General features: G+C 35.5%; 1 protein-coding gene and 1 pseudogene across 10 annotated transcripts; both read left to right on the forward strand.

Annotated features, from left to right (window-relative positions):
- The first annotated feature begins 974 nt into the window (after positions 1 to 974).
- On the forward strand, positions 975 to 112,774 carry LOC105219786 (protein PALS2). 10 transcript variants are annotated; one of them, XM_054226422.1, is made up of 11 exons: positions 997 to 1,112; positions 31,607 to 31,648; positions 49,132 to 49,266; positions 50,458 to 50,928; positions 56,992 to 57,090; positions 57,144 to 57,305; positions 57,367 to 57,577; positions 57,642 to 57,812; positions 57,877 to 58,037; positions 72,187 to 72,261; positions 112,073 to 112,774. In XM_054226422.1, exons 2-11 carry the CDS (start codon positions 31,643 to 31,645, stop codon positions 112,247 to 112,249), a joined length of 1,668 nt encoding a protein of 555 aa, XP_054082397.1. In that variant the 5' UTR covers positions 997 to 1,112; positions 31,607 to 31,642; the 3' UTR covers positions 112,250 to 112,774. The 10 variants fall into 10 exon arrangements, with proteins under 10 accessions (XP_054082402.1, XP_054082397.1, XP_054082399.1 ...); XM_054226426.1 differs by having other exon boundaries at positions 999 to 1,112; positions 49,115 to 49,266; XM_054226428.1 differs by having other exon boundaries at positions 999 to 1,112; positions 49,136 to 49,266.
- LOC114805005 (small nucleolar RNA U3) lies at positions 65,764 to 65,956 on the forward strand (annotated as a pseudogene).
- Positions 112,775 to 122,308: the final 9,534 nt, after the last annotated feature.

A 122,308-nucleotide genomic window follows, 5' to 3' on the forward strand; every position in this document is an offset into this window, starting at 1 on the left:
GAAAAGCATGAAGAAAGGAGGATCGAAGCGAATGATGCGCGAATGCCAAAGCCTGGCAGCAAGACACAGATCTAATAAGAGAGTTGTCGAGTGAGGACAATTCTAAGGAGAGAGTTGTCGAGCAAAGTGTAAACAAGTTATAAGTTAGAGTTGTAAAGTAGAGTATTGAGTACTAAAGTGTAATGGCTCTCTTGAATATCCATAGAGATATAGACGTGACGGAGGAAGAGATTTAAAATGTTATGGCCCAAAATAAAAGAAGATTAGACTTCAATTTGTAAATAAAATAATGAAACATTGTCTTTTTACCTAAAACCGCTCCCCAAATTTTTTTCCTGCGTTCGCCACTGGTAAATTATACAAATTTAATAATTAATATTAACTTTATATGTAAAATATGTAAATTTTGTCAAAGTATAAATGATAGCCGCAAAAATGTTTGTAAAAATGAAAGTTTACTTTGTACTGTAATGCAAATATTTAAAAATTATTCTGTAATAATTATTAAAAATGTAATTCTAACTTATAAAAGTAAATATCTCATACAATTAAATAAATAAAAATAAAAACAAAACAGTTTCCATTTTTCATTTTTAAACAAAAAAGTTGGTAACCTATAGGGTGAAACCATGGGTGACTAAGGGGTGACCTTGAAAATGATAAATCGAACAAGAACAGAGGGCTCTGCTAACCACAGAGTGACAAATGCCTTTCCAAAACGAAGAAAAATTATATCAGAAAGACATATGCAGGAATTGCTCCAAAACCAATGAGATAGAGCCAGCAAGATAATCACACCGACATGCCGTAAAAGAGGAGAAATGGTACCTTTTTTCCTGCTGCTAGGACAAGAGACCAATAAAATATTACAAGCTTTCTTTATTGGTAACCAATTTACCATAAGATAAGTAACTCTACTCGTCTTTCAGAGAATATTTACTATGTATACCTCAGTGTAATTGTTGGACATATCGAATTTACAAAAGGTGAAGGATAATATATCGATAATATTGTTGTGCTATCGATGGTGCCAGTACACAGACACCAGAGCTTAATTCATTGTTGTTAATTGCATTCGGAATTTACCAACTAAATTCATTTAGTGTTCAAAGGTAAAATATATATAATATATGAATATAAAAATATAGATAATTGTAAATACACTTCAATTGCAATCGATATTTCTATTATTAAATTATATGGATGTAATTATTGATAATAATATAAAAGCTGTGGTCACATAAATAAATATACAGGATACTTTTCAAAGTGCTGAACAGGTTAAAAGTACGTTAAATATCACCATTAATTTGCCAAATGAGTGACGGCTAGGTGAAAACTGTTTTAAGTTAAAAATTTGAAAAATTCAGCCGATTATTAGGAAATTACTTGGGTGTGGTCCACGCTTTACTTAGTAGTATCAGGTCATCAAAATAAAACAAAAACAAGTTAACTGAATTTGCATAAAATCTGGAGAAATCATTTTGATAATATCAGGACGGTTCTGCCATCAGAAATTTGTGGAATTTGAATCAAAATTCAGTACACCAAATATCGGATTGAAACTGAATTAGCTTGAATTATTATGTATGAACACGTTTATGCAAATGCTCTTTGTTATAATATAACTTCATTCCAAACAGTTGGGGGAAAACTTTAGTATATATGGTCAGATAGAGGAAGATCACCAGATTACGAATGTATATAATAATAGCCAATCTTATAGTTTCTGATTTATATGCAATTAAAGATTTAAAATTAACAATTTTTAACACGTTATTTCTCATTGTAAATTTATTTTTCACAACAAAATTTGCACTTTAAATATATTTACACATTTGTTTCTACATATTTATTTTTAACAAATTATATAAAAATTTGATGTAAATAAAAAATTCACATTTTGCACAATTCTATTTATTTGTACAATAACAAAATGGGTGCAAGATGACAGAACATAAGTGTTGCCACATGCATTCGAATAAAAATAATCAAAATGAAGAAAACAAATACCTTTTAAAAAGTTATTAAGTAAACACTCCCAACACCGGGGATTATCAAAGATTTGGAAACTTCTTTCAGCATTGGCGACCTATCTATTACAATACTCATTTTTGTTGTTGTAGTTACGGTTACCTATCCCTCCCGGAAAGGAAAGCATAAATTTAGTTGTCGTCGAGGTCATCTACCGGGAGGCCCAGGAAACGTGCTGTTTCGACAGGGTTGGACCAAAGGGAAAGGGGTGTTAGATGAGTAGGGTTCGTTGGGCATGCAAAAAGGTGGTTAGTGTCATGCGGGGACTCACTGCATGCAGGACATGTATTTTGTATGTCGGGGTTCAGTCTGGATAAGTAGGAGTTTAAACTGCTGCAATATCCAGATCGAAGTAGCGCAAGGGTCACTCTGATTTCACGCGGCAACTCGAGCTCTTCGTCTGATATAGGTGGTGGTTTGGTTCCAAGGACGCCATTCACAGGAAGGGAGTCAATGAAGGTGTTAATAGCTCACTGTGAATGGCGTTTAGAGCGTGTCTAAAACTGTGTGCGTCCGCAGTCTGGTCGGTATATTGATTAAGTTCGTCGACGTGTTGTAGAAATGATTTTTGATGCACCTGGGCATCGGTTCTGATTCCAGCAAGTGACTACATGGGTGATTTCTACGAAAACACCCAAGTAGAAACTGCTTGGTAAGCAGTTCATTATCAAGAGACATCCTGTAGCTGTTCGGAGTGCGGTGTTTTGACACGTCTGTATCTTCTTCTGCTGCGTGCCACTGCATCTAGGCGACCATACCGGTGCTGCGTAATTTGCGACCGGCCGGCCGACAGATAGCCAGTGCCCGACGTCATTATCGTATCTGCGTAGGAGGTAACTGAAATTCCCTCTGGTGGTTGAGGGAGGGCGTTTACAGATATATACCCATAACACGATTATGCTTATTGTATTAATCTTTCTTTTTCGTTATTGTGATTCTTATAATTCGTTCACAAAATGTGTGATATGGTAACACTTATTTTGTGTCAGAATGCAACCCTTTTTTACAGCAAATTTTAATATAATTTGTTACAAATAAATATGTAGGATCAAATTTGTGAGGTGTAAAGATATTTAAAGTGCAAAATATATGTGAAAAATTCAATATAAAGTGAGAAATAACGTGTTAAAAATTGTTAATTTTAAATCTTTAATTGCAAATATCTCGCAAACTATAAGATTGCGGGTATAATTATATATATATATATTCGTAATCTGGAGATCCTCCTCTATCCGCCCATATCCATTTTAACCCCGAAATCGTGGGACGGTATATTAAAGCCGACCCCAACAGTTTCCACAGTTATCTGCTCATATATACTGACTGTGGCTGTCATTGATTGGATAAGCGTTAGAAGCCAATAGAGCCAATTTTTTTTTTTTAATCAATTAAAATGTATTTCAAAGTAAAAACAACAAAAATATATGTATATGTATTGTAATTTTTGTCAAAAATTTGCCCTTTGAGTCGTTTTTACCATTGTGAATAGTCTACATATGTAAAACAAAATTTGGCAGCACTCAGCAAGCGGCGATAGAATTTTTAATGAGGTATACGTATACTCTCCTGCACGAGTTTAACTAGATAACTTTGTTGTTGCTTTCACATATAAAATTTTTGACAGGCGAGCAGCGCCCAAAGATAGCGAGCAGAGAAGTGATCAATCGATTACAGATTGTACTTATCTATTTGTTTGAATTGAAACTTAATAGCGTTTTTAGACAGTCAAATAAATTGATCAATTTAAATTTAAATCGAGAAACCCATGTTTGCCGTTTATACTGCCGGTTACTCGATTTACGATCAGTTATGTTATACATTTTTGTTTTTGCTTTTCGTAAGAAGTTGGTAATTTCATCAGCTGATTATTATTTTTAACAGCGTCATCTACCGTCTAATAGTATTAATGCTATTTTATAAAAAAATTCAGCCAATCACAGACAAAGAACGTATATCGTACGTTCTTGTCGCAGAGTTGCTTTTGATTTTCAAGGCGATTTAAATTCAATTTAAAATAAATGGAGATTTTATTTTGTATGGTAAATCGATATCAATAAGCGTTTAAATCGAGTAGAGGCCGGTAAATTGATCAATTTGCTTCTGCCTAAAATCGCTATAACTAACTGATTGATACACGACTGTATTTTACAAGGGTTGATTTAAGAATGACCTGGCTTTACCGCGAACTTTCTGTTCTTGCCGTTGGGATAATTATATCCAAGAGATGTCTGGAAATGAAAAATTAATGCAATTGAGTTGGTGTTGCCAGATGTGTTGTGTCCCCACACTAACAACCCTGCAAGATAGGCACCGGCGAATTCTCCGGTGAAATGCCAGGGAGCGGTACCCGCAGTTTCAATGAAAGTTTCTATGCCATTCTTAAGGGCGAATTGACAAAAGTACCCGAAACTATTGTGTACGTGTGATCGTTCATCCCTTTCTTGCACATTACATTCATCATTTAGCAATGTATATATACCTCTTGCACAATTTCGGGAATGGTATTGGTACAATCACGGATGAAAGACCCAATACTGCGAACCAAAACTCCACGTGCACTTTCAGTACTGCGACCCACAAAAGCCCAGAAACTATACCCTCTGTTTTCGGTTAGTTCTACCAAAATCCCAAATGAGAATTTAATAACAAAATCATTAATTATATTACATATTTATTGAAAATATCATGCCATTTAGTTGTTTATTATTATATTTACTTTATACATATATTATCGTACTACACTATATACATATGTATAAAGTAGGTGAAAATGAATATTTGAACAATTTTTGCTATCGGACAAAGGCTGGAGGAAGAGTGGAAAATGTCAAATACCCCGTGCGGTCTGGAAGTGTAAGCTGCGCACATTATGTGAGGACTCTTTTGGTTTCTTTCGGAGTTTTTATAAGATCTGTTCTTTCATTAATTTCACTAGTACTAGATTCATCTGGGAGGAGGGTTTCTATAAAATATAAAGTAAAATTTGAATTTTTATAAAGTTTGTAATAAAAGTTGGTAATAATTACCTTATGTTTCAGGAATTCTAAATCTAACACGGCACCGTTCAAGTCTTAACATCCATGCTCTTGCTGTAGTATTTCCATTGAACTAATTTCGGTGAATTTATGTCCTTGTAAAGCGATACAACAACGTTATGGTTCCTCAATACAAGGTGAAAATGAATCAAAAAATTCTTCCTAGTTAAACATACAAAAAGTTTTTAAATTTCTATGAGCTCAAACATTCACTTAAATTTACCCTTTAATTTCTGTGTTTTAGCTGCTAATGGCACGGCCAAGTGCCGGTAAGCTCAAAGATACTGAAACTGCTTTGCCCTCTAGTTCATTTACAAAACCCAGTTGACACACGTCGTGATAGTAAACGATTTCAAAAGCACCTTAACCATGTCGTTCCAATTCTCGTGCTTGTGTTGACCAAAAGGTTTAATTGCACGCAAAAAAGTGACTTTAAACGTAATATCTGGTGTGTGAATGATTTGTGTTCTATGTAGCAGCGTTTGCGTCCATAGTTTTGGATTTGCTTGCAGCACATATTCCATCGCTTCGAAAGTTCTACGCTGCTACAATAAGTGACACCAATAAGTTTGCGTACCTTTAACGCGCCATAAGAGGTTTGAAATATCTGTGTGGAAAATTAATTAGAATTTAAGACAAGATAATATTATTATATTCAACAATTATTTACGTATTAAATGGTTTCGCCATTGTCAACATCAATTGGCGTAGCTTCTATTGCGTGCTTCGAATTGGCAGTGCAATGAAGTATTTCTGTATCACCCTCTTCAATTCCACATTTTGGCTTTAGAAAACTTTTATTTTACGTTTTACTTATTTAAAAATGCGTGCTTCAAAAATTTAAACTTTAATTAGGCTGCAGATCACTGAATTAAATAAAACACGCAAAATAATACTTCACAGCCATGATATAGCTCAAAACAAAACTTGTTCAAACACGAGAACTTTGGTTGTTTCTTTCTATCATTCAGGGTGCTGTATGAGAGAACAGTTGAGTTAAATGTTTATGCACATTTTACCCTTTGTTGTGTATGTGTGTATGTAGTGGTGTTATTAAAATTTCTTTGAATGTGTTGGAGTTTCAGTACCCATGACTTGCTGGGAAGAGATAAGTGCAAAATTCCGGATTTTTTGGCGCCGCTATTTGAGGGTATTTTTGGAGAGAGGAAGGAATTGCCCCCGTTAAAAATGGTTTGGTACGCAGACCCCAATCTTACTGAAATTTCAAACTTTTGATAAAAAAATATTTTTGAAAAGCTAAGGAGTGCATTCTGAATTAAAAAAAACGTGGAATAGGGTATTATGACAATAAATGTGAAATAAATAACTTTTAGTCTTGTATGGGAGTTGAACCATTTGGAAATTGCAGACGTTAATAAGCACATCGGAGGAGGAGATATTAGAGTCCGACCGATTAATTGGCCTTGGCCTCGGCCGATATCGGCCACAAAATTCAGCATCGGCATCGGCCATATTTGGCCGATTCTTTCCATTTTTTTAAATTACACTAACATTAATTATTTTAAGTTTCCTGATTTCTTAAAAGCCTAAAATATTAAGTCTTAGGGTCAACCCACACCGGAGCGGTTTAAAACGTTTTTCTACAACTACCCATAGCTTCATATTGGCCAACCCACACCAAACAAGACGAAACCAAAAGTTTTGTTCAATCCTTGACTTGTTCGAAGAGATGTTGTCGAACTTCTTATGTATGTTCATTCAGCCAACGCACACCAAATGCGACAAATTTGTCTGAAACCGTTTTTGTTGTCGAACAATACATGTTGAGCTATAGCGAAACCCACACCGAGTCAAACAAGACAAGCACACCTAGACATATTACTTTCTAAAAAGAACAATAATTAAGAAAGAACTTTATTATTTTCCTCTGGAATGTAAGGGTCTTCTTTTTGTGAGGATACATTTTTGTAAGATCTCGAAGGGTCTGAATTGCAGATTTTGATTACGATTTACATTAGTCCGAAAATTTAAAATATTCTAATTTTTTTCTGCTTCTGCTGCTGGTTGCTGGCGCTGTTTAAATATGCTTGTTTCGCATTTCTTTTGATGATGATTTACTTTCATCCGAGATTAGGACCATTTCCCAAAATTTTGGAGGCCGGCTATATAAACCGTACGTTATTCTAATGAATATCCTTATCGAACGATTCTTTGATACTTTCGCTTATTTTAGAATCTGTTAAGCTAGGATTTTCTTCTAATATTACGTTTTTCGACCGCGGTCAATCTGGAGTTGTTCCAAGAATTTGGTATATTTCACGGAAATCCTTTCCTTATAAAATAACGATTGTTTCACAGTAAATGAAATAGACCGCTACGTTAAGGGGAATTCCGTTTTAGGAAATGTACGGAAACTTTACAAGGAGAAAGTTTTTTCAAATAAATATTTATTTATCAGTTTTAAAGCACTGTGTTGGGTCTACGCCACACCATTGTACTTCTATCGCTGCAAAACAAATTAAACTTACTTTCGGTAAGAAAAATTACGTCATTGCATCATTATCCATTTTAATGTACTCTCGGAGCTCCATAGGCCCAAATTGACTTTAATACTTGATTATATATAAACAGCTTGTTTTCGATTGATAGCGTAGATCTCCTACCGACTAGATGGTAAAACTTAGTAAATTTTAAAACAAGCTCTCCCCTTTTTTCTTGACATGTGCTTTCCAGCGAAGCTTAGCATCTAGGGTGATTCCTAGGTACTTAGCATTATTGTGATGTAGTATAAGAGTACCATTTCTATAAATGGGATGGTATGATGGTTGTTTTAAAGTAAAGTCTACGTGCATTGATTTGGAATCCTTTAATTTAATGCGCCCCTTGGAAGCCCATTTAGTAATTGCATTTACTTTTGTTTGCACTCGAAGGGTAGATACTGAGGTTGACTCTCCTGCTGCTAACAGAGCTGTGTCATCCGCAAATGCCGTTGTCACATAACTTGAGTCTGTGGGGATATCATTTGTAAAAAGCAAGTAAAACATTGGCTCCAACACACTTCCCTGGGAAACACCCGCTTCTATCAGTTGCAAGTTTGATAATGCATCCTCTTGTGTTATGCGAAAGTATCGGTCTTTTAGGTAGGAAGCAATTATTTCGCAATATTGTTTGGGTAACATGCATTTCAATTTCAGCAGTAGATCCGAATGTCAAAATGTCAAAAGCCTGAAACACTAAGTCTAAGTCTAAGAAGGTCGCCGCACAAACGTTCTTTTAATCCATAGCATTTTCAACGAAATTATCGATTCGGTGCACCTGGTCAATTGTTGAATGATGATCACGAAAGCCGAACTGATGTATTAGTTGAAGGTGTTTCTTTCTTCGATCTATTATTGATTTGAGCCTCTTTATGAGAACATTCTCGAAGACTTTCGATAGAGCTGGCAGAAGCAATATTGGCCTATAAGATGTGACATCATGTAGTGGTTTACCCGGCTTAGGGTAAAGCGCTGGAACGTATCTCAAGTATAATGCACTGTTTACAATGTTTACAATTTTTTTATGTTATTCTATGGGAGATTGCGTAATATTTCTCCGGTTATTAAATCAAAAATGCTCCTGGGTCGTTTTTTAGCCTTGTGTTCCTGATAAGACTTAATTTCTTTACTAGTAACTAGAGAAATGCTGACGAATGGATCCAACCAACTATTTTCACAGTTTAGCTCATGTTCATCGTTAGGTGTAAATGTGTTACTTAAATGATTTGTAACTACTGCAGCTTTTTGTACATTCGTTTTGGCCCATTCAGTTTCGTTTAACTTTATTGGTGCGACATGTTTTATTTGTTTATTAATATTCCTTGCAATTTTCCAGAGCGAATAATCGGTAGCTTTATCAACAGTGAGTTTGGACAAATACGTTTTGAAGGAATAGTTTTTAAATTGTCTAATTTTTGTAGTATTTAATCTAATCTAATTTTTCTAGTTTGCTGCCATCTTCGTCGAAGTTTGCGTTTCTTATGGATAATTTCCATGATGTATTTTGGGAATTTGTTTCCACTTAGATTCACCCGAATATTCAGTGTACTCTTCTACGCAGAATTTTGAATTACTTTTGTAAAAGATTCAACTTCGCAATCTAAGTCAACATGTGTCTGCTTCAGCTTAAAATCGACTTTATTCATTATAGTGCTATCTTCAATACGTAAATTGATTTTCGATACTTTGTTGATGACCAAAAAGTAAAGAAGATCTGGTAATTTCCTACTATCTGCAGGCCAATATGTGGGTCTCCCTGTCGAAGTAACATTGCATCCAATAACTTGCTTTCAGAATTTCTCGACCGTTTGTTGTAGTTAAACGAGATCCCCAACGAGTGTGTTTTGTATTAAAGTCACTACCCATGATCTACCTTCCGTCTATTTTTTTAATAAACTGGTATAAGTATCAGTTTTGATATTATGCCTGGGCGGACAATATAGAGCAATTAAGTATAATGACTGACTGTGCATTTTTACTGAAATTTCTGTAGCTTGAATTTCTTCGGTCTTAATCTGAGCTTCTTCGAAATGTTTAATAATACTTTTGGTTAAAACCGCGCTTCCTCCTCGTGCTGAGTTTGCCAGGTGCGGAGTGTGGTATAAGTCATAATTTTTAAATTAAAAAAATGAATGGTTCGTAAAATGTGTTTCGGATAACAAACATACATCAATTATACTCTCGTTTAGAATAACTTCCAATTCATTTTTACTTTTGGAAAGACCATTGGCGTTCCTTAGCATTATTTTCAAAGAGGTACTGTTCATCAATAAATTGCATATGGTCTTTTTGTCTCTAATTTTTTGCAGTCTTTTGCGACACAACCACGGTAGCTTGCAGGATGAGAATCGCCTCAGTTGCAACATTTGGCAGGATCTTTTTCAGTTTTGGTGCATTCAGTTGTAAGATGTTGCCTCCACATTTCACACATCTCGATGGCTTATCGCAGAAGTTTTTTGTATGTCCAAAAGATTGACAGTTTTTGCACTGAGGAATTAATTTAGAGGCTTTGATAGGCTCAACCTTGATAACGGTATTAAGAATGCTTTTGATCCGATAAAATTTCCTAATTTCCTCGGTAGCATCGAATACTACTTAAAACATTTCTAGCGGTTCTTTAGTCTTCCACTTAAGTTTGTTAACTGAGTATCACATGAGTGGTGTACATTTTTTATCATTACCTTAATTAGACTGTTATGTTTGCTCTCGTAGCTAAACAAAGGTATATTTCCGTTTGACAAGAATTTTGTTGTTGTTCGATAGTTAGTAGGATCAAATGTATTTAGTTTGTAGGCACCGTTACTCAAAAGCTTTATAAAAAATTTGTTTTTTGTTACAACGGTATTATTCGAATATAATTTATTAAAATCTTTAACATCGTTTATTATAATTGGTGGTGGTTGGGGAACTATCAGCTTTACGTTTTTTTGAAGGGCGCTTCTTTTTGAGTATCCTCTCAGTTTCTTTAGCTAGGCCATCTTCATCAGTTTTGGTTTTGGTGCTGTACTAAAAGGCTTGCTTTAACTGGCTTTCAGTTCTTCGTTTTCTTTTTTGAGTGCTATATTATCTTTGTGTAATTGATTACTAAAGTTTTAAGCCTTTCATTTACAAGAGAGTAAGCCTTTTGTAATTCTCTAATTTTATTTACTCTAAACGAGCTTAGACTCGGCGTCACCTCATGTTGAGGTTCAGCCATTTTTGTTTTTAGCGATTTCCCTACTGGTGTTAGCAATTTGTCGTTGGATCGGTAATGCAGTTGGGAATAAATCCTGTATGTCAGCTTTGATCACAGCTGGTAATTGTAAGAACAGCTGATTGTACATATAATTATTTTCTCACGCACGTGTTTAGTACGGCTGTCTCTATTAATAATAACGTTTTTTTATAATTTGTTTTTCTAATTTTTCGGTTCACTAAGTTTAAGTATTTTTTTTTCTTTTTTATAAGATTCCGCAAACCACAAAAGTGAATATATATGCAAATTGAATATAGTTAGGACTCTGTGTCTTTCTTTAATGCACAAAAATGCGGTTTTGCATTCAGTTTAACAATGTAATTGAGGCTTTTCCACTCCACCGAAAATCGTTGTTGTTGTTGTTGTTGTTGTAACGGTTATCTATCCCTGCCTGAAAAGAGAAGCTTAAGTCTAGTTGTCGTCGAAATCATCTAACGGGAGGCCCAGGAAACGTGCTGTTTCGACAGGGTTGGACCAAAGGGAGAGGGGTGTTAGATGAGTAGGGTTCATTGGGCATACAAAGAGGTGGTTAGAATCATGCGGGGACTCGTTGCATGCGGGACATGTATTTTGAATGTCGGAGTTCAGTCTGGATAAGTAGGAGTTTAACCTGCTACAATATCCAGATCGAAGCTGCGCGAGGGTCACTTTGGTTTCACGTGGCAACTCGAGCTCTTCGTCTGCTATAGGTGGTGGTTTGGTTCCAAGGACGCCATTCACCGAAAGGGAGTCGATGAAGGTGTTAATAGCTCCACTGTGAATGGCGTTTAGGGCGTGTCTAAAACTGTTTGCGTCCGCAGTTTGGTCGGTATAGGGGTTGAGTTCGTCGACGTATTGAAGGAGCGATCTCTTGATGCACCTGGAGGGCGGTTCTGCTTCCAGCAAGTGACTACAAGGGTGATTTCTACGAAAACACCCGAGTAGAAACTGCTTGGTAAGCAGTTCATTATGCTCCTTAATAGGCAGCATAATGGCCTCACTATGTAAGTGTGTCATTGGTGACATCAAGAGACATCCTGTTGCTGTGCGGAGTGCAGTGTTCTGGCACGCCTGTAGCTTCTTCTGCTGCGTGTCACTGCATCCAGGCGACCATACCGGTGCTGCGTAATTTACGACCGGCCGGCCGATAGCCTTGTAAGTGGCCAGCAGCGTTTCTTTGTCTTTTCCCCAAGTGCTACCGGCTAGCGACTTGAGGATTTTGTTGCGGCTCTGTACTTTAGTGACTATCGCAGTCGTGTGTGGAGTGAAGGAGTGCAGACTGTCAAATGTAACTCCCAAAATTTTGGGGTTATTTACTGTCGGAATTACTGTCGAATCGACATGAATGTTAGGACTTAGTCTGTACTCCTTCGTCCAGTTGGTAAAAAGGGTCGCCGTGGATTTAGTGGGTGCGAGTGCCAGGCTCCTCGCAGAGAAGAAGCGAGAAAGTTCGGGGAGGTAGCTGTTCACTTTCGAACACATGTCATCGATGCCAGTGCCCGACGTCATTATCGTACAATCATCTGCGTAGGAGGTAACGGAAATTCCCTCTGGTGGTTGAGGAAGTTTAGAAATATAGAAATTAAACAGTAACGGGGAGAGGACACCGCCCTGTGGAATCCCTTGTTTAATTTTCCTAAGTTTTGATGTTTTACCTCGAAATAATACCGATGATTGTCGACCGCTCAGGTAGTTCATAATCCATCTCTTCAGCCCCGGAGAAAGTGTTGTTTGTTCCACGTCTTCTAGAAGCGTTGTTAGGTTGACCGTGTCAAAAGTTTTTGACAGGTCCAACGCTACTAGGACGGTTCTCTTACAGGGTGGTTTCTGATTTAGACCATGAACTATCTGGGCGTTTATGACGCTAAGTGCTGTGGTGGTACTATGCACTTTACGGAAGCCGTGTTGATGTTTAGCTAGGTTCAGGTGGTATGTGAGTGTCGGGAGCAGTAAGGCCTCAAGCGTCTTCACTGCTGGGGAAAGGAGAGTTATCGGGCGATAGGACTCCCATTGGTTGGCGGGTTTCCCAGGTTTCAGTAGTGGAACCACTCTTCCGATTTTCCACATATCGGGTATTTTAAGAGTGGTTAGCGACAAATTGAGTACCTTGGCGAGAAATTCTACTCCCGTTGAACCTAGATGTTTTAACATTAAAGAATTTATTCCGTCAGGGCAAATGGCTTTGGAGGACTTTGTCTTCCTGATGACCTCCTGAACCTCCCCACTGGTGAAAACAAGTGGCTCGCCGTTGTTTCGCTTTTTGCGCAGCCGTCTGGTGACACGTCTTTTAGCCTTGTCAACCTGGGGGTGCAGTATGAATTGTCGGCTAAAATAGCTCGCGTACCTCTCCGGGTCCGAGGAGGCATGGCTATCGAATTGAATTTCAACTCGGTCGTCATGTCTCCTCGGGTTTGACAGGGATTTGACGGTTGACCAGAGCTTGCTCACGCCAGCGGAAAGATTGCAGGACTTCAAGGACTTCTACCCATTTCGTCCGCTTATAGTTATTGCACGAACTGGGTGCAGGTTGCACTGCCGTAGAGGCAACAGTCGCAGTATTGCGTTGACAGCAAGGGGCCACATAACGTGTGGTCCACTCCCTATGGGTCTTAAGGCCTGAACAGGTCTTAAGATGGCTCCATCCATTGCATGTGTTGCACCTAACCGAGGTGGAATTTGGATGGAGCCTTTTAGCGCATACGCAGCAGAAAAATACCTCAGGCCCTGGGTTGGACTCGATGCCAGCCCGGAGTAAGAGGATATGGAGCAACCCTGCTGCAAGGCGTTGCTCCAATGACGTACAACTAAACTTAAAACTAATCGATCCAAACAGGGTTAGATCGCCGAAAGGGCAGCCCTTGACCGGATAAAATCCGGGTCAACTCCGGTGCGTAGAACCGGCTGCTGTGGGAGTCGACCGAAAATCGTACTTGCGTTCACTTCAACTGTATTTGCGAACACATAGATAGAACACAATTTGCGGAAAATGAAGTAACATTTTCTAATGCAGTATTAAGACCAAGATTATCACTTAACATTTGAGCTAACTTGAAAAGACATTATAACTCAAATCATCTACATTGATTTCAAGGTTTTTTTAATATTAATTACAGGTGTGAGTGAAACATTAATTCTACTTATTTGAAAATGTGAGATACTTGGAAAACTGTAATATATTCCACAAACTTTCTGATGGCCAGATTTTGATCCTAAAGGATCATTTATTTCAAAATCGTCGAGGTACAGAAAATATGATATAATTACACAGTTTTCTGTATGTTTTGAATTTCGCCAAAAAGCCCCATTAAGGAAATGAGAATAACAATTTTATTCTGAAAAGTGTGCCATATTACGTTTGCCTTTAACACACCTTACATTTCGGAAAAAAAACTTTTTATTTGAAAAGTTATGTCTATTACTTAGATATCAGATTTTGCTAATGCTAAAGAAGGATTATTCTTTAATACAACTTCTGAAAGATAGTTCCTCTAATTGTTTAATTGGCTTATACTCAGAGCTAACTTCTGAAAATGGTTGAGAAAGAGTTTGGGTTATTTCATCGAGTGAACATTTGTGTTCACTAAAGTTAGGTAAGTCTTTTAAACAATTATATATTGGTGTCATAAAACATTGTGTAGCAGAACATATTAGTGATTAGCGATATTACTATTTTTGAATCACTGTGATTTCAATGATTGCTATTATTAAATCACTGATTTTTAAAACTAAGCCATAAATTCAGCTATGAAAGTAAAATTTGGTATAAAGGATTGCTCTTGGAAGGGATATATTCGGATGTAAATTTTTTGGGAAAGTAGGCGTGACCGTGGGGTCCCCCCTACTAAGTTTTTTGTACATATCTTGTACTACCGTAAATTACAAATAATAAATTTCATTATAAAGATGGTACAGAAGAGCTGCACTTAAAATGGTATATGGCGTGGTTCCGCCCACTTATGGGTCAAAAACCATATCTCCGAAACTACTCGACCAATTTCAATGAAATTCGGTTCATAATATCTTGCTGGCTTCCCAATAATATATTATGAAAATAGTCCAAATCGGTTCACAACCACGCCTACTTCCCATTTACCAGGCTTCGAAGTCGATGTGAATCGTTTACTTAAATATATATAAAATAAGCCGATATAAAATATCGGATAAGAACTTTGCACTTTGAAAAAAATTCAGAGGGAATATTTTTTCTCTAATAATATGTCTCCGTGCCAAATATGTCTCCGCCCCTTATACCTAATAATAGGGTTTGCACATTTCAATGGATTTTATACCATATATATGCCGAATACGTGAGTCCAATTGTGTGTTATATTAATGAAATTACATAAATCAATTGCGAGAGTATAAAATGTTCGGTTACCCTCGAACTTAGCCCTTCCTTACTTGTTTTATATTGCTATTGCGATCGCAACAAAATTGCTACTGTGATCACTGAACAGTGATTGCTACATTCGAACTGTGATTGCTACTTTCGAACTGAAATTGCTACAGTGATCGAATTAGAATCACTCAAATGCTAATGCTACAGTGATTGGATTAGAAGTACTGAACTGCTATTGCTACAGTGATCGAATTAGAATTACTGAACTGTTATTGCTACAGTGATCGCATAAGAATTACTGAACTCCTATGTATATGTACTGTAATCGAACAAAAACACTGATCTTCTCTATAGCAACTGTTATCGAACTCAAATTACTGAACTGCAATTGCGATTGTAAATCACTGCTATTTACAAAAATTGATCAGCAACAGCGATTTTGCGATATTCGATTTTTCAATCACAGTGAAAAAATTACCAGTAAAGAAATATTGCTCATCACTAGAACATATACATAGAACCAAGAACGTATTTCCTAGAAAAAATTGAATTTGAATGCAATTGTAGATTGTTTAAATGATGACGAAAATGAGGGTATTATTAGGTTTTCTGACGAATATGTTTTTGTCGAATCAGGCAAAATGGGTGAATTGTGTAAAAATTTCTTCTATTTCGACGATATTTGATCAGTACTTTTATTTCTAGTATGCCTTGAAATCTATATATATTATTAAAAGGTTTGCAACGGATGAAAAATCATCTAAATATGCCATACTTGTTTATTTCTTTTTGAGTATTCAGAGTATTCAGAATTAAAATCATACGATAATTTTAATTTTTTAAGAGTGGCAACTCTGAGTGATAAAAGAGTGAATAATAGTGTGTGTTAAAAAAAATATAAAAATTTACTGAAAAAGGCGAGAAATAAAACAAAATTTGCACATCAATCTGAAGAATACAAAGCGCGACGTTCAGGTGCGTTGGAGTGTAGAAGCAGCGACTTACAACCACTGACTAATTTGGATTGGAAGTTTTGTAATTATCAGCTTTGTGGACACAGAGGAGAAAACCATCAGCTGATTGGAGACTTTTTGGCGCCACAAAAGTTAACCTAATATTATAACTTATTGTACCTTAGCCTAAAAGTATACTAAATTTAAGGACAATAATTTTTTCACAAGGCAACTAAACTATAGAGTTACCAAGTATTATTTATTTTGTAATTTTTATTGTTTATATGCAATTATATACATACATAATAATAAGAAATTTCTAAACGTAATGCCAATTATTAAGACACCACCTCCAGGAGGTGGTAAGATAAATAAAACAGTTAAAAAAGATGTAACTGTTGAAGGACTAACGAAAAAACTTGAGGAAATGGAACAAATGTGCGCAAAACTGTCATTAGAAGTAAATACTCTAAAAGCTGAAAACCTGAAGCTTAAGTCTATTGAAGAAAACAAAATTCCTAACTCAGAAAATAAGGCCGAATTCTCAACGGATGAAGAAGAATTAGCAAAAGAAACTGAATGGATATTGAAGAAAAGACCAGCTAAAAAACGAAAAGCGGAGTATTCTCCTGCTCTTCCGGAAAAGGCAGATAAAGCACCATCAAAACCGCTTACCCCAAAAAATAGTTCGCGGCCTCCACCAATTATGGTGTCTGGAGATTCTAACGGCAGCAATTATCAGCAGCTATACACAATTGCTCTCTCGACGAACCAAAATCAAACTCTATAAGTCGCTCATTATTCCCGTCCTGATGTATGGCGCTGAAGCGTGGACGATGACAACATCCGATGAGACGACTCTTGGGGTTTTCGAGAGAAAGGTTTTGCGCAAGATTTATGGTCCTCTAAACATTGGCAACGGCGAATACCGCAGACGATGGAACGATGAGCTGTACGATTTATACGACGACATTGACATAGTTCAGCGAATAAAAAGACAGCGGCTACGCTGGCTAGGTCATGTTGTACGGATGGAAGAAAACACTCCAGCTCTGAAAGTATTCGATGCAGTACCCGCTGGAGGAAGCCGCGGAAGAGGACGACCTCCACTCCGGTGGAAAGACCAAGTGCAAAGTGACCTGGCTTCACTTGGTGTTTCCAGTTGGCGCCAAAAAGCAAAAAGGAGGAATGAGTGGCGCGCTCTGGTGGATTCGGCTATAATCGCTTAAAGCGGTTCCTACATATATATATATATACACAATTGCAAAATCGGAAGCAAAAACAAATTTTACCATTAAACTATTAAATAATGGAATATACAAGCTAAATACTTTCTCTGTAGAAGACTACAGAAGCATTTCCAAAGCACTTTCGAGCAGGAATATATCTTGGTATAGTTTTGAGAATAAACAAACACGGGCAGTTAGAGTAATTATAAAAAATTTGCACAATTCTTATGATCCGAAATCTATTATAAATGACTTGAAAGAGCAAGGTTTAAATGCACTGAGTGCTGTCAATAGACTTAAATGGAAAGATAAAACTCCTCTCGACATGTTTTTGGTAACATTTGATCCCATGGAAGATATAAAAAAGATCTATGAGACCAAAACTATATTAAATTCAATCGTTTCTATTGAACCAGTTAAATTGCCTAAGCTGATACCACAATGTAAACATTGCCAGTCATTTGGTCACACACAAAATTATTGTGGTAAACAACCAAGATGCGTTAAGTGTTCCGGTAAGCATAAGACCTCTGAATGCTCAAAACCAGAGCAACAGCAGCCTAAATGTTGCAACAGTGGAGAAGCGCATCCAGCCAACTATAGAGGGTGCCTTGTCGCCAAAGAATTACAAAAGCTACGAGCAAAAACAATTGTCCACAAAAAAACTGACGGTATAACTCGAAAGGTAGAAGATCCTGCAGATTTCAAAACGAAAACCAATGAACAGGAAGGACCTAAAATTACAGCTGAAACATTGAAAAAATCTACTTTTGCTCATGTTTTAAAAGCTAATAATAACGAGAATATTTCTAATAACAGCATTTTATCGCAGATCTTACAGAAACTCAATAAGCAAGAGGAATTCAACACCTCCTTACAAAGTCGTTTATGTAGACTTGAAAAATATCTGTTTAACAACAAAGATGTCTAATTCCATAAAGATTCTTCTATGGAACTCAAATGGGTTAATCAAACATAAGGATGAAATCGAAATTATAATGAACTCGGAAAATGTTGACGTATGTATGATATCGGAGACACATTTTACGTCACAAACCTATTTTAAAATTAAAAACTATGAAACTTACCATACAATTCATCCAAGCAATTGCGCACGCGGCGGAAGTGCAATATTAATTAAAAATACGATTAAACATGTTGAGGAAGAAAAACTTACAACTGATAAGTTTCAAACTACAACAGTGACTATTTACGGAGCTAAAAGTCCACTCTCATTTACGTCGGTGTATAGTCCACCAAGACATCAAATCCAATGTGAAGAGTACCAAAACTTAATAAATAGACACAGATATAGATTCATAATGGGTGGAGATTTCAACGCAAAGAATACGTACTGGGGTTCGAGGCTTACGACTACAAAGGGGCGAGAACTTTATAAAGCACTGCAGTCAACCGGAAGTTATGCATTATCGACGGGCCTACCATCATATTGGCCAACAGATAGTCAAAAAATTCCAGACCTGATAGATTTTTTCATTGTCGGGAAAATATCCCGGAACTATCTATCGATTAATCAGGGTTATGACCTAAACTCGGATCATTCGCCAATCTACTTAACCTATAGTGAAACCGTAATTTTTAAAGACAATACAGCGGCCTTGTGCAATAAACGTACAGATTGGGAATACTTCAGAAAGATCATGGAATGTTATGAAAGCAAATATGACTCTATGTCAAATATAGACCAACTGGAATCTGAAATTTTACATTTTACAACAAGCGTGCAACATGCAGCTTGGAAAAGTACACCGAACGTAAGGAAATTTGCTGTGAACTCTCAATATCCCAATGATATAAGAGAAATAATAAAATTAAAGCGTAAGCTACGACGTAAGTGGCATCAAACTCGTTGCCCTGTTGATAAATCCATTCTAAATAAAGTGTCAAAAGATCTTAATCGGAAAATTAAGAGATTCAAAAATGAAAGTTTCGCAAAATATCTTCGGTCCTTAACCAATGAAAGAAATTCCGATTACTCTCTTTGGAAAAGCTGTAAAAGACTACAAACACCAAAAACTCATGTATGTCCCATTAAAATAGGCGCTGATACTTGGGCCAGAGATAATTCAAAAAAAGCGGAAGTATTTTCCGATTATTTAGCTCAAATATTCTGCCCATACGAAACAAATGTAGATTATCCTACTGTTTGCAGTCAGGAAAGCGAGGAAATCTCAAGTTGTACAAGCAGTGAGTTAAGTGCGGAAATAAAAAACCTGAAAAACAAAAAGTCCCCCGGTTACGACCTGATTACTGCCGAGGTTCTAAAACAGCTTCCTCCCGTAGGTATAGTAAAAACTACCAGCATTATTAATGCGTCCTTTAATCTTAAATACGTGCCAACTTATTGGAAAATTGCTGAAGTTATTATAATTCAAAAGCCAGGAAAACCAGGATATGATGTATCTTCTTACAGGCCCATATCACTTCTACCGACAATATCGAAACTTTTTGAGAAAATTCTCATAAAACGTCTCAATAAAATCATAGAACGAAAAGCCAGATTTCCAGCTCATCAGTTTGGGTTTCGAGCTAACCATTCTACGATTGATCAAATCCATGGAATTACAAATACTATAGAAAAAGCATTTGAGGAAAAGAAATTCTGTTCTACCGTGTTTTTGGATGTTGCAAAAGCGTTCGATAAAGTTTTCCACAAAGGACTGCTTTCGAAACTGAAACTAATTTTACCGAAACAGTATTATGATATCATAAAATCATATTTGTGAGATCGCTACTTCCGTGTTAAACAAGGAGACGAGTATTCTAGTCTTAAGAAAATAAAAGCAGGAGTTCCACAAGGTAGTGTGTTGGGCCCTCTTTTTATATTTTGTTCACGCATGACCTGCCAGTAGACTACAATTACACAACAGCCACATTTGCAGATGATACCGCGTTGCTTGCTGTTGGTAGCAGTGCACATGAGTCAACTAATAATCTCCAAGAAGCTGTAAATAAAGTCCTACATTGGGGAAAGAAATGGCAGATAAAACTCAATGAAGCTAAGTCTGTACACATTGTTTTCACGTACAACCAAATTCAATACTTGCCAATTTTCATAGACGGTGTACGAATACCATACTACAACTCCGCTAAATACTTGGGAATGACACTTGACTCTAAGCTACGGTGGAAAATTCATGTAAAAAACAAACGGAAAGAACTAGACATGCGACTCAAGAATATTAATTGGCTAATTGGTGACAAATCAGTGTTATCCATCGAAAATAAGTTACTTATCTATAAACAAGTACTCAGACCGATATGGAGCTATGGTGCACAACTCTGGGGATGTACTAACGCAAATAATAAGAAAGTCATCCAACAATTCCAAAACAAAATACTAAGAGTTATTGTCAAAGCGCCTTGGTATTGTAGATGTGCTGACATAGAGCGTGATCTAAACGTAAACTCAGTTAACGCTGAAATATTAAAAATTGCAGCAACACATGAAGCCAGGTTGCTAATGCATTGTAACGAAGAAGTAGTCATGTTAACTTCTAGAGATGGACCACCAAGACGACTCAAACGCGTAAAGCCCAGCGATCTTTTAAATTAGCCAATACTCTCAGAGTATTTTTGTAATTTTGTAATACTCAAGTTGTTTGTTAGTCTTTCTTTTGTAAATATTTTAGAACTAGTTGCAATGTAAAATAAACAATAAAAAAAACGTCATTGGAGTTGATGTGCCAACGGCTGAGTTTTAGGAATTACTAAATAAAAATTTCACAAAATACTGTTTAAATATATATCTTTGATACGCTTAATTCTTTAAATCAAATATATGAGTGTATATACTTAAAAAAAATTGTAAAAGAACCCTTGTTTTTATCTGAAACCCACCTAACACCTTAGGCAATTACCTGAAAATATTCCCCACAACACACACAAAATATGTCGGTGTTTCGAAAAAAAAAAATTTATAACTGATTCTGACACAACTGAGAAGTGTCGTTATTGTGGTTAAAAACTAATGCAACATAACAAGTTTAAGAACGGCACATTCTAATATCACGTATTATACCACCAATATAGGTCATTCAATCAGTCATTTATGGTTATCATATTGAGGTTTCATGTCAGGAAAACTTCTCTTTCAAGTCAATGAAGTGACAGAAATCTGTTGGAAATGCTATTAATCCATCGAGGTGTCAACTGCGACCCTACCATTTCCAACTGCTTCTACAATCGCAATTTGATATCGTTGCAAAAACACTCATATGTTAGTTGTTAATTGGCTATACTTTACGTGTCGCCACAAATTAGATGACTTTAGGCATGCGATTAGCCCGTCAGTAACAGTTGATCCAGGAATAATTGGAAGAGTCTGGCGTAAATCACCTGTTAACAGAATCCGGGCTCCACCAAAAACGTTTATCGACAATCAATATCTTTTAAAGTCCTGTGCAGTACCTCCAGCGACTTCTTTAATATTTGGAAAATCATCGTTATAGCGCTATTTTTGGCGATTTTGCCGACTGGTGTTTCGTTCATTTGCAATTTAGGAGTAATTTCAAGGCCGAATGTGCCGTTTGTTTGCCTACTAACAGGTGCCAAGTTACCCCTATTCCCGATAACCTTGGTGGTGAAAATGAGTGAAATTGGTTCTGAAATCACATCAGCCCTTATATACTACTAGCTTTATACCCGCGGCTTCGCCCGCAGTGGAGTCATTAAATAAGTATGAGAGATAAAGGGTAAGGGTATAATAATAGAAATGAGTCAATATGATAACTAAATTTGATTGTTTGGCTGAGATCAACAATTTTTAAAAATTACTACAGACAGAAGTTTCAACACTTTAATATATGCTTATTGAAATGCAACAAAAAATGTTAAAATATATTTCACCGTAACACAAATAAATAATTCTGAATTCTAACAATTTAAAAAAATAAAATACAAAGTATTAATTTAAGATATTTTTGTAGATAATGTTATAAGTTTTCCTGTCGCGTGCAAATTTGTGTAAATTCCTGGCATTGGATACACGTGAACAGGCTACATAAAGATGACCATGTTTGTCCTTGTGCCTTGTTTATAGTAACAGCAAAGCTAAGCTTGACAGGAAACTGAATCCTTTTAAATTGGAATGGAAGGTCAGTGGGAATAATTGGTATCCGAGGTATTATAACACTATTTCCCTTACCGACACCTGTTAAAATAGTAGCACCAAGTATGTTTTGTCCCAATTTTGTTATCCGAAGCTTTGTTCCATTACATAGCCGAGGAGCATCTAGATTTCGCATAAGCATTACTGGTACATTTAGTTTCAATTGAAGTTTATGTGACGGGGTGTACCGATAGTTCAAGTGAATTTAAAAACTCCACAGGATATGATGTACTTAGTTCCGTATCCATAATTGTATCCATTGACTTCATTTCTCCCTTAACCTAGTTTGGTGCTAATATTGCTCTTGCACACAACCACTGATCACTACACAAATTTTGTTGTAATTCCGGAAAAACATTAGCAATGAGATCCACATCAATTTCTACTAAATTACAAAATTCTCTTGACAGTGATATGTAGCCTTCAGCGTCAACGTCTAAACAACCATCATCAATTTTCAACAACATTTCTGCGTAAAGTCCTGAATCCACGTCATTATGAAGATGCACCCTCATATTCGTTTTCAGGCGGAGTTTTTCAACTGTCGACCATAAGCTTGACGATTTAATGCACGCTTGAATTTCATCTGCTGGTGTTCCCCTCTGAATCACTGGGAGGGTTTGACGGAAATCACCAGCCAATAAAACTACCATGCCTCCCATTATATCTGTACTATCTCGCAAGTCCTGGTGGGTCCGGTTTAAAGCTTCTATAGCCTTCTTGTGAGACATTGTACTTTCATCCCACACAAAAGATTGCATTCTCGCAGCATTCTACCTCGTGAACAATTTTTACTAAAATTACAGATGGGCGAATCTTCCTGCGCCAAATTCAATGGTAATTTTAAAACGGAATGTGCCGTACGACCGCCGTTTAATAGCGTCGCGGCAATACCTAACGAAGCTACGGCAACTGCTATTTTTTGGTCTTTTCTGACGGACATTAATAATAAGTTAAGTAAAAACGTTTTTCCAGTTCCTCCTGGTGCATCGAGAAAGAAGAGTCCACCACTACCGGAGTCTATTTTACGTAAAACTTGATGGAAAACATGATTTTGCTCTGGAAGTAATTGAGGAACTAATTCTGTCACTTGATGTTGCAGTGCTATGAAATCATAATCTAGCTCTCGTGCAATTCCATTATCAAAATCATCTATATTGTCTCGTCGAGGGCTCGACATTCCAAAATCATCTAATTTTTTTTTTTTTAATATAAAGTACCCTATGTTGCTTCTAGTACCTTTAAGAGTATATGTACAATGTTTCATGATGATCGGTTCAGTAGTTTTTGCGTGAAAGCGTAACAAACAAACTTACATTCGCATTTATAATATTAGTAGGGATATGTTATGACTTTCTATGGGACTCTATGCCGAATATATAGGTCATATTGTGTGTTATCTTAATAAAATTACATCAATAAATTGCGAGAGTGTAAAATGTTGAGTTGGACGTGAACTTAGCCTTTCCTTATTTTTTACAAATTGTTTTGGGCTATCGACACAACCTTATACAATTGAACAATAACAAAAATATTTTAACAAAGCAACAATGACAACCTTCAAAATATAATTTTTTTGTTTTCTCTTTTTATATTTTTCTTGTCAACTCGAATAAAATTCTCTTATTGATATCTTTCTCGCAATTTTTACATATTTACTAACTTTCTAATCTTTTTCTGGCCTTCCACGAATATTTCAAGACTAAAATTAGCCAGATCGGTTTGAACAACCAATAACTTCCCGATTTTAGAAAATTTTTAATTTTCTTCGCGGAAAGTTAAAAAGTTTAGGGGTGGACCACCCTTAACATTTAGGAGGATGAAAAATAGATGTTGTCCGATTCTCCACCCTAGCCGATATGCACGCTAAGATTCACGAAAATCGGTCGAGCGGTTTCAGAGGAGTTCAATAACGTACACCGTGACACGAGAATTTTATATATTAGATATATAATATATTTATAATATATAATATATTTATAATATATAAGATATTTATAATATATAAGATATTTATAATATATAATATATTTATAATATATAATGTATTTATAATATGAGTATTAACCCATCATAATATCTCTCCATTCTCTCAGCCCTGCCCTGAATTTTATCATTTCACCAAAGAACTTATTTTCAAATCTATTGAGGAGCGTAAACACATCTTCAATTTCCTTTGTTTTATTATTTGGAATGTGGTGATTCCATGCACTTTTAATAGAGTGCACACATCGTCACATAATTCCCACTTTTTAAATAAAGATAATGTTTCCGGAAGAACCATATCCATATTTACATAAATACAAATAATTTTCACTTTCACCCACCCTCGCTGCTTGTTGAATTGAAACTAGAACTATATAAATTGAAAAAATAAACAGCTCCTAATTATACTCTCGCAACAAAGTTGCTACGAGAGTATTATAGTTTTGTCCACATAACGGTTGGTTGTAAGTCCTAAAACTAAACGAGTTAGATATAGTGCTATATACATATATCAAAATAATCAGGGTGACGAGAAAAGTTCAAATCCGGATGTCTGTTTGTCCGTCCGCCGTGCAAGCTGTAACTTGAGTAAAAATTGAGATATCTTAATGAAACTTCGAACACGTGTTCCTTGGCACCATAAGAAGGTTAAGTTCGAAAATGGGCGTAATCGAACCACTGCCACGCCCACAAAATGGCGAAAACCGAAAACACTTAAAGTGCCATAACTAAGCTATAAATAAAGCTATGGAAGTACAATTTGGTATGAAGGATCGCACTAGGAAGGGGCATATGTGGATGTAATTTTTCTGGCGAAGTGGGCGTGGCCCCGCCTCCTACTAAGTTTTTTTGTACATATCTCGCAAACTACTAAAGGTATATAAAGGCAACTTTCTAGAGTCGTTTCTTTTAGGTACTACCTTATACAGTCCAAAACTGGAGGAAATCGGATTGTAACCACGCCCACCTCCCATACAAAAGTTATGTTGAAAACTACTAAAAGTGGGTTAACTCAATAACGAAAAACGCCAGAAACACTAAATTTCACATAAGAAATGGCAGATGTTTTTACAAAATGGAAAATGGGTCAAAAACCATATCTCAGGTATTACTTGACCTATTTCAATGAAAATTTGTTTGTAATAGTTTCTTTTCATCCCAATGATATGTTGTGAAAATAGGCCAAATCGCTTCACAACCACGCCTACTTCCTACATAGCAGAATTTAAGACGATCTGAATCGTTTACTTTACAATATATAAATTAAGCACTAGTAAAGATATCGATGCAGAACTTTGCACAAATACTACGTTTATAGTGTGGCAGCTCAATTCTAAAAATCACCGAAATCGGACCATAGGTTGTCAAGGCCCCATATATCGAACATGAGGACCTCGGTACTTCTAACCTATTATTAGGGCTTCCAAATTTCAATGGACTTTATACAATATATATGACGAATATGTGTGTCAAATTGTGTATTATATAATATTAATAAAGTTAAATAAATAAATTGCGAGAGTATAAAATGTTCGGTTACACCCGAACTTAGCCCTTCCTTACTTGTTTTCTGTTAGAATAGGAGTAAAATAAGCAAAATAATTGGTGACTATTGAAATGTTGGATTCAATTCTAATTGCATATGTAAGAGAGACAAATGAAGAAAACGACAGATTCGTCTGTACTATCAAGTCTGTTCCAGTCCGTCGCATAGAAAAAAAAAATCGCATGTAACCGTTACGTACATCAACTTATTTTACTTGTTGCGCAATTTCCATAATTGCGTTTTAAAAATGTGATTAATAAGATATTTTTATTAATTCTTTTATTTAATTCTCTTTTTTCTCAAATTTTTACAGAAATACATATTAAGCCTTATTGTAAACTTTAGGAGAATAAAGCATTCCCATGAATTTTTATTTCCACACGAAAGAAAATTTCTTATCACGAATTTCGTGTGAATGAAAACGTATATTCGATATTCTGTCACAAATATTTTTGTTTTGGTTTTTTTGATGATTCGTATTGTGGCTAATTATGAAGATTACGTTTATAAAGCCAAATTCGCGACTGTTGTAAGCATAAATTATCATTCCATATCGAAGTGTTCTTATGTTTCCACCAACAACTTTTGCAGCTAGCACACGGTTCCAATTTTTAAAGGGACAATAACAGCTTCAACTAAGAAAAAATAAAATATTACTGAGGACAAAGAGCTCCCAAAATGTTGAGAACTCGTAAAATGTCGAGATTTTCCTTGGGTCACAACCTGAAGCCCAACTGTCCAGTAGAAAATCACAATAGGATAGGTAGTGCTCCCACTTGTTTCCATTCTCCTGTCGATAAGACTGACATGTATAGTTCTACAATTTGCTGAATTGTCATTAATCTGTAGGACGCTACACTTCGAAGCAATAGATCCGCTGCTGCCTTTAACGCGGCCCTTACACTTTAAAAACGCTAAAACAGTCTTGAAGACTATTGAAACGCCCTCACATAATAATAATTTCACTATGGTTTCATATAGCCAAAGAACTAGCTTACCATAATTCATATTCAGCCTTATGGTAAACTTCATATAAACGACATTTCCAATGAAAAAGCTAACACATTTGTGTTTTTCGTATTATGTATTTCACATGTGGAAAATCTCACATCTTCGAAAATTTTCCCTTGTAAATGTAATTTTGTTCATGTGAAACAGCAAAATTTGTTCACAAAATAAATTGTTGAGAACAAGTATTAATATTAATGATTAATTTAAAAACTATTTGAAAACTATAAAGGAGCTGCCTTTATGCTGCGATATCTGAATTTGGTATCCCCGCAAAACTAATACGGCTGTGTAAGCTGACGTTGAGCAACACCAAAAGCTCCGTCAGGATCGGGAAGGACCTCTCCGAGCCGTTCGATACCAGACGAGGTTTCAGACAAGGTGACTCACTCTCGTGTGATTTCTTTAACCTGATGCGTTAGTTCTGCTTTTTCCAGACTGGATAAGGAAGCGAAGCGTATGGGTCTGGTGGTGAACGAGGACAAGACGAAATATCTCCTGTCGTCAAACAAACAGTCAGCGCATTCGCGTCTTGGCTCCCACGTTACTGTTGACAGTCATAACTTTGAAGTTGTAGATAATTTCGTCTACCTGGGAACCAGCATTAACACCAATAACAATGTCAGCCTGGAAATCCAACGCAGAATCACTCTTGCCAACAGGTGCTACTATGGACTAAGTAGGCAATTGAAAAGTAAATTCCTCTCTCGACGAACAAAAACCAAACTCTACAATCTCTCATCATTCCCGTCCTACTTTACGGTGCAGAAGCGTGGACGATGTCAACATCCGATGAGACGGCACTAGCAGTTTTCGAGAGAAAGGTTTTGCGGAAGATTTATGGTCCCTTAAGAATTGGCAACGGGAATACCGCAGACGATGGAACGATGAGCTGTATGTGTTATTCGACGACATAGACATAGTCCAGCGAATAAAAAAACCGCGGCTACGCTGGCTAGGTCATGTTGTCCGAATGGATGAAAGTGCTCCAGCTCTGAAAGTATTCGATGCAGTACCCGCTGGTGGAAGCAGAGGAAGAGGGAGACCTCCACTCCGATGGAAGGACCAGGTGGAGAGCGACCTGGCTTCGCTTGGAATAACCAATTGGCGCCTAACTGCCAGAAGGAGGGATACGTGGCGCGCTGTTTTGGACTCGGCTATAACCGCGTAAGCGGTGTCTACGCCAGTCAAGAAGAAGAAGAAAGTGCAAGTGGCTGCTAAAAAATAGCACTGGATCTATTACTTCGAAGCGTAGCATCCTTCGGTGAAGTGACGATTCACTCTGGTAATAAGTGCCCGCTGACTGCGCGCCCGATACTGGTAAAAAATTTCTATCCTTACTTTCAGTCGATAGCAGTTATTAGGTGCCTGGTCACGGAGGAATCCTAGGTAATAACGTAAGGCTAATGACCTCTCAAGGCTAGGCACGTCAGTCTTAACTACAGTAGAAAACAAATAAGTACGAGCACCACCTACGCTTTGTGATCTACTGGACAGTTGGGCTTCAGCTGAGCTGAATAGAAGCAGGTCAGTCACAAAATCCCTCTGAACCAAGGAAAATAGATGTCTAGGGCGCTCTTCGCCCTCAGTAATACTTCTTTAGTTATAGGGGTCATTGACCCATTACAAATTTTATCCTTGCGATTTAGTGAATTTAGAAGCCAAAAACATATGCAGATTTGTAGTAGGTTAACTGCGCTTTTTCGAGCCTTAATATATATTAGGGGTTTTTCTGACATCCTAAAGGACTATCCTTATAGTCTAAGTGTATTCATCCTCTTGTGGGAAACAGACATTAACCCTAACCTAAGGGATACTAACAAAACACAGTTGAAGTTTTTGGTAGTAAACAGCTTTTACATAGAATAGATAAGGAGAAAGTGCAAGCATTTTGGAATAGTAATATGATTCCCTGGATGCATGGGGCCACCATCGAAATCGACTGCAGAATAGAACGAGATTGTTAAGCTATGCAATGTGCATCCGTTCAAGTTATTTTATTAAATTATACCTTCAAATATACTATTATATCCTTTTCCGTGATGGAGAATGCAAGGCGGGCCAGCTGTGAAAATTTTTATGTGGATAATCTATGCTTTTATGTAAAAACAGTCGCGTAATTGGCTTTATAAACGGAATATTCATTTATAGAATAATCAAAAAAAGAAAACAAAAACATGTGTGACACAATGCCGAAATTCGAATATACAGAGGTAGTCAAAATTATTTACACATCGGACGTTTTTTTACAAGTTTTAAACAAAATGCATTCGCTTGTTGTTGTCGCAGGGTAACAAAATGCTATGTTGTTGTAAACCTTGATCTATTCCCGAGCGAATGAAGTCGGTTTGACAAGAATAGCGGAGAAATACGCAAATGAACTGAAGACTCGCAGTAGTCAAAAGTATTTACACACATTTTTTTGCGTCAAAAGTATTTACACACAACTTGAACTCTATTATCCTGTTGTTATTTAATGATATTTTTTTTTTTTAATTTTAATGTTTAGTCTAAGTTACTATTCTAAGGCGATAAATTCATAATTGGTTACACCGCCTTTGGCATCAATAACAGCCTGCTTTATGGTCCGAATTGATTCAACCCAATTGTGCGCTAAGTTAACTGTTAATTTTGATCAAATGTCGGTAATTTCGGCGTTTTCGGTTATTATATCAATTGTCCTCTGATATTTAATGAAAGACCAAACGTTTTGACTAAAGTTTTGATCAGGGCTGTGGGGAGGTCAACTTGATTTGCTTCATTTAAAACTTTTGTATGTAAATATCCTTCATGAAATGGAGCATTGTCCTGTTGTAATATATGGTCAATAGTTGGAAAAGGCCGACTAACCACGACAATGGCATGATCATGTGAATTCTGATATATCCGGGTCCCTAGGGTCCCTAAATTAGTACCAAATCTCTAAAACAGAAGTAAGAATAATTTCCCCAAAAAATCATAATGTCACTCCCGACTCTATTTTGCGTCTAAACTGCATTATTCTTCTTCTCACGTGGTAAATGGATAAAGGGTTTACTAATGAAGTCCTGGAACTAATAATTAATAATTACTAATAATAATTAATAATTTATTTGCCCACTACAGGCTTTAGGATGCAATTTAAGGCAAATGAGAGGAATATCGGTTTTTTGATTTCGGAAATATTGACCACTTTATGCACAACGTAGTCATTTATGTTAACTTTTTTTAAGGTCCTGAGCAGTGCAGCATCATTGACTGTTCACAATATGCTGATTCGATGGTGCTGCAATATTAAGAGGACTAATTGTGAGATTTTGTATGACAGTTCCTACTAATCTTCAACATTATCTTGGAGTTATCACAGGTTTCTGCCCAGTTATCTTTAAAATATCCTTGCAATTGTCGGTCTCCTTCTTTTTAATAACATCATTAACAGTATTCCATCAAATTCTATAAATTATAACTAACTCCGAAGCCGAAACCCCAGTCTTAAACTTAGTAACTGTCTCCGATCTAGTTATAATCCTTAATTCCTTTGGTTTCTGCATTTTATTTACCAATTTTTATATTTTATTATATTTATTATTATTTATTATATTATGCTGCAATATTAAGAGGACTAATTGTGAGATTTTGTATCACAGTTCCTACTAATCTTCAACATTATCTTGGAGTTATCACAGGTTTCTGCCCAGTTATCTTTAAAATATCCTTGCAATTGTCGGTCTCCTTCTTTTTAATAACATCATTAACAGTATTCCATCAAATTCTATAAATTATAACTAACTCCGAAGCCGAAACCCCAGTCTTAAACTTAGTAACTGTCTCCGATCTAGTTATAATCCTTAATTCCTTTGGTTTCTGCATTTTATTTACCAATTTTTATATTTTAAGGCTGAGTTAGGTTGTTATGAATGCAATAGAATCCAATTACTACTCTTGTTTCTTGTTTCAAATCCAGGGATAAAGGCTAAATCGCCGTGTGAAGATACTTTTGACGCAAAAAAAATGTGGTAAATACTTTTGACTACTGCGAGTCTTAAGTTCATTTGCTTATTTCTCAGCCATATTTCCAGCTATTCTTGCCAAACCGACTGCATTCGCAAGCGAAAGCTTTTTGTGTGAAACTTGTAAAATAACGTCCGATGTGTAAATAATTTTGACTACCTCTGTAAGTTTTCATTAACACGAAAATCATGATACGAAATTTTCTTTCGTGTAGAAATAAAATTTCATAGTAAAAAAAAAAACGAAATGTGTTTTTTCATTCGGAATATTGTTTCACATTATGTTTACAATAAGGCTGATTAAGAAAAATTATAAGATTTTCGTATAAATAATTTATTTGAACCTAAATCTTATTGAAATAAGAAGAAATAATTATGAATTGTTTAAAAAGAATTTCTGAGGGAAACTAAAGGGAATTCTTTTTATTTATTTTTTTTTTTTCATTTCGTACGTCCGGTCCACTTCTGAGCCCAAAACCTGAAGTAAGATTGTCTTATTTTTATGTGGTATTTTTTGCTTTGTGTATAATTGAAATCGGATTATTCAATGTACATGTTTTTAACTGAGGGGGCAATAATTAACTATATTAAGAATATTTGACTTACAAAGATTAATACCCCTGTCTGTTTTATTCGTATTTCAGAATTAATAGAAGTCTTGTTCACACTTGTTCACGATTATGCAGGTTAGTATTTAACAGAAAATATTCATGTAGTTAATGTTTATGTATGAAAATATGACCCTCCAAGAAAAAATATATATTATATCCATTTATTTAATAAGTATTCTACAGGGGCTGAAAGGTATCTGGCGAACATTTAGTTTGTTATGGTTTTATTGTGTACGAAAACAATTCCGTGAGAGTGCAAATCAATACTGCCTGAAACCTTACAGGACGACTGTTGTGTTTGTCAGATTGTGCCTTATCAAGGCGGGAAAAAGGAGAACTAACAACATAAAATCGACGAAAAGGGGGTTTATACCAATCCTCTCCTAGCTTTGACGCATGGTGAATATCTGGTTAGTTGTTAATTTTCCTGGTCTAAAGGCTGATAAGGTCCAATCAGTTTTTTGACGTTGGGCTTTAGTCTTTCACACAGTACACTCGATAGAACCTTTCTTTCACACAGTACTCTCGATAGAACCTTATACGCGATATTTAGGAGAGGTGTCCGCTCCATAATCCCAGTATGCCCTGGACATATGAGACCTTGAAACCTTCTGTTAAGCATCTAATCTTTTTATAAAATTTTACAGCATTACCCATGTCGGCCAGCTTAATAAGGTTTTCATACTCTCGCATTTCGGTCTCTTTCTTTTTATATCTGCAAATGCGTCTCGCTTCCCTCTGGAGCTCTCGTTATCTATCCCATCCCGCAGGGGTTGTGGTCGTTCGCAACGTTGCGCGGTAGGCAGTCTGTTTTTTCTTCGCTGCGAAACGGCAGTCCGAGTACCGTTCCGCACTTCTCTTATATCGAGATGCTGATGAGTGCTCTCAGAGAGCAGGAGTGCAAGTTGAGTATAAAATTTCTTGACTGTCTGTTGCGATTTCATCTTTTCGACATCGAATCTTCCTTTTGTTTCTTGACGGGCGTTTTTTGCTGCAGGCGGGAGCGTATCTTTACTGCTATCAGATAGTGGTCCGAGTATATAAATTATTCAAAGGCGTTTGTAAGTTGTTTTTGTATTTTTAATTTATTATTTGGTGAGCTAGTGCTTCACCTTATGAGCCACAATTTATAACTAAAACTTAAATCTATAGAATATAACTAGAGCCGATTTTCACTACTTGCTACGTGACTTTGCACCAATTCTCTTATCCTCTCGATATCTTCGGTTGCACTTTTAATAGCATCAAGCGACGAATACAGTGGCTGACGTGACATAACGAATTTTCTTATCTATCCTCTCAATGTCTTCTTTGCACTAATAATAACATCAAGCGACCTCCCCTTCTAAATGTAGGCCGTCCTCGGGCTTCCTCAGGCTGTCAATAACAATCTTTAGGGAAGATGTGCGTCTCTTTTCTTTTAATTTTTGGAGCACCTTCTCAATAGAAAATACAATAGCTATGCTGAAGACGTTGAACGTTGCAGGCCTTATTGCCAGCTTTTTATGTGTCTCCAATGTATACTTTATGTTAAGCCTTTGTAGGTATGATAGACTCAGAATTTCTTGATGACCAGTGATATTCAAGGGCGCCGATGTCGCTGAGCCGGGGTGCCGTCCAACAATATTCTTTATATTTCGACTTCTTCATCGAACGGTTTTTCCGGAACTCTTGTCCATTTTTATAGTAACACTTACATCATTTAAAATGATAATACCGCAGTCTATCACTTCAAACGGTTTTAGGTGACTGTAAGTATTGTAATGTGCCGTGTTCTTATAGAAAGTCTTCGTGTGTGTGGTGGTGTAGTTTCAAATTAGCAGGATCTTATAGCCGCAATCTGCGACGTTGTAGCATTTAGCAAAATGTATTATTGTGCCGTTGTGTTCGACAGGAAACTTAGTTATATGTTCACAAACTAAGCTAGGTCCAATACATAAAATAGACGGAATAATGAGAAAGGAAATTAATTTTAATGTTTTGCAAACATATTTGCCTTATTTTATTGACACGTGTGCATGCCCAATTGAGAAAAACGTATTTCAACATGATGGAGATCCGAAACAGAGTAGGGATGGCCATTAAAATAAACATCACTGTTTTATTCGATATGATGCATCGAGACTTGACATCGATTTTGTGCGACGCATCGAAAGTATCAAAAAATTTATTTAAAAACTTTAAAACTACAAATTAATTTAAATTTTTTGTTTGCATATGTTTACGAAATATCACTTATGCTAGTAATGAAAAAATTCTATTAAAAACTAAACTGCTAAATAAATTTGAAGTGTAACAGTTTTTATTAAAGGATTTAAAAATAATGTTATTCAAAGGTTTCAGTTTATAAAAATAATACAAAATGATGTAGCAACAATTGTTAAGTATTTGAAGGGTAATTTATATAATTTTGGAAATTGTGTTTGTAAATCGTTCCAAATTTCCAGCATCTTTTTGCACTAGTCTTTCAATTGGAGTGTGCAAATTTATAAGGATAGCTCGCCTAACATATCTTTTTTTTATTACAATTGTACTTAGTATACAATGATTAAATACTAACAACAATTCAATTCTAATAACTTAAAAATAATAATTAAAAGCTAAATGTTATTCAAAAATTCATTTGCTGCTACAGTTGCCTTGCTAAGTCTGAAGGCCTCTTACGTTTCAGTCGGTTTTCTCGTTCAGCAATATCGATGAGTCTGGATGCCTCTGCATTTACATGCTGTACAAGCCTCATTTCGTGAGTCTTTGCAAGTTTGGTTATTTCATTTACTACTGAATTCACACCAAGATCACGGTGAAGGTCAGCAGATCTAACGTACCAAGGAGCATTAACTATACTTCTTAGTACCTTATTTTGGAAGCGCTGAATGCAGGCAATACAGTTTTGAGTTGAGCGATCCCATAGTTTATATATAAACAGCTTGTTTGCGATTGAAAGCGTGGATCTCCTACCGACCAGATGGTAAAACTTAGCAAATTTTAAATCAATCTCGCACCTTTTTTCTTGTCATGCTCTTTCCAGCGAAGCTTAGCATCTAGGGTGATTCCTAGGTACTTAGCATTATTGTGATGTGGTATAAGAGTACCATTTATATAAATGGGATGGTATGGTGATTTTTTTAAAGTAAAGTCTACGTGCATTGATTTGGAATCGTTAATTTAATGCGCCACTTGGAAGCCCATTTAGAAATTGCATTGTCTGTTGTTTGCACTCGAAGGGTAGATACTGAGGTTGACTCTCCTGCTGCTAACAGAGCTGTGTCATCAAATGCTGTTGTCACATAACTTGAGTCAGTGGGGATATCACTTGTAAAAAGCAAGTAAAGCATTGGCCCCAACACGCTTCCCTGGGCAACACCAGCTTCTATCAGTTGCAAGTTTGAATATGCATCCTCTTGTGTTATGCGAAAGTATCTGTCTTTCAATTATTTCGCAATATTGTTTGGGTAACATGCATTTCAATTTCGGCAGTAGATCCGAATGTCGAAATGTCAAAAGCCTGAAACACTAAGTCTAAGTCTAAGGAGGCCGCCGCACAAACGTTCTTTTAATCCATAGCATTTTCAACGAAATTACCGATTCGGTGCACCTGGTCAATTGTTGAATGAAACGAAAGCCGAACTGATGTATTAGTATAAGGTGTATCTTTCTTCGATCTATTATTAATTTGAGCCTCTTTATGAGAACATTCTCGAAGACTTTCGATAGAGCTGGCAGAAGCAATATTGGCCTATAAGATGTGACATCGTGTAGTGGTTTACCCGGCTTAGGTATCATAATAACTTCAGATACTTTCCAAAGCGATGGAACGTATCTCAAGTATAATGCACTGTTTACAATGTTTACAATTCATTGGGAGATTGCGTAATATTTCTCCGGTTATTAAATCAAAAATGCTCCTGGGTCGATTTTTAGCCTTGCGTTCCTGATAAGACTTAATTTCTTTACTAGTAACTGGAGAAATGCTGACGAATGGATCCAACCAACTATTTTCAAAGTTTAGCTCATGTCCATCGTTAGGTGTAAATGTGTTTCTTAAATGATTTGTAACTACTGCAGCTTTTTGTACATTAGTTTTGGCCCATTCAGTTTCGTTTAACTTTATTGGTGCGACATGTTTTATTTGTTTATTAATATTCCTTGCAGTTTTCCAGACCGAATAATCGGTAGCTTTATCAACAGTGAGTTTGGACAAATACGTTTTGAAGGAATAGTTTTTAAATTGTCTAATTTTTGTTCTTAGTGCCGTTGTACATCTACTAAGCTCAGTTTTGAGAGCAGCCGATCTAAGTCAACATGTGTCTGCTTCAGCTTAAAATCGACTTTATTCATTATAGTGCTATCTTCAATATATAAATTGATTTTCGATACTTAAGTATAATGACTGAAATTTCTGTAGCTTGAATTTCTTCAGTCTTAATCTGGACTTCTTCGAAATGTTTAATAATACTTTTGATTAAAACTGCGCTTCCTCTTCGTGCTGAGTTTGCCGGGTGCGGAGTGTGGTATAAGTCATAATTTTTGAATTTTAAAATGGTTCGTAAAATGTGTTTCGGACAACAAACATACATCAATATTTCTGTCGTTTAGAATAACTTCCAATTTATTATTACCTTTGGAAAGGCCAGTGGCGTTCCATAGCATTATTTTCAAAGAGTTACTGTTCATCAATAAATTTTATATGGTATTCAATATATGGTATGGCGCTGATAATTTTTCTTGTTCGTTTAGTTTATCCAGAATTTGCAATAAAGCTGAAACTACATAGCTCGCGTATGCGAATGCGAAAGCGTGAAAGTGCTCTTGACTGCGTATATTTCGAGCAGCTCCATAAAAGCGCTTTTGAATGCGTCCACAAGGTGATACACAGACTCAATTTTTATTTGCGAGTTTGAAAACGAACTAAATAACATGGACAAGGATTTTCAATTTTTAGTGATTTTTATTAGCAGTGTTCATAGAATACCTTGAATTAAGCAACGGAAGGAAAATTTAAACTGCCTGCCTTGTATATTAAAACTTTATCACACCTTATCTTTAAAAATAACTTTAATAATAACCAAAGTGTATTCAACAAAGTGAACCAGGTATATGACATTTCATTTTTTTACCCGAATTCGACATGTTTGTTGCCATTGATTTAACCCATACATTTATTCAAAAGTTCAAGTTTTGAAATTCAAAAGTAAACAAATTTCAAACCAAAAAAAAATATTTTTTAAATGAATAAAAGAAAATGCCGAATACTTTCTGCTTAGGCAAGACAACTCATGGAAGCAATTTACTAAGGTTTTGTGCTCCAACTGACAAATTGCAAACAATTTTATCAATATATATTATATTGTTAAAGTTAAAAAAGACGGGTTAATGTAAACAAATACATGAATTGTTTACTATTTTATTGTCAAAAGCGGGTATGTCAAATACTTAGTTCACTTTGTTGAATACACTTTGATAATAACTAATTAATAAATATTATATTTTACAAAATACTTATATTGTATCGAAGAAAACGAGCTTAAACAATTAAAACATACAAGATTGTAAGTAACATAATGTTGGTTGCTATTCTTAAGAATGTGAAGGTTGCTGTGTTAGCGCATGAAAGTTGAAAATTTTCAACTTCTGTGCGTCTTCGAATCCGAGTTCGAAATTCGGAGCGTTGGTTGCGAAAACATGCGAAAGCTATGTAGCTCATCTCATAAGAACATGTGTATTCAACTCAACTGTCAAACGTTCGCATTCGCATTCGTGAGCTATGTAGTAGCTGCTTAACGGACTACTTTTTAGAACTATGTTTGTCTGACCTTGCTTAGCCATTTGCGCAAATGTAAGTTTAGAAGTTGATGGGAGGGGGTTTACTTCATTCCTTCCTTTGTCCGCAACTGGGTTTCTTGCCTGTATTATCATTCTTTTTCCAGATTTCACACATCTCGATGGCTTATCGCAGAAGATTTTGTATGTCCAAAAGCTTGACAGTTTTTGCACTGAGGAATTAATTTAGAGGCTTTGATAGGCTCAACCTTGATAACGGTATTAAGAATGCTTTTCATCTGATAAACTTTCTTAATGTGCTCGGTATCATCTGATACTACTAAACACATATCTAGCGGTTCTTTAGTCTTTATTGGCCTGTTGTGTTTGCTCTCGTAGCTAAACCAAGGTATATTTTCGTTTGACGAGAATTGTGTTGTTGTTCGATAGTCAGTAGCATCAAGTGCTGAACACAAAGACGACGACACGACACGACGTAGCGACGGCTAATCACAAATGTCGCTTTGAAGCCAGCGTCCATGTGATTACATTTTAAAGACGGCAGCGACATATCAAAAAGCAATTTCATTGTTGCCGTACTAACATCTATCACTTCAATAAAATTTACATATTTAGTTTAAAGTGAAATTATTTACGTAAAAAATGTAAAAATGGTCGATTTATTTGTTTTAAATAATCGATTGTTATTATAAATGATGTATTAAAGCTATTTTACGTTTCTGCTGGCAAAATAACATCATACTTGTGAGAACTTTGAATAATTTTACATTTCACATGTTAGTGGCAGCTCTACAGCGGCCATTGTCGTCGGCAAAATTAGAAACATTACTAATTTGGCGACAGCGAAGACTTCAACCCTTTTGTGGTGAAGTCGTGCTGTTGCCAAAAAATCTGTGCCCATAAGAACGCGTGTATTTTAATATTTGACAGATGTCGCTCGTCGCTTGTCGTCTTCTATGTGTTCAGCACATCAAATGTATTTAGTTTGTAGGCACCGTTATAGTCGAGACACACATGTAGTAACACTATAGTTCGTACGAATACCAGATGTGTGTCACCAAATACCAGCACTTTACCATGTGAGCAATGTAGTATTTTGGTAACAATATCAGCATTTTTTTTGTGGTATTTCACTGCTGAAAATAGTTTTGAAACCTAGGAGAGAGCTCATATACAAAAGCTTTTCAAAATATTTTGCCAAAATGATTTTTCAAAAATAAATAAAAATTAAGGAAAATAAGAAATTTTTCAGATTTTTTTCTCAAATATCATCATATCAATATAATTTATCGACTTGTGTGTTTTGTGGAGAAAATACGTGTTTTTGTAGTATTTTGCAATAATAAATCTTAATTTCTCCATTTCAGAAATTTGATTTTTTATTGTTTACAATTTTTGAAATATCGAATGTCTATGAAACAAATACTAGTATTTGGGTTTACTACAAATCGATGTGTGTCAATGTACGTAGTAAACACAATACCATAATACTTTTACTACATGTGTGTCTCGGGTATTACTCAAAAGCTTTATTCAAAATTTGTTTTTTTAGAGCGGTATTATTCGAATGTAATTTATTAAAATCTTTAACATCGTTTATTATAATTGGTGGTGGTCGATGTGTTTTGGTATCATTAACGGCCGCATTTTCATTATTTTTATTTTCCAAAGGGCTATTAATTTTTGGGGAACTATCAGCTTTACGTTTTTTTGAAGAGCGCTTCTTTTTGAGTATCCACTCAGTTTCTTTAGCTAGTTCATCTTCATCCGTATTGTATACTTCATCAACACTTACATTTGCTGGTTTTGGTGCTGTACTAGCAGGCTTGCTTATACTGGCTTTAGTTCTTCGTTTTCTTTTTTAGTGCTATATTATCTTTGTGTAATTGATTACACATTGCTTCTAATGTTTTAAGCCTTTCATTTACAAGAGAAAGCCTTTGTAACTCTTTTTTTTTTTTTTTTCAATATTTCCTTATTTATTGAATCTGCTTGTTTTTAAGCGTAACAACAAGTTATAAAATCTTAAATCTATTTAAAAGCTAGACAAGCTCAACCAAGTGATTGAGCTGTATTGGTGAAACGTTGCTCTTTAGTACGCAGGCATATCCCTTCTTTTTAGGCGTGTTTGATCGCAGGAATGTACTAAAGCATTAGCCAATGGGTTTGGGTGATCTCGGAGTTTAGATATATATTTCAATCTGCTGTCCTCTACTTCTTTCTTTACCATAGGGATACCAAGATCTTTATGGATATTTTCATTGCGCATGTACCATGGTGAGCACGTGATTGATCTAAGCATTTTCGATTGGAACCTTTGTATTATATCAATATTAGTTGCACAGGTCGTACCCCACAGTTGAATGCCATACATCCAAATCGGCTTTATAACCGCATTGTATAAAAGCACTTTGTTGTCTAAGCTAAGTTTAGAGTTTTTATTTAAAAGCCAATTTAAATTTGCAGCTCTTATCTTCATGCACGTTATTTTACTAGATATATGTTTTCTCCACGTAAGCCTTCTATCTAGGTGAATACCAAGATAGGTAACTTCATTCGCTTGAGGCACTAGAATATTGTTAATTTTTACTGCCGGGCACATTTTTGGTCTTAGGGAAATTGTAACATGCTTCGCTAATATCCTTGATGCTATAACGGGGCATTTGTTACGACTCACTAAAGCTGCGTCATCCGCAAAAGTTGATGTCAGAACATTATTAGCAGTTGGAAGATCAGCTGTATATATGATGTATAGAGTTGGGCCTAAAACACTGCCCTGTGGTACTCCAGCCCTTATTGAACGTTCATTAGATATAAAATCACCTACTTTTACAGCAAATTTTCTATTTTTTAAATAGGACTCCAAGGTTTTATGCAATTGGAAAGGTAAAATTTTTTTAATCTTATACAAAAGTCCTTCATGCCACACTTTATCAAACGCCTGAGCCACATCTAGAAATATAGCAGAACAGTACTCTCTATGTTCGAATGCCTTCCTAATTTCGTTAGTTATTCTATTTACTTGCTCTACAGTGCCATGTTGTGCACGAAAACCGAATTGGTGCGTTGGTATTACCCTATTTTCATGAAGGAAAGGAGACATCTTTGATAGTAACACTTTTTCAAATATTTTAGAAAGACAGGGTAGAAGACTGATTGGTCTGTATGAAGACGGCTGTGTCAGGTCTTTTCCCGGTTTATCTATCATGATTATCTGCGACTTTTTCCATGAAATAGGATAGTATCCGAAACTAAAAATTGCATTAAAGAGCAAGGAGAGCACTGTTGAAGCATATTTGGTAACTCAATTAGCATTTTTGGAGTAATATTATCGTGGCCTGACGATTTTTTTGGATTAAGCTCTTTTATGATACTAACAATTTCAGTAGTTGAAGTCTTAATAGACCCAAGTGATTCGTTTGTGGTATTGTGGATGATTGGCAACTTAAAATTGTTCTTTGGGCAATTTGATTGAAATACCTTTTCTAGGTGATTTGCAAAACAATTTGCCTTATCTTCGTCACTTCGTGCCCAATTACCATTTGACTGTCTTATAGGCATGTTGGAATCTACCGGTGGCTTAAAAGACTTTTGGGCTTTCCAAAGAGAGTTTTGCTTGGTAGAATTTGGACACAGTTTCTTTATATAATTTTCAGTGCTGTATTCTTCCTCGCGTTTAAGCGCTTTTTTTAACTTACGTACAGCAGATTTCAGTTGAAGCTGAGTAGAAGGAGAGCGATGTATCTGCCATTCGCGTCTAGCTCGCCTTTTTTCGTTCACAAGCTTTTCTATTTCATTATTAGTCATGTTTCTAAAAACCTTAATTTTTCTTTTTGGTGTTGCCAAGACAGCTGCATTAGTTACTACATCATTAAATTCTTCTATACTGTTATCAATATCTCTTCCTCTATTTATTTTTAAATCTATGTTAATGTGGCTACTGATATATTTTCTATATTTCAACCAGTTTGTTTTATGAGTTGTTAGAGAAACTTTCGGCTCAACTATCATGGGCTGTTCGCATAACTTTATTAGTACAGGAGAATGATCAGAAGATAAGTCAGTACATGTATCTACTGTTATTAGCGATCTATCTATGTTTTTGACTACAGCAAAATCTATTAAGTCTGGTATTTTGTTTCTATCACTGGGCCAGTATGTCGGCTTACCAGGAGATATTATGTCAAGGTTATTGTGCTTATTTATAATAGTGTAGTACAGCTGCCGTCCTTTCGGATTAATAAGACGTGAGCCCCAGTACATGTGTTTTGCATTGTAATCTCCACCTGCTAGAAATCTTGGACCTAGCGTTCCAAAAAAGTCTTTAAATTCGCAATCTGTAATTTTAAAGCGAGGTGGACAATATATAGCAGTTAGATTAAGGTCAGCACCCCGATTTTTCAAAGATATTGTTGTAGCTTGTAACTGGGCTGTAGCATGCGGTTCTAAAGCGTGGTGGCTTAACCGATTTCTAACCAATACTGCTGTTCCACCGTGCGCCTTTCCATCTGGATGATTTGTAGCATGAAGTATATATCCCGGTATAAAGAAATTGTTCTTATTTGTTAAATGAGTTTCTGATAGCAGCATAACATCTATGCTTTTTTCAGTCAGAAATTGTATTATCTCCAGTTTGTGTTGGTTTATACCATTGGCATTCCATAAACAAATATTTAGTATACTCATTTTTTAGATAATAAGGTCTGTAGCATTTGATTTTGTGATTTGATTAAATCTTGGATCATGTTTTGCATGCTAGACATAAATTGTGTTATACATTGAGTAAGGTTTAGGATCATATTTTCAATACCTCCATTAGGTGGATTTTGGGGTTGTTGCATTTGCACAACGCTGCCTTTTAGCACATTTGCATAGCTTCCTTGGATAAGACTATTCTTAGAATTACCAGGTTTCGAACTCTGGTCTGTAACTACTATATTTTCGTTACGAGGGATATTCATCATTTGGTTACGACGAGCTTGAATTCCCAGCGATAATTTTGATTTTAAGTCTTTATATACAGGGCAGCCTCTGTAGTTAGCAGTGTGATTTCCTCCACAATTACTGCATTTTTTATTTGTATCCTCTTTTTTAAGAGTACATTTTGATGTTGGGTTTAAATCACCACATACCACACAAACACTGTGTAGAGTGCAATAAGACTTGGTATGCCCATACTCTTGGCAGTTGGTGCATTGTACCGGACCATTTCTTTTATGAGGTTCTTCTACGGTAATTCTACGATGTAACAAATATTTTAAGTTGTATATTGGATGGGTTTCATTCCTTTTAATTGGGTTAGAGTTTGGCAGCAATTCGACTTTAAACATTGGTTGTGGTACCTTATTTCTATTGAAGATATTTACTACATTTTTAATTTCAAAGCCGCATTCTTCAAGGGCTTCTTTGACATCATTAGACCCTACCGAAGACTCTATGCCTTTTACAACAACAACTAGGCCTTTCGAGCTCTTCAGTTGATAAGAATAATAGTTTTTATTGTTATTTGACAAAAATTTCACTATACCCATAAAACTTTTCTCAGTGTAGGACTGTATTTTAGTTTCATCTATATTGCCTTTTTTCAAAGGCACTATATGAACATTGTTAGTATCTACAATTTCACTTAGTTTCGCAACAAGTACATTAGAGCTACGCTCTCGCAAATATATTGGCGGCGGCTTGGCATTCACGACTGTGGTGGTACCCTTCGCATCGTCGTTCGATACATTGCTTAGTATGGCAAATCTGTTGCCATTTAAAGTTCCTGGCTTATTTGTATCAAGCGTGGCTGGTTGGAATTTTTTGGAATTGACCGCTGACTTTAAAGGACTTGATTTCCTTTATATGTTGACGTAGCAGTCAATGCCATTCTGCAAAGATTGTACTTTTCCTTTTGGCACATGCTCACCTTGCATTGTATTTTCCTTTGGTGACCGCTCGTTTGCTGATACCTCATTGCTTGATGTTGCTGCTGATTTGTTGTTGCGTACTTGCTGTTTTTTTCTGCTTCTGCTGATCCCTTCGGTTACTCATCTTTCTCACAGTTGGATTGTTTATTTGTGAGACCAGATTTTGCAGGCTTAACAAAACTGAAGTTGGCGTTCAGAGAATGCCTACGACCTTGTTGTTGAGGCTGCGCAGCGCTCATGTTTGTTTTGCTCACTTTATTTAATAATTTGTTTAATGATTTTAAACTTGTTTGTTTTAGTTCGTTTTTTTATGTTCTGATTTTGATTTTTCGCAAGAGTTTTTAGTTGTCTTGCTTATTTAATTTTATTTGTTTTATATTAGATAAATCACATAGCGCATTAAAACACGTCCACAAACCTTTCAAAGCTTCACAAAAAAAAAAGAAAAAAAAGATTGAAATGGTGAGTATAAAATGCGGTTAATTGTAATTTTCTGTGCAAAGTGCGATAAATTCGGCTGCAATGGGTCGTGGTATAGAAATATGTTTAGAAGTGCGAAAACTAATAATAAATATATACTTAGAAAATAAATCTTTACGTGAAACGATACGGTAAAACGATTGGAAAATCCCATGCAAGTGTGCAAACTATAATATATTCGTTCGTTAACAATGCGAATTTGCATCCAAAGCAACGTTCGGGGCGACCAAAGATTTTAACGCTCCATAAAGTACGCAATATCGTTGCAGCCGTTAATCAAAATTTGGACACTTGGATTTTATTAGTGACAAAATGGATAGGCGCATGTATTTGAACATTTGAAAAAATAATTTACGTCCAAGTGTGTTTATATTGGAAGAGATTTTACAAATTGTTTAGTTATATTAAGCGAAATTTTGTAGCATTCTTTCATCAAAGCCTCTCTGGGGACGCCTTTGTTAGAAATTTTATGTTTCCGGACATTATTTTCCAATATTGACCATAAATTTCCGATGACATTTATATCTGGCTATTGTGCTCGTGGTTCCATCAGGTGCGTGCAATTGTATATTGCTCAAGTTGACCTTATGCACAGGTTCTCGGCACTATGCAACATATTATTATGAGTACGCAAATTTGTTCATTGTTGTTTCTACAAAAGCCAACTTTCCGGTACCAGCAGCTGACATGCAGGCCCAAACCACCTATGTTTCACCGTTGCTCTCAAGTTTTCTTTATTTAGCTCCGTATTTAGTTTTCGCCAAACATAGGTCATACCATCCGATCCGATAATTTTTTAAAATAAATTAAGAGCTTTTGTTAAAGTAGATTTTTTTTTGTCTTTTTAATGGTACTAGTCTTATTTTTGTATTCATTATAGTCGCTTAGTTATAATGTTTTAAAATCAGAAATATGCGCTGCATAAATAAGCTGTGAAATATGCGTTGCCATATATATAAGTACTTGTGTTTTATAAAAATTCTCAATAATGTATAATATATAAACTTTTTTGATATGAATTAAGCGCATTTTATGTTTTTTTGTGTTTACTTTTAATTTGTCTAAAAAAATATTTTTTGAAGCCATATTTACTACTAAATATACATATTTTGGAATATACAGTCAGCGTCATATTTCATCGTACGGTGCTCTAAATTGAAAATTTCCGTTTTTAATCCACTCAAATGAAAAAAGTTCTTCTATAAATAAAAGAAAGCTTGGAAATCAATATGCAAATTGATTGAATATATTTCAAAATAAAAATGATAAATTAAAAAAAGCTTAAACTGAACAAGTTTTTTGCGTCATATTTTATCGTACGTTACACATTTATGTAATCAATATCTTCACTATTTTGTTATACGCGATACATTTGTTTAGAAACTTAAAATATAGTAGTTTGTGGGTCTTTCATTCTATTTAAGCATCGAAGAGATGAGTGTAGCTGTAAAAGTAGTCGGTATTTTGTTCCACTCTTCTTTTAAGCCCTTTTTTGAAGTGACACATACGAAATTGTATGTTTTTAAAGATTATTTTTTATATAATCGCTTAAGTATTCAATGGGATTGAAGTCCGAGCCTTGTGGAAAGGTGTGAAGCTGTTTCGCGTATTATATAGCATCCATTCGCGAACCAAATATGCAGTATGCTTTGGATCGTTGTGTTTTTTTTTAAACATAAGCATCAGTTAAGCCCATTTTTTCAACTGACTGCTTTAAATTTTGCTTCAAAATTTCTAAACATTGTTCATTGTCAATTTTCTTCTACTAAAGATCAACTTTCCAACTCCAGAAACTGTCATACATCCCCTAACAATCAAGTTTCTTAAACCATTATTAAATATGCTTTCGTCAGTGAAAAGTACAGTCTGTCAAATGTCAATACCCTTCCTCAAGCGCTGATTTGCGAAAGTTATGCGTTTTTGACTTCGATTCAGATATAGGCGGTGTTCGTCTCGCTGTTGGTGAAGATAACCATTACGCCGTAATGTTTTCTGAATTGTATACTTGCTCAACCATATTTCTGAAGCTCTTTCCATTTCACTTCTTGTTTCTGAACAGCTCACACAAAATATTTTTCGTACCTTATCCCTAATTATGTCTATCATTAAGTGTTCGCGCGCCTCTCGATCCATTTTTTTATTCTCTAATATTATTTTTATAAACGAATCTAGTATGTGCTGTATTGTAAACTTATATTTAGAGGTAGTTTTATCAATTTCGCTCATTGATTTTGCTTCTTTTCGTTATTATATCATAATTTCTCTAAGATCTGAGGAAGTTTCATATTTTTTCTCTATTATTGTCAAAATAAGAAATAACCACTGGTCCACTTCACAGCACGTGATAAACTGATTCCACTTCTATGTTGAAGCTATTTTCTTTTAAAATGATAACAAGAAACTCTTAAAAGTAACTATAAACAATGCCGTACGATGAATTATGACGCAATGAACATTAAACCAATTTTTGAGTTTTTACATTTATTTTGCAAATAATTTTTGCAACTGGAATATGAAATATATTTTGTTTTTTATTTTGATCAGTTCATAGAAGAACTTTTTTCATTTAAATAGATTAAAAACGATTGATTTTAGAGTGCCGTACGATGAAATATGACGCTGACTGTATATGAAAAAACCACAAAATATATTAATTTTAAAACAGGTGTATTCACATACGATTCCTTTGCAACTTCATATTTTACTGAGGAGCGTTCTTCATCTCTTGATGTTTTATCAGAATCATTTACTGTTATGACGTTTTTTAGTTCTGTTAACGATTTAATTCAATTTTTTTAAGCTCCTGTGTCAATAAATCGTTTTATGGTTCTACCTGCTATCGTTCGCTCTACACCTGGTAACATAAAGCTATTTCTAAGAAAATGTATTTGATTATATTGATTAGTTTCAACTCTAATATCAATTACCTCTAATTCGGCTGTAGTTTGATATTCTAGTTCCTCTTGAGCAGATGTGCCTTTATTTTGTAAGATATGATTTATCCTTCTTCTATTTGATTTTTGTTCAGACTGTCTGAATCGGGATGAACCGTCAATGTCCATCGATTGAGGTGTAGCTTGTTTTGGGAATGGGTATCTATTTTGCGATTTTTGTCAGAGAATAAATGGATTTTTAGCCAATTAACGTTTTTATTGTTTTTGTTGTCGATATTCATTTCGATGAGCTCTTTCTTCTAAGCTTTTTGCAAAATTATTTGCGAATTGGAGACGTTCATGATTAGACTCAACTTCTTGAGCTAAGGCTAATTCTGATGACAGGTCATTTGGACGTGCCGAAAAAATAATGTCACTTAAGGGTTTTTTCATGCCTGTAATAAATATCCTCAGAGTTTCTGTTCTGTATTTCTCGTTAAGAGAGGGATATGGTACTACAGTCTCTAATCCAACATCAAATTTTAGCTCCGTGAGCACTGATGTGCTATAAAGCCTTAATATCATGCTATCTTGTTTCATCGTTGTGTTTAAACTATATGATGCTCTTAATGAAACTACTTATTTCTGTTATAATTTTTTGTAGACAGCCATTCATGGCTTATTCACTTATTTATTTGTAACTACGAAAAAAATCGATATAGTGCAGACCCATTTTCTGAGCATTTTCTCCAAATGACCAATGCTCCGTTATTGTAGCTGTAAGTCTTTACGTATACTTTCCTTGTGTCTATTTAATTTTTTTTTTTGCTGTTTTGCATTTGGTTACCGAATTCTATCTGTCATGATCTATTTGTTCAAACTGTATGAAGCTCTCTCTTATTAGTTCCTGACGGGAATTACTTCCTAACAAATCTGCTTTTTCGTTTTCGAAAATGTTCCTTTGACCGGGAACTCTAATTATGAACAGGAGAAGTGAGCTCAAAGCCTTCCTGCAGTTATTGAATACGCTCGACGGAAAAGATAGGAAGCCTGACATATATTTACGTTTTGTATCCTCCCATGGTTGTTCAATAGTGCACCACATTATATTCCCAGTACTTCCGGTTTGAAGATGGCGGCTGAGTTTGGTAGACGGATATAGAGAGAGATTAGAACAGTTAATGGTGTGGATTGATTGAACGCGGTGGTTAAAATATTTTAAATTTTCTCACAGATTGCTTGAAAATTGGTTACCTTTTATTTATTAGAGGGGAGCTAATGGTGATCCAGCAGTGATCCGACATGGAATTCTCTCCCGACACTCTCCAGTCATTGACGATCAGGCTATCTAGCTCTGTTAATAGCGTGAGGTCCAATATTATCATGGTTCGAAAAATTAAATCAATCTGCTCCATTCGTCGACAGGTACTAGACCAATAGTCACCAACTGTACATTCAACATATGTATCGTTGTTTCTTTGCATAACGACATAAATTCGATTACCTGAAGCAACCGTTCGGAAGTTATTGATCTTAGGTTTACCGGCAGTTTTTGGAAATCACATTTCCTTCATTAATGTATCGTAACCTTTTTTTGTTGCGGATTGAACAGGTGTACATATGTACATTTGAATTACTAAATTTAATTCTGTTAAATGCGTCATTGGCTTCAGATTTGGCGCTAACCTGCCTAATAAACACATAAACCATAGATGAATAAACATAATGTTAATGTTTTTTTGTCAGTTGCGCTTTGTTTTTGAATTTTTTATTAAAAGTACGTAAATTTGTATTTAAATATTTCGTTTTGCTATCAGTTTTGTTTTCATTTTTATGAAATTAACGCCTACACTGATGTTTTGAATAATAAATTTTTCTATTTGTATTTTTATTTCAATACCAGTTGAGTTTTTATATCACAGTTTATTCACATTCAGATCGCGGGAGTGGAATAAAAAGTATCCTTCTCCCGGCCCTAAGCTACCTTCAAACCAAATTTTAGCTAAATCGGTTCAGCTGTTCATGAGTTAAAAATGGTTTAACTAAGAAAACTTTCCTTTATATATAGGGTTGTCAGATTTCCTTATCGCATTGGAGAATTTTTCTACCAGGCATTGCGGATACCGATTTCGTTGTCAGCTTTCGATAGAGCCCCTATCTCATTCCCGCAAATGGCCACTAGTATTGGTATGCTGGCTTTATTAGGTTTATTCTCTTTTATCAAATAAAATACAAGGTTTTCGCTAAATCTGATTAAAACTATTAAATCTTATTTTTAATTACGTTAAGTATATTAATAATTGGTTAAATATAATTTCGATGTTTTTCTTTGCATTAGTGAAAAATATCTACTTATTTTTGCTCAAATTTGTATTTTTCCAACAATAACAAATAAATGTTTAGAGCTTTACAAATAAAAAAAAATATTTACATTAGTTTTTATAGTGATATATAAAGGAATATTACTGACATTTATTGTACATTAATTTAGATAGATCTTCTACATTTTCAGGTAGATTCTGAAATTATATTGCCGGCGAACTTAAATAATAAACAAATTTGTGACGAAATTATTCGAAAGTGTTCACCATCTCGTCGCCTGGAATCACGAGAACTAGCTAAAATACTTATTCACCCTCATATTAGGGTAAGTTTTAAAGGATACATACAATGAAAAAACGTTTACGTCCACGTTTTTTTTTTTTCGAGTCTCAAATGGAATTTCATCACCACGTCCCATTTCGACTTTACACTTTGACACAAAATTAAAATTCTCCTGCAACATCATTTAAGCATTTGAATAGTTTTATGCACAACTAATTTATTACCGTTAGATTTCTCCGAAAAATTCTAGGTAAAAAACCAAAAAAAGAATGAACGTAAATTTTTTTGGTGGGGTTTTCAGTTCTTATTTTGTTTTTTTGACAATATTAAATTCCTGGAAGAAATGATGGTCATTATTATGCCAAGTATTAATCTTAATAGTATTGTTGAATTTTTAAACCACGAATGTATAAAAAAGACGTGTACGTAAACTTTTTTTGCTTACTGTATGTATATTGTTATTCAATTCTTCACATGGTAAGTGATTTTTGTTGTCATTTGAATGGCTAATGCCAATAACAACAAAGCCCTTCTTCTAGTTAAAATTATACAAAGCTGATACTATACAAATACATTTCAATTAATGGCACAATATGTTAACTAAAAACCATACATCAGCAATTAAGGGCATAATCTCAAACAAGTTTGGCGTATTTTTACAAACACCCTTCTATAAAAGTTTAAAAATCAGACTACAATTATAACTACTAACTATAACACCGTATTAAATTCTATCAAATTCTTTCACTTAACAATATAGAAATTACGTCAATGTGCAAATAAAATTAAATGGACATATTTTCCTAATAATACTGTGGCTTGCTGCTAAAACATAACTTCACCATACCTCCCGTATATTTATTAATTATTTTCAACTTTCGGGTTAGCATTAAACCGTGGACGGTGTCTAATATCTTATTCTTCTGTGACGTTTTAGTGTTTACTAATTATTAAAATACATCGAGTCCAAATAAATTACTGTAGTTTTTAGAGTGCCGAGGAATGCATGTTTTATTTAATTCTAATATAATCTAGAAAAATTTATTTTGTTATATGCAGCATTTCAATGATTTCATAAAAAATGGTTTCTTAGATGTAATCATTTTGCTCATAATATAATGAATCAAGGTTTTTATTTCGCACTTTAGAAACCTCATAATCCTCTGAGTTCTATATATATATATTTGCCAATATATATTATTTATAATTTAATATAATTTGTATTATATTTTAGGAGTTATTACGTGCTCATGATGAAATAGGACAAGTATATGAACATATCTATAAATCTGGACAGGAAACTTCAAATAAGCTGCAAACTTTATCCTCTCGTAAAAACGGTTACCTTTACTCTGCTGAAATACTTTCAAATAAAATGCCAATCGAAACAATAAAAATAGTTGGCCTTCGCCGTGTAGAAAATAAATCTTTGGGATTCACAGTTGAAATTAATTCGCAAAATTTTTTGTCGGTGGCGCGTATACTTTCAGGTGGAATTATTGATAAGCAAGGTCTATTGAATACAGGCGACGTAATATTAGAAGTTAATGGAATTGCAGTTAATACACCTGAAGCTTTGCAGACAGAAGTTTCACGATCTAAAGGAGATCTTACCCTAAAAATTGCACCACATGTAGATGATGAAGTTGCAGAGAAAGGTGTTGTCAATTGTCACTCATTAGATAATCCGGGGAAAAAAATGACAGTAAGTAATATGTTAATTTGGTTAACACAATTAAGATACAGTTGATCTCCTTTTTGCGCGGTGTTTTTGTACACTTTCCAGTTACTATTTTTACACGGTTTTACATTTTTACACAGATATTTTTTAAATTTTAATTGTATACTGTTTTGAAATAAAACCAAATTCCTATTCGTCAATACGTCACAAATACATTGCTGTTAATAGAATTAAAAAAAGTTCTAAATTAGGTTTAAACTAAAAAATACAAATTTTAGATTTGAAAGCAGGTGAAAAGGTTGCAACAATTTCAATACGTAAACAAATAAATGAAGCTGTATGAAGAAGTAAGGTAAAAGAATACACAGCGATTAATGACAGAACTTTGAAATGTATTATTTTTTTACCATTCCCAGAATCGTGGTTGTATGTTCCCTCTAACAGTAATATGTACATATCTTCTTCTTGACCGCTCATGCGGTTATAGCCGGGTCTACAACAGCGCGCCACGCATCTCTCCTTTTGTCAGTTTGGCGCCAATTGTTAACACCAAGTGAATCCAGGTCCTTCTCCACCTGGTTCTTCCATCGGAGTAGAGGTCTCCCTTTTTCTCGGCTTCCTCCGGCGGGTCCTGCATCGAGCACATCGAGCTCCTTTTCGTTCTGTCGAAAGCAGCTTTAAAATCGACAAAGAGATGGGGTGTGTCGAGCCTTTTTTCACGGGTTACGGGTTCTCCAAGATTTGGCGCATGATGAATATTTGATCAGTTGTTGATTTTCCAGGTCTAAAGCCACACTGATAAGGTCCAATCAGTTTGTTGACGGTGGGCTTTAGTCTTTCACACAATACGCTCGACAGAACCTTATACGCGATGTTGAGGAGGCTTATCCCACGGTAATTGGCGCAAATTGTGGGGTCTCCCTTTTTTTGTATTGGGCAGAGTACACTGAGATTCCAATCGACCATATTCTGCAAAGATGCTGCTGCAATCACCTTATCAGCTCTTCGCCGCCGTATTTGAATAACTCGGCCGGTAATCCATCGGCCCCCGCTGCCTTATTGTTCTTCAAGCGGGTAATTGCTATTCGAATTTCTTCACGGTCGGGCAATGGAACATCTGCTCCATCGTCGTCGATTGGGGAATCGGGTTCGCCATTTCCTGTTGTTGTACTTTAACTGCCATTCAGCAGGTCGAAGAAGTGTTCCCTCCACAAACTCAGTTTACTTTGGGCATCAACCAATAGATCACATCTGAAGGTCTTACAGGAGTGTGATCCGGTCTTGAAACCTTCTGTTAGTCGCCGGATCTTTTCGTAGAATTTTCGAGCATTACCCCTGTCGGCCATCTTGTCAAGCTCTTCATACTCACGCATTTCGGCATCATTCGTTTTTGTCTACAAATGCGTCTCGCTTCCCTCTTCAGCTCTCGGTATCTTTCCGATCCCACTCGTGCTGCGGTCGATCACAACATTGCTATGTAGGCAATCGGTTTTCTCTCCACTGCGAGACGACAATCCGCATCATATCCGCTGTTTTTTTTTTACTTTTCAGAAAGCCAATGGTTTCGGTTGCACCTGTACATAAGGAGTTTGATATGCCATCCCACAGTTCCCTTATACCCAGTTGCTGATGAGTGCTCTCAGAGAGCAGGAGTGCAAGTCGAGTAGAAAATCGTTCGGCTGTCGGTTGTGATTGCAGCTTCTCGATGTCGAACTTTCTTTGAGTTTATTGACGTCCGCGCTTTGCTGCACAGAGGCGATTGCGTATGTTAGCTGCTACAAGATAGTGGTCCGAGTCGATGTTGGAACCACGGAGCGTACGCAAATCAAAAATCCTGGAGACATGTCGTCTATCTATCACAACATGATACATCTGGTTGCGTGTGATTCGATCTAGGATTCGACTATTGTGCCAAAGACACCTTCCTTACCCACCCTAGCGTTGAAATCGTAATCGCCAAGCACGATATTGACATCGTGGCGGGGAAGCGCTCATAGGTGCGTTCTAGGCGCTCGTAGAAAGTATATTTGGTCACATCGTCCTTCTCTTCCGTTGGGACGTGGGCGCAAATAAGCGATATGTTGAAGAACCTCGCTTTGATGGAGATTGTGGCGAGACGTTCATCCAGTGGGGTGAATGCCAGGACTTGACGAGTCTCTCTCCCACCACAAATCCAACACCAAATTTGCGCTCCTTTATATGGCCGCTGTAGTAGATGTCACACGGACCCACCTTCTTCCGTCCTTGTCCCGTCCATCGCATTTCTTGGATGGCGGTGATGTCAGCCTTTACTCTTACGAGGACATCAACTAGCTGGACAGTGGCTCCTTCCCAATTAAGGGTCCGGACATTCCAGGTGCATGCGTAGTCCTTTAAACGTTTGCAGTGGTCGTCATCAAAATTGGGGTCTCTCATCCGAGGCTGTTGCTTCATTTTCATTGGGTTTTTTATATCCTACGCACAACCGCAGAAGCGGATTCGCCTTCTCACTTTTGCTCGCCTCCAAACGTATGTCTGTTGGCTACCCAGAGAATACTTGGTCTAAGAGAGGAATTTTTGTTTAAACGACAATTTAAATTTGTTATGGCTTACTAAAGCTGTGTCATCCGCAAAAGTGGATGTCAATACTTTATTAGCTCTTGGAATATCTGCAGTATATATTATGTATAGAGTTGGGCGTAATACACTGCCCTGAGGTACACCAGCCCTTATTGCTCGTTCTTCTGATATGAAACTGCTACCTTAACTGTAAACTTCCTGTTTCTTAATTATGACTCCAAAATTTTATGCAATTCGTAAGGTAAAGTGTTTTTGATTTTCCATAAGAGACCTTCATGCCAGGGGGCTTACTCCATAAGGCGTTGCGTAAGTGAAAATATTCGCAAAAGCAAAAAAGATACTCTGTAAATGCGACAATCGAATCGTAAATTTCGTTCAACGCATTTGTTTTTCCCCTTCGCAATGAAGGTACTCTGTATTGCGTTTACGAATTTCAAACTCATGCGTTTTACAAAATTTTCGTTCGATGTCAAACTGGCAAACGCAATGAACAAAAAATGTAAGTTAATAAGGTATATTTGTAGTTTTATTCACTAAAATTATGTCTTTAATAGGGAACATTCCAAAAATAGAAACATAAAGTGGAAAACAGAAAATATAAATTGACAATTGGAGCTAAAAAGTTAATGTTGTGAAGTTATATATTGACCGGTGTGACCAATAGAAGTGTTGCATTTAAAATATCCTTTTATGTGGTGTTTCAGTGACATTGAAGTCTAATAGTTCTTTTTATGTACTTACTGTAAATAACGCCTTTTTATTATATTAGAGGTTTAAAAGAATTACGCATATGTACATATGTATTTATAAATAAAGACATACATTCTTTATTAAATAAATAAACATCAATAATTATGAACTATAATCTAATCATACTTTTTGCATGTAATCCCTATAGCGTTTAGCAATTTGTCTTCATTCGCATATTCCAATAATTAATTTAAAACACAATACAATTTGAATTATGTATGTATGTAAAATATGATTCTTTATATTGTAATATTGTACATTCGCAAAATCTTGTACATAGAGTATAATGGTTTTGTTCACGTAACGGTTGTTTTTAATACCTAAAACTAAACGAGTTATATGAATGCATATATATCGAAATGATCATATCTGTCTGTCACCTCTTCGATTTTTTAAATGTTCCAACATTAATCTTTTTGTGCTTTATAGAAATTCTGTTTCTATGCCAAAGATTTATTTGCAGTACTTCATTATGTATAATGTAATGTAATAATCACTGGAGATTTTAACATTTGACAAGTCTAAAGGGGCTACATTAAACATTTTTTAGTTCCCCGCTTGATAAAGAACATTCAACTACAATTGCAGGTACACAAATTGTAGACGTAAGCCATCGAAATTAAATAGTAGTTTAAGAATAAATGTACGATTTATAAATGTATATATGTATTTAAGAATCATTGCATTCTTACAATGATTCGGTTTTTTTTCGGTTACAATTCGAAAGTTTTCCAGAGTATCGATTTCCCTTCGCAACGCAATTGGCTTTCGTAACGCCTTACGGAGTAACCCCTCAGGCCTTATCGAACGCCTGAGCTACATCTAGAAAAATAGCTGAACAGTACACTCTGTGCTCGAATGCCTTCCTGATTTCGTTAGTAATTCTATTTACTTGCCCTACAGTGCCATGTTTAGTACGAAACCCGAATTGGTGGGTTGGTATTATATTATTTTCGTGGTGGAAAGGAGACATTTTTGATAATAAAACTTTTTCGAATATTTTGGAAATACAGGGTAAGAGACTGTAGGAAGACGGCTGTGTTAAGTCTTTCCTAGGTTTACCTATCATAATGATCTGCCACTTTTCTACGAAATTGGATAGTACCAGAAACTAAGAATTGCATTAAAGAGCAAGGAGAGCACTATTATAGCAATATTTGGTATTTCTACACATGACCCCATCCTCCATATGTACATATACATACATATAATTCTAGAAAAATCTACAACAACAACAGTGTAAAATCTCACTGTACGAATAGATAGATTATCATGTAAAATTAGATCTTTTTTACACGTTTTCTATTTTAGCACAATTTTTTCTTAAATTGGCCCTAATAGTGAGTTTTATATAAATATTTTATTTTTTGGCACGGTTTTATTTTGCACGTGTAATTTACTGTCCCAGTTAACCGTGCAAAAAGGAGATCTCTGTATACACAATTAAGTTAATTAATTATCCTACTGAATATAACGATTAAGTTACAGCAAAGAGAAATCAAGACGACGACGTTCACGGTTGGTGCATTAATTTGTACCACTTTAATTTCATATATTCTCACCGACTGTGTCTAGCACACTGAAGTTTTCAGTGTAAACGTGAACGCCTAGTGTAGACGTTCACTATATCTCCACTGTATCAAGTTGGCTAGGAAAAGTATTGATTTGATTGCTCGTTTGTTCACATTTTTACCAATTGTGCAATGTTGAGCATAAATGTTGTATCTCATAAAGCTAAATTAGTTTGATATAGAGTTATTTACACATATCAAAATGATCAGGAGGGCGAGGCGAGTGGAAATTCGGATGTCTGTCTGTCCGTCCGTCCGTGCAAAGGTACACATGTTCCTTAAAAATAGGCGTAATCAGACCATTGACACGCCCAAAAAATGGCGAAAGCCGAAAACCTATAAAGTGTCATTACTAAGGCATAAATAAAGTTATGAAAATAGTTTTTGGTACAGAAGATCACTCTAATAAGTAAACACTAAAATGGGCGAAATCGGTTCCATCTGATTCGTTCACTTACACTCACTATACATCAGGTATAAATGATGAAAGGTTTGGCATCACTTGTGAAAAAAATGTCGAAATCTGACCATTCATTTTCTAGGCCCCTGATACCGAACATGAAGAACTCTGTTCCTAAGGGTAATTTTATCGAAAATTTCGGTAAATCTTTTAGATATCTATATAGGGAAGAAAAAGATTTCTAATAGCTTCATACCCAAATTAAAAAAAAAAATTGTATACCATGAGCCAACCGATATGTCGACATCGTCGGTTATTGATGAGCTGGAGCGTCCAGAGCGAGCGTCGTCATTTCAACATTTGAAGTGTTTTTGAGCACTTAATTTCATTTTTACACAAAAAATATGCTATATGTATATGAGCTCAACTCCGGATGTCTGTTTGTCCGTCTAAAATATCTTGAAAGAACTTGGTGCAAATATTCCTAGTCAATCTGAAAAGTTAGGTTGTTGGCAAATGGGTCGAAATCTGTCCTTTACACACAAACTGCCGTTAAAAAAAGATATAAAATGTCATAAATATGCTACAAATTATAAAATTCGTACAAAGCATAACATTAGGTGGGCCACCTATCATGTATAACATCTAAAGTAATTTCTACATCTAAAGTAATTTTTTCTCTTTAATTTTTGAAACGAAGTAAATTTGTTTTCGAAACGGTGTTTCAAACAGGAAACTTTTCTTCTACTGTTAAACCCTATTTTAACTAAAAATATTACGCTAAATATACATTATACATATTTTTAGTGTTTTATGCGTGCCTTATTCGATTATAATCCTTTTGAAGACTCTTTGTTACCATGCAAGGATATTGGATTGGCTTTTAACTCGGGTGACATTTTACAGGTTTGTACATTTGGAATCATTAATATAGACATTACCACTAGATGTTTAAGCAGATATTGAGTGTAAAGGATCCAAATTGGTGGCAAGCGAAAATTGTTAACGATCAAACGGAGCGAATCGGTTTAATACCTTCACAAGAATTGGAAGAAAGACGCAAAGCATTTGTTTTACCTGAAGCTGATTTCGCTCATAAGATAGGCATATGCGGAACAAGGGTCAGTTAGTTCAATATTTCTAATATTTCTATATCGTTTTATCGTTCTTTTTAAATAATAGGTTTCAAAGCGTAAGAAAATAACTATGTACAAATCCAAAGCAAATTGCGAATTCGACAAAGCTGATTTGTTATTATATGAGGAGGTAACAAGAATGCCACCATTTCGAAGGAAAACTCTAGTCTTAATTGGAGTTCCAGGAGTTGGCAGACGCACACTAAAAAATCGTCTTATCAATAGTGATCCCGAACGCTTTGGAACCGTTCTACCCCGTATGAGCTAATCAACAAGTATAAAATGTCATTAAAGTATAAGTATAAACATACATTTTTTTAGATACTACTAGACCTAAACGACCACTTGAAGAAAATGGTGACAGCTACTATTTTACTAATCGTGAACAAATGGAAGAACAAATAAAGCAAAATGAATTTCTTGAATACGGCAGCTACAATGGACATTTATATGGTTTACATTTGAATTCTGTTAATGAAGTAATCGAGAGTGGTAAGATCATCTCATATTTCAGTTTTAGGGCTCAGTATGAATTAATATTTTTTTATTATTTCAGGTCGTATGTGCATATTAGATTGTGCTCCGAGCACATTAAAATTTCTTCATAACAGTCAGCAGTTGATGCCATTTGTTATATTTATCGCTGCTCCCGGAATGGAACAGCTTAAACAAGTTTACTCTGAACGACGTGCAACAGGATCTGTTAAAAGTTTAACAGTAAGTAATCTTTAATTATTTAACGCACTCTTGAGGAAAATATATAATATTAACTTGGTGAGTTTGTGCATTCCATTAGGCGTATTGTTTATTTCAACGTAACTTCTCACGATTTGTTCTCTGTTTCACAACTTCAACAATTTGGCCACTGATATATCATATTTCTTTTATATAATATGTTTAGGATCACAATCAAACAAGCGATAAAAAATAATCAGCCTATGCCGCACAATTGCACATACGGATGTGTGTACGTGCTAAGGAATGTAAAAATTAATATTTATATTATAATAATTCTTAAATATAATATTATTTTAAAAAACTAGGTATTAGATTATTTAATGTGGCAATTTATAATATTTTACAAAAAAATAATTGTTTACTTTCATAAAATACGTACATAGAAATTAAATTAATACATTGTATATCTTAAACCTGCCCTTGCCTGGATATCATATTTTATTCAATAATTCCTCATTTGTTTGATCAGTTATTTTTAAACCTACTTCTTCTTCTTGACTGGCGTAGATACCGCTTACGCGGTTATAGCCGAGTCCAAAACAGCGCGCCAAGTATCCCTCCTTCTGGCAGTTTGGCGCCAATTGGTTATACCAAGCGAAGCCAGGTCCCTTTCCACCTGGTTCTTCCATCGGAGTGGAGGTCTCCCTCTTCCTCGGCTTCCACCAGCGGGTACTGCATCGAAAACTTTCAGAGCTGGGGCACTTTCGTCCATTCGAACAACATGACCCAGCCAGCGTAGCCGCTGTCTTTTTATTCGCTGTCGTAGAACAACACATACAGCTCATCATAACATCTTCTGCGGTATTCGCCGTTGCCAATGTTTAAGGGACCATAAATCTTCCGCAAAACCTTTCTCTCGAAAACTCCTAGTGCCGTCTCATCGGATGTTGACATCGTCCACGCTTCTGCACCGTAAAGTAGGACGGGAATGATGAGAGACTTGTAGAGTTTGGTTTTTGTTCGTCGAGAGAGGACTTTACTTTTCAATTGCCTACTTAGTCCATAGTAGCACCTGTTGGCAAGAGTGATTCTGCGTTGGATTTCCAGGCTGACATTGTTATTGGTGTTAATGCTGGTTCCCAGGTAGACGAAATTATCTACAACTTCAAAGTTATGACTGTCAACAGTGACGTGGGAGCCAAGACGCGAGTGCGCTGACTGTTTGTTTGATGACAGGAGATATTTCGTCTTGTCCTCATTCACCACCAGACCCATACGCTTCGCTTCCTTATCCAGTCTGGAAAAAGCAGAACTAACGGCGCGGGTGTTGTTTCCAATGATATCGATATCATCGGCGTACGCCAGTAGCTGTTCACTTGTAGAAGATTGTACCTTCTCTATTTAGCTCTGCAGCTCTTATAATTTTTTCCAGCATCAAGTTAAAGAAGTCGCACGATAGTGAGTCACCTTGTCTGAAACCTCGTCTGGTATCGAACGGCTCGGAGAGGTCCTTCCCGATCCTGACGGAGCTTTTGGTGTTGCTCAACGTCAGCTTACCAAATTCAGACATCGCGGCATAAAGGCAACTCCTTTTCGTGCTGTCGAAAGCAGCTTTAAAGTCGACAAAGAGATGGTGTGTGTCGATCCTATTTTCACGGGTCTTCTCCAAAATTTGGCGCATGGTGAATATCTGGTCTGTTGTTGATTTTCCAGGTCTAAAGCCACACTGATAATGTCCAATCAGTTTGTTGACGGTGGGCTTTAGTCTTTCACACAATACGCTCGACAGAACCTTATACGCGATGTTGAGGAGGCTTATCCCACGGTAATTGGCGCAAATTGTAGGGTCTCCCTTTTTGTGTATTGGGCAGAGTACACTGAGATTCCAATCGTCAGGCATGCTTTCTTCCGACCATATTATGCAAAGAAGCTGATGCAATCACCTTATCAGCTCTTCGCCGCCGTATTTGAATAGCTCGGCCGGTAATCCATCGGCCCCCGCCGCCTTATTGTTCTTCAAGCGGGTAATTGCTATTCGAATTTCTTCACGGTCGGGCAATGGAACATCTGCTCCATCGTCGTCGATTGGGGAATCGGGTTCGCCATTTCCTGTTGTTGTACTTTCACTGCCATTCATGCCTTTGATCATCAATAACTAGATCACCTCTGGGGGTCCTACAGGAGTGTGCTCCGGTCTTGAAACCTTAAGTTAGTCGCCGGATCTTTTCGTAAAATTTTCGAGCATTACCATTGTCGGCCAGCTTGTCAAGCTCTTCATACTCACGCATTTCGGCCTCTTTCTTTTTTTTCTGCAAATGCGTCTCGCTTCCCTCTTCAGCTCTCGGTATCTTTCCCATCCCGCTCGTGTTGCGGTCGATCGCAACATTGCGAGGTAGGCAGTGTGTTTTCTCTCCACTGCGAGACGACAATCCTCATCATACCAGCTGTTTTTTTTTTTTGGCTTCTCCGAAAACCAATGGTTTCGGTTGCAGCTGTACGTAAGGAGTTTGATATGCCGTCCCACAGCTCCCTTATACCGAGATGCTGATGAGTGCTCTCACAGAGCAGGAGTGCAAGTCGAGTAGAAAATCGTTCGGCTGTCGGTTGTGATTGCAGCTTCTCGATGTCGGACCTTCCTTGTGTTTGTTGACGTGTGCGCTTTTCTACACAGAGGCGGGTGCGTATTTTAGCTGCTACAAGATAGTGGTCCGAGTCGATGTTGGGACCACGAAGCGTACGCATATCAGAAACACTGGAGACATGTCGTCCATCTATCACAAAATGATCGATCTGGTTGCGAGTGATTCGATCCGGGGACAGCCAAGTAGGTTGATGGATTTTCTTATGTTGGAATCTAGTACTACAGACGACCATATTTCGGGCCCCGACGAAGTCGATCAGCCTCAGACCGTTTGGTGATGTTACGTCATGGAGGCTGAATTTTCCGACTGTTGTGCCAAAGACACCTTCTTTACCCACCCTAGCGTTGAAATCGCCAAGCACGATTTTGACATCGTGGCGGGGGCAGCGCTCATAGGTACGTTCTAGGCGCTCATAGAAGGTATCTTTGATCACTTCGTCCTTCTCTTCCGTCGGGGCGTGGGCGCAAATCAGCGATATGTTGAAGAACCTCGCTTTGATGCGGATTGTGGCTAGACGTTCATCCACCGGAGTGAATGCCAGGACTCGACGACGGAGTCTCTCTCCCACCACGAATCCCACACCGAATTTGCGCTCCTTTATATGGCCGCTGTAGTAGATGTCACAAGGACCCACCTTCTTCCGTCCTTGTCCCGTCCATCGCATTTCTTAGATTGCGGTGATGTCAGTCTTTACTCTTACGAGGTCATCAACCAGCTGGGCAGAGGCACCTTCCCAATTAAGGGTCTGGACATTCCAGGTGCATGCCCTTAAATCGTAGTCCTTTAAACGTTTGCAGTGGTCGCCATCAAAATTGGGGTCTCTCATCCGAGGCTGTTTTTTTTCTTTTCATTGGGGGGTGTTTTTATGTGGTGGGTCCCAAACCCTACGCACAACCGCATTAGCGGGTTTCGCCTTCTCACTTTAGCTCGCCTCCAAACGGATGTCTGTTGGCTACCCAGAAGATACTTGGTCTAAAACCGGAAGTCGTGAGCTGCTTGAGCCACATGTAAAAGAATCGTTCCTGGCCACTCCCAAGTGAATGACAGTCAGAAACTTTCCTCACTTACGTAAACTTCTACATATGACTCCATCCTCCATATTTTTAAACCTAACAATAAGTAATAAATTCTTAAATAAATTTAAAACTAGACGCATGCTTTAAAGCGAGTTTAATTACAGAAATGTTCCAAATTCATATTTATTTATTTCTTGTATCCTTTTTTATTTACCATAGACATGGGAAGATCTTTGTAGATATTTTCATTACGAATAAACAATGGTGAACCCGTGATAGTTAAATACAAATCGACTTTATGACAAAACTTTGTTGTCTAACTAAGTTTAGAATTTTTGTTTGAAAGCCTCTTTAAATTTGCTTACCTTCATGTAAGATATTTTACTCGCTATATGTTTTCGCTACTTGAGATATAGGTGAATCTCATGATAAGTTAGTTCATTCGCTTGTGGTATTGTTTATTTTAACTGCCCGATACGTCTCTGGTCTTAGCGAAAATGTAACGTGCTTGCTGAGATCCTAGCTGAGATTGTATCTGATCCCTGAGATTGATTTGAAATCTGCTACTTTAACTGTAAATTTCCTGTTTCTTAAGTATGACTCCAAAGTTTTATGCAATTTTTATGGTAAAACCTTTTTGATTTTCCTTAAAAGGCCTTCATGCCAGAACTTGCCAAACGTCTGAGCTGCATCGAGAAAAATAGCTGAACAGGAATCTGTGCTCGACTGCTTTCCTGATTTCTTCATACATAATTATGTGGCGTGAGCACTTGGTTAAACCCAATTGGTAATACCAAGTGCAGCCAGGTCTTCCTCTTCCTCTGCTTCCACCAGCGGGTACTGCATCGAACACTTTCAAAGCGGGAGTGTTTTCGTCCATTCGAACAATATGACCTAGCCAGCGTAACCGTTGTCTTTTTTCGTACAGGTCATTGTTCCATCATCTGCAGTATTCGCCGTTTAATATGACCATACATCTTCCGCAAAACCTTTCTCTCTAAAACTTCTAGTGCCGGGTGTTGACATTGTCCATAGTAGCATCTGTTGACAAGAGTGATTCTGCGTTGGATTTCAAGGCTGCATTATTATTAGTATTAATGCTGGTTCCAAAATGGACTTATCTACAACTTCAAAGTTATGACTTACAACAGTGACGTGAGTGCCAAGACGCTAATGCACCGACTATTTGTTAGATGACACGAGATATTTCGTATTGTTCTCATTCATTACCAGACTCATTCGCTTCACTATCTTATCCAGTTTGAAAAAAAAGCTGAATTAAGGCACGTTGTTGTTGCCAATGATATCAATATTACGTATGGCGGATTTTGCAGATCTAAACCCACACTGGTTAGGTTCCAATCCTCTGACAATCATTAGTCCGACCTCTTCTTCTTCTTCATTGGCCAAGTCCACAACAGCGCGCCATTCGTTTCTCTTTTGGCAGTTTGGCGCCAATTGGTAATGCCAAGTGAAGCCAGGTCCTTCTCCATCTGGTCCTTCCAACGCAGTGGAGGTCTCTCTCTTCCTCGGCTTCCACCAGCGGGTACTGTATCGAACATTTTCAGAGCTGGATCATTTTCGTCTATTCGAACAACAACGTAGCCGCTGTCTTTTTATTCGCTGAACTCGTACAGCTCATCGTTCTATCGTCTGCGGTATTCGCCGTTGCTAATGTTTAGGGCACCATAAATCTGCCGCAAAACCTTTCTCTCGAAAACTCCTTGTTTCGTCTCATCTGATGTTGACATCGTCCACGCCTCTGCACCATAAAACAGGACGGGAATGATAAGCGCCTTGTAGAGTTAGATTTTGGTTCGTCGAGAGAGGGCTTTACTTTTCAATTGCCTACTCAGTCCAAAGTAGCAACTGTTGGCAAAAGTGATTCTGCGCTGGATTTCGAGGCTGACATTGTTGGTGTTGTTGATGCTGGTTCCAAGCTATACGACTTCGAAGTTATGGTTGTCAACAGTGGCGTCGGAGCCAAGACGCGAATGCACTGACTATTTTTTTGATGACATGAGATATTTCTTCTTGTCCTCGTTCACCACCAGACCTATACGCTTCGCTTCCTTATCCAGTCTGAAAAAATCAGAACTAACGGCGCGGGTGTTGTTTCCAATGGTATCAATATGATCGGCGTACGCCAGTACTTGTACACTCTTATAAAAGATTGTACATTCTCTGTTTAGCTCTGCACTTGAATTATTTTTTCCAGCATCAGGTTAAAGAAGTCACACGACAGTGTGTCACCCTGTCTGTAACTTCGTTTGGTATTAAACGGATCGCAGAGGTCCTTCCCGATCCTGACGGAGCTTTTGGTGTTGCTCAACGTCAGCTTACGCAGCCGTATTAGTTTTGCATAGCGCTACCAAATTCAGACATAGCGGCATAGAGGCGGCTCCTTTTCGTGCTGTCGAAAGCAGCTTTAAAATCGATGGTGTGTTGCGATCCTCTTTTCACAGGTCACAGGTTCTCCAAGATTTGGAGCATGGTGAATATGGTCAGTTGTTGATTTCCCAGGTCTAAACCCACACTGATAAGATCCAATCAGATTGTTGACGGTGGGCTTTAGTCTTTCACACAGTACGCTCTATAGAACTTTATAGGCGATATTATCACACGGTAATTGGCACAGATTGTGGGATCTCCCTTTTTGTGGATTGGGCAGAGTACACTTAGATTCCAATCGTCAGACATGCTTTATTCCGACCATATTTCGCAAAGAAGCTGATACATGCACCTTATCAGATCTTCGCCGCCATATTTGAATAGCTCGACCGGCAATTCATTGGCCTCCGCCGCTTTGTTGTTCTTCAAGCGGGTAATTGCTTCGGCTGTCGGTTGTGATTGCAACTTCTAATGTCGAAACTTCCTTGAGATTGTTGACGTGCGCGCTTTGCTGTACAGAGGTGGGTGCGTATCTTAGCTGCTACAAGATAGTGGTCCGAGTCGATGTTGGGACCACGAAGCGTACGCACATCAAAAGCACTGGACATATCGCTCGTTTGCATGAATAGTGTCATAACTCAGAAACTTTTAGTTGAGTATGCACAAATGTGCGTAATTTCATCCGTCCATATTGTATACAAATTTCATCTTGATGCGTAGAAATATAAACCGTAAAATATTATTAAATATTAAATATTTGTTTCTAACCACATCAACGAAAATCTCAGTTGTGCCAGACTTAGGCATGGATTTTTTTAAGAAAGAAAGACATATTTTGTGTTACAATACCGGTCATCATAGGGTGAATTTGGTTTTCTTTTCAGAAAAAAACGACATATTTTATGTTAGAACGATATTTGTGAAAAGGAAAAAAGAAAAAAATACGACACATTTAACTTATGACAGCGAAATTGATTTATATTTTTCACAAATAACGACATAATTCAAAAGGGGCCACGTTTATGCCTACGAAAAAGCTAAAGTTTACTATTTTTAGTCCACTTATGCTCAGAATTTCATTAAATATATTACATACCACTAGTTTATTCAATACACTTATGACATTTTTCTATATTTTCTTATACGACTTCGGAAAAGGTTGCGATAATTGTTTAACGTTTCTGTGGAGAGGGAATAGCGTTGAACAATTAACGCGAGAGAGAGAGAGAGAGTGAATGAGAGTAAAGCAGAGAACTTAAAGCACTTGCCATTTGAGGAATTCTTGTACTTCTTATACGACTTCGGAAAAGGTTGTGATAATTGTTTAATGCTTCAGTGCAGAGGGAATAGCGTTGAACAATTAACGCGAGAGAGAGAGAGAGTGAATGAGAGTAAAGCAGAGAACTTAAAGCACTTGCCATATGCCATTTGAGCATTTCTTGTACTTCTTATACGACTTCGAAAAAGGTTGCGCTTCAGTGAAAGAGAGTAAAGCAGAGAACTTAAAGCACTTGCCATGCTTATTCTATTTGAGCAATTTTTATTTTTGTAGAACAATGTTTAAATTTCGGGTGGTGACATATTCACATGTGTACGCATGTGTATGATTGTATGCTTGCGCTTTATTTTTCTTTCGTTTCTGTTTCATTTCTGCGAATTCTCAACTATTTTATGTGACTTTTGGTTGAAATACTCTGCGTTGGCCGTTGAAAAGTGAAATCTATACTTCACAGGATCATTTCTGTAGTCAATCTTCATTTACTTTCTTTGCAAATCGAAAGTATTACCACCCGCGATGAGGAGGTATATCGTTTTATCTGACAGCGTGAGGTTTATGAACTTTATTTCTAATTTTGTCTTGTGGCATATTAGAAATGTTGTTTCTTCTATGTTCACTCGGCACAGTGGTTCCGCCATAGGCCAAAAATCAAAAAATCCATCTCACGATTTTTCGACAAAATGTATACCGATGGCCTCTAAATTGTCCACACTTCCTATTTGCAAACCGGGTTTTCCTAAAAATCTAACGATACTTTCTAAAAATAGAGTTAAACGGATTTTTTTTTAAAGCACATCAGATTTTTTTTTTTTTAATTTCGCAGAAACAAAGGACTTCCATTTGTTCTGGTAATTGTTCAGGTTAACGAATTAAGATTATTTTTAATGGATTTTGAAGCTAAAGGTATTTACTTTAACTTGTGAAATTAATTAAGACTAACGATATTTGTATTTTTTGTGAAATTAGTGTTTTATATCACCTATATTTTTTGGGATCTTTTTTCTTTGTCTTCAATGTGTTTACATAAAGTTTTAATTGTGTTCCCCCGCGATCCCCCTTTAATTGTATTTTTTATAGTATTTAGCAGAGTCTTAAGGTAATAAAAGTGCTAAAGTTGGGTGCGGAAAGTTGCAGATGTATTTGCAATCGTCAAAATAATAATGGCCTTTGAATTAACTATTTTTAAGTTCAAACTCATCATAAATGGGATTGGAAAGAAGGATAAATCGCCTTTATTTCAATCTGTGTACAGTTTACTGAGGATACATTATAAGTTTTTGTTCTAATTATAATGGCTGTTGAATGGCAGTGAAAAAATGAACTGTACTAAATTGGTTGATAATTTGCTTTTTCCCTACATTATTTTTTTATATGATATTATTCTTATAGGTGGAATATGGGGGTTGGATGAGAGAAACAATAACGACAAATCATGTTCAGCTTTTTTCTCGCTTTCTTAACTTTTTTTTCCAAAGCCTTACTGAAAGTTTTGACGCTCCAATCATGACCATGAGATATATTTTTGCACATCATTGCCATATAATAGCAATTACCGCTCTATGGGAGCTATAGGACCTAGTAGTCCGATGGGGCCAATTTTTTTAATATATATTTAAAATATTTTTCTAGATTTTTGGTGAAAATTTCATAGCGATCTCTCAACGGGAAGTATTTATGACCGCGCCATCATACAAGCTGAACCACTGTGCTCGGTTACAACGGATAAAACGACTTCTGAGTGGTGATTTTAATGAATAAATTCCAAGGTTTTATACAAATAATTATATATAATAATGCAGTCAATGCAGTCGCTGTATATTCTGTTAGTAGAAAAGCAACAATATGCCTCGCTCATTTGCAATTGCAAATATGCAAAACCATTTGCACCAGATTGTGAATTGCCCGTGTATATATATATAATAAGTACAGTACGCATATGTATGTTTGTATGCTTGCGCATTATTACCGTTGTCAACTGCAGGTTCGCAAGCTTTTGCAGATATTATCGGAGAAACAGTAGATTATAACGAACAACCGGTACTCCTTGCGGGGGATTTCAATGTAAATTTCTCATTACCAGAAGCTGAACCATTACTGGAATTCCTCAGAGAGAAATTTACATTAGAAATGATCAATGGACGAAATGATCCTGCGACTAAAGGAGGTACGACTATTGATGTGGTATTCGCGAGAAATATAGATAAAATAGATGTAAGACATTTCATATCGTATTTTAGTTATCATAATCCAAATGTAAATATTATAGATATCAATCCGTCAGAACCCAGAAATGATAATTGATTTCTACTTTGCTTTATTAAATGTGCATAATAAATTTATAAAATGTGAATTTAAGAAAGTGTTGGTCACTCCACCATATTTTCATCCTTTCCCTCTCGCTAGTTTTCTTTCATACAAAATGATATGCATTTCTTGGAATATCACTAAGAAGTATAACTTCTTCCGAACGTAAGGACTCCACGCACCATTTTTTTTAAATGAGAGACAATTGAAAACTTTAAACCGTTTTCCTGAAAAATCGACTTTTTTGAGTTGTGACACTATTCATGTAAATGAGCGATATGTCGTCCATCTTTAACAAAATGATCGATTTGGTTGCGTGTGATTCGATCTAGGGACTGCCAAGTAGCTTGATGTATTTTCTTATGCTGGAATCTAGCACTACAGACGACCAATTCTCGGGCCCCAGCGAAGTCGATCAGCCTGAGGCCGTTTGGCGATGTTTCGTCATGGAGGCTGAAATTTCCGACTGTTGTGACACCTTCTTTACCTAGCGTTGAAATCGAAATCGCCAAGGATGATTTTGACATCGTGGCGGGAGAAGCACTCATAGGTGCGTTCTATGCGCTCATATAAAGTATCGGGGCATCGCAAATAAGCGATATGGTGAAGAGCCTCGGATTGTGGCTAGACGTTCATCCAGCGGGGTGAATGTCAGGACTCGACGACGGAGTTTCTCTCCCACCACAGTGATGATGTCAGCCTTTACTCTTACGAAGACATCAACCAGCTGGCCAGTGGCACCTATCAAATTAAGGGTCCGGACATTCCAGGTGCATGCCCTTAATTCGTAGTCCTTATTATACGTTTGCAGTGGTCGTCATCAAAATAGCTGTTGACCGAAAGTCGTGAGCTTCTTGAGCCAAATTCAAAAAAATCGTTCCTTTTTTTCAATATTTCTTTATTTATTGAATCTGCTTTATTTAAAGCCTAACAATAAGTATTAAAATCTTAAATCTATTTACAACTAAGTAAGCTCAAGAATGTGTTTGAGCTTTTTGGTAGAACGTTGCTCTTTAGTAGGCAGGTAGATCTCTTCTTTTTAAACGTTTGATTGGAATGTACCAAGGCATTTGCCAATGGGTTTGGATGTTCACGAAGTTTAGAAATATATTTCTTTCTGCTGTCCTCTATTACCTTCTTTACCATAGGAATATCAATATCCTTATGGATATTTTCATTGCGCATGTACCATGGTGAACCCGTTATTGTTCTAAGCATTTTAGATTGGAATCTCTGAATTATATCAATGTTGGTTGCACAGGTCGTACCCCACAGTTGTATACCATATATCCAAATCGGTTTTATGATTGCATTGTATAACAGGACTTTGTTGTCTAGGCTAAGTTTAGAAGCCAATTTAAATTTGCTGCTCTTAACTTCATGCAAGTTACTTTACTCGCTATATGTTTCCGCCACGTAAGCCTTCGATCCAGGTGAATCCCAAGATAAGTTACTTCATTCGCTTGGGGTACTAATACATTGTTTATTTTAACTGACCGACATGTTTCTGGTCTTAGAGAAAATGTAACATGCTTGCATTTTTGCTTATTAATTTTTATTCGGCAGTTGTCTAGCCATTCTTCGACACAAGTTAAGTGCTCCTCTAATACTCTTGATGCTCTAATGGGGAATTTGTTTCGGCTTACTATGGCTGTGTCATCCGCAAAAGTGGATGTCAATACGTTGTTAGCTATTGGAATGTCTGCTTTATATATTATGTACAGAGTAGGACCTAATACACTGCCCTGAGGTACACCGACCCTTATTGCTCGTTCTTCTGATATAAAATCTGCTACTTTAACTGTAAATTTCCTATTTCTTAAATATGACTCCAATGTTTTATGCAATTCGTAAGGTAAAGTGTTTTTCATTTTCCATAAGATGTGCTCGAATGCTTTCCTGATTTCGTTTGTAATTCTATTCACTTGCTCTACTGTGCCATGTTTAGCATGAAACCCGAATTGGTGGGTTGGTATTATATTATTTTCGTGGAGGAAAGGAGACATTTATGATAGTAAAACTTTTTCGAATATTTTGGAAAGACATGGTAAGAGACTTATTGGTCTGTAGGAAGATGGTTGTGTTAAGTCTTTTCCAGGTTTATATATCATGATGATCTGCGACTTTTTCCACGAAACTGGATAGTACCCGAAACCAAGAATTGCATTAAAGAGCAAAAAGAGCACTGATATAGCAATATTTGGCAACTCAATTAACATTTTTGGAGTAATATTATCGTGTCCTGAAGACTTTTTCGGATTTTGATAATTTGATAATTAGACGTCCTAATAGACACGCTTGACTCGTTTGCAATATTGGGCAAAGTTGGCAACTTAAAGTTGTTTTTTGGGACATTGGGTTGAATACCTTTTCTAGGTGATTTGCAAAGCAATTTGCCTTTTCCTTATTACTGCGCGCCCAATTACCATTCGACTGTTTTATAGGAATCTTGGAATCTACTGGAGACTTAAAATACCTTTGGGCTTTCCAAAGGGAGTTTTTCTTGCTAGAATTTGGACACAGGTGCTTTATATAATTTTCAGTATTGTATTCTTCATCGCGTTTAAGTGCTTTTTTTAACTTACGTACAGCCGATTTCAGTTGACGCAGAGTTGAAGGGGAACGACTTAACTGCCATTCACGTCTCGGTTGCCTTTTCTCATTTACAAGCTTTTTTATTTCATTATTAGTCATGTTTCTAAAAACCTTAACTTTTCTTTTAGGTATTGCCAAGACAGCTGCATTAGTTATTACATCATTGAATTCCATTACGCTTTCATCAATATCTCTTCCTGTACTTATTTTTAAATCGATATTAATGTGGCTACTGATATATGTTCTATATTTCAACCAGTTAGTTTTAAAAGATGTTAGAGGTACTTTTGGCTCAACTATCATGAGCTGTTCGCATAACTTTATAAGTACAGGAGAATTATCAGAACATAAGTCAATACATGTATCTACTGTTATTAGCGATCTATCTATATTTTTGACTACAGCAAAATCTATTAAGTCTGGTATTTTGTTTCTATCACTGGGCGAGTATGTCGGCTTACCAGGAGATATTATATCAAGGTTATTGTGCTTATTTATAATAGTGTAGTATAGCTGTCGTCCTTTCGGATTAATAAGACGTGAGCCCCAGTACATATGTTTTGCATTGTAATCACCACCTGCTATAAATCTTGGACCTAGCGTTCCAAAAAAATCTTTAAATTCGCAGTCTGTAATTTTAAAACGAGGTGAACAGTATATAGCCGTCAGATTGAGGTCAGAACCTCGATTTTTCAATGATATTGTTGTAGCTTGTAGCTGCGCTGTAGCATGTGGTTCTAAAGTTTAGCCGATTTCTAACCAATACTGCTGTTCCACCGTGCGCCTTTCCATCTGGATGCTTTGTAAAATGAAGTCTATATCCCGCTATAAAGAAATTGTTTTTATTTGTTAAATGAGTTTTTGGTAGCAGCATAACATCTATGCTTTTTTCAGTCAGAAATCGTATTAACTCCAGTTTGTGTTGGTTTACACCGTTGCCATTCCATATACAAATATTTAGTATACTTATTTTTTAGATAATAAGGTTTGTAACATTTGATTTTGAGATTTGATCAAATCTTGGATCATGTTTTGCATGGTATACATGAATTGTGTCATACATTGAGTCAGATTTAGAATCATATTTTCAATACCTCCACTTGGTGGATTTTGCGGTTGTTGCATTTGCACAGCGTTGCGTTTTACCACATTTGCATAGCTTCCCTGGACAAGGATATCCTTAGAATTACCAGGTTTCGAACTCTGGTCTGTAATTACTACACTTTCGTTACGAGGGATATTTATCATTTGGTTACGACGAGCTTGAATTCCTAGTGACAATTTTGATTTCAAGTCTTTATATACAGGGAATATAAGAATCGTTCCTGGCAGTCAGGAACTTTCGTCACTTACATGAACTTCTACACATGACCCCATCATCGAACATTTTTAGTTTCGCAGTCGTATTTGAATAGCTGCCCGAGCAATCCATCGGCCCCCGCCGCTTAGATCTTCAAGTGTATAGGTAATTGCTATTCGAATTTCTTTATGGTCGCACGATGGAACATATGTTCCATTGCGGAATTGCGGAATTATGTTCATTCATTCAGTATGCTGGAGTAGTGTTCCCATCACAAAATCTGTATACTCTGGACATCAGCCAATAGATTACAAGGGGGTCTTACAAAAGAAGCTCCGGTTTTGAAAACTTCTAAAATATCAGTTTAGAATATATATATATCATTTTAGAATATATAGATTAGGTTATGTTATTAGGATATGCGCCATGTAATAAATTGTATACATACACATTGCCAATAAAGTCTGCGATTCCCCATTTTTTTCATAATTTTTTTTAAGTAAAGTAAAAGCTATTTATATAAGTAAAACTAAAGAAAATTTGTAAAAAAATGTGTGAACGCAGACTTTATTGGCTATGTGTATATGCTTTAAATCAAACATTATTTGAACTTTTGAGTAACGATATATTATTAATAATTGTGTACGTATTTTTTTTTTAGTTCGATCGACAATCATCAATTCGTTATAGTTCTCGACGTGCGCGCACTCTGGAATCACTTGCTTCCTTATATGAGGTAATTATCATCAACAAATTCACATTATATTAATCATATTTACTCAGCCAGGTCATTGTATTGATGCAAGTAATGTTCGGTTAACTCGAACTAACGGCTATAACCAGCTAACGGTTTATACGCCAATTACATACATACATAACTCGAACTTAGGCCATCCATACTTGTGAAATGTACATATATATTTCTTATTTCCTCTTTAAAATTTGTGTAAAAAAAATCGATACAAATATTTCCAATGAGCTACATACATAAATAATAGGCCTAATCATAGAAAACGTATCCAAAATAAAATTTACGATCACATTGAACTCACTTGCCGACCCAAAAAAATACATTCCGCGACTAATAGATGTCGCTCATTATCAAATCATTGAATCCTCAAAATCGAACATTTTGGTCGCAATCTATCCGTTGATGAGTGAGTTGCGGAAATTTAAAAGAAGTACATAAACCATTTGGAAGGTTTTGTGTAACTAATTACTGCTGTCGGACTAAATTAAATTTTAAATGGGTATTTTAGAGACAAGAGGCAAAAACAGACTAACAAAAATAAATTAAAGATATTTAAAAGCGATATAAAGTTGGCCCCTCGAAATAGCGAAAGAGTTTTCTCAAAGAGCCTCAGCCGAATTAAATATTTTTTTTGGAAGAAATTTCACAATAGTTAAAGGTCAGTTCTAATTTTTTTGAACAAAGCAAAAAGCACAGACACTTTATCAAATTTGTCGATAGAGGTCAATAAAACAGTTTTATATTCTCACTTTGTGGTGAAACAGTTTATCTACGGAATCAATGATTGCAGGAACATTTTCAATCGAAAATCTTTATCGTATCTTATCACTATTATCGTCTATTCTATTATCAACTTACCAATAGTGACTCAAACACGTGTATTCTGAATATAAATATTAAAAATTAATAATGAAGAATATTTTGAAGAAATTCGTAGGGATTGTTTTCTTGAGCTGCCTTAGTTTATTGCAAAAAATATATAAAAACGGACCAGATCTAGCCCAAGACTCGAGCAAAATAGCATATATTTTCGACAATTCGGTTGACTTTAAGCAGATTATGTAAATTATATTTTTGTATTCTCACTATTTAATATTTAATTATGTTTTATAATTATTTTTATTTATTTTATTTACATATTGATATACTTTTACGAGGATTAAATTTCTCTTTATCGTGTTCACTTTTTGAATTTAATAAAATCGTTTATCGTTTGGTTTAATTATGTGGGTCAACTCTTCTCGTTGGTGTCTGCTTATATAACGATTCATACAAGACTGTCATGATTTAATATTGACAATATATTGATTCAATCGTGACGAGACGAGTCAAAATCAATATCTGTCTTGACGAACCTTGGTACACATGTTCCTTGGGACCGTGAGAGGGTTGCTTTCGAAGATGGACAAAATGGTGAAAACCGAAAACAAATAAAGTGACATAACTGAGCCATTAATAAAGTTATAAAAGTAATATTTGGTTACAGGATCGCCCTAGTAAGGAACATATTTGGATTCATTTTTTTTGGGAAGTGGGAGTTGCCCCGCCCCCAAATATGTTTTTTGTATATATCTCACCAATAAAGCTATATAAACCAAACTTTCAGCAATCGGTTCCCTTACGTACCGGACCACACACTATGAAAATAGTTGAAATCGGATTTTAATCACGTCCACTACCCATTAAAGGTTAGGTTGAAAATTAAAATGGTTAACCCATCTATACAACAACATTTCAAATTTGTTTTTTTTTTTTTTAAATGAGGAAATAAATCTATGAAATGTAATCCAGTCTCAAAAAGAAGAACTAACAGATAGACAAAAATTTTTTTTATGGATTTTCAAATACAAATGCATTTTATTTTTATCATTCCAAAACTGCTAATTGAGTCATCTTGGTATCGGTATATTTATCCAATCATAAAAAATATTAATTTAAATAAAGCTTTACTTTTTACACTGTACAAAGCTTTAACAATATCTTATTTGTGATATAAACCCTTTTGGTGGACAAAACTACCTACACGTGTTGTTTATCTTACATTTCTAGGAAACATTGCGTATACGCAACGTTGGGAGTAACAATAGTCAGTTGTTATTGTTACTCAGCATGCCATTCGTGTTAGAAATGTATTGTCAATAATGGGTTCTCGCTATTCAAGGAGTAGTTCTGTTTTGTTTTTATTATACAGTTGGTTCTAGAACGTTGATAATAGCATAGATAACTTGATACGAGACTTTTTGGTTCGAGAGAGAGCTGTCAAAACTAGCATTTTTTATAACATTTGCCAATGATGCCACTGCTGAAAAATATTGGCTTGGGTATTTAATAAATTATACAAAACACTAAATTAAACACTTTGAAAATGCATACATATTTAGCCAAAATATGTTCGCACAGTTCAATGAAATTTCATTTCACACTAATTTCGTCAAGTAAATCATCAAAGGAAAGCCTGTAAGATTTGGATTCAAGATATGGTGCTTGTGTTGTTCAAATGGTTATCTGTATCGGTTTATTCCATATGGCGGAAAGGATACTAACGACAATAGAAATGATTTAGGTCTAGAAGAAAAAACTGTTCTGGACCTATTGTCTGTCATTGAAGATCCTCGCAAACATCGCATTTTTTTTGATAATTTATTTTCTTCACACAAATTATTTTGCATTCTGAAAGAGAATGGTACTATTCGAGAAAATAGAACTATGAACAAAACCATGATAAATACGAAAACTCTTCAGAAAAACGAGAGAAGGTGATTTGATTTAAGCTTTGACCAAAAATATGAAGCACTATTAGTTCGATGGAATGACAATTCTGTAGTGAATGTGGACTAACAACGCAAAAATCGAACCATTGGTTGCAGCAAAACGTTATGATAGAAAACTAAAAAAATGGTGAATGTGCCACTACCCCAGGTTATAGCAGATTATAATAAAAATATGGGAGGTGTCGATCTGCATGATAATGGAATTGCCAATTATAGGATTCGAGTAAGAGGGAAAAAGTGGTGCTGGCCACTGTTCATCAATTTGATAGATAGTGTTTTAGTAAACTCGTGGAAGATTTACAATCTGGCAAATGAGCGATCTATGACTCAATTAGAATTTAAATCTTACTTTGCTGTTAGTTTGATGAAAACCGAAGAAGCCCAACTTGCAGATAATTCTCACTTTTTGAGTAATTCAAATAGAAATTTACGAAGACCATCCAAAAACGAATTACCTTCCAATACTCGCTTCGATAATATTGGTCATGTCATAGAGGAGAACGAAAATAAACGTCGAAGAAGATGTAGACAGTGTAGAAGTACAACAATTTATATGTGTAAAAAATGTCAAATACATCTTCATGCTGATTGTTTGAAAATATTTCATTCACACTAGTCGCTATAGTATTAGCGTAAGTGAAATATTTTAAATGTATTTTTATGACTTGCTTGTATAATATAAGTCCAGTAATCCCATTCATCGTTCCATTACCCGACCATGAAGAAATTCGAATAGCAATTACCCGCTTGAAGAACAACAAAGTGGCGGGGGCCGATGGATTACCGGCCGAGCTATTCAAATACGGCGGCGAAGAACTGATAAGGTGCATGCATCGTCTTCTTTGTAGAATATGGTCGGAAGAAAGCATGCCTGACGATTGGAATCTTAGTGTGCTCTGCCCAATCCATAAGAAGGGAGACCCCACAATCTGCGCCAACTACCGTGGTATAAGTCTCCTCAATATCGCATATAAGGTTTTGTCGAGCGTATTGTGTTAAAGACTAAAGCCCACCGTCAACGAACTGATTGGACCTTATCAGTGTGGCTTTAGACCTGGAAAGTCTACAATGGACCAGATATTCACCATGCGCCAAATCTTGGAAAAGACCCGAGAGAGAAGAATCGATACTCACCATCTTTTTATCGATTTTAAAGCTGCCTTCGATAGCACGAAAAGGAGCTGCCTTTATGCCGCGATGTCTGAATTTGGTATCCCTGCAAAACTAATACGGCTATGTAAGCTGACGTTGAGCAACACCAAAAGCTCCGTCATGATCGGGAAGGACCTCTCCGAGCCGTTCGATACCAAACGAGGCTTCAGACAGGGTGACTCACTATCGTGCGACTTCTTCAATCTATTGCTGGAAAAAATAATACGAGCTGCAGAACTAAATAGAGAGGGTACAATCTTCTACAAGAGTGTACAGCTCCTGGCGTATGCCGATGATATTGATATCATCGGAAGCAACAACCGCGCCGTTTGTTCTGCGTTTTCCAGACTAGATAAAGAAGCGAAGCGTATGGGTCTGGTGGTGAATGAGGACAAGACGAAATATCTCCTGTCATCAAACAAACAGTCAGCGCACTCGCGTCTTGGCTCCCACGTCACTGTTGACAGTCATAACTTTGAAGTTGTAGATAATTTCGTTTATCTGGGAACCAGCATTAACAACACCAACAATGTCAGCCTTGAAATCCAACGCAGAATCACTCTTGCCAACAGGTGCTACTTTGGACTGAGTAGGCAATTGAAAAGTAAAGTCCTCTCTCGACGAACCAAAATCAAACTCTATAAGTCGCTCATTATTCCCGTCCTTATGTATGGCGCTGAAGCGTGGACGATGACAACATCCGATGAGACGACTCTTGGGGTTTTCGAGAGAAAGGTTTTGCGCAAGATTTATGGTCCTCTAAACATTGGCAACGGCGAATACCGCAGACGATAGAACGATGAGCTGTACGATTTATACGACGACATTGTCATAGTTCAGCGAATAAAAAGACAGCGGCTACGCTGGCTAGGTCATGTTGTACGGATGAAAGAAAACACTCCAGCTCTGAAAGTATTCGATGCAGTACCCGCTGGAGGAAGCCGCGGAAGAGGACGTAGGCGCAACATTTCACTGAATGAAAAATAATTAATCAATTTTTTTTTAAATGATTTTCTCTTTTTTTTATGTATTTTTAAACGTAATAAACAATAAATAAATAATAAAATATGCATTTATTTTTACCATTGGGAATAATGGGTTAACTCATCAGAAAAACATCAGAAACACCAAATTTTACAGGAGAAATGGCACTCGGATTTTTTTACAAACTGGAAAATGGGAACTACTCGACCGATTTTATCGAAATTATTTTATTGTTGGAATCGAAACTTCTGTTAAATTCAAAATATTGTAAAATAAAAAACTATTATAAAACGAAAATAAAAAAAACATTAGTGTTGTGGAACAGAGGACCCAGAGGTAAGTGATGAATTCACTATATGGTCCTTCGAGCCTTTAGAAAGGCACTTGTGGAAGAATACACCAATATCAAAGTGCGGTGAAGAAAAAAAATACATACTAAATACATAGAGACAGTGCAGGTGCAGTGAAAGTGTAGACACATACATAAAATACATTAAAAAAAAAAAACGGGCGCGATATTAAAACCACAGTAACTTATAACAGTTAAAAAAAATCTACACTAACATACATGAGAGGACACGACAGGACAACAGGAATCTACCTGCTGGACATCAAATCAGGAATTAAAAACTACATACACACACATTTTAAGTACCACCCTAATACCCCTTTGAGGCGGACTAGAGTGAGTGTATCCATTCTTATTATTAGTTCGTATGTACATATGTATGTAAACACCTTTTTAAAAAGGTGGAGAAAACAAAATAAAATTACAAATTCTTTGTTATGTATGTATATATAACATAAATTTATAAAAATCGAGAATTATAATCGAGCTTATATTTGTGTAAACAAACACACATAATCACTTCAAAAAAAAAAAAATATTCAAGCATCTACTTGCAATAATTTCCGGCAGTACCCCTTCTGTTTCATGAAACAGCAAGCAGGATTGCATTAAATAAATAAGCATACGGCATAAAGAAATCAAATAAAGAAAAAAAGATTTAAAAGAACATACATATTTGCATATTGATTTACAGCATATAAATTAATACTGTGTATTTAACATATTACATACTTACATACATATACAACATATTTCTATTTAAAAACCGGTTCTTGAACAATTCAATTCTCTCGTTCTCTTCACTTCCAAAATCATACGTCCCACATTTGCATGTTGGTACATTACATTAATACCTCCACACGCATACATAATTATAAGTGCTGAGGTCAAAGACCCGCACATCATTCAATTCTCTCTTACCACAGTCTTCTTACCGCGCAAACAAACGTACATACGCATACGTATTGTAATTGTGCTACCAATGCTTATATATCCAACTAACATAGGGTAAATTTGAACAATTAAAGAATCATAAAAACACGATCGGTTTATATTATACAATTTGTACATTTACTTATAATCACGGCCCGCAAGGGCAAATATTCTCTTACATACCCCTTGTTCTTTGTACAACAAAAACAAGCAGGTTTGTAGCCAACATAATTAACGCATATTACATGCACACAAACAAGCACATAACGTGCACTCATATGTACAAAGGATATTGACCTCTTACGCGCGATCATATAAACAAGGACATTCGAATAAGTCTGTAGCTAATAATATACCGAGATTCCAAACGCATAATAAATAAAAACGGAACCAAAAGCGTATTTTATAATTACAACGAAAAAAAACTCTTATTTGCGTAAAAAGAGTTTTCGGTTCGCTAATTTTAATAAAGAAAATTATTAATATTAAACTATTAATCAATTTTAAAAGTCTAAATGAACATAGATTCAAAAGACTCTAAATCAACTCAGAGTTTAAAAATTCCTAAAATGATTACAGACGATAAGAGTCCATGCACACCTGCAGAAGCTACACGCTCAAAGCAAGGTGCTACAAAACCGAAAAGGGGGAAAGACATGTTGTACTCTAATTTCATTTCTGAGAGTGACTGTCTAATAAGATACTGCACTCGATTTACATCTTCGCCGATGCAAAACAACTATGAATCGGCACTTGAAATAAAAGGTCAAACAATTGTAAATTTTTGGACACGTCTCCAAGCTGTGTATGACTTAATAGTAGAAACTGATGATTCAGATCTACCAGAAAATTTTAAATCTTCGGCTTACGCCAAATATGAAAACTGTTCAGACCAGTATGTAGACACAAAAATTATGATCTCAGATCAATTAAAACTTTTGAAGTCAATCGCGCCTACTCCCCAATCGAGAGTAGAGCTGGCACAAATAAAATAATTCAGACATTTATCTCCAAGTGCCAGCATGCGATACGGAAATATTTCACGGATGTTATGATCAATGGCCGTACTTCCGGGACATGTTCACAGCCCTTTTTATAAATCATCCTAAACTCGCAGATGCACAAAAGCTATACCACCTAAGGTATAAAACACAAGGGGAAGCAGGCATGATCGTCAAGCAATTCGGCTTAAATTGCGAAAGTTTTAAGCTGGCTTGGCAAGCACTAGTCCAAAGATACGAAAATAAAAGAGTAATGATAGAAAATCCGATTAAAACTATTCTACATTACCCTAAAATTAAACAAGAAACCAGCCATGAATTTCAAAAGTTTTACTCGCCAGTGACTAATTGCCTATCAGTATTACAAACACAAAATGCTCCCGTAGAATATTGGGACCATATGATAGTAACTATCTGTGCAGTAAAATCCCTGAGGCTGCGTTACTACGATGGGAACAGTCACTAGACGTTAGAAGAGTGATGCCCACATGGCAGGAAATGAAAAAATTCCTCGCTGCTCAGTACGAGATAGCTGAGCGAATGGGCAGCCAAAATATGAATGTAACTAGTCTTCGAAATGAGTCGAGTAAAAACTTGCTTAAACCTCAAGCCAGCAAACATATCCAATACAATACACACGTGAATAAAAGTCACTCCTTCATGTCATACCAAGCCAACAAATGGAAACAATATGTGAATCTTGCGAGAAATTTAAAAAATTAAATATTAGTGAAAAGAACAACTTTGTCAGATCAAAACGACTCTGTACAAACTGCTTGTCCCACACACATAATATAAATAATTGCGAAAGCAAATTTAACTGCGTTTATTGTCAAAAAAGACACCACTCAATGTTGCATTTTAACAAACCTCCTATGCCACCCCAAAATAATGCTTACATTAGCACAAAAAGAACCACGGGTTTAGTTGCAACAGCAAGTCCCGAAACACAAAACCCCGAATTTGGCCAAGAGGCACTATGTTACTCAAAGACATCAAAGACCCATGCATTACATAGCGAAATTCAAAGTATGGTATTACTACCCACAGCAGTCGTCTCCATCGAACACCGAGGAGCACTATTCAAACTTAGAGCCTTAATAGACCAAGGATCACAACGATCCTTCATAGCGTCTAAGGCACAAAGTAAACTAAAACTGCCAACGAAACAAGCAAAATTTTAAATTACTAGAATGGGTGGAAGAGTTATACAGAACTCTAATAAAATCTGCCCCATTACCCTAATATCCACGCAAGCGAATAAGCGTATTCTAGCAGAAGCTATAGTCTTACCACAATTGACAAATACTGAAACAGTTAACACCTTGACAACTGAAGTTGAAGAAATATCCAATGAATGCCTTAATACACAATTAAGGAAATTTGTTGAGTTAGTAAGAGTATACAATATTTTCTTAACACCGTGATGACACATGCGGAAAATGGATGAAATCGGTTTACAAAAACGCCTACTTCCCATATAATTCAATTTTGAATTCCTTCTGATTCGTTCACTTTATAATATATACATTAGAAACCAATGAATATCGCGGAATAAAACTTTTCACAAATACTGTATATGATCTGTGGCATCACTTGAGAAAAAAGTGTCGAAATAAGACTATAACTTTTCAATGCCCCGGATATCGAATATGAAGAGCTCAGTGCCTTAGGGTAATTTTTCACCGAAAATATCGGTATATCTCTCAGATATCTTAGTTTAATGCAGAGGGAATCTTTTTCTTCTAATAGTGTGTCTCTGTACCAAAAATGGTTAAAATCGGGTAATAACTACAATGGGCTTAATACCTTATAAATCGGTTAATATGTGAAATATCTTAGCTAAATTGAGTATATAATCTCACACATTATTGTGTTGGTGAAAATGAGTGAAATCGGTTCAGGAATTACCTCAGCCCATATACTATATATGAGGATTTTCGTTATTCTATTGGACTTTACGCCGAATATATGGATCAAATTGTGTGTTGTCTTAATAAAAATATGGCAATAAATTGCGAGAGTATAAAATGTTCGGTTGCACCCGAGCTTAGCATTTCCTTACTTGTTCTTTTTAGCGTCTTGTAGTTGAATGCCAAGGTCATCATCGCTTTACTGTGTAGTTGGGGTAAGGTTACTCATTGCCTGTGTTTTACAACCAAGTACCAAAACTTTAACGTTTTCCCGGCATACGAAAACCGAAAACAATATCTTGATTTGCAACTAACAAATTCGTCATCATTTAATTCATTCTTATGAAACACATCAATTGCATTTGCATTAATCACGAAATTTTTTTTTATTACAATTGTACCTAGTATACAATGATTAAATACTAACAACAATTCAATTCTAATATGTTAGAAATAATAATTAAAAGTTAAATGTTAGAGGAATTAATTTGCTGCTACAGTTGCCTTGCAAAGTCTGAAGGCCTCTTACGTTTCAGTCGGTTTTCTCGTTCTTCATATCGTGAGTCTTTGTAAGTTTGGTTATTTCGTTTACTACTGAATTTACACCAAAATCACGGTGAAAGTCAGCAGATCTAACATACCAAGGAGCTTTAACTATACTTCTTAGTACCTTATTTTGGAAGCGCTGAATGCAGGCAATACAGTTTTGACTTGAGCACCCCCATAGTTGAGCTCCATAGGCCTAAATTGGCCTAAATGTATTTGATTATATGTACATGAACAGCTTGTTTTCGATTAAAAGCGTGGATCTCCTACCGACTAGATGGAAAAACTTAGCATATTTTAAATCAAGCTCACCCTTTTTTCTTGACATGCTCTTTCCAGCTAAGCTTAGCATCTAGGGTAATTCCTTGGTACTTAGCATTATTGTGATGTGGTATAGGAGTACCATTTATATAAATGGAATAGATGGATAAGGTGTTTTCGATCTGTTCTTGATTTGAGCCTCTTTATGAGAACATTCTCGAAGACTTTCGATAGAACAGGCATCAGCGATATTGGCCTATAAGATGTGACATAATGTAGTGTTTTACCCGGCTTAGGTATCATATTAACTCCAGATACTTTCATTCAGTTTCGTTTAATTTTATTGGTGCGACATCTTTTATTTGTTTATTAATATTCCTTGCAGCTTTTCTATCTTGATTTGCAACTAACAAATTCGTCATCATTTCCTTCATTATTATGAAACACATCAATAGGCTTAGCATTAATTACGAAAATTATACTACAATTGTACTTATGGGTTGCCAATAATACTAAATCGATCCATTAATTTGCTGCATTTCTAATATCGATCATGAATCTGGACGCAATATGCTCCACGACAGCAAATTGAATTAATTTGTCTATACAGTTCAGAAATTATAAATACATCAATGTGAAGGATTTCTCCTGGTAACATCCCATATCATGTTTATATTATCATGTCATGATTTATAAATCAGATGTTTTGGACTCATACATATACATAAGAGTGTTTCTGTACTGTTAGCTAGCAAAGATTCTGCTGTGAAACTATGAAAAACAATTTATGAGTTAATATAAAAATTAAAAAAAAAAAATTTATTTAAAAAAAAATAAGTGACATTTTTTATGGCGAAATCTTGTTAAATCGAGCGGATTATACCCATGACAGACGGCGGCGTTAATTCGGATTAACAGCTCTAATCGGGGTTAATTCGAGAGTTATTTCAGTTATCCCCGTTTGCTTACTCCCATTTAATCCTCAAAATTTTAGAGAGATAGTGGGAGTTCGTGGCATTTTCGTTGGCAACATTGTTAAACATGCCCGCTTTTAACCTATTGTGAATGAAAATATGCAATACTGACATCTGTTTTTTTTTCAAATAAATGTAAACAAAAACATACGCTTGCAATGAAATTGCTAATTTTTTCTAAAATGGAAGTTCTAATAATAACGTATTTATGTATATTTTTTAATAATTAGTGATTTTGTACTAACTGTGTGGCTATCAACCGCAATGTTTGCTTTCTATTCAAGTTTATTTTACCAAAATGGAAATATTATTGCCAATCAGCTGTTATGGGAGTTTATAACTCGTTCTGCTGCCGTCTGTCACCTGCATATTTGGAACTGATTAAAAACGCAGTTAATCCGAATTAACTTTGCCGTCTGTCTAGGCGTATTAGTGCCTGTGGGAACATAATATTAGGAATAGGAGATTTACCCAACACTAGATCCGGTGGTTTGCATTGGTACTTATTTTCTAAACATGTTTTTCTGTTTGTAATAATTGTTTCAAGTAATTTTTAAATATTTGGAAAATAGCACTATCGAGAAATTGGTTGAAAGTTTTCATTTAACTCTCGATGGGGCCGGTTGTGTTATGTTACTTTTGTTTACTGTTGGTCATCATTAAATCTATGTCGAGAAGTTCAGTATGAATAAACTTAACATCACGAAAAGCTATTAATATAGAGTTTTGAATTTTACACAGTGTGGGAAGATTACAGTATAGTCCATTGGTTCGTTAGTGTTTGTGAGCACATGCCCATACATTTTTTGTAAAATTATATTTGTACTTCTACTGCATAAACCTGAGTTACTTGAGGATATTTCACCGGACATAGTTTCAACATAAACGGTGCGGTCTTCCGGGCTTACAATAAAATTTAAATATGAAAATTCTTCAACAAATGAATTTTAATTTTGCTGTTTGGATTTTTTTCTGACAACGGGGTAAGTTCAGGATATTGGAGTAAAACCTCATCAGAAGCTAAATTATGGTAAAATTTTCTGAATGTACTTTGTGCTTCGTCGTCAATTTTGTTTTAATGTTTTTGTACCAAGCTGTCAGTTTTCACGGCGAACACATAAGCTTAAAGGTTTGACGGTAAAGGTCCAGACCGTTAAATGAACGGAAGATACGTAGAGTCATTTCAAGGCAACGTAAAAACTCTACTCCTGTTAGAAAAAAACCAACAACAAATAGTAAAACTGATAAATTTGCTGAATTTCTTAACGAAATAAACCAGACAACCGGAAATCAATAAAACTGTAATAAAACACAATTTCCTTTGCTTTTGTAAAAATGAATATAAAAGATATAAAACAAAATCACTTAATTCACAATATTTCCGAGAACTTGAATAACCTGAGTTCATTAACATTAGTCAGCATTTAAGTAATAACGATGCATAAGCAAATGCATACTTTAATGTAAAACATATGTAATAAGTAAAATAAGTAATTATGCTTTGTAAGCAGAAATACCATTGTACCATTAACTTGAACCATTAAATTGTAAATTCAGTCTGACTTAACCATCTAATTCAACTGGTCTTTTCTTTCACAAATTCGGTAATTATTTTTAAAAACGCTTAGACACATTCTAGTATTAAAATTGGCGCAGTCGCTAGGATCCTTTAAAAAAGTAAAGTGAATTAAAGGATCCAGGGATACGAACCGTGTCCTAAAGAAAGTAAAATTAAAAAAATTATATTTCGCGTAAATCACTTTTATAATACCCAAAAACAATTCTGCGAATCTGTAGCCAACTCAGGATTTGACCAGACCCTCCAGAATATAATAAAATATATATATATCAAAAGTCAAACACAAAACAAAAATAGACACCACCAAAACCAAAGGTGTAGTGAACATTCATTGTGTGAGTGAATATTGGTTAAAAAAAGGTGTGGAGTGAACACTAACGGAGTCGCCACCACACCATACATATATCTAAAACGAAAATTAGGAAAATAAATAAAGTTGAAGTGGACACCACTAAGAATAAAGTTCAGTGAGCACTTATAAAAAAAATAAAAAAAGGCAAAAGTGAATGAAGCGACAAGAACAATTCGACCAAAGAAGAAAGATAGAGGACGGGCAGACTCAGATGTCAGCGGTGGACTTAGTGGAAGAACTTGCCCGCAGAGAACAGCAGCTGGAGCAGATGAGGCTAGCAGACTTAGAACTGTGGAATCGGACGGAGAAGAATAGTGGTAGCAGAAACTTCTTATTGAAAACAGTCAACGATCTACCAACATTCACGGTGACCGGAGATATCACCATTAATTAATTTTTTAGCAGTATCGAAAATCTGCTTTCATCAGTTAAGGACGATATTCAAGGCGAAGCTAAGGAGACAATCATCAACATCCCACAACCATATAAATGTCATCTTATAAAGGAGACATTGAAGCTGATGTACAGGCCGGACGTAGAGCCATACCATCTTTACAAGAAAATAGGAAATCTTAAGGAGAGTTGTGTTAATGATCTTATTAGCGAAATTCAAAACATTAAATATAAGTCGGACGAATTGACCTTATACTATAGAGGTGACATCTACATAGACCTGAGTAACATGGACAGTTTACTAGTTAACACAATAAAAGAAATGACTCAAGGAGTCTTGTTAGACAAAAATAAAAGGAGATAATCCAAATGACAAAAATTAAAGTATCCTGATAGAGGACATGGACAAAGAAATAACATAAATTATGGGAATAGAAATAATCAAGGTTCATATAACCAAATTTACCAAAATGACATTAGGCATAACACATCAGGCCAATATAAACAAAATAGCGGAAGATTTAATAACAATCATAGATCAAATTCAGGTAACTTTCAAAGTCCACAAATGTTAAGAAACTATAGACCAAATTTAGGACAAAATGAACGAAATCAAAACAGACAGAAACATAAATAATAGAAGGAAAAATTTCATTAAATAAAAATGAGTCAGATTTTTTAAATAAACCATTCAACTTCAGTGAAATATGCACTTTAGAGGCAACGAATGAAAAAATAAAAGGAATTCAGTTAGATCATTTAAATACAGAAGAATTTAGAGAAATCACGGCATTATTGAAGATTTTCGAAAATTTATTATTTAAAGAAGGAGAAAAATTAACTAGTACTACAGATATCCTCCTCAACACGAAGAGGAAGTTCGAAGGCAAATCAAAGAAATGGGAGAGCAAGGAATTATAAGAAAAAGTAATTCTAGATACTCAAGTCCCTTGATTGTAATTCCAAAAAAGTGGATAATTCAGGAAAAAGAAAATACAGAATAGTAGTTGATTACAGAAAATTAAATGAATGCTGATAAATATCCCTTAACAAATATAGAATCAATATTAGATAAATTGGGACATGCCCAATATTTTACAACATTGGACCTAGCAAAAGGGTACCATCAAATTACAATTAAAGAGGAAGATAGGTGTAAGACAGCGTTCGTAACTCCTCATGGCTTGTATGAATTTACTAGAATGCCATTTGGGTTAATGAATGCACCGGCAACCTTTCAACGTCTTATGAATGAAATATTACAAGATTTTATAAATAAAACTTGTGTAGTATATCTATATGATATACTCATCTTTAATACAACATTGCAGGAACATTTGCAATCAATTAAAGATGTTTTAAAAGTATTCGAATCAAAACATTTGAAAATACAAAAGGATAAGTGTAATTTTCTAAAAAGGAAACAGATTTTTAGCGCACATTTTAACAAAAGATAGCATGAAACCTAACCCAAATAAAATAAAGGTAATAGAAGAATTAGAATTACCAAAAACGAAAAAACAGATAAAGATCTTTTTAGGTATAACCGGCTAATATAGAAAATTTGTTAAAAATTATGCAAAGATAGCACAACCAATTACAAAATATTTAAAGAAAGGAGTCAGAATTAATGCAAAAGATCCTTCATTCATAGAAGCTTTTATAAAACTTAAGCAATTTTTTTTTTTTTTCATATAATTCTTTATTTATTGAATCTGCTCTTTGGAGCCTAACAATAAGTTATAAAATCTTAATTCTAATTAAAACTAGACAAGCTCAACCAATTGATTGAGTTGTTTTGGTGAAACGTTGCTCCTCAGTGTGCTGGCATATCTCTTCTTTTTAGACGTGATTGATTACAAGAATGTAATAAAGCATTAGCCAATGGGTTTGGGTGATCGCGGAGTTTGGACAAATATTTATTTCTGCTGTTCTCTACTTCTTTCTTTACCATGAGAATACCAAGATCTTTATGGATAGTTTCATTACGCATATACCATGGTGAGCACGTGATTGTTCTAAGCATTTTTGATTGGAATCTCTGAATTATATCGATATTGGTTGCACAGGTCGTACCCCACAGTTGGATGCCGTACATCCAAATCGGCTTTATGACCGCGTTGTATAATAGAACTTTGTTGTCTAGGCTAAGTTTTGAATTTTTATTTAAAAGCCAATTTAAATGTGCTGCTCTTATCTTCATGCAGGTTATTTTGCACGATATGTGTTTTCTCCACGTGAGCCTTCTATCCAAGTGAATACCAAGATATGTTACTTCAGTCGCTTGGGGTACTAAAATATTGTTCATTTTAACTGCCGGACACGTTTTTGGTCTTAGAGAAAATGTAACATGCTTGCACTTCTGTTCGTTTACATTTATACGCCAGTTTGCTAGCCATTCTTCGACAAAAATCAAATGCGCTCCTAATACTTTTGATGCTATAATTGGGCATTTGTTTCGGCTCACTAAAGCTGTGTCATCCGCAAAAGTTGATGTCAAAATATTACTAGCTGTTGGAAGGTCTGCTGTATATATTATGTATAGAGTTGGCCCTAAAACACTGCCCTGAGGTACACCAGCTTTTATTGGTCGTTCTTCAGATATGAAGTCTCCTACTTTGACAGTAAACTTTCTATTTTTTAAATAAGACTCCAAGGTTTTATGCATTTCGAGAGGTAAGCTTTTTTTAAAAGCAATTGATAATCTCACAACCAATTTTACGGTATCCAAATTTTGAAATGGTAAAGAACTTTAAAAGTTTATTAAAATTAGGAAAATATCAATTTAACATTGAATATATAAAAGGAAAAGAAAGCAAAGTAGCAGATTTTCTTAGTAGAATAGAAAATAATGAGGACGTTTTAAAAGAAGAAAAAGGAGATGAAAGTACTGAGGAAAATAACTTAAAAGTAGTTAACAATATAGATGATAATATATCAATACAAACAATTCATTCAGCAGAAGAAAATTTACAAGATCATTTTTATATAAAAAATTAAATAGTAAACAAATATAAAACTCAAATTATTTTAACAAATAAAAAAACAGAAGAACTAAAAACGATTCATGGCAAAATAATAATATTTATTTCTGAATATGATTTCGGTAGATTGGGTGAAATATTTAGAAAATATATAGCACAAGGAAACGTAGGAATTTATTCAGAATTATCTGAAAGACAGTATAATATAGTTGAAGAGAAACTTCGATATTTCGCTATATCATATAAGAGAAAGTATGCATTCAGGTATACAAGAGACTTACAGCCCTATTCTGTGCACTTGACAAAATAACAAAAAAAAATTGAAAATTTTTTCAGATTTTTATCAAGAAAGAATTTTTTTGGTATTCTGTGACAATTTTGATAAAATAAAAAGCTTCAGAACGCATAGCTTTTTCCCACACGTGTGGGAAACAAAAAATGTAAACAGAAATAGCTGATTTCTGTCCAATTATATTGATTTGAATTGAAAAATTTATTTGAATTATTTTACAACGTAAGTTTTCACATGCATTTCAATATTTGTTGCAAAATAGTTAATAATTTAACTTCAATTTCACAATAAATCCTTTGCTCTTGGTCTAGACGTGAAGTTTCTGAGAGGGCGCAAATATTCCATGCTCCGAATCTAGCCCTATTTTTCATGCAAAAGGTCGTTATTTGGATGAGTGTTTGTTTTAACCGAGCCTTCTTCATTGTGGCTTCGTTGATAAGTTTGGTTTACGATTGACCGGTTATCAGCCTATCTATCCGATTCTGATGTATCGAGAATTCTGAGATATCGATTGAAGCCTTTCAGGCCTGATGCAAAGTATTTGGTTTGACTTTACAACCCCATTTACTCTATATTTACACTGTCGCCAGAGCCTCGCTAATCTCTCTAACCAAACAAGGAGAGCCGCGCGTAAATGAGGTTGATTGATAATTGGATGACAGAGGCTATATATTCGCTTTTCCATCCCCCCCTAGTCTTTCTCCCCCTCAAAGACACAGAATACTACATAATATAATACATATACATATGTCCTTTATAATATATTTAAAACTATTTGTTATGTTTAGCTTCAGAAAGGTTCCTTGGGGACTACGAAATCTAAACTTTGTTCTTATTGGCAAAAATTTGCTAAGCCGTAATCGCATGCAATATATACATAGAAAACAATTTCGTCAAAGTTACTCTCATTATCTTCAACTTCTTCAAATAAACTTCTTAATATAAAAACGGCTCAATAACGCGAGCCATCCACATGTTCATATTTTTCCTCTTTATATAAATAACGACAAAAGTAAAATGTCAAGAAGTAAAATATGATAGGAATCACATACCTTCATCGTAAAATTAGAAGATTATTTTACCAAAATAGGAAAACCAAATAAAATAGTAGTTGACAATGAATTTAATGCTGCAAGAAATAAAGAATTTCTAATTGAAGAATATATAGAACTTCATTTAACCAAACCCAACAGTCACACGTGAAATACAGACATTGAAAGATTTCATAATAGAATTTCCGAAAAATTTAGAATGTTATATAAATTAAATAAAAATTTATCCGTTAAACAGCTAATACAAAAGGCTATTAGAAATTATAACGAGAGATTTAATTCAACAATAAAATGTTCACCAAATCAGGTTCGACATAATGAAGTAGATAGGAAATAGTAAAAAACAATTTAATAGAAACGAAGAATAAAATTATAAATAAATTAAATCAAACAAAGGTAAATTATGAAGAAAAAAGGAAAAAGGATTTATAAAAAATTATAAAGCAGTTAGGCACAAGCAACAGCCAGATGAGGAAATAGTAAAAAACAATTTAATAGAAACAAAGAATAAAATTATAAATAAATTACATCAAACAAAGGTAAATTATGAGGAAAAAAGAAAGGAAGGATTTATAAAAAATTATAAAGCAGTTAGTCACAAGCAACAGCCTAAATATAGAAAACAAAATTTTAGACAAAATACATATCGGTAATATAAAAAGGTCATTAAAATTTACAGATTTGGATAATAATGACAGCAAGAATTCTAATGACATAACAGTGTAAAGGGACAATGGTTTTGACAGAAATAACGGAACAAAATGGATTCATAGACTTACAGATTAGAGATCAGGAAATTCCAAAAGATAGCGACATAGTACTACATATGAGTGACGTTCCACAATTAAAAAATATTCTTAATGACATGAACGACAAAATAATCTTAATGAAAATATAAAATAAAGAAATACTACAAAGAGAGTTATTGGAAACAAGGACTAATTTAATGACACTTATGCCAGTTAAAAGTAGGAATATAAGAGGTTTATTTAACGCAATTGGCAGTATGTCAAAATGGCTTTTTGGAACAATGGACGACCTTTTACGAACGAACGACTCATTTAACGAACAAATTCAAATTAACAATTATTTTGCATCCGCTATTGAACATTTAAAAGAAATTGTTAAAAGCGATAAACTAAAAATAGAAAAGAATTTAATTCAATAAATCAATTTATATATGAAGAATATAAACAGAATTTATACTTAGATCAATATACAAAAATTCAATTCTTAAAAAGTGAAATAGAACAAATACAAGAAAATGTTGTATCTGCTAACTATGGGATAATACATCCGAACATTTTAACTAATGAAGAATGTAGAAACAGTAATGGTAAATAATAAATTTCTAGTATTTGGAATAAAAATACCAAAAAATTTTGAAAATGTAAAAATAAGAAAAATAATACCAAAGCTAACAATAAAAATAATAAAATAAATGCAAAAATAAAGGAAATATTTACATAAAACATTAATATTTGAAGATAATAAATCAGAAGGTTAAAATGAGCAAACATTGTATCTTAAGAAATAATTGTAATCTTATAAAATGTAAAGAACTCGAAATATGTAGAAACTCGAGTTTAATAATACATGTTATCAAGAAATACCTTTAATAAGTGGAAACTATTTAATAAGATTTAATAATTGTTCTATTAAAATTAACGACTATTATTTTTCTAATTTTGTCGAAGAAATTGAAGAGAATATTGTAACTTTGAAATATAAAGATATTCAGAATTTTACAAAAAAAAAAACAATACTTTTGATGAAATAGTAGAACATAAAGCAAATATGGAAAACATTTTTAAATTGAAAATACATACAAATATATCACATATTTGCAATATCTTAAGCATTATTATAATTTTGTTAATAGCTACTCTCATTATTAAAAAACACAAGTGTATAAAAATAAAATTAAATAAAAGAACCCAGGAGAATTCTGATATAAAAGGGAGAGTAGTTACATATATGAATAAACCAACAAAGTAAAACTGATGAATCTGCTGAATTTCTTAACGAAATTAACGAGACAACTGGAAGTCAATAAAACTGTAATAAGACACCATTTCCTTTGCGTTTGTTAAAATCAATGTAAAAGATATAAAACAAAATCACTTAATTCACAATATTTCCGAGAACTTGAATAACCTGAGTTCATTAACTTTAGTCAGCATTTAAGTAATAACGATGCATAAGCAAAAGCATACTTTAATGTAAAACATATGTAATAAGTAAAATAAGTAATTATGCTTTGTAAGAAATACCATTGTTCCATTAACTTGAACCATTATAATTAATAAATTGTAAATTCAGTCTGACTTAACCATCTAAACCAACTGGTCTTTTCTTTCGCAAATTCGGTAATTATTTTTAAAAACGCTTAGACACATTCTAGTATTAAAATTCACGCACATTCCATGGCGGTTGGTATTAAAAAACTGTAACTAATAGTATCGTCAAAGCTAAGCTTTATAACGATAATACTTTATTAATGATATTGTCACTATTTATCGAATTTAGTTTAAAATTATTTTTTAATGTCAATAACAATACAAAGCCCGTGACCGTGTCTACCTTTTTTGTTATGGACGACAGGATTTTAGTTTGAATAATTGATGTAAATTACCGAAAGCAAATCTTCTGGCATAGAATTAACCATCTGTATATTATGGAACGACGAAAGATCAGATATAAAGACGGTCGCATTGATAAAAGTGCCCAAGAGCATAAGTTAATAATACTAATATCGAAATCCGTTTGAGCGCGTTTGAAAACTACAGCTTTTAATTATAGCGGCCCGATCGTACGGTGCACTGGATTCTCAAACTGATTTTGTCTCTCCCCTGGCAATGCATACAACGTATACTATTAATTTAATTTATTTGCCTTTATTGTCCTAAAAGTATTAAAGTGAAACCAAAAAAATATTTCAGTCACTTAAAACTATTAAATTTTTCATGAAAACGTCTCTTCTCTGCCGTATTTCCCCTAGCAAATCAACTGCCAGGGGAGAGAGTTAGAGACCAGGGGAGTTACTATTCATTATGTCACCCGGACCGGAAGTCGTGAGCTGCTTGAGTATTGATACTTTCTTGCGTAAACTTCTGAACATTACCTCTTCCCCACCTCCAGTCCTAGCCAGCATCAACAAAAACAAAAATATTAGCCTCGCAATCCAACGCAGAATCGCTCTTACCAAGAGGTACTATTATGGACTGAGTGGACATTTAAATGTTAAAGTCCTCTCTCGATGAACCAACCAAACTCTAGAAGCCCGTTATCATTCCCGTTCTTCTGTATGGAGCAGAAGCATAGACGATGTCAACATCCGATGAGACGGCACTAGGAGTTTTCAAGAAAAAGGTTTTGTAGAAGATTTATGGTCCTTTGAACATTGGCAAAAGCGAATACCGAAGATGATAGATGAACTTACATAGTTCAGCGATTAAAAAGACAGAGGCTATGCTGGCTGGGTCATGTTGTTCTAATGGACGAAAGCGCTTCAGCTTGGAAAGTGTTTGATACAGTACCCGCTTTTGGAAACAGAGGAACAGTTCCGTTGGAAAAACCAGGTAAAAAGTGACCTGTTTTTGGTATTGCCAATTGGCCGCAAACAACAAAAAGAAGAGATGATTAGCGCTCAAATAGATTCGCCTATAATCGCATAAGCGGTGCATACGTCAATTATATATATGTATGTAGCCAGGAAGCTGACAGAAATACTGATGCTAACTATTACAACCCTTACAGACTGACCAAACTTGACGAGACGCCGACACGGACACTAACACGGACGACAAGAGAAGAACAGAAAAGGAAAACGAATTGAGTCGTGGTATAACCATAGTGTAAGACAGATCTCGCGTTCTAAAAATTGTACAAGTTAATAAACTTAATATTATTTTACAACCAACTGTTACTAACTACTAAGGTATTAATTTTATTTATAAATAAAATGTAAAATGTAATGTAAAACGAAAAACATTAATAAAAAACCAAATTGTTCCCACATATATGTATATATATATAAATACTAAAAAAATTATCTTTGGCCGTATTCTCTATGCAATTGAAACCTCTTATCGTAGAATCACCCATATATGGATTATTTAAGAATGACCAAATAGCAAAAGTGCATCTATTGTTGAATGAACATATGCATATCACAAATTAATAATCTATAATCTATAACAACTAAACTTAAGCGCCAAATGCACTTGCAGACTTGCATACACACCGGGTCGCAAGATCTTCCGCTAGGTTCAGATGGTATGTGAATGTCGGTCGTAGCAAGGCTTCAATTGTTATCAGTACAGGGGAAGGATAGTTGTCGGGCGATTAAGACTCCCCTCAGTTGGGTTGTTTACCAGGTTTCAGTATTGGGACCACTCTTTCGATTTTAAACATTTCGGGTATTTTAAGAGTGGTCTGCGACAAGTTGAGTACCGTGGTGAGGAATTCTACACCCGTTGGACCTATTTTTTTAACATTAAAGAATTAATATCGTCTGTGCTAATGGCTTTGCAGGACATGGTCTGGTGAAACCAAGTGGCACTCAATTGTTTGGCAAGCTATGCACCCGTCTGGTGACGCGCCTTTTAGCCTTGTGAACCGGAGGGGGCAGTATGAATTGCCGGCTAAAATAGAACGCGTACCTCTCAGGGTCCAAGGAGACTACCGAATAGAATTTCCACTTGATCGTCTTGTGTTATCCTGTCTTGTTTGACAGGGATTTGAAGGTCGACCAGAGCTTACTCACACCAGTGCAGAGATTGCAGGACTTAAAGTGCTCTACCCATTTCGACCGTTTATGGTTGTTTACCAGTTGTATCTCCAAATTAAGGTGAAGCGCTCATTTTCTAAAACTGCCGGTTCAGCCAGGTTTTGCATATTATTAGGCCACCGCACCACAAAGATGGTGTTGTGCTTTAACGTCGCCAAGTACCAAACAGTTTTCGCCACGAAGTAGTGCACTAATATTCGGGCGATATCCTGTTGGGCAACAAGTAACTGGGGGATGTATATATAAAATATATCGAGCTTAACATTGCCTAACCGGACCGCTATACTCTGACATTCTAGGGTAGTGTCCCTGCGGTCGATGTCGCCTTAGATAGGATTGATACGCCTTCGAGGCTCCTAAAATCAACTATCTTCTCGATCTTGCTCCGGAGTCTGTTTCATTTAAATTGTAAGAGTCGTGTGTAGCAGCAGTGAACCTGGGAGTGACGAAGTGACGTCCGGTGGAGGTTGTTGCAGCTATGTTACCCGCAGAAGAAATTGTTGCGCTTCGGTGTTGTTTGGCGGCTCCGATGTTTTTAGTTGCGCGGTTAGACTCCTATTACAGCATGGGACAACGAAGCACTTAACTCACGTGTGGTGCGCAGACTAGAACGTACCGGTAAGTGACACTAACCGGTGCAAAGATTGCATCTGACTCAGGTTACGTTCCGATGTATTATTACGAAAAGAACAGGCTATGCGAAAGGCCAAGAGTTGTCCTTTGGGCCTCGCACGAGGGTTGGAGTGTAATGAATGTTAAGAGGAGAGGATTGATCAGAATGGAAGTCATGCTGCCTAGTTCAGCTCCTAGGGGCCGAACAACAATTCAGTCAGTTTTTCGAACTGTTGTTTGCTTTAGCTACAAAAACATTTGTTGTTAACATTTTTATAAAAATGTACATATAACAAGTAAGAAAGGGCTACGTTCGGGTGTAACCGAACATTTTATACTCTCGCAAGTTAATGGGCCTAATCATTGAATCCGTTTGAATCGAACCATTTTTCGGTCGAAAACTTTGCGTCGGAACGACTCGAAAAAATATGTCGCTAATTACGGAATCATTTTGAATTTTGAAAACGTAAAAGAAATAAACCATTTGGAAGTTCTTATGTAAATAATTACTGCTGATGGACTAAATTATATTTTAAATTGGTATTTTAGAGACAAGAGACAAACAGATACTAACAAATATAAAATAAAGATGTTTAAAAGTGTTATAAAGTTGGCCCCTCGAAATAACGAAATAATTTTCTCAAAGAGCGTCAGGCGAATTAAATATTTTTTTGGAAGAAATTTCACAAACTTCGGCATAAAGCCCAATATGATATCGAGAATCACTATGTCTATTATATGTATGTATGTATGTATACATACATACATGTATGTGATTGGATTCAACCGTTTAGCGGGTTATAGCCGAATCGATGAGAGCGCGCCACTCCTCTCTTTCCTTCGCAGTTCGGCGCCAGTTGGAGATTCCAAGTGTAATCAGCTCTCCACCTGGTCCCTCCAACGGAGTGGAGGCCTTCCCCTTCCTCGGCTTCCTCCGGCGGGTACTGCATCGAACACTTTCAGAGCTGACGAATGTTCAGAGGACCATAAATCTTGCGCAAAACCTTTCTCTCGAAAACCCCAAGAGTCGTCTCATCGGATGTTGTCATCGTCCACGCTTCAGCGCAATACATCAGGACGGGAATAATGAGCGACTTATAGAGTTTGATTTTGGTTCGTCGAGAGAGGACTTTACTTTTCAATTGCCTACTCAGTCCAAAGTAGCACCTGTTGGCAAGAGTGATTCTGCGTTGGATTTCAAGGCTGACATTGTTGGTGTTGTTAATGCTGGTTCCCAGATAAACGAAATTATCTACAACTTCGAAGTTATGACTGTCAACAGTGACGTGGGAGCCAAGACGCGAGTGCGCCGACTGTTTGCTTGATGACAGGAGATGTATATTATATGTGGACTGTGGTAATTCCTAGACCGTTTTTCTTCATTTTCACCACCCACCGATAACATAACAAAGATTTTCATCCTCTTGACTGGCATAGGCACTGCCCAGTTTACAACAGCAGAAGTCACACGATAGTGAGTCACCCTGTCTGAAACCTCGTTTGGTATCAAACAGATCGGAGAAGTCCTTCCCGATCCTGACGCAGCTTTTGGTGTTGCTCAACGTGAGCTTACACAGCCGTATAGTTTTGTAGGAATACCAAATTCAGACCTAGCGGCATAAAGGCAACTCCTTTTCCTGCCAAAGATTTGGCGCATGGTGAATATCTGCTCAGTTGTGGATTTTCCAGGTCTAAAGCCACACTGATAAGATCCAATCAGTTTGTTGACAGTGGACTTTACTCTTTCACACAGTAAGGTTGATAGATCCTTATGCGCGATATTAAGTAGGCTTATTCCACGGTTATTGGCACAGATTGTAGGGTCTTCCTTTTTATAGATTGTGGAGAGCACACTGAGATTCCAATCGTTTGTCATGTTTTTTTCCGATCATATTCTGCAAAGATGCTGATGGATGCACCTTATCAGTTCTTTGACGCCGTAATTGAATAGCTGGGCCGGCAATCCATCGCCCAACAAGTGCAACACGTGCAAGTCGAGTAGAAAATGGTTCGGCTGTCGGTTGTGATTGCAGCTTCTCGATGTAGAACCTTCCTTGTGTTTGTTGATATGCGCGATCTGGTTGCACATTCTTTACCCACCCTAGCGTTGAAATCGAAATCCCCAAGCACGATTTTGACATCGTGGCGGGGGCAGCGCTCATAGGTATGTTTTAGGCGTTCATAAAAAGTATCTTTGATCACATCGTCCTTCTCTTCTGTCGAGGAGTGGGCGCCAATAACCGATATGTTGAAGAACCAATGTTTTGAAGCAGATTGTGGCTAGATATCCATCCAACGTAGTGAATGCCAGAGGGGTTACTCTGTAAGGCGTTACGAAAGAGAATAGCGTTGCGAAGGGAAATCGGTACTCTTTAAAAATTTCGAATTGTAGAAAATGTTGAAATGTTTTTCGTTCACATATTTTCAAAAAAGTTCACATTACTGCCAGAAAAAAAAATAAAATGTAACAAATTCAAAAGCATAAAAGTCAAACACGTAAGGAAATGCAAGGTTCGGGTGTAACCGAACATTTTGTACTATCATTTTATTATATATTGTAAGACTCAGAGACAATGAAAATTGTTTCAAGGGTTGGTAAAACTTTATTACGATTGCAGAATTTGTTTACGGTATCCATAATTGAATGTCTTACATATGTTTTACACTTAAAAGTAATAATATTTTTATACTCTCGCAACAAAAGTTGCTAAGAGAGTATTATAGTTTCGTTCACATAACGGTTGTTTGTAAGTCCTAAAACTAAACGAGTTAGATATAGGGTTATATATACCAAAGTGATCAGGGTGACGAGTAAAGTTCAAATCCGGATGTCTGATCCGAATTTAATAAAATTTCTTCAATAAATTGCGAGAGTATAAAATGTTCGGTTGCACCCGAACTTAGCCTTTCCTTACTTGTTAATTATAACAAAATTTCGATGGCATACTTCTACAATTTGTGTACCTGCAGTTGAATTCGGAATTTCTATAAAGTCATCCGGATTTCAATCCTTCTCGTCGATCTGGTCATTCTCGGTTAACTCTATCTATGTCTTTTAATTTTAGATGTTAAAAAAACGATTATGTAAAAAAACTATTGTTCATGCTGCAAGAGCATAAAAAGTGTACAATATAAAGAATCTTATGTTACATACATAATTCAAATTGTATTGTGTTTTAAATTATTTATTGAAATATGCAAATGAAACCAAACTTTCAAGCAAATACAAAACAATGTGATTACTTTATAGTTCTAAAATATTGAAGTCTATTTTATTTAATAAAGTAAATAATCAGCCTTATTGTAAATTTCATGTGAATAAAACATTCCCATGAATATTTTTTTTCACACGAAAGAAAATTTCGTATCATGAATTTCGTTTGAATGAAAACTTACATTCGAATTTCGGCATTCTGTCTCAAATATTTTTATTTTGATTTCGTGTTGATTCGTATTGAGGCTACAAATGAAGATTCCGTTTATAAAGCCAATTGCGCGACTGTTTTAGCATAAATGGATTAATTATCAATATAACAATTTTCAGTGCTGGCTCGAATTGCATTATCCACCACGGAAAAGGATGTAATAGTATATTCGAAGGGATAATGCAATAAAACAAGTTGAACGGACGCACATTGGATAGCAACTTAATAATCTTGAAACAATCAGAAATTGATTTCGATGGTGGCCCCAATTCAAGAAATAATGTTCCTATTCCAGTGGTCGGCACTGCTTGGCACAATTGTGCCCACTCAAATCACACGTACGCTTACGCTCTATCGTTCAGTCGTTGTCGAACCAGCAACGAATGAACATCGCGCTAAGTGCACTGCGCGAAATGCCTTACTGTTATGAATGTTGTTTAGTGTTATGTATTAAATTTAAGGTTTTAAGCTGTTTAAAGGCACTAATGTTAAGGCTTTTGTGATGCAACATATTTGTTTTAATAATAAAATAATTAAATTGATGAAATTAGCACCAAAATGCATGTTTTATGAAAAAATTGAAAACATTCTCAGAATATAAGGTTACAGTGTTTTCACTGGGTATTCATTATTTCGTGCTCACTTACACAGTCACAATTCCTCTCGGGCAGACCACTGTCCTATTCCTAAATGCATGTACTTTATCGTTATTTTCTTTGTGAAAGCTCATTACTATATCAGGATTTTCCACGAAAATCTTCAACTGTATTTTGTTAATAGACCTTAGGTTAGGCTTTATGGCTGTTCCCACAAGAAGGGGAAAACCTTCAGACTACATATAAGGATAGCCCTTTGTGAATTCAGAAAAAAACCCTAATATATATATTAAAACTCAAACAAAGCGCTGTGAACTTACTGAAAATCTGCATAGGTTGTTTACTTCTACAGCCGGCGATTCACGAAGATGTTCAAACGTGAGATCCACGGAATTTTATTCTTGATCTTGAATAGACGGTGCATTCCATAAGGAATTGTTGAGCGCGAGAAGGGTCTTATGATCTCCCAGCGCCTACCCTGCTCAGCTGAAGCCAAATTGTCCAGTAGATCACAAGGACGTATGTGCTCCTACTTGTTGCAATGTCGCTTAGAAGTTAGCGACTTGAACATTTTGAAGACTTATCAAATTTTCAATTTCATGGCTGCCGTACTAAAACATTTTAGACATATTTTATTTAAAGTGAAGTTTTTTTAGAAAATAATTTATAAATAGGTCGATTTATTTGTTTTAAATAATCGATTGTTATTGGAAATAATATATCAAAGCTATTGTTAGAGCTTTGAATAATTTCACATATTAGTGGCAGCTCTCCAGCGGTCATTGTCGTCTACAAAAATAGAAACATTTGTAATTAGCGACAACTTCAAGCTAACTGCCGTGAAATCGTGCTGTTGTCTAAATGACTGTGTCCATAAGAACTCATGTATTTTAATATTTGACAGATGCTGCTCGTCGCTTGTCGTCGTCTATGTGTTCAAGTTATGTTAAGAAAACTATTATACTCGTGCAACATGTTACGATTTCTTTTTAATTGTATAGATTGTAATAGGTTGTTTATTACATAAAATCTCAACCCTTTCATCCTAGAAATATATATCGTTTCTATCAGACATGTTCTGCAAATCGTTTTCGAGCAATATTTTCCCATTTTCCGTTTCCAAATCGTTTGAGATGTTTTCCAAATTGTTTTATTTTGGGTTTTTTGAACATCAGCAAATCGTTTGGCGCACTGTCAACAGGCAAGCAGCAAATCCACTTCGTATTTCCGAAACTCAAGAAGAAGTTTTGAAACATAATTCACTCGTACAATCATCGCATTTTGCTGAAAACTTTGGGAATAAAAATGTTAACACTGTTCTTCCACCCAGAGCAATATCGGTATACTTTGAAAACTGTAACAAATAATTCAGCTGTTTCAAATTTAAATTATAATCAAATGAAATCGAACGAATTGCAGAACACCTAAAACTAAATCGTACAAATTGTTATTTCGGATCCACGCATAGAAAATTTCCCCTTTCGCATTTGTCGTATTCTATAATTCGAATTTCGATTTGAAAACAGAGGATATGCCAATATTATTAATTTAATTAATTTCGGGTGTAACCGAAAATTATAGACTCTCGCAGTTGATTTAATTAATTTTATTAAGTTAGCATGCAAATTGACCCATATATTCCTATAGTATTATATATAGACGATTTCACTCATTCTAGCCAAAAAGATCCATTATATCCAAGATTATACGGTCACTTAATATTACTAATATATCTCACACAATATCTGTTGCAATAGCAATCTCCTTATAGTGCCAAGAAACACGTGTATCAAGTTTCATTAAGATACTTATCTCAATTATCACCCAAGTTATGTCGTCCTGATTATTATATCCAGACCATGTAGTTTTAGGTGCTACAAAAAACCGAAACGACCCTAGAAAGTTTGGTTTATGTCGCTTAAGTAGTTTACGCGGTATGCACAAAAAACTTATTAGGAGGCGCGGCCACGCCCACCTTCTCAAAAAAATTTAATCCAAATATGCCCCTTTCTAGTGCGATCTCTGGAGCCAAATTTTACTTGTTGAGTTTTATTTATGACTTGTCGCCATTTTGAGGGTGTGGCAGTGGTTCGATTTCGTACATTTGCAATACCAACCTTCTCATTGTGCCAAGGAATATGTGAAGCAAGTTTCATTATCTAAATTTTTACTCAAGTTATCGCTTGCACGGTTAGACGGACAGACACACATCCGGATTTCAACTCCACTCGTTATACTGATAAATTATGTAGGACAGTGCTTCCCAAGCTTAGTTTTGCCATGACCCGGTAATTTTCACACTGTCCTTTCGTGACCCACTTAAAAATATTCAACTCAAGACGGTTACATGAGATTAAATAATACACGTTTAATAATAGTAAGATAAATGTTTTATTAATATTAAATTATAATATTTTGGTATCTTTAGTACTCACTTTTTAGTGCGAAGTTTGTAGTTGTTGCTTATTTTTAATTATAGATTTCAAGTTTGCTGAAATTGCTGAAAGTTTTATTCTGAGATCGGGTTCCACTTCCAGTCTGTTTCGATATTTATTTTTAAGGTAAACTAGTGAAAACCCAGCTTCACATTTGTAAGTGGTCACAAAAGTCATTGCTTAATGAGCTAGTATTGTGTATTTTTGACGACAAGATAACCAAAACTCAATCAATGGTCTTGTGTCAAATGTATCCTTGAATGCTGTATCAGTTGACAGTTCAATCTCTCGAATCGACATCTGAATCTGGAAAATTTGTTTCGGAACCTAACTTGAATGTAAATGGATTTCTTATCCAAGCGTTGTTGCCATCGATTGGAGGACAATATTCTTCAAGATTCCTCTCCAGCTCTAATAAATGTTCTTTAAATTGAGTTAAGATGTCTTGTGGCAATGCAGTAATGTTATACTCTTTTTGTATTTCACATAATTACTAAATACTTTAAAGTTCCCTGTCTCCGCGCGTTGCAACCACACTATAAGCCTTTTTATTGCAGCTTCCACTTTGTCTTGCACTTTAAATATTGTTACATTGTTACCTTGCAGTGTCATATTTAGATTATTTAAAAATTCAAAAATATCAGATATGTAAGCCACTTTTACCAACCAGCTAACATCATGAAATCTGTCCTTGAATTCAAAGCTGTTGGGGTATGTTGCTCCAAAAAAACTTTTACTTCTTTTAATTCAATAAGCCTTTTTAAGACATTACCTCTTGACAGCCATCGCACCTAACAGTGTAAAAGAAGATGTTCGTGATCACTTCCCATTTCTTTGCACAAAACAGAGAACAATCTTGAGGTAAGTGGACGAGATTTTATGAAGTTAATGAACTTTACACACTCTTGCATCGTTGCTGTTAAGGGTAAGGGCATTTTTTGACGGCTAATGCTTCCCTATGAATGCTACAGTGCGTCCATACACATTCCGGAGCTGTGGCTTTTTCCTTGGATAAAGTCCAGTACGAATGCCTGACATTGCTCGTGCGCCATCACTACTTAATCCCACACACTTCTACCATTCAATGTTATTTTTGTTGATATAATCATTAATCAAGTTAAATATTTCTTCGGAGGTCGTTCGTGTTGGCAAAGATTTACAGAACAAAAACTCTTCATAAATAGTATTATCATAATCATATCGTACAAAACATATCAGATTGGCATTATCGGAAATGTCTGTACTTTCATCGACTTGTAAGGAAAAATAATGATATAATTTCAGATGGATTGGATGAAATGTTAAGTATAAATGCGTTTTATTGTCAATTTCTGTTCAAAGTGCGATAAATTCGGTGCACAAGTGTGCAAACCATAATATATTCGTTCGTTAACAACGGGAATTTGCATCCAAAGCAACGTTCGGGAAGACCAAAAATTTGAACGCCCCTTGAAGAACGCAATATCGTGCTGGTTTTCATGGACGAATCGCGCGTCGTAAGCCATACATAGGTAAGGTTAGACATAGGCAGAAAGAAGAGGTTGACGTTTGCTAAAAAAACTTTTATACAAGCCCTATTCGTTTTGGGAAAATATTCTGCACAACAAACTGAATAAAATCAAATGGGTTGATCTTACTCAAATCAAACTTACTTTCGCTCAAACAAGTGAATTTACACAAACATGTTCGATCAATCCACTCATAAATATCCGAAAGACGTGTTCGACAACTTGAGTGTGATTTTATTCAATGCTGAGTTTTGTTAAATGTGAGTAAAAATTTTGTTGTATGATGAAATCAAGAAAAATGTGATTTTTGCTGATCTCTGCTGTATATACAGTTTGTCAACTAATTCTTTGCAAAATGCAAATTGATACAAAAAATTTGCTTCGGCATTAAATTTCTACAACAAAGGTTTAGTTTTTAAGGATTTTTCAGTTAATGTATTATTATAAGATATACCTAGTAATAGAATATGTAAAAAAACAACAAAAGTGAAAACAAAAACATATAATAGGCCTGGAATAAGCAAAATCAACAAAAAAGCAATTGTCAATGAATTCTTTGCAAAATGCAACCACAAGTCGAAGAGAGATTCATGAGAAATTAACGGGACATTCTTTAAAAAAAACCAACACGAATACTTTTGGAAATATTGTCTGCAAATGAGTTCACGATAAATTTAAACATTTGGTATATTTTATTTCAAAGAAAAATATAAAAATTGGTCTGCAAAATTTATAATATTAAGCTATTATTCAGGGGCAAAAAAATAAAATATACTGCATTTGAAGAAGCCTTGAGACAAACTTTTAGGACTTTCGCTTGGCATTTACCTTAAATATTGCAATTTATATGCATACATATATAAAAGGAAGTGGTGTTAGCTGCACTGTTTATAACTGAAGGACGTCTGAACCGATTTGGCTTAAATTTAGTTTGGAGGTAGCTTAGGACCGGGGCTGAAAATAGCATACTATTTATTCCATTCCCGTGACGAGAACGTGAGTTCTAAGTAAATTTTTTTATTACGGTTATAATAATTCCAATTGGATATCTTAACATATCTTACAGAAATTGTGCCTCATATAATGCCCATGCGTTTTTTTATCCAAAATTTTGCATTATAAAATTCAATGTCAGTGTGGTAAAATTTGCTTATTGAGAAAGGGGTTAATATAGCAATAATTGAATCTGTTTGTCTTTTAGTGCAGTGTGTTTATATTTATGGTATTTTAACCAAGTTTGTTTTTTAATTTTGTTTTTTTTTCGCTCTTCGGTCAATGTAACATTTATATAACATGGGATAGGATATAACATAAACGGGAACGGAAATGCGATCACCAGAAATTAAATTAAATAGTTCAAATAAGTGTACCCCTGTTGAATACCCAACAAAAAGATGCCTGGATGCCCCTGGTAGTTCTGAAAAGACATTCCTCATGCCTTTAGTTTTAGCCATTGTTCGTGCGTGAATAGCAGCCACATTGTTAGAAGGATGACGTACAGCTCATTCAAGACTATAATTATAGTCAAATCTTCAAATTGTGGAATAATCAACATGTAATATTGCAAAACACTCCGTGATGGCCCAAGTTTTAAAGGTATCAAAAGTTATCATATAGGATGAATACACAATGGTCCATAAACGTGCATTGGAAGCACTTAACCGAACAGTAAAAGATCTACACAATGACAAGGACAACAGACATGAGTATTGTGTTACTGTCATCTAGTCTGTTGAATATATCTCTGAGCAATTGCTGAATATTGGTAATCATCAAGTACGTTTCGAAATTTCTGTAATGCCTAAGCCAGACATATGGTTTCTATACTAAGATGCATACCACAATAAAAGCTCAAGAAACCATATACCAGCATTGTGACACACATGTAGTATATTGTACTATGTTTACATTCATCAGCTGATACAAATAAATTCAAGCAAAATGTAATTATGAATAACAGGCAGGAAAATTGATCCTGACTTAGTTATAACTTCAAGCAATCTTAAAATATTATTGTCCAATATAATTATTACATATTACATATTTTTCACATAATTTTTTTCAAACTTTATTTTTTGATTTCAATTAATTTTGAATTTAATTTATTTTCTGTATGTCAAAATGTCAGCAAACATATGATTGTGGCAGAAGAGCTTAAAGCTTTCGGTGTGTTCAATGCAATCCATTGTAGTATATTTCACAACACCACAAAATTTCAATGGTTTCTAGAACTCTATTGTAGTACGGAACACCATTTGCTTTCAAACAAAATTCGGAAAACCGGTGATACACATATGGTTTCTGAAGCATACTACAATGTATGTGGGTGATAAAGGGTTAAACGACAGCCGTCGAACACACTAAATAAGAAGAAGCATCGACATCCACCATCCACCGACGCCTTGATAGAAGAAGAACTATACGAGCTTGCAACAGTTACAGTTTGAGTTTAAAGACGGACGCGAAACGACGTGGCACGTATAAAATGTGCATATAAGACGACGCGCATTAATTCTCCTTATTAAATATAATAACTTTAAATTTGTTCAACTAATTAATAACTTTAACCTCTTGTTAAACTTGTAACTAACTTTTAATTTAAAAATGTATTTTTCAATTAATAAATAATAATCATTCGTTTTAATAAAATCCCACATAAATAGGGGCTCAACATAAAAAACTAAAGTGTAAACTGAAAGTGTAAATAAAAGTGATAAGACTCTACAAAAAATAAAACATTAAACTATTTCGTTGGCAAAATTTAAAGATCTTGCACATAAAATAAGTGAAGTGTATAAACATTCATATAAAGAAACATATGTGCATACATAGCCGAAATGGCATGTCTCAACGATTTCATGCAGTACAGCCTGCGCAATAGCAGCAAGCCTAAATTGCGACGTTACATAAATACATCTTTGAAAGCGAAGGCGACAGAAGTAACCGCCGACGCCTCAGAGAATTTTCTGGATTCACATACGACGAAGGCAGCGCTGAATACAACCAGAAAGCAGATTACATAAATACGAATCTAAACGAAAACGACCTAGTAACAATATGCAACATGTTAGAAATCGACTACAATGAAGCTGACATAAAGCTGCACATTTTCAAAAACTTACGACGTAACCACTTGTTAGCCGATCTGAAAATGACGACAACGAGAGTAATAACGATGCGGAGAGTAACAGCAAGCTTAGCGAAAATAAGGGTGAAATTACAAACTACTACAGTTTCCCTACAGGTACAACTGAAAGAGATGATCATGAACAAAACACGAATCAAACAAACGCGAGAAACAACGATATACGCATGAGCAATAGTATTGCAAAGCATACACCAAAATTTGCTATAACAATGCGCGACGTAGAGGACTCAATTAGAATTTTCGATGGTTCTGATAAGATTCCAATAGAACTATGGGTAGAAGAATTCGAAGAACAAGCAATCGTGATGCAATGGGACAATTTACAAAAACTGGTGTTCGCGAAAAAATCGATACGCGGTATAGCTAAAAAGTTTGTGTTAAGTGAAAGAGGCCTAAATTCGTGGCAAAAACTAAAAGACGTTCTGAATTCAATTCAACAACAAATAGTGCAATGTTACACAAGCGACTATGTGAATGTAAAATACGTGAAAACGAAAGTGTGCAAGAATATTTCTACACTATGAAAGAAATTAACTCCCAAGGTAATATCGAAAATGATGCGTTAATGCAATATATAATTGATGACATTACTGACTTGAGTGCAAACAAAGCGATGTTATATGGTGGCAAAAATTTAGAAGATTTTAAAGAAAAGTTGAAGTTCTACGAAATTATGTGCAAACGCAATACGAATAAACAAGGTATAACCACAATAAAAAAGAGTATACAAAGTAATGTGAAAAAAGAAATCAACTGTTTTAACTGCGGTGAAAAAGGACATTTGTCTAACAACTGCAAGAATAAGGAAAGAGGCAGAAAGTGTTTCAAATGTAATCAATTCGGACATATTTCGGTGAACTGTGAACAAAAGAGAAAAGAGACAAATGCAAATACTCGCCAAATCGTAGCAAGTCGTGATTTAACTAATAAGAACGTCAAAATCGGTGATAAATACTACATATCATTGTTCGACACTGATAGCAAATTTAATATAGTAACAAAAGCGGTGTATAACAATTTACACAAAACAAAATTAAGTGCATGTAATATATCATTAATCGGGTTTGGTGGAAATATGAAAGAAAATAAAATCAAACCGGACGGTTACTTCGATCACGATATACAAATAGACGGTCAAATATTTCATTTAACGTTCTACGTTATTCCAACCAAGTGTATGGATATCGATGTGGTCCTTGGCGAAGACTTATGTTTAAAGGCAGAAATAACAATTAGCCGTGAAGGTTTAAAAATTAAAAAGATCCAAGTGGACAACGAAAATAATGAAGAAGTGCCATTTATGAAGATAAATGTGTTGACTGACAATTTTGAACTAGATATTGGTAATAACGCGAGTGCGATAGCCAAACAAAAAGTGCGCGAATTAATATACAATTATGAACCCAAAAAGATTGCTACAACTGATGTAGAAATGCGAATTGTACTTAGTGATGAATCGCCAATTTTTTGTAGACCACGCCGGGTACCTTTCCCGCAAGTAGCTATCGTTAACAATCAAATCGACGAATGGCTTAAAGACGGTATAATCGAAGAATCAAACTCTGACTTTACAAGTTCAGTTGTTTTAGTTAAAAAAAGAGACGGGTCACATAGACTTTGCGTTGTTTATCGACAAATTAATAAAGTAATTATTAAAGATCGATACCCACTCCCGCTTATAGACGACCAATTAGATCGATTACAAGATGCAACAATTTTTAGTACCATAGACCTTAAAAATGGATTTTTCCACGTTCCGGTAGCAGAACGCAGTAAAAAATACACATCGTTTGTAACACAAAATGGTCAATACCAATTTAATAAAGTACCGTTTGGATAATCGAATTCTCCGGGAGCTTTTCAGAGACACATAAACGCAATCTTCAGAAATTTTGCACGACAAGGTATTGCATTGCCATACACCGACGACATTATAATCCCAGGTAAAAACGAAGAACACGCAGTAAGTAATTTAGAGAAAGTAATCAACACATGCAGAGACTACGGGTTGCAGTTAAACATTAAAAAATGCCATTTCTTGAAAAAGAAAGTCACATTTCTCGGATACGTTATAGAAAACCAGACGCTACGGCCATCACCAGAGAAAATAGAAGCTGTTTTAAACTATAAAACACCACAGACGACAAAAAAAACTTCTTAGTTTTTTGGGATTGGCAGGTCATTTTAGAAAGTTCATACCAAATTATTCTATTATTGCCAAACCATTAACAGACATGACTAAACAAAATTGTTCATTTAAAATCGGACATGAAGAAGAAACAGGTTTCGATTTACTCAAGAAAGCTCTAGTCGAAAATCCCGTACTTGGTATTTATAATCAGAAGTACGAAACGGAGCTTCATACTGACGCTTCTATAGACGGTTTCGGGGCTATGTTATCACAGAAGTCTCCAAACGACGGACAACTTCATCCAATTTTCTACATGAGTAGAAAAACGACTGATGATCAAAGAAAATTCACAAGCTATGAACTTGAAATACTTGCGGTGGTAGAAGCGCTAACAAAGTTTAGAGTGTACTTATTGGGTATAAAATTTAAATTAGTTACGCACTGTAACGCATTCACGAAGACGTTAGAAAAGAAAAACCTGTGTACACGTGTAGCAAGATGGATACTATTGTTACAAGAATTCGACTATATGGTTGAACACAGAAGTGGCAATCGTATGAAACATGTCGACGCTCTCAGCCGATACGCAATTATGATGATACACTACGATGACTTAACCATTATAATAAGCCAAGCACAACAATAAGACGAAAAATTAATCGCAATCCGAGAAGTACTCAACAATAATAAAAGTTCCTATGATGACTATTTTCTTAGATCGAATATTTTATACAAAATCTATAATGGTAATGAATTAATAGTAGTTCCAGAATGTATGCAAAATCAAATTATTGCACGTGCTCATGACAGAGGCCATTTCGGGGTTAAGAAGACAAAAGATCTCATCATTCAAGAATATTTCATACAAAACGTCGACGATAAGATTAAGAAATACATTAGTTGCTGCATACCTTGTATACTAAGCAATCATAAACGAGGCAAACAAGAAGGATTACTACATCCGCTGAACAAAGAGGAAACACCACTACATACTTTTCATATAGATTTTCTGGGTCCGCTAGAGTCAACAAATAAAAACTACAAGCATATTTTGGCAGTGGTTGACTCATTTACTAAGTTTTGTTGACTGTATCCATCTAAATCGACTACTACGTCCGAAGTAATATCGAAGCTACAAATTCAGAGCATGATTTTCGGAAATCCAGCAAATATTATCTGCGACAGAGGTGCTGCTTTTTCCTCAAACGACTTCCAAAAATATTGTGACAATGAAAACATAAAGCTGTTCCAGATAACAACAGGACTACCTCGAGTAAGTGGGCAAGTCGAAAGGCTGAACGCTATCATTATTTCAGTTTTATCGAAACTCAGCATAGATGACCCATCGAAATGGTACAGATACGTGGACAGAGTTCAACAAGCAGTTAATTCAACGTATTCAAGAAGTATAAACGCTACGCCATTTGAATTATTAATCGGAAAAAAGATGACCCTCAAATACGCGATCTCATCCAGCAAGATATTACAGTATTATTCAACAACGAACGCTGTGAACAACGTAAGCAAGCAAAATTACAAATACTTAAAATTCAGAGCGAGAACAAGAAGACGTACAACTTGAGACGCAAACAAGCACAGCAGTATAAAATCAATGACTTGGTGGCAATCAAGCGCACGCAATTTGGTAGCGGTCTTAAACTAAAATCTAAATTTTTAGGACCCTATCAAATAACTAAGATCAAAAATAATAACTCATACGACGTACGAAAACTTACAAACGCAGAAGGTCCTATCAACACAACAACTGCAGCTGAATATATGAAGCCATGGGTGAAAGACAACGACGCAACATTCGGGTCGAATGTACAACAGGATGGCCGAATGTTAGTGATAAAGGGTTAAACGCCAGCCGTCGAACACACTAAACAAGAAGAAGCATCGACATCCACCATCCACCGACGCCTTGATAGAAGAAGAACTTTACGAGCTTGCAACAGTTACAGTTTGAGTTTAAAGACGGACGCGAAACGACGTGGCACGTATAAAATGTGCATATAAGACGACGCGCATTAATTCTCCTTATTAAATATAATAACTTTAAATTTGTTCAACTAATTAATAACTTTAACCTCTTATTAAACTTGTAACCAACTTTTAATTTAAAAATGGATTTTTCAATTAATAAATAATAATAATTCCTTTTAATAAAATCCCACAGGTATACTACATGTCTGTCTCAGGTATAAATTTGTATTATCGAAAAACAATCTCATCAACAAGGTATTCCCAAACAAAAATAATGAATGGTTGAGTGGGCGGCTAAGAATGAAGACATAACTACATAATTCAGAATGAGATCATTGGTACACTTCATTCATTCAAATCTATTGACTGTGTAAGAAATGAGGATGAAGCCACCAACTATTCAATTGAATTTTTTAACTCCTTGGATGTGCTTGGCTTGCCGCCGTACAATTTACAACTAAAGATTGGCTCCTTAGTAATCATACTTGGAAACTTAAACCAACTAAAACTATGCACCGAAACGCGTTTGATGGTAAAAAAAGAAGTTCTCATCGAGGATCTCGATAATCCCTACCAATATAACGTTTGAGTTTAAACGACTTTAATTTCCGATTCGTTAACTTATAAATATTTACAAATGACAGGCCAATCCTTGAAAGTCAATTATAAAACGAAAAATGTCGTCTATCACAAGGTGCTTGACTGGAGAGTGCAAACTAGGGCTCTTAAAATTATTCGATTAACCTGAAAACCGATTATTCGAATATCCGGTTTGTAACCGCTCGTACGAATATTAACCGAATAGCACTATTCGACTAGTCGCAATGTTACGACTATTCGAATAGTCGCTCTACTGCGGTTATTCGAATAGTTATACTGTCACTATTCGAATAAATGAAATTGTTTGAAATCCAAGCAGCCTTTGATTTTTGTTTGTTTTTACTTATGAAAATGTCAATTGTGCGCATTTTTCCTGTGTTTCACATTTTTTAATAAAAATAGAAATTTACTGAACTTTCAATATTCGAATAGTCGACAACGAACGGTTAACCGAATAGTCGGACGTGAGCGGTTAATCGAATAGTCGATGATTGACGACTATCCGAATAGTGCAAACCGAATATTATTATTCGAATAATGCCCTATTCGGTTAACTCGGTTAGTCGAATACCAAGAGCTCTAGTGCAAACAAATTAAGAATAATTAAAATACTTTATTTTTTATATTATTCTAATACAGAAATGAATTCAATAAAATCAAAAACTCCTTATTTATTGCCTCTAAGGCAAGTAGATAAAAAAAGTAGATAAAACCACAAAAATTTGCTTGTAAGTGGTGGAGAAAAATATAAAAAAGGATTACAACAACAACAGTAATCATGAAGAAGTGAGAAGAGAGTAGAATCTTCCCCAATACTCGTCCCATGTAGCCAGGAAAAGCACAAGAGTTATTTCGTCTTTGCCAGTTGTTACTCCATTAAATATACTCATAGTTGGATAGTTCATAACAAATCTTTTTTCATGTTTTAATATCACTAAAATTTTTTTTATTAAAATAATGGAACAAATTTTACTCACTACAAATTGTTTATATAAAAAATATAACATTTTAACTTTTTTAATTACAGGAAGATGATTTAATTGCCACAGTTGAAGAAAGCTCTTTCTATCAACGCCGATATGGCAAATATTTCGACATGGTTATAGTAAATGATGACTTTGACAGTTCTTTTCAACAAGTTGTGAAAGTACTCGACGAAATGAGTCATGAGGAGCAGTGGGTCCCTGTTAATTGGATATATTAAAACAAAAGGTCCATTATAGCCTTTTCGCACAGCCAAATAAATTTAGTACATTAAGATTATAATTGAAAAATCAGGTTTTGCCTTTCGCATAGCCGGCTACCCGATTAACGATCAGCTGTTTTTTTTTATAAGAAGTTAGTAAGTTTCGTCAGCTGAGTGCTATTTTACCAATAAACACACCAAATTTATAGCGTGGTCAACAATCCGCAGAGTTGAATTCCAGTTCCAAGTCGCTTTATATTCTATTAAGAATGAACTATGATGAATGAAAATAAGATTTTTATTTTATATGATAAATCGATCTAAATCAGCGCTTTAATCGTGCAAAGCAAAGCAATTTATTAATTAACTCCTGTGCGAAAAGGCTATTAAAGTCGATTGAATATACATTTTTAAGGAAATTAGCACACCGCTAAATATGGCATAATTCGATTCGTACCATTACATGTATTAAAAAAATACTTATAAATAATTTTTTTTTTGTTTGGGAAATAAATTTTTCTTAAATACTTTCACTAAAGATAATTGTTATTTTGATATAATAGTATTTAAAAGTGGAGAATCGTTCTGCTGTCGGTTGTGATTGCAGCTTTTCAATGTCGAACTTTCCTGTTGACGGGAGCGCTGTGCTGCACAGAGGCGGGTGCGTATCTTTGTACTACAGACAACAATATTTTGGGGCATCGGCGATGTTTCTTTATAGTTTTTTATTGTAACGAAAATGGTACCAGAACAAACTGGAATTGACAACGAATTCGATAACTTTACAGATTTATCCAGTCTTTGATATTCGTAGTTACCAGAGTGTTCGAGTGGCGATGCATTGCCGACTATATAAGGGCTGCCGGACTTGCAGCAAGGTACAGTTCTAATAAAAGAGTTGTCGAGTATAGTGTAAACAAGTTATAAGTTAGAGTTGTAAAGTAGAGTATTGAGTAATAACGTGTAAAATTATAACGATTTAGAAATAGAGTTTAGTGTATAGCCATTAAAGTGTGACTTTTATTTGACAATCCAGTGATCGAACTCAGGATAGAGTTTCGGCGTAAGCGACAGATTTTGGAATTCCGTTACAGTTGATGTAAGAAGTGGAATAAAATTCCATAGGAGATAATGGTTAAGTTCAATACCATAACGCAAAAAGGAGTTGGAACAACGAGGCTTAGCAACGAATGGGTTGAAAGCTGAGTTACAAGCCCGGTTGCGAGAATACATGGAAGAAGAAAAAATCACGTTGACGAATATGTTTTCCAATCGGTGTTGGAGGAATCAACAACGAAGATAGAAGAAAAGGAAGGGACTCCATGTTCGTCAGTACTAATGGACATGAACATGTTTTTGTCCGGAATGTCTTAAATGTCAGCCCAAATGTCGCAAAGCTTAGATATTGTCGCAGTTGTCTTCGCAGATGTCGTCACAGTTTAAAGCGCAGGACGAGCGTTGGTCAATCCTCATGGCAGAGTTGCCATCCAAATTTTCAGCTCAGGTTTCTTCACAGCTTAAAGAAGAAGGGGTGTCAATACAGTCAGAGGTGAATGATGTATCTTTCCAATTGAAAGAGCAGGAGGAACTTAAGTCAATGGATGAGATTTCAAATAAAGCGGATGTGTCAATACAGTTGGAAGAGCATGAAAATATTTTGTCAACACAGTCCGAAGCGAATGAGGCGCGTATCTTAAGTCTTTTTGGAAGCGCATGGGCAGATTTTGTCAACACAGTCGGAAGTGAACGGTGGTGTCTGCACAGTTGGAAAAGCAGGAGGAGGAGTCAATGGATGTGACCTCAAATAGAGCAGACATGTTAAATAGCTGGAAGAGCATGGGGAGAAGATGTCCACATATTTGGAAGCGAATGGGACGTGTGTGCCAACACAGCTGAAAGTGCATGGAAACTGTATACCATCGCATGTTTCAACACCGGTGTCCACCCAATTTAAGGAGCAGGAGGCACATATATCGACGCAGGTGATCCCAGAGGAGACAGACGTGTCATGGACTAAATATTGTGATTTGAAAGAAAAAGATTCTCAACAACATGAGGCTCCAGGTGTGAAAAGTCCAAAAAAGAAGAAATGGATGCAAAACTTCTAGTCGCAAAAATTTAGTGGAACAGTTTTAAGTCGGTGGCTGGTTGCTTATTTCGAGGAAAAGCAAATAAGTACGAAGCTCCCGATCTCTCATGATTGTTCGGGATAAAAGATGACCTAAAATTCGCAACGAGATGCACAAAGGTCCAAATCAAGGATACTTGAGAATCAGGAATGCCTTGGAAAAATTTAACGATCAATTTTATTGTGTTGGTTGTCGTCAATCAATAAGAGAGTGCATCACAACTAAAGTGTCGAGTTCTAAGAGTCATGGTCAGATGAGGCAGTACAGTCCAGCACAGCGATTCGCCATGGTTGCAGCTGGTCCATTACCTTCCAGCAAATCAAGAAACAGGAGTGTTTTGGTGGTCAGGAAGGAGGAATATCAATCCAAGCCAAAATTCTAACGAGATGGCGAATGTGTGCATCAACTATTTGGAAATGAGCCACAAGCTGGCTGTTCGGAAAATACTTGCAGTTACATTGCATCCAAAGTCCGATAGCATCGTGGAACGATTCATCCGAAATTTGGAAGAGCATTTTAGACAGGTAGTGGACAGGTATCATCTGCTGTACAGGAATCAACGGTGTAGACGACTGCGTGGATAATGTTTGGTTAAATCCATCATAAAGTTTAGGATTAATGCCAATGGAGAAAGGAATGCTAAGAAGGACAACAATGTCCTAAAAGACGAAATTAAAGGAAGGAATGCTAAGCGTTTGGTTCTGGAAGTATGTCTAATCGGGACGATCTGACTTAAGCGGAGGGCAGTGTAACGAAAATGGTACCAGAAAAAACGGGAATTGACAATCGAAATTGATTACTTGCCAGATTTATCGAGACATCGATATTCATAGTTGCCAGAATGTTTGAGTGGCGATGTATTGCCAACAGTCGACTATATAAGGGCTGCCGGACTATCAGTAAGACACAGTTCTAATAAGAGAGTTGTCGAGTAAGGATAATTCTTTAGAGAGAGTTATCGAGTAAAGTGTAAACAAGTTATAAGTTAGAGTTGTAAAGTAGAGTATTGAATATTAATGTATTATGTTATAACGATTTAGAAATAAAGTTAAGTGTATAGCCATTAAAGTGTTACTTTTATTTGACAATCCAATGATCGAACTCTGGGTAGAGTTTCAGCGTAAACGACAAATTTTGGAAATCCGTTTCATTATTATTATATTTTAATTTCATTACTTATGGTAACTCTACTTGCCACTTTGACACTTTCCCTTTCCCGTTAATAATAAATAAACCATGAGACTTATTCCCTTTTTCTTTGGTGACCCCTGGTGAACATTACCACTTTTTAATTATTATTTTTTGTTAATTTCTTGCAATGTGTCTCGACGAAAGTGAACTGGTTTCGGAAGGAGGAAACATCATGGAAAGTGTTATGACACAACATAGAGACGTATTTTTATTTGTTAAATTTTTGGTTCGTTGCAACCGCCATCGTGGAGGACGTGACAATATCTAACATTGTTTAACAAGCGTTCCTCCTTCAAAAATCACCTACTCACCAACCACGGAAATCGTTCTCGGGCTAGATTTAGAACCCCGGCAGGTAATCGTGAATCGCACAACACCACCTACGAAACATGCTGTTATCACGGCAAACTTGGACGCAACGCCATACAAAATAGAGCATCCGCAATTATCAACCAACGCAAAATAGGCCATCTCAGCGAACAGTTTTTTAGAATCAGGCAAACGGTCTGAAAACCTATCGAACAAACGGCTTTACATATTCAACACAACAATAAAAATTAGTTTCCTTATCGACCCTTCCGCAGAGATGTCGACTATTCCGAGTGTTCGACGTTCGCTGCAGTATCCAAATCGGATACTAAATTATTTGCTGAGAATGGCTCACCAATTCAAGTTTTTGCTGAAGTTGTCTTAAGATTAAACCTAAACTTTGGAATAGAGTTTGTGTGAAAATGTATTATTGCCGACGTTTCCCAGCCTATTATAGGCGTCGAATTCCTTTCGACTTTCTACTAGATCTAAAACGATATCGATTGCCGCCGCACCGCGTTAGCGCAATGTGCTAATCAATTAGCTGTCATCGTCCACCACATCATTATGTCCGGACAACCGGTATTTAGCACGCCAAGAAGATTATTATATTAGCCTACTGCTGCACGTCCGGAATTCGAACTCTTAATGAATCTTGGCATATGTCGGCCGTCTAGTAGCGACTAGGCGATAATTGCGACGCGAATCATGGGCAAAAGAGATATGGAATCATGGGATCTGTAGCTGTGTATCTGAGACCTAGTAATTGACTTCTGCTCGCGATCTGTTAGCAATGGTGGGCGGCCAGATCGCGTTTTTGGCAAGATAATGCCCTTTAAATTGTAATTGTTAATTACTATTTGGATAGGGTAGTGGGCTCTTTCAACTAATTTATTTATAAAATTGCTCCATAAGAAATGTTTTAGAATTATACTCCGCTCTCCGAAATGTGATTTAATAATAAGTGTTCAATATCAATACTATTTTCAGTTTCAGATACTATCCAATTTCATGGAAAAACATCGCAATATTCTGAAATACAGTTGATCTCCTTTTTACACGGTTTTTTTTGCACGGTTTTTTTTACACGGTGTTTTTGAACACTTTCAAGATACCAATTTTACACGATTTTACTTTTTTTACACGGATTTTTTATTTTAATTGTATACTTTTTTGCAATAAAATCAAAATTCCATACGTCAATGCATCACAAATCCATTGCTGTTAATAGAATTTAATAAATTCTAAATTAGGTTTAAACTAAAAAATACAATTCTTAGATTCGAAAGCCATTGAAAAGGTTGCAACAATTTCAATACGTAAACAAATAAATGAAGCTGTATGAAGAAGTAAGAAAAAAGAAGACACAGCGATTAATGACGGAACTTTGAAATGTATTATTTTTTACCATTCCCAGAATAGTTATTGTTTGTTCCTTCTAACAGTAATATGTACATACATATGTATAATACCAGAAAAGTCTATAACAACAACCACAGTGTAAATTCTCACTGTACGAATAGATAGATTTTCATGTAAAATTAGATCTTTTTTACACGTTTTCTATTTTTTGCACGATTTTTTTCTGAAATTGGTCCCAATAGTGAGTTTTATATAAAAATTTGATTTTTTTTTGCACGGTTTTTTTTTACACGAGTAATTTACTGTCCCAGTTAACCGTGCAAAAAGGAGATCAACTGTATTTGAAAAGGTGTTACTATCAAAGACGTCTCTTTTCCACCACGTAAATAATATAATACCAACGCACCAAAACGTGCAAAACATTTCACTGTATAACAAGTAAATAGAATTACAAACGAAATCAGAAATGCGTTCGAGTATAGAGAGTACTGTTCTGCTATATTTCTAGATGTGGCTCAGGCGTTCAATAAAGTGTGGCATGACGGACTTTTATTTAGGAATAAAAAAAGCTTACCTCTCGAAATGCATAAAACCTTGGAGTCTTATTTAAAAAATAGAAAGCTGTCAAAGTAGTAGACTTCATATCTGAAGAACGACCAATAAAAGCTGGTTTACCGAAGGGCAGTGTTTTAGGGCCAACTCTATACTACTCTAGCCACTACTATTTATACAATAATAAAATATTATCCAAAATTGTGGAATCGATATGATTAAAATTTCAAGAATGAACATTAAGCGGGTTTATCTCAAACTCAAATTTTGAAGTCAGTGGACACGATTTCTAGAAAAGATCAAAATCGCTTTTGTTGAAAAATTTCCATACATCTTTATTACAATTTTTGAGTCAGTATATAACGTAATTTTGACCACAAAAGTTTTTTAGCTCAAAATTTTTCCAAAATTCAATTTTTAATCTTTTATTTTTTCCTTCGTTTATTAACAATAAATATTTTTGGTTTGTTGATTTGGATGAACCAGTAATGAGTTATGATGTCCAAGAAACTTTTTTTGCACACTTTATTCAATATGAGGTAGCAACGGCTAAGCTTTCGGAATTTGTAAATATAAATTTCACAAAATACTGTTTAAATATGTATCTTTAATATGCTAAATGAAATATATGATTGTATACATAAAAAAAAATTGTAAATATACTCATGTTTTCAACCTCTTAAACCCCTTAAAGGAAACTGAATACATACATATGTGCACTTAAAGCTTTTCAAATATTTCAATATTTTTTTACTATTATAGGAAAAAATGCAATAACAATTTTATGTTCTAACATAGGTAACTATGAATATAATTATGTACATCTATATATTTGTTGCAATATATTATACATATTTGTTATTAATTTATTAATTAATTTATTTATTGTTGATTAAAAGATTAGTTTTTTCATTATTTGGTGGAACTAACCGGGGAAATTTAAAAAGAAAATGATTTTTGATGACATATATTATTGAACCAACTAAGCGGGAAAATCAAATAACCGAGTCGAATTTCCGTGCTTTCATGTGCTATATTTTTTGCCCATAGGGTCAATTAAACTAAAAGTACTGTAATTCAGAGGTTCCAATTAAAACTGCTTAGAACAATCACGTGCTCACCATTGGTATTCTCATCGTAAAGAAAAAAGAAGATAACAGCAGAAACAAATATAGAATGGTGCTCCAGTATAACGAACGCCGATATAACGAATGTTCAATATAACGAACGCTGTTTTTCAATACATTGATGACTCTATATAACGAAAGCTGGAAATTGGATGAACTCGATATTACGAATGTATGGCGTTTGTATTTGGTTTTGGTTGTATTACAACAAAAAACAATGCAGGCCTCACCAAATTATTTTACCGAAATTCTTTACTGAGCAGTGTAGTGCATTTTCTTTTTGCAAAAAACACAGCGTTAATACCTCACCCTTTTCAATGCAGTTCAACTTATTGCTGCAGCTTGGGAAAAAGTTTCAGGGGTTGTTCTTCAGATGTGTTGGTGTTCATTTTAATTAATAAAACCACACCTGACGATGAAGATGATGAGGACAATATACCTCTAGCAGATTTGTTATGGAGAGCACACTTTCTCTTATCCATACAATGTTTCCCCAGGTACGGTTTAACTTATGCATTTGTAGAAATAATTTAAATTTATATTCAAATCAAATTTTACACAAAATTCAACATAGATGATTTGGAAGCATGGAACAGTGTAGACAATGTACTTGTAGAAGAGAACCCGAGTGCTGAAAATTAACTAGCTATAGAAATTTCGGAAGAGGAGGATACCGCTGCAATTGTAGCTGTGCCACCAATAAAGCATACTGATGCCATCGACTGCTTTGAGACGTGTATCAAATGGTCTGAAGAAAACAACGTGGAACAGGAAAAAATGTTTTTATTGAAAAGCCTACATCAAAAGGCACAGGATCTCAAAATTTTTCGCCCACAAAAGGAAATGAGCATAACAAATTTCTTTTCAGTTCATATTTTTGTTATAAAATTCAACTTTTATTAATCTTATTCTATGCATTTTCCATTGTATGCATCAACCAATGCTTATGAATTCATGAATAAATAGTTATTTTTAAACATATATGTACCAATATTAATTTAGTTTTCGTTTCCGATATAACGAATAATTCAGTTTAACGAACGGTCCCAACATTATATCATTCGTTATATTGGAGTACCACTGTATATCCAAACTCCGAGATCACCCAAACCCATTGGCTAATGCTTTAGTACATTCTTGTAATCAATCACTTTTAAAAGGAAGAGATCTGCCTGCACACTAGATAGCAACGTTTCACCAAAACAACTCATCTTGGTTGAGCTTGTCTAGTTTTAATTAGAATTAAGATTTTATAACTTACTAGCAGACCCGGCCACACGTTGTTGTGGCTAAGGTATACATTAAATTAAGTTGTTCCAATCTTGGCTTCGGCGACGCTATTGATTACTCGAGGTTGATTTATGTTACGCAGCATGATGACAACTCACACTACTTTTGATTGCAAAGTGAGTGGTGATAGTACAGGCAATTTAAATAGTTTGAGATAATTGATTACGTCATCCTGGTTTGAGGCTGTGTCAACTCTCCTGGATATCTTTTTTTTACCACCAATATAGGCCATTCAATTTATGGTTATCATATTGAGGTTTCATGTCAGGAAAACTTCTCTTTCGAGTCAATGAAGTGACAGAAATCTGGGAAATGTTATTAATCCATCGAGGTGTCAACTGCGACCCTACCATTTTCAACTGCTTCTACAATCGCAATTTGATATTGTTGCACTCATATGTTAGTTGTTATTCTTTATGTTTCGCCACAAATTAAATGATTTTAGGCATACAATTAGCCCGTCAGTAACAGTTGATCCAGGAATAATTTTAAGAGTCTGTCGTAAATCACCTGCTAACAGAATCCTGGCTCCACCAAAAACGTTCATCGACAATCAAGATCTTTTAAAGTCCTGTGGAGTACCACCAGCGACTTCTTGAATATTTGGAAAATCTTCACTATTTTTGGCGATTTTGGCGACTGGTGTTTCGTTCATTTGCAATTTAGGAGTAATTTCAAGGCCGAATGTGCCTACTAACAGGTGCCAAGTTGGTTCTGGAATTACATCAGCCCTCATAAACTATATATGATGATTTTCTAGTGGACTTTATGCCTAATATATAGGTCAAATTGTGTGTTATCTGAATAAAATTACTTCAATAAATGGCGAGAGTAAAAAATGTTCGGTTGGACTCGAACTTAACCTTTCCTTATTGGTTATAAATTGTTTTGGGCTATCCACACAACCTTATACAATTGAACAATAACAAAAATATTTTAACAAAGTAATAATGACAACCTTCAAAATATTATTTTTTTGTGTTCTCTTTTTTTAATTTATATTGTCAACCCGAATAAAATTCTCTTATTATTATCTTCCTCGCAATTTTTCCATATTTACTCACTTTCTAATCTTTTCCTGGCCTTCCACGAATATTTCAAGATTAAAATTAGCCAGATCGGATTGGCCGTTCTCGACTTTTTGCGAGACTAAAGAACAGCAATTAATTTTTTTTTATATTATATTTGGCTGTATTTATGTAACTGTAAATTAGAAGTAAAACAAAATGTTAATTATTAATTATGGAGACGATTTGAATAACAACTATCCTATCATCTAAGTTGGACCAAATTACATGTATATGCCAACATTCATGAATATCAGTTGATTCGTTTTTGAGTTCATTCGGAACATACACACGGACACTGGATTTTTATATATTAAGATTGTTGTTCTTCAAAGAGCAGATTAAATAAATAAAGAAATATTGAAACAAGTAAGGAAGGGCTAAGTTCGGGTGTCACCGAACCTTTTATGCTCTCGCAATTTATTTATTTAATTTTATTACTATAACAAACAACTATGAGGACAAGACGAAATATCTCCTGTCATCAAACAAACAGTCGGCGCATTCGCGTCTTGGCTCCCACGTCACTGTTGACAGTCATAACTTCGAGGTCGTAGATAATTTCGTATACCTGGGAACCAGCATCAACAACACGAACAATGTCAGCCTCGAAATCCAGCGCAGAATAACTCTTGCCAACAGGTGCTACTTTGGACTGAGTAGGCAATTGAACAGTAAAGTCCTCTCTCGACGAACCAAAATCAAGCTCTACAAGTCGCTTATCATTCCCGTCCTGCTCTACGGTGCAGAAGCTTGGACGATGTCAACATCAGATGAGACGACACTAGGAGTTTTCGAGAGGAAAATTTTGCGCAAGATTTATGGTCCTCAGAACATTGGCAACGGCGAATACCGCAGACGATGGAACGATGAGCTGTACGAGTTATACGACGACATTGACATAGTTCAGCGAATAAAAAGACAGCGGCTACGCTGGCTAGGTCATGTTGTCCGAAAGGACGAAAACACTCCAGCCCTGAAAGTGTTCGATGCAGTACCCGCCGGAGGAAGCCGAGGAAGGGGAAGGCCTCCACTCCGTTGGAGGGACCA

The sequence above is a fragment of the Zeugodacus cucurbitae genome, chromosome 3 (assembly GCF_028554725.1).
Source record: "Zeugodacus cucurbitae isolate PBARC_wt_2022May chromosome 3, idZeuCucr1.2, whole genome shotgun sequence".
Taxonomy (NCBI): domain Eukaryota; kingdom Metazoa; phylum Arthropoda; class Insecta; order Diptera; family Tephritidae; genus Zeugodacus; species Zeugodacus cucurbitae.

Bases quoted from the DNA above. Each gene is read 5' to 3' on its own strand.
- LOC105219786 (XM_054226421.1), top strand. The intron at 50,929-56,991 runs GTAAGTAATATG...ACATATTTTTAG, and splicing joins ATCCGGGGAAAAAAATGACA to TGTTTTATGCGTGCCTTATT. The intron at 72,262-112,072 runs GTAATTATCATC...TTTTAATTACAG, and splicing joins CACTTGCTTCCTTATATGAG to GAAGATGATTTAATTGCCAC.